Source organism: Puntigrus tetrazona, chromosome 9, assembly GCF_018831695.1.
Source record: "Puntigrus tetrazona isolate hp1 chromosome 9, ASM1883169v1, whole genome shotgun sequence".
In the NCBI taxonomy this organism is placed as follows: Eukaryota; Metazoa; Chordata; class Actinopteri; order Cypriniformes; family Cyprinidae; genus Puntigrus; species Puntigrus tetrazona.
Genome location: NC_056707.1, coordinates 858,883 through 961,611, shown reverse-complemented (window position 1 = coordinate 961,611; position 102,729 = coordinate 858,883). Strand labels below are relative to the sequence as shown.

General features: G+C 43.8%; 3 protein-coding genes and 1 pseudogene across 3 annotated transcripts; 1 reads left to right on the top strand and 3 right to left on the bottom strand.

Annotated features, from left to right (window-relative positions):
* Positions 1-13,853: 13,853 nt before the first annotated feature.
* On the top strand, positions 13,854-27,873 carry LOC122351439 (annotated as a pseudogene).
* A 400-nt stretch (positions 27,874-28,273) lies between these two features.
* On the bottom strand, positions 28,274-51,581 carry LOC122351648 (E3 SUMO-protein ligase RanBP2-like). The gene is given in 37 exon segments (XM_043248871.1): positions 28,274-28,945; positions 29,216-29,415; positions 29,418-29,549; positions 30,763-31,036; positions 31,108-31,235; positions 31,238-31,270; positions 31,633-31,719; positions 32,003-32,341; positions 32,831-32,908; positions 33,000-33,170; positions 35,805-35,882; positions 36,234-37,029; positions 37,031-38,493; positions 38,496-38,550; positions 38,552-38,589; positions 38,592-38,927; positions 38,930-39,659; positions 39,661-40,274; positions 40,277-40,439; positions 40,530-40,624; positions 40,746-40,884; positions 41,982-42,065; positions 42,145-42,339; positions 44,625-44,756; positions 44,844-44,981; positions 45,089-45,250; positions 45,515-45,638; positions 45,706-45,887; positions 46,446-46,627; positions 46,718-47,018; positions 47,097-47,292; positions 49,432-49,574; positions 49,960-50,184; positions 50,266-50,418; positions 50,504-50,615; positions 50,716-50,783; positions 51,384-51,581. Coding segments are annotated over 37 exon segments (8,727 nt in total). The 5' UTR covers positions 51,456-51,581; the 3' UTR covers positions 28,274-28,636.
* Positions 51,582-53,690: 2,109 nt separating this feature from the next.
* LOC122351660 (E3 SUMO-protein ligase RanBP2-like) lies at positions 53,691-61,982 on the bottom strand. Its single transcript, XM_043248885.1, has 3 exons — positions 61,549-61,982; positions 55,502-55,588; positions 53,691-54,008 (listed from the first exon to the last, which is right to left on the bottom strand). The coding sequence occupies exons 1-3, from the start codon at positions 61,919-61,921 to the stop codon at positions 53,887-53,889; spliced, it is 582 nt and encodes a 193-aa protein (XP_043104820.1). The 5' UTR covers positions 61,922-61,982; the 3' UTR covers positions 53,691-53,886.
* A 250-nt stretch (positions 61,983-62,232) lies between these two features.
* Positions 62,233-101,836, bottom strand: LOC122351650 (E3 SUMO-protein ligase RanBP2-like). Its single transcript, XM_043248872.1, is given in 23 exon segments — positions 62,233-62,448; positions 62,799-63,731; positions 63,734-64,573; positions 64,576-64,857; positions 64,860-65,150; positions 65,153-66,280; positions 66,283-67,003; positions 67,094-67,188; positions 67,310-67,448; positions 68,536-68,619; positions 68,699-68,893; positions 69,404-69,535; positions 69,623-69,760; positions 69,868-69,956; positions 69,959-70,028; positions 70,287-70,410; positions 70,471-70,652; positions 71,246-71,427; positions 71,518-71,818; positions 71,897-72,092; positions 74,999-75,141; positions 101,406-101,630; positions 101,712-101,836. Coding segments are annotated over 21 exon segments (6,309 nt in total). The 5' UTR covers positions 75,040-75,141; positions 101,406-101,630; positions 101,712-101,836; the 3' UTR covers positions 62,233-62,302.
* Between the last annotated feature and the right edge of the window lie 893 nt (positions 101,837-102,729).

The following is a 102,729-nucleotide window of genomic DNA, read 5'->3' as shown; positions in this document are numbered from 1 at the left end:
GCTCGCAGCTATCCGCCAAGCCGAACAGCCGTTGCGTCCTCCAGCTTCAGAGGCCTGGATTACAGGACGCCGCCTGTGTCCGTTAGTGAGCCGGCTAGCGCCTGCATTTCGTACTTCCTCTGCTTGCCCACTTTCGAGACTGTTGCGCTGGCCACGTCCTCCCGTGGCCATCGCGAAGTTGTATTAGTATGCATGCCCAACACACTACTAGACTTCATTACTTATTAGAAAGAATAAGTTCGTGTCAAATAAATGATTCTCACGTTACTATTACATGAAATGATGGTATGATTTTAAATTAGAAATAATAAATAAATTATACATTTTATTTATAATAAATTTCGGGATCTGTTTGAACTAGACTATTTATGTATGTATTGTTTATTTTGTGCAGAGGACCGTATTTTTTTACTTATATTTATGAGTTTAGCTAAGTTGTTCAAAAGCTTACTACAGTAACAAGATACTAGTGTAATAATTTCAGTATTGTATCATCGATTCATGGCCAGCCTCTCAGCTGGTGGAGCACTCAGTGACAGAGGATGCACTGAAACAAAGGAGTGATGTCATTTTCATGATTTTCAGTCGATGCTCATTATTTATTTGTCCAGGATAGGTTTTCAGGTTATTATATTTACCATTCATTGCTTCCGAATTTCGGCAGGTGTAGGTTAGCCTGGAGTTGCTTCCCGAGCTCTTCACAAGCAGCAACGAGGCAGCTCAAGCGACCTAGCACGACGCCATTCTCTTCCTCGCCAAAGCCTCGTCCAAACGATAAACAGACACATTCTTCACGCACACAGTGGCAGATCCTCATCTCATTTCGTAGCATGTTTTTCTCCATCAGGCGAAGGCTTCAGAGATAAGGATACAGACTAGAGCTTAGTCTTTGTCATCATAGCGTCAGACAGCCTGGCAGTTCAATGATACAGGCAGGCTGCCATGTCACAATGTGTTTTGCAGTTACCGTGGGAACATTCACGTCATCGTTTTCCCAGTTCAACAGAATAAGCAGAACTCGATGGAGAAGAGGTTCTTTTAAACCTCGTTGGACATCAGTGGCCCAGCCCTAACAGAGCATCGACCAAGATATGACATTCATGCCTGCAGCTGCACTCTGCAAATAAATGGCGTGTTCGAGGTGGCAGAAAGTTAGCTACCTGGACACCGAGACTGCCTGTCACCGGGAAGGGGTTTTCAACTGGCCTCTTCTGGGGCCTCCGATTCATTGCAACTTATACAAATGCAGTTTACAAACCGATTTTCGTATTCTCAAGAAGCGAACTATTATAGTCGGCACATTTTGGATTATCTGCATTGTTACCTGTTTTCGGAAGAATCCTTATCAGATCTTCTTTGACAGCGCAAGTCCAGCTTCAGAGAAACATAACAGAACACAAGACTTAGTTTTGTTCAACAACTGTCGTTTCTTCACGCTTCGGAGTTTGATTTCACTTCGCAAAATTGCAGAAGCTGCCAGACTTGTGTTTTGTTATTTGAAAGTTCATACAGTCAAAGCCGTAAGTTCACGCAAGCTTCACTTCTGACAACACTGGCCCTTCATTGAACAGTTGAAATACTATTTTCTTTTAAGCTTGACAGAAGACTAAAATTACTGGCTACTTGATTGCTGTGAATGTTGTTAGTTTTGTCAAATAGAGGCTTACATAAAAACACACATTACGCATATTGACAAATAGTCAGTGCTTGGTGAGCAGAAGAGAAATTGTTGTTAAAAATCAATTTAAATATTAAATGGGTCAATTGGTGATTTTTGCGTGTTAAAATGGGCTCTCCACAATAAACAGTTCCTGTTTTTCTCATTATGATGAATGAATACATGATTTCCAAACACATGTTGGTTATGTTCGTGTTAGTTCATATGGTGTTTGTTTGGCTTGTTATTTAAAATGTTTCTGGAGAAGAAATATCGAACAAGCTCATGAGGCTTGATGACCTGATTCGCTGAAGCTTCGCTGGGAGCATTCACATTGTTACCGAGCCGTTCCTGTCACACACACACACAAAATAAACATTTCCTGCTCACAACAGCCATATTAAAGTTTACTAACCATCATTTTATCTAACAACGAATGTTCAAACAGATAGTAATATACGAATGACACGATGTAGCAAGTTCACCAAACACTTATAGGAGTCTTCGACCACACAACAATAGCAACTGAAATTCAGATTCGCCGATTGGTTAACACAGTGTTCTCAGGTTATCAGGTGATGTTTCTCTGTAACACGAAATACCAGATTTCCGTGCATTTCCTCTCATTCAGAACACTAGAGACCGTCTCGTGGAAAGCAGACTGTCATTGTGAAAGTGTTTTCACCCTTAATACGAATAAGCATGAGAAGATCAACAGGATCCTCAACCAGATGAAACGTCAACAACATATGCAAGACACGAGCACTTCAGCTTCGTTCGGTCAGAAATGCTGTCGCTCACTCGCAGTTTAGAAACCGTCAACGTTCTTTCCGAATGTCTGTGCCTGTTGTTGTTACTTTGTTGTTTGATTGACGTTCACAGTAGGAAAGCTCGTGTCGTTGCCAGCCGTGAGTCAATTGTGTCGAGGTGAGGGAACGATAAACAAGATAAATTCGTAGATGCCGAGCAAATCGTTTCAATTTAGAGATATTAGACGTTACATGTCATTTCTCTCAGTAATGAGGTGAACTGCACTTAAAAGTGTGAGAGGCCAGGTCGTAGTAACACAGCCTTCAGAGATTTATATAAATATTTGAGTTAGATGATTTAATCTCATGGGTTTGATCGTGATAAAAGAGTGACAGGAAGTTATCAAAGCTTCTTATTCAGGATGTGCTCATATTTAAACACGAAAGATCTGTACCATGTGCACGAGAACCAGTTGTTGCAATTGTTTACATACCATATTACATGAACATACTAGTTCTCATTACATAGTACAAAAGATCTGTGTTTAAAATATATAGGCTAAGCATCCTGAATAAAAGAAAGTTAATGATAGTTTGTACCATACCTTTTTTATGATGATGATGATCAAAACTCTGCAGGATTGTCATCCAATAAGAATGTTTGCCTGCCATCTACAGAAACATGAACCACTGCATTTTGTCTCCACACTTTAAATTGGCAGCTACCACCTCATTGCTGGAGAAATATTATGCAGCGATCTAGTATCTCTAAATTAGGCAATTTTAATAACATCTACGGAATTTATCTGTTTATCGTTCCTCCCCTCCCGCCTCCTCGACGAACCAATCCTTGTCAGCCAGCAACGCACGAGCCTCCTGCGATTGACAGCTGAGACGTCAATCAAACAACCGTGGCAACCATGGCAACAATGACGCACTCCGGAAGAACGCGATTGGCTGGCCCTCGCCTGTGGAGCTGACGCGTTTCTACGGAAGTAGCGAAGATTTGAAGTAAGAGTTCCAGATGCCTGTATATGTTGTTTAGGCGTTTGTCTGAAGATTTGAGGGATATATTTGATCTCTCTTCATGCATAAGGCTGTCTGTGGAGACTCAGGATGGGAGGTCAGTCTGCTGTTTATAGATCATCTGTGTGAATGACTACAGTCATCTGTGTGTGTGTGTGTGTGTGTGTGGGGTGAATCACAATAGAAGAACCAGTCATTATTTAGACCTGGCTTTACCATGGTAAAACAGTGTGGTCAAAGGCCTGAGTGTCGAGGTCTGTCAGAACCAGAGAGTCCTCTGAGATGTCTCTGGAGATCCAGAGAGAGTCACACAGAGTCTGCTTGAGTTCTTCAGGTTCCTGGAGAAACATCCTGTTGACCCTGAAAACAACACAGATTAACTAATCAGATCTGAAGAACCAGTTTGCGGTATTTTAGTTGAGGTTTCCGCAAGTGTTTGGTGTTTGTACAACAAAGTGTCATTCATCTATCATTATATCTGAGCTTGGACATTTCTCGTGGGGTTTGTTAGATAAAAAGGTGTAATAGTAGATCTTTAATATAATGTTGCAGGCAGGAGAGGTAAGCTTTATTTGTGTGTGTGTGACAGACCCTGCCCGAGTGTGGCTGCTCCAGCGGGCCAGAGCTCCAGCAGATCCATGGTCAGTCAAACCCGCTGTAGAACGCTTATCATTCCTGTCTTCTTCCTCAAACATTTTAGCTACAAATAAAACTAAAGTAAACTATATGGACTTCTGCAAGACATGATAACACTGTGACATTTAGGTCATATGATCTATTCATCATAATGAGAAATCCTGGGAGGATTTGTTTATTATTGAGGCCCATTTTAACACACAAAATCAATTAACTGTTACATTTAATATTTAAAATTGAGATTTTTTAACTGTAAGATTTCTTCTGCTCACTAAGCCTTTATTTATTTAATCCAATATGCAGTAATATTGTGTTTTTGTATAAAATATTCTATCTATAAACTATATAACTAATACATATTCTGTAATCAAATTCATAGTAGTTGAAGCTCCTGGGTCAAAATACAAAAGAAGATAAAGGTAATTTCAGCTGTTCAGAAAGCCAGTGTTGTCCAAATTGAAACATGTGGACTTACTGACTGACTGTATGGACCAAATAGCTAAAACACAAGTCTAGTAGCTCTTCTGCTCTTGCATTGGAAGAATGTCAAACTCCAGGAAAAGTTGTGAAGAGCGTGAGTTGCTGAAGACAAACAAAGTCTTGGTGTCTGCTAGTTTTCTATGCTGGACACGCTGTCTAAAGAAGATCTGAGCAAAGTTTACAAGAAACAGATGGTAACAATGCAGAAGATGAAGCTGTAAACAAAGTTGCAATTTTATAATAGTCTCCTTCTTGAGTGCAAAATCAGTTTGTAAAAGCTTTAATATTTGCATAAGTTTATTTTTGTGTGAATCAGAGATTTAGAGAAGGAGGTTGGAGGAGCGAAACACTTTGTGACAGAGCACTTTCAGTTGTCCAGGTTAGTAGCTCTACTAAAACCACCTCCAGACACCCTTGTTTTAAAAATGATCTGCAAGCAGAATAGATGTCAGTATCTTTTAAATTCAGCTGGGTGTCTGTTAGGATAGGTTATATTGTCCAACAGGTTTAGGTTTTAAAAGAAACCTCTTCCTCCATCGTTCTGCTTATCTGTTGAACAGAGAGCGCTTGATTTGAATGTCTCAAAGAGTAGCTGCAAAGCACATTTATTGGACATATATGCACAGTGAACTGCAGAGTAATGTAGCACGCTGTGATGAGTAAGACTAAGCTCTAGTCTTGTCTGTCTCTGTAGTTTTCACCTGAGCAGTGAGAAGAACTTTATGCTACAGTAGAGTTAGGAGATCCTGCCGTGCGTGAAGGATGTCTGAGAGTGCCATTTGCCACAGAAACTGAGCGAGAACAAACGCCGTGCTGGCAGGAGAGCTGAGAGTCAGTGAGCTTTCATTGCTGCGCAGAGAACATGAGGAGCTCCAGAACAACGCTCAGGTAACCCTACACCTGCCAAGGGTTCAGGAGGCATGGATACAAACACACAACACAAAAACCTGTCCTTGCGCTTCGGCATCATGGGGAACATCTCAGCTGAAGATCATGAGGAAATGACATCACTCCTGACAAGTGCATCCTCTGCTCACTGGAGTCTCCACTAACAAGGGAAATGACCATGAATCGAATGATGCACAATACACAAATTGTTACACCCCTAATTGCTTCATTGTCCTTATTTGTAAGTCGCTGGATAAAAGCACTGCCAAATTATTTAAATATAAGTAAAAATGCAATATATTGCACAAAATAAACAATACATACATAAACGGTCTGTCTAAACCAGATCAAGTTTTATTTATAAATAAAATGTATAATTTATTTATTTACCAATTTAAAATCATACCATCTGTTTCTATATAATAGTAATGCTTCAATACTGAAGTCATTTCTAATTTATTTGCATATTTCAGACTTATTCTTCTCCTCTAATAAAATAATGAAGTCTAATTGGAAAAGCCTGACGCAGTATGTAATACTGTTCTAACTCTTCACATTAATTTACAGGAGACTGTACAGACTGGCAGCTCTCCAGAGGGTTAGGACTAAGAAACAGAGAGTACACAGAAATGTAAGCACAGCCAGCCTACCGCGGACCTGGGAGGCAGCTGCATCGGCCATGGAGCCAAGATTATCTGGCTGAGACACCCGCCGGGCCCGGCAGCAGCGGATAGCAGCGACAGAGGACCTTGAAGCTCTCAACGGGCGGACAGGAGGAGACCAAGAAGCCCGGAGGGAGCTGAAGCGCTTGAGGAGGCAGCACGAGGAGGATGGCGCTCTGAGGAGAAAGGAGCTGGGAGCACCGTAGACTCGAGCGAGCGCGAGCGGCCGCTGCTGCTGCAGGACGAATGGCTGGAGCAGCTGGCACTGAAAGAGGCCTGCAGACGTCCAGAGGAGAGGAGGACGCCAGCAGCCCCGCGCTCCTCAGCACTCGCCTGACCACTCCGGAACCGCCCAGCCTCAGAGTTAATGAGGACCTTCAGGCTCACAACATGATGTCTATAGGAAAGGAGCCCAGCCTGAGGAACCTGGTTGCAGCTGGAGTCTGAGATGAAGCAGACAAGAGAGACGGATTGGCTGTGGAGAAGGAGGAGCTGGTTCTAGAATGTCTTAGATGCAGATGAACAGAGATGCGCCCAGGAGAGAAGCGCGCCAGACCTCAGACAAGTCTCCCAGCGGCTGGGACCTGAGGGCCTGACCAGGAGAATCAGACCGAGCAGAGCGCCTGTGAAGGAGCTCCAGAGTACCTCCAGCGATCAGAGGAGCCGAGGAGACCTCAGAGGAAGAGGGACTGGAGGTGACCGTTGAGGACCTGAGGAAATGAAAAATGAAGAGAAACCCTAGAGAGCCTGCAACACAAGGAAATTTCTATCCACGAGTTGAAGGAGATGCTGAAGTCCGTGGTCTTTAGTGAATCTGATCCAACTGTGAACAGGACCCTGGAGTGAGGAGAATGAGGAGCACATGAAATCTCGAAGAGGACTCCGTGTTCTCAAGCTCAACAGCAGGGACACCGTCAGAGATCTTCAGCTCAGATCACCAGTCAGCCGAAGAGAGATGCCCTTCTAGCGTAGATGGTGAGCGCCTCCGCCGCTCAGCGTCGCATCGTGGAGATCTCCATAGCTCCTCTGAGACAGAGGTGGACGGAGCACTGATGTCTCCAACCTCGTGGAGCCTGACTCAAGCCCAGGAGAGAGGCACCCAGTAAGCAGCGGCCGGAGAGTTTCGCTGGAGGAGCCGGGAGGCCCGGTTCATGAGTGCCCAGCGTGGAGAGCTGACCTGCTGAGGCTGGGGTTCGAGGACTTGTTGCTGGACGCGGAGGGACTGCAGAAGGATCTGAGGGACATGCAGCTATGAATGAGAAGCTGAGGGAAGAGAATCCACCGCCTGCTCAGTTTGGAGGAGAAAGGGACAGAGTCTCAGGAGGAAAGCGATGAGGCCGACAGAGACGCCTCATATCTCAGCTCAGAGAAGAAGTCGCCACTTGGCAGGTAAGTATGTGCGCTGGGCTGGCTAGAATGTCTCCTGAATAGGAGTATGACCAAGATCAAAGGACTTGCTCTCCCTGGTCCCAAAATTATTCAAGATGTTCATGTCTGTCTGTTCTAGTCTTTGGCTTTGAGGAAAATGTTCCAGGATTTTAGGAGTGGTGCTCAACAAGGTGAAGGGGTTCAAACTGCAGCCTAAATAGCTCTGCACGTTCCCAGCCAGGGAATAAAGGGGCTTATCTAGTCAAACCATTGGTCATTTTTATTTTAACCAAGAATGCTGGTCTGTACTCATCTCTGTGATGCATGACCGTGATCAGGCATACTATCACATCAGAATGAGGATGCAAGGACATGGACAGATATAGAACTGAACTGATTTTCTGCCAACATCAAAATGTCCAGCATAATTGTTTTACCTTAAAGGACATTTGCATGTTCTCTGCATTTTTGCTTATGGGTGCTTTAATTTGGGTTTGTCGGCGTGATTTATGTGATGTCTGGTCATGATGTAGGACTAGTGCAAGACAAAGCATTTATTGTTAATTGTTAGATTATATATTACTGTTCATTAAAACAACAACAAATGTTTCCCACTGTAAAAAAATTGTTCACCCAAATGAAATTGCCCCATTTTACTGTCCCCACAGTCTGAGCGCATAAACGTATCCTGGTTTCAGTTTGAAATGCTGCTGATAACGACCATTATTCTGATATATCCACAAATACCGTGACGTAAAACTAACCTACATGCCTCTGGGAGTTATCGTTACGTCCTCTGAAGCAGATCCATGGGACGCTGACCTCTGGACTCGGAATGTATGAAGAAATCATTCAAAGCCGGACTCCCACTCTCTCTCCTCGATCTGCTTCAGGAGGACAGTGATAAATGGCTAAATTTATTCAACAGAATTTTCAATCAAAGATCTCTTATTTTTCTTTTCTCTCCTGACTGTTCACTTTCAGATGTGCAAGAGCTACCAGTGTCTGATGAAATGAACAAATGATAGCGTTATCTCATGAAATAGGTGAGTTTGTTCACATCACTGAGAAACACTCTGAGCAAAGGTCCACTCTAAAAGCTGGCTCCCACAAAACTGAGTACTGGTCCTGGGAGGGCCTGGAAAACGCTTGTGTTCTTGTGGTTTTAAGATATTAAATAATATTTATTAAGGATTTTCTGAGTTAAATTATTCCCCACTACCATGTTCATTCAATTTGTTAATTAAAAAGAAAGAAATGACTTTCATTATGGCCTATTTCATTAGTATTATTATTATTTTAAACGAAATAGGCTTATTTTCATTTCTGTGCATTAAATAAAAACATGCAAAATCTACTTTTGCATCCATTCACTCTCAAAAGAATTATTACACTCATTAGTGACCACCTTTCATAAACATTTGAAACTGCACATTAATATAGAAAACACAACAAGTTTTCACAATTAGAAGGCCTATCTACATACCAATTAGAGCTATATCTCTGCTAGACTACTGATGGTGAGCGGCAATTAATAATAAAACACAATATTTCAGTTTTATAGAATTGAAGAGATACAGCATTTGCTTTAATGGGCAACATGGGGTGAGAGGACACAAATAATGTTTATTATCTCAACACTCAAACCAGTACAAACAAATGGTATAGTTTTGGTGGTTATTTCTGTTTATGGGGTGCCAATCACAGAGGTCTTTATATTCTCTGATTATCCATCTGTTAAAAGGAAATGTTAAGAAAGAAAGTAAAAGAGAAGGACGAACGATGAACAAAAATCAAAGCTAAGCTGCAAAGGCCAAAAGGAACTAACAGCAAGAAAGAGGTTTGAGATGTTTTTCAGGAGCGGGTCCGGGTAATTCTGTCAGTGATGTTGATCTGAGTCTGGTGCTCTAGGTGTTCATTTGGAGAGAAGAAGTGAGCAGCTGAAGGCCGAGCAGATGCACTGTCACGCATCTGTGAAGGACATCATCCACGCGCGCTGAGGACGCGCGTTTGACTGCAGTCCTCAGAAAAAGTTTTAATGGATTCGCAGATGAGATCTACTAGTGTAAATAAATGCTTCTCTGTGTCCTGATGCTGGATTACGCATACAGACTGAGCTGTTGATCAGAGAGAGAGAAGCTGGAGCAGGCCAGCAAACACAACGAAGATTTTACCAGACGACTTCAAAATGCCGTCGGCAGGTACTTCAGCAGCCGTCGTCCAGTGTCATTAATGGCCGAATAGATTTAGAGTCTGTGAACGTGGTTTACTGTAAATGACTGAGCAATTAACAGCTGTGTGACCTCTTCCCAGCACGAGCTGCTGTCTCGGAGCGCGAGGACTCTCATGGCCCGGTGAGACGCCCAGTGAACACCACACAGCTGGAGGCACAGGTCCTGGAAACACAGAAGCTGAAGACGCGCTGAGAGAGACCTGAGGCAGGAGGCCCTGAGAGAGCAGGTGCATCGAAGGTACAGCTCTGTCTTTCTCTCAGATGTACAGAGATGTGCTGAGGACGTCTGTGAGCTCTGTGTTCTCCTGCAGGAGCATCAGTCTGCAGTCAGGAGGTGGAGGAGCTCCAGACTCAGCTCAGCAGACACAGACAGCAGCCCAGCAAACGGATCAGGAGTCGAGCACATGCAAGGCAATGAACACACACTACTGCTGTTACATACATAAGGCTATTCGACTGCGTCTGTCTTCAGCTCAACATCGATGGTTTAAAACAGTATCAGAGAAAGTCCTGCATTGAATGTTACATGCACTGCAAAGAAATATATACTTCCACAGTATTCTTTTCTTGTTTAAATTAATGTTTCTTAAAACAGAAAAAATATCTTTAAAATGGGGATAGAAAGATATTCTTTAACTGGGTATATCTTCTTTTAAGTCTCTAATTTTGAGTAGAGTTGAGGAAGAAATACTTTCTGGTTTAAGAGTCGTTGCACCTGAAACAAGACAAAATACTGAGGAACAACTTCCTTTTGCAGTGTGATCAAAAGCAAAGTAATCACTATTCTAGAGGTTGGGCGATGAATTATTTAAATGAATGAAGAGCACTTGAAGTAGTGTTTGCATTCGTTCCATTGATGTTTCACCGGTCATTTTCTCAGTGTTTGTCCTCATGTGCTGGTTGTAGGACGCCAGCAGAAAGACAGTTGCTGGACATGGAGATGGCCGAATACGAGAAACTGGTGAAGGAGCTCAATCACCAAAGCTGTGTGAGGAAAGACAAGCAGGCGGAGACAGAGGCGCGCGTCCAGACACCAGAGGAGCCGGGAGCAGCGCCTGAGCAGGAGATGGGTACTGAGGCCTGATGCTGTAACGGTGTGGAAATATTCGCCTCCAGCGCTGACCGCCTCAGCTGGCGCTGCTTCTCCCAGAGTCTCTGAAGCTGCTGCTGAGCAGACCAAGACAAAGCCTGGTGATGAAACAACTGCTGTCAAACCCAAAAAGATTCAAGACTTAAAACAAAAGTGAGTCTGTGCAGGAATATAATGCCCTGCTCACCGAGTGATCCATTTAAACAGCCGTTTTCCAAGGAACATTAGTTTCTGTGGGAAGTGAGCGACTTTGCATCGCGTGCTCTAGCCCCAGTGTCACACGCCTTCAGAAATCAATGCCAAATACTGCTCAAGAAACATTTCCTGTTATGTTCAAAACCGCTTGGTGATTCTTTAAATAGAAACCAGTTTGTACTACACACTGTACTCAAGGAAGTTCTCTGTGGCTTTCTGGCAGTATAGAAAAAGATAGTCCTGAAAAGAAAGCTGAGTCATAATCTATCTACCAGCGGCAAGGAGAGGAACACAGGCCAGTCATTGAAAAAGCTGCCAGGCGCAACGGCCATGATGAGCACCATTTACATAGAAAGCTTTACTAAAACGCAGCAGAGCCATGTGAACCGACCAAAATAAATAACCATCTCCATAAAAACGTATTTCCAGAACACATTCTGCCATCAAAAGGATTTTTAATTAATTTCAAAGAGGTTGAACTTACGCTCATCTGGCAAAACTAAGTCTTCTAGATTTGTAACATAAATCATTTATGCTTACTAAATATGCCTAATTATGCTTTTTTGATTGCACATTGTGATTTCAAAGAAAGCTCCTGACTTTAAAATGCAATGTATTTAGAGTAAGAATCACTGGAAACACATCTCCAGGTGAAGGCTGTCGCCTCTTCAGGTGTGTGTGTTTGTTGTGATGCAGCATATTAGATGTTAATATTTTATTTATATATAACCAAATGTGAGGTGATAACACTCTGTGATATAGCCATTTTAAATAAATTTGCAATCAAGTACAGTTTGAATAAAGAAAGCAGTAATTTTACCATTTGAAAGGATATTATCATTAGATATTTGTGTGCTGCTGTAATTTTTGATTTTATTAGTGTATTCACAGGTAGTCAAAGAAAATCATTCATCTATAGTTTTGTTGATTTACTTTGTTCGCTAAATCCCGCTGTGTATGTCCACCCTCAACTTAAACTTGCATAACGTCTCAAAAGCTTGGAGTCCGTGTATATATTTTTGGAACGAATGATATAAATGATAAAGACATTTACAATGTTTATGATCACTATGTTCTTGTGAACTTTCTATTCATCAAAGAAAGCTGGAAAATGTTTCGAGCAGCTAATCGGGCATATGATTTGAAGAATCATGACGTAGGTAAAAAAATAGTATTGGTTTATTTTTGCTGTACTTTTGATGAAATGACTGAAGGTTTGCTGAGCGGAGGAGACTGGTAGTGCCTGTTCTGGTTAGTCTCGTGTGTGTCGTCCCCAGGAAGCGGTGCAGCTGATCTCAGTCTGTCGAGGAGATCTGAGGCCTACCAGCAGCAGCTGGAGGAGCTGGGCTGCAGCAGCCAGCGAAGATCTTGTGTGTGTGTGTGCTGTGGCTCACTCTCTCTCTGTGTGTGTGGTGTGTGTGTGTCAGATCCAGAGAGCGAGCTGACGGCTATGGCACTGGCTGCAGGAGCAGCTGAAGCCGATGGGCGAGCAGCAGCAGTGGCGTCCAGGCCTGCATCACCAGTCTGAGCGCGCTGCAGGACGAGTGCACGGGCCGCTAAGGTGCTCACGCCTCTGGGCTACAGGACACCGCAGAGCCTCCATTCTCCTTCCCATCCTCTACTCACCAAACACAATTATAGCTCACCCTGATAAATCCTGCAAATACAAGTTTCTGCTTTTGGCTTGAATCATTAGAGCGGCTTCTGTGGTCATGCGTTATTATTACATTCAAACGCCCAGCCCTCTTGTGTTGGCTGGCTTCTGCAGGCTGATCTTGCCGCGCACGCCTGTCTGGAGTTTCTGAGAGTTATGCGCAGTCCACAACGTCCTCAAGCAGCAGGAAACACAAGAGCTCGCCCCAGAGCCGATGCTGGAGACGCTTTCAGACTGGAGAGGTGACGCTGCATGCCTTAGTTAACGGTATGAAGGACCTAACACTGAGCCCTGCTGTACACCTCACACTTAGCTCGGGACTGATACTTAATGCATCGAGTTTTAAATATAGTGAGAATGGAATGAAAAGTGTTTGTAGTGAACAATCTGAACTGTGTCAAAGGATACGGTTTGTTTTGTGAATACGAACACGCATAAGCTGCACTTTTCACTGTCTGCCAACAAATAGAAGTGACACACGGTAGACTTCTAGCAGCCTGATTCTGTATCCTCAGTAGTCTTCTCTTGACCTGCAGTAGTAGTCTGTAATGTCTGGCGGTAGTTCTGATAGCTGTGTTTGTGCCAGGGAGCACTGAGGCCGTGCTGGAGCAGCTACAGCCGCCGCAGGAGACGCAGCAGAGCCTGGATGTCCAGCGCCCGGAGCTGCAGCAGGCTGCAGACGGAGCATGACATGCTGCTGGAGCGCCACAACAAGATCCTGCAGGAGACGGTCAGCAGGAGGCCGAAAGGCGCGAGAGGTGCGCACAGAAACCTCAGATTCATGCAGGAAGACCTTTTTACCATCTAATGACAAGCTGAAAGTGATGTGTTTAGATTCACTACTACTCAAGATATATGCCTTATAATCTATGGTGCAGTTGTCCTCCTCTATTTTCAGTATTTCACGTTTTTTCCCGTGATGAAATCGTGTGGTGTGTCCCAGGTCATTGGCGCTGCAGTCAGAGAGCTCTCTCTGCGCCTCCCGAACGCCAGTGTGCCCACCTGAGCGCCAGACCGGCCCCGCGCGGGGCGAAGCTCCGGGAGCAGATGCGCCAGCTGCAGGAGGAGCACTATGGCACGCTGAGACCCTGCAGCAGCAGATCCGCGGCCTGAGGCCCAGCCTTCCAGCTGCAGAGAGAGCCGTCTGGAGCAGGAAGCGCTGGCGCGCAGAGCAGGAGGAGGCCGTGGACGTGCCTCGCTGGAGCTGCCAGGCGCATGGCCAGAGAGGAGGAGAGAGAGGCATGGAGACCACGGGACCGAGTCCCTGTCATCCAGCAGCACCCGCTGGCTGCCTCTCTGGAGCAGCTGCTGACCTCGCTGACCTCAAACGCAGTACGCTCACCGAGACACTGCGGCCGCCACGGCGTCGCCTGCACCAAACCCTGCGTGAATATATCTAACCCGCCCGTCCATCAGGCTTTCACAGCTGAAATGTTCATCCTGGGTTTGTGATGCTTGAGCGGTGTTAGGGTTATGAACCCCTGCTCGAACACATTAAACCTCACACTGCGCTGTGAAAGCTTGGGAGCGGTCAGAAATAAGCAGAAAGATGTAATCTGTATGAATCAACAGAGATGATCGGTGGAGCTCACCACATCTCCAATAATATGTCTTTTAATAATGAATGAGGCTGAATCCAAAGCATTCTGGTGCTGATCAGAGAGATGAAATAATCAACCTCAAAACATGTGTATTTGAGAACAAATAGCATATAGCAGGTGTGTGTGTGTGTGTGTGTGTGTGTGTGTAGAGCCTGCCGTCTGGCACATGGAGCCCAGTAAGAGGAGTTATCTCCAGGAAGCTCCAGTACTGCCGCCGCTGAGCGTGGAGCACCTGAGCAGTCTGCTGCACGAGACCAGAGGAGCTACCAGCGCTGTCTACTGATGGAGCAGATCACTGTGGAGAAACACTCACACACACACACACACCTCTCTCACACACACACACACACACACACACACAGACTCCCTCTCTCTCTCTCTCTCTCTCTCTCTCTCTCTCTCTCTCTCTCTCTCTCTCTCTCTGTCTCTCTCTGTCTCTCTCTCTCCTCTGTCTCTCTCTCTCTCTGTCTCTCTCTCTCTCTCTCTCTCTCTCTGAAGATCTGTCTGTGTGTGCAGCTGCTGGAAGAGCGAGCTGCGGCGTCTGGAGCGTAATCAGGAGCGGGGAGAGTCTGTAGCCAGTCTGGGTATCTGAAGAGCGTGCTGCTTCAGTTCATGCTCCTGCGCTCCGGCAGCGAGAGGCAGGCTCTGCTTCCTGTCATCCACACACTGCTGCAGCTGAGCCCGAGGAGAGAGGGCAAGCTGGCCGCCATCGCTCCACGGTCGTCACTCGCAGCCTTAAACAAAGCAAATATCCTTGCTGCCAGCGTGGTGGTTTGATGTGAGCTAAGCGTGAGGCCTGAAGAAATGTAATGTTATGATCAGTGCTGGATACAGCTCAGAGAAACACACACACACACAGAGCACTTTCAGAGCAAACACAGCCCGAACTTGAAGATGCTGAGCTGTGTCTGAATTTTCTCCTCACTATGGTCAGAAAGCATCTGCTGACCGTGATGAGGATGTTTGTACTTCAGTAAAGTCTAGTCACAACACCTTGATTAGAGGATGTCTGTTACATAAATCACTAAGTTTTTACAGCGCATAAAACATGAAAATCCAGAGTCAGTGTTATTGGTGGAGAAAAAATATTTAAAGTTATAGTCTGGTTTACAAAGATCAAACTGAAATAATCATGTTCAGAAGAGCTGAGTTAAGTTCTGCTGTGATCATACACACTTCTGTGTGTAAGTCGTGATACCAGCACTCTAAAGTGTGTGTGCGTGGCGATGTGTGTCGCGTGTGTGTCGCGCGTGTGTGTGCGCGTGTGTGTCGCGTGTGTGCGTGTGTGTGTGCAGGTGAGGAGTCGGCGTGCTGTCTCGGGGCTCGGGCTGGGCGTCGTATCTTCACAGCTGGTCAGGCATCAGATGAAAGCACACATCAGCTCTGTGTATGACGTCTCGGGACCTGACAGGACTTTTCTGATTTGGGTTATTGAAGATTGTTTTGTGCTGTAAATCATACATAGGAACTGTTGATCATATTTATCATATTTTTAATATAATAAAAATATCATACAATCATATCCTTAACAATTTTCCCAGCGAGATTGTCTCAAGGCTGTTAGTCTTTGTGGATGAGTGTAAATACTGATCTGGTCTGTCAGAGAACATATCTGATTAAACAGCTTTGAGAGCTGCTCCGTTTATCCTTTGAAGTTTTTTTAGACATGAAAACTTAATTTCACGTTGATCTTAATCCTTCATCTATAAACGTGCATTAAAGTTAATTTACAACGGGTGATGTTCTCTGCCGAAATATATAGTCTTCCAGTCTGTAATGTGGATCTCTTTAGATCCAGGGAAGCACTACAGCTCTTTCTCCCTCATTTAGGTTCCATGACAGTGTTATCTCTTCTTGAACACATCACATTAGGTCTCTTCAAGATCCTGTTTATTCAGCACTGATGGTCTCTATCTCATTCTGGCTCTACAGCAAAGCTGCGTTCAGCGTTCACACGTTTTTGCCGTATTCTGGCAACTACACAACATCTGCATCAACTTCACATATTGTCTGAATAGATCTAAAACCATCCTCCACTGCAGTGCTTCTCAAACCTGTCCTTGCTGTACCTCAGATCCTCCCGTCAACTCTATTAAGAAGAGAATCTCAGAAACCGCATGGATTGAGTCTTGTCTCTCAGATAGGTTCTTCAAAGTATCTTGGAGAGGTGTCAAGGTGTCCATTCACACACACACACACACAGTGTGAAGCTCATATGTGTGAACTGACTGCTGATGGCTGTTGAGTTGTCCTGTAGAAGGCTTCTGCTTCTACTGTTGATGTCAGAGATCTGCAGATATTTTTACATAACAAAATTAGGTGCTGGTCATAAATATTCAGGACAGGACATAAATGTGTTTCAAACACTGTCTCTCAGTGAATGCCTGTAATAGAAAGCAGACTGAGTGCTTGTCAGCATTACAGTAATATTACTGTTTCTAATTCAAAGTAAAAATATGTCCATATACTGTACTAAAAACAAACTCAAAAGAACTGCAAATATAAGTCTACAGTATAAATCAGTATCTTAAAATGTTACCTATAAATATTTATATTTGAGTTTCATTAAATGATCATCCCTACAATATAAAATCCATAGGTATCTCTTGTTCTTTGATGCCCCAATAACAAGAAAGACTGTGACTTGGCAGTGGTCAGAAGATGATCACTGACCCCCGTCCATAAAGAGGTTGAGTCACAGAAGGTCCTTACTGAAGAGCTGGCTGTATCAAAGCTTTACTGGAAGAACAAGAAATGGGGTGAAAAAGGTGTTAGAGCAACAACAGGGATGACACAAACGAGAATTCTGACAAATAAAGCTGATTTAAACACTTGAGAGAGCTTCAGAAGGAGGTACTGGAGCTGGAGTCTCAGCGCTCAGACATCTTCAGAAAAGAGCTGTCAAGGCGCTTTGAAACAGAAACATCTTAACTGGGCTAGGAGGAAAAATATCTGGACTCTTTCTCTCTTTTCAAATAAAAGCAAATTTTACATTTCATCTGTAAATCAAGGTCTTGCTTCCAGAGGAAGACTAAAAGAGGCCCAGACAGTCCAAAGTGATGGTTTGAGGTGCTGTGATCGTCACGGGCCAGACAACAGTCCTGACACCAACCCTGTGTGGAATCTCTGGGATATTTTAGAACAACTTTGAAGAATGGTTTATTTTACATGTAATGAATCTCCAAGTTTCACTTTTCTAAATACGTTATCAAAGCTCATATTGAAAGCGTTTTTTTCCGCTTTATCTCTATAGCATTTGTTTATGTCTAAGCCAAGTAATGCTGCAATTGTTGTTTATGATGTAAAATATTAGCTCTGCACACTCTTCAGTCCTCTCATCCTACAACATGGTTTGACAAAACCCCAAAGACACCAGGGATGTTTAAGTGCAGAGATGAAATGATTATTAAATGAGTGCTCTTTACTCACTGTCTTTATGTAATCCATTCATCATTTGAATACAACTTTAAATAATTTTAATAAGTGAGAAACACCTTAACCACTTTAACATATTTTCTATCAGACACAGCGTACAGTCATACATGTGTGATATTTGACCAGACACACTGTAATCTAGAGTATGCTCCATTATTCTAAAGTGTTACCAGCAATTCTTTTAAAAGTAATGCATGTCTGCTAACATTATGAACAGGCGGAATTTCTTTCTATTCATCATCACAGTTACCTTTTATATTTGCTGTTATTTTTATTTTTTTATCCATTTAGTCTGGATAAATGACTTTTAAAAATAAAAACATCAAGAGATTTCGCAGCACAGAATCACAATAACTAGAGAGCAGTAGGACATTTTACAGGAGGTCAAGAGCTTCCATGCCCCAAATTCCCAACTTAGCTCAGTTTGTTTTCATGCACAGAGGCAGCTGCGGCTTTGGAGACGTGCTGAACGTTATTTATAGAGACCGAGGCAGTAGAGCAGAGAATGCCAGTCAACTCTGCTGGCGTTAGGAGCCCAGTTAAGACTCCAATCATCAAATACGTGTAAAGCACACTTTTCACCAAAAAACGGTGTGAGGAACTACTAAAGGATGTCTAGGTTAACACACGTTAGGCTAATTAGCTGTTGCTCTGAAGGTTAGTGTGAAAATCCAGCTGGAAGAGTTTGTTGAGTGGAGTGAGGGTGAGGCAGGGTCTGCCGCTCTGACACATGATGATGACCGGACTCGCTCTATTCTTGACTCTGAGGCTCATACAGCCCAGGCTCGACTCGCTCCGAGGATCATCATGGAAGAAGATGGCATCAACGGCCTCCAGGACGCCGAGATTCCCAGACGCAGCGACGTCAAAGTCTACAAGGAGTTCTGTGATTTCTCGTGCGCTCGTGAGTGTGGTGTTTCAGACATCTAGGGCCCAGTACAGTATTTATTACTCTACTGAATGTTTCCAGTAACAGAAATCATTCAGAAACTGTAAGCGTAGCCTACTCATGTTTAACTGCGTGTAATATAAACGTAACACTGCATGATTTAGGTGTGATAAATAGCGTCTGCTCATGTAAATGTCAGTAAGTGTCACTATCGTTAAATCTCATGACAGGGACCTGGTCTTTTAGTGGGATTCAGAGAAACTGCTCATGATATGCGTTGTGTCCACGTGCTAATTTGCAGCTGGAAATACTAGTGAAAGCTACTGGATACATGTCCTTTAACATCAGTTGTTGTACTGGTTAACATTTTGTGAATGCTTCATCGCTCACTCATAGGTTGCTGAACAGTTAAAGCGCTAGTTAAAAGATCATGGTTTGCCTCAGAGCTCGACCTGTTGGTCTTCTCAGACAATATCTGTAGAAGCGGCAGACCGTTTCAAGCATCAGAAGACCAGATTTGATTTTTTTAAATTGCCAGGCTTCCTGTGTCATTTACTTCCAGTTATTATAGCTGTATAATTATTTTTATTGTAATCATAAGTACAAATAACCATTCTTCTGCTTGTATGCTATATCACGCATTTTTCTATGAAAATCATAGAAGATGTGTAGATCAGCAGTGAAAACTGTGAACACACAGAACACAAATTAGGCCTTCTTTTTATTCCAAATGTTATGAACAGAACAGCTGTTACAACAGATTAGTTTCAGTGTGTTTTTAATCACAATTACTTTCTCAATTACTTTGTTTCTCATGTATTGACTGGCAGCTCTATGTTGCAGAAATCAGGAGGAAATGCAGACTGTTGTGTGTGAACATGATCTTTTGTCATGCTCTCTCCGAGACGACCACCAGAGGAACCCTCTCATAGTACTAACATCTCCAACTACATTTCCCATCATGCCCCCATAGCTAGCACTGATTAACCTCTTTATAAACAGTGCTCAGATTCCATTTCATTGTGAAGTCTTATCTTTTCCTGGCTGGTAATTCTGAGCACTTCTGTTTTCGATTGAGTTCCTGTGTTGACTTTGGACCGTTTCACTGTCTGCCTCGACCCTCGCTTGGCTCGGTTTATGATTCTGCCAATGCCTCTGATACCCCTGTCTCTGTTGTAGATCACTGCCTGTCTGGCTATTCTTATTAAAGAGATGGATCTGAAATGGATCTTACTGTAGTTCTAGACTAAATGTCAACATGAACTCAAATCACTGACACAAAAAACACATTCAGTATCCATGAGGACACTGCTTCTACGATTTCCAACAAGGTTGTCAAATTTGGACTCATCTGACCACAGTGAAACAGTCGTGACAGCGCTTCTGGACCTTGTTCCTTTTATCATGATAGAGCTTTAGTTTTCATCTGTAGATCTTTTTACACACTCTCTTTCACAGATTGGAGAGCCTCTGCCCATCTTGCCTTTCTAAGATGTCTCTTTTATAGCTAATAAAAAATAATATAGAGCTGATATCAATTAACTTAATTAGTTGCTAGATGTTCTCCCAGCTGAATCTTCTCAAACTTTCCTGCTTTTCCAGTCCTTTGTGGTTCCTGTGCATTCGATCTGTATCAAATTTGAAATAAGTTCATTTAGTGGAGAAATTTCTCAGTTTAAACATCCGTTATGTTCTCTTTGTGAATTCAATTTTTATTTTATTCAAATGTAAAAAACATCCCAACATTTCCAGAATTCTGGTTGTAAACTCCTTGTTTAAGCATTAAGGCATATTTTATGCTTGTCAAGTTTGACATGCCTTTAGTTTTTTCATTTTACATTGACTTACCAGTTTATTACATATAACTAGGGCCCCGGGCTCCACAAGGCGTAATGTAGCACTGCTTTCAGTTTCCTATCTGTCATTCACTTTGACATTGTGTCATGTACTGAGTCTCTTGTGAGAGGAAAGAGCTGTGAGTTGCCTGATTTTGCTAGAATATTTAGTTTAATGGGTGAAGTGCTTCATCAGAACCACAACAAGCCTTATTTACCATTGGTTCCAGGTAACAATTATGCAATCATTTGGCACATTGTGAGAGATTTATAAGATGGGCGTTTGTTTTTCTTCACAGCAACATGACGAATCGTTAGTAATGCCATCTGTGGCGCTGTAAGGCGAGCTTCACGCCCGACAGAGAAGATCGTGAACAGTAATGGTGAGCTGTACCACGAGCAGTGCTTCGTCTGCGCGCAGTGCTTCAGCAGTTCCTCCAGGGACTCTTCTATGAGGTGAGGCGCTCAGATCTCAACCCAGTTCTGCTCCAACACACCTGACCGTCATCAACAATAGCCCAGAACACACTGGGAATGTTTGATGGAGCTGCATATTGAAACTGGCTCCTATATTGAATTGATTTGTTCATTGACTTTTTCACATTCATTCATTCTATTTTACACAGCTGACACATGAGTATCAATTAGTTGTCCACAAGCTCATTTGCAGATTTGGAACCTCTTTTGGCATGTGTGTAGAGTCATATTAATGATTGTACCACAGTCTACAAGCTGCTAGATTTGCTTAGTTTGAACTAACCCTAGATTTTTGATACAATAAACGCTTCATGACTAACTTATAGAGAGTGAGATCTGGCCACAGTGATTGATCCACGTTTGACATTATTGGCTGTTTGCAGCAAACATCACAGTTTGTGCTGTTGTTCAATGTAATTCACTTCAGCATTGTCAAGAATTAACAAGGCTTAGTGGATTTTATTTTAAAAAAATGAATGTTCTTAATAAATTACATCTCAAATAAGTTCGATATTAAAATGTTTTTATGATGGAGACATTCTGCACATGTTTTTGCAGTTTGAGGGGAGAAAATACTGCGAGCATGACTTCCAGATGCTGTTTGCTCCGTGCTGTCACCAGTGTGGTGAGTAGACAAACCTGATTGAGAAGACACTGAAGACCCCAGACAGGAGAAAACACTCCACGCTTGAGTCTGATTACTCTGTAACAGTGTTTAAGTACCATGAAGATCACCTAGTCGTCACTTCAGAAAGTGTCCCTTTGCGTTGAATGGTAGATTACAGCCCGTGATGTACCGAGCAATTACACACAATTCACAGCGCATCTGTTTTGTACCTATAGAGTTCCTCCACAGTACATACTTCTAAGTATAAGGGAACAATATGTAATAACCTGCAAAATTATAAAGCATTTATACTGTATTATATAACTAAAGGTTCAAAAATACAGTGCGCTGTCAAATCTGTGATTATTACGTTGTACATTTGCGGGCTGTTTTTGTAAAATGCTAACATGTGCCTGAAACTAATCGGATTAGATACAATGAATTTTTAAAAAATCAGCTTTCATTCTTACAATGAAGAGAGACAACATTAATGAAATGAACAAAATACACTTGATAGCAAAAGATAAAAAGGTAGTTCACGGCCGCCCAGTCTTTATAGTTGACAGTAAAGAATCTGACTTGCTGTCCTGGACAGAGACTCAAGCTCCAGGTTAGATCCCCTGTGATGTACAACACAGATTACTAAATTTGAAGTTAGTTTGTCAAGTCAGGAGCTAAACACAGCGTGGAGCTGAATCCGGCCATTGCTTGTGCATCTGTGTCATGTGTGTCACATGTGCTGTGTTTCAAGGCGAGTTCATCATTGGCCGTGTGATAAAGGCCATGAACAGCAGCTGGCACCCGGACTGTTTCTGCTGTGATCTGTGCCAGACTGTGCTCGCAGACGTGGGCCGTGAAGAACGCAGGCCGGTCAGTCGCTGCTCTATTCAGGGCCAACAGGGACTTTGTGTGATCCTTCCATGCTGAACTAAACAGCATATACTGGTTAGGTATGTTCTGAAGCCTGGCAGCTGGTTTGAGCTGGTCTTTAGTTGGTCCTGTGCTGGTTATACAGGACTTGGCCAGTTTCTACCTAGCTTAAACCGGTTCATGACCAACTAAAGTCCAGCTTAAATCAGCTCGAACCAAAACATACCTGAACAGTATAGGCTGGATTTCAACAGGGTTGTACAACTCTGTTAAAGCACATAGGTCCTCATTTATAAAATGTTGTGCAAAAACTATCCTAAAATTGATCTTGCATTCATCTCTTAAATATAAATACTTTTGATTCATAGAATGAATGTACGTACAAAAATGCACATATGGGTCTGCTCAGACCCTGAAGTAAAGCTAAGCACTTCTCCACGTCAAAGACAGTTTTTATAAAAATGATTGCGGGCATTTATGTAGGTTCTCCAATTTCAAATCAGAGCATACACAAGCAGTAAAAGAGGACCAAGTAGTTCAATGTGACTTCGAATCGAGTGACTAGCTTTATGTTGACAGACACCTGTGCCGTCCGTGTCATAATCGTGAAAAGGCTCACAGTCTGGGGAAGTACGTGTGCCAGAAATGTCAAGCCATTGTGGATGACATCCCGCTGATTTTCAAGAATGACCCGTACCATCCTGACCACTTCAACTGCAATAACTGTGGGTGAGTAACATACTCAAAATATACCAGTGATGGGATGGTTCACAGCATTTATCGGTCATATTATTCAAATCTATAGACATGACTGCTTTGGTTACACTTTATTTTAATAGTCCTTTAGACATTCTACTAACTAGAAGTAACTTTAGAACTACATGTTATAAAGTTTCTCATCACTAGCAACTACATGTCTACTAACTCTCAGAGTAGACTGTTAGGGTCGGTTTAGGGTTAGTAGAATAAGTTGACAGATACTTATAAAGTTTCTGACCCATCAAAATAAAGTGTTAGAAGATATTAAGCAGACAGTCTACAAATGACTGCTAGTTGATATGTGAAGTTACTCTTAGTAGAATGTCTCTAGTGGACCTTCAGAATAAAGTGTTGGCCTGTTTTAACATTGTTCCTCTGCTCAGGGCTTGTAAAGTCGTTGTAAGTCGTTGAACCCACAGCGGTTTCTGTTTTCAGGAAGGAGCTGACGGCCGAGGCCAGGAACTGCGGGGGAGCTCTACTGTCTGCCATGTCATGATAAGCTGGGTGTGCCCATCTGCGGCGCCTGCAGGAGACCCATCGAGGCCGCGTGGTCAACGCCATGGGCAAACAGTGGCACGTGGAGGTATTTGACCAAAACACCCATCTCTCTGAACCAGTCCGGCGTGGGATCTTGACATTTATCATCACCTGTCGTCTTCTTGTCTGCAGCATTTCGTATTGTGCTAAATGTGAGAAACCTTTTCTTGGTCATTCGCATTATGAGCGCAAGGGCCTGGCATACTGTGAGACTCACTACAACCAGGTAAAGTCTGTAAATGTGCTCAGTTATTCACCCTGATGAAAAATACTAAATATCCTGATATGAATTTGAGAATATAAACTGATGCCTGTTCTGTTGTATTAGTGCAAGTCAGTTAAAGCGCAATTACTGTAAATCGAATTCAGCATTTTGATAGGAAAGGATAACGATTTCCTAAGGTCCAAAAATTTCAGACCTTAGGATCTTAATGCTGTACTAATTTACCAGTAGAGTCAGATTTTTACAATGTGCATGTAAAATGTGAAAAGGAGTATTCGTGTCAAATTCAAGACTTGATCAAGATCAACATCACTTTAAATTCTGTTTGGATGCCAATTTCTTCCAGTGGAAATTTTGTGAAAATAGGGAATAAATCCCAAACATGAATTGATTTTATGTATATGTAGACAAATATAATTAATGTTCAATTTACATAGTGTTAATTATATTCTAATTATATTCACTGACAATTGATCTTAAAATCATAGTTTATCCAAAAATGAAACGTTGATCTGCTTACCCCCAGGGCATCCAAGATGTAGGTGACTTTGTTTCTTCAGTAACACCAGCTGAGATTTCTAACTCAAACCGTTGCAGTCTGTCAGTCATATAATGAAAGGCAATGAGCACCAAACATTTCAAAGCTCAGGCGAAAACAAATTATATTTCAGTCATTCGGGGGTCAGTACTCTGGCACATAGATAAATTCATACTTTTGGCAGTATATTGTATATAAGTAACATCCCATTCCTAATCTATAGGGTTCAATACGATGTCGGTCCACCGTTTGCAGCTATGACAGCTTCAACTCTTCCACAAGGTTTAGGGGTGTGTTTATTGGAATGTTTGACTATTCTTCCAGAAGTGCATTTGTGAGGTCACACAGTGATGTTGGACGAGAAAGCCTGGCACTCATTCTCATTTAAGGTGTTCAGGTTGAGGTCAGGACAGGGCAGTCAAGGTCATCCACACCAGGTCTTTATGGACCTTGTTTTGTGTACTGGTGCACAGCCATGTTGGAATAGGAAGTGGCCAGCTCCAAACTGTTCCCACAAAGTTGGGAGCATGGAATTGTCCAAAATGTCTTGGTATTCTGAAGTATTCAAAGTTCCTTTCCCTGGAACTAAGGGGCCAAGCCAAGCTCCTGAAATACAACCCTACACCCTAATCCCCCCTCCACCAAACTTTACACTTGACACAATGCAGTCAGACCTTTCTCCTGGAAATCTCCAAACATAGACTCGTCAAACAGATTGCCAGATGAAGAAGCATGATTCGTCACTCCAGAGAACGTGTCCAGTGACAGCGTGCCTGATGATGTATGGCTTGGATGCAGCTCCTCGGCCATGGAAACCATGAAGCTCTCTGCACACTGTTCTTGAGTTAATCTGAAGGACACATGAAGTTTGGAAGTCTGAAGAGACTGACTGCAGAAAGTTGACAACCTCTTCGCACAATGCGCCTCAGCTTCCGCTGACCCCACTCCAAATCAGTTTACGTGGCCTACCACCTTGTGGCTGAGTTTCTGTTGTTCCATAACGCTTCCATGTTCTTATAATACAGCTGAGTCGACTGTGGAATATTTAGGAGAGAGGAAATTTCACGACTGGATTTGTTGAAAAGGTGGCATTCACTGATCTCCTGAGAGCGACCCATTCTTTCACAAATGTTTGTAAATACAGTCTCTATGCCTAGGTGCTTGATTTTATACACCTGTGGTCATGAAAGTGATTAGAACACCTGATTCTGATTATTTGGATGGGGGAGCGAATATAGTGTAAAAGTTTATATAATGAGTCATCTATGTATAAATATCTATGTGCTAGAGTCACGTGCCGGATGTTGTGAATGAGATGAGGTGAGTCAGAGATTGTGGTGTATATGAGGTAAAAATTATATAAATACAGACCAATCGTGTAAGTTCCATGAATTGACCCAAGGAAGACATCCAATGCTTACAATCATTTTGTGTTCTGCTGTAGAAAAAAGTCACCTACATCTTGTGTGCCCTGGGGATCTTTTCATTTTTCTGCAAACTATCCCTTTAACATGAGCATCACACTTCTCTCACAGCTCTTGGAGAAGTCTGTTACCACTGCAACCACGTCATCGAGGGAGATGGTGAGATCATTACCTGAGGATTTATAGCCAAGAGTCTACAGTGTGTGCTTGACTTTTCTCTTTTGTTTTGAAGTGGTGTCTGCACTGAACAAGGCCTGGTGTGTGAAATGCTTCGGCTGCTCCACGTGCAACTCCAAGCTGACCCTCAAGTGTGTACAAGTGTGCTACACAGCAACATGTTGGCTTCCTGTGCTTCTGAACGTTAAGATCACGTTCGAGTTTTGCAAACCATATTTAATCAATTGTCGAGATTTCTCTAAAAACGAACACTGTTCTCTAAGTGTGATATCGTGTTATCGTGAACAGATCTTGCAAGTATATATTAATTTTGACCTGTAATGATGTAGTGTTACCCAGGGACACGTGCTTTAACAAGAGTCGTTTTCAGTGAGTGTGTTTGTTGTGCTGTCGTTCAGGGACAGATTCGTGGAGATGGACCTGAAGCCGGTGTGTAAGCACTGCTACGAACGCGTGCCGGACGAGCTCAAGAGACGCCTGTCCAAACAAGACTCCAAAGACATGAGGAAGAAGAAGATGCCCATCTGTCTGTGACATGTCTCTGTTTCAGCGGTCAGTGTTTCCTATCTTGAGAGATAGCTCTGTCCCTCGTGTCTCTCTAAACACTAACACCGTTCCAGTGAAAGTTCATGATGCAGATCTCTGACACAGAGATGTTCTAATACAGATTGTAAGTTAAGGGTCTTGTGGTTAGAACGATAGTAAGGGCCAACGCTGGAGGGATGCCTCCATAACACACGTGTGCCTCTCTTTCAAATGGGAAAATGTTTTCAGCTCTCTCTCTTTAACCGACTCCTAATTAATTAACATCATCATAATTTAGAACAGAGCTGCAAGAACAGCCTTTATATGTAAAAACCTGCAATACTATAAAACACAATTAAAAGTGTGTACATCTGCTCAGACCCTGACGTGGCACTGAACACTTTTCCACGTCAAAGACGTTTTTTTTTGCCGTGATGTACACTCTATGATCAAATCTTTATTAATCAGGCTGCTAGTGTCTGTGGGCTCATTGAAAGCCCTCATTGGCGATGATGTGAGATTTGTGACACAGCGTGCCACATCCCTGGACACACTTCAGGACAGACGTCACAGCACAACTCAGCCTTCTTCAGTCTTCTCGTGTCGGTGTGAACTTCTCTTTCTCAGTGTTATCTGTTCGACGTCTTGTGTTCAGACATGCTCTTCTACAGACTTCCTTCAAGTGTTTATTGGAGTTTCTGTCAGTTTAGTTCAGTCCAGTCTTCTCTTCCGACCCCAGAGGATTGTGTAGGATCATCTGGAATCTGATATCTCCGTTCTGATGCTGGCTTTCAATCGCAGCTGATCGCCTCAAGTCGCTGATATGTGATTGGCTGATTAGATGTTTGCTTTAACAAGCAGTTGAACAGGTCAACCTAATAAAGTGGTCGGTGAGCGTGTATGAACAATTTGCACTTAAAACAATAAATAAAATCTGTGTTTGGTAAAAGCAACTATAGTTACCTGTTCTAACCTAACTAACTTGTGGAAACACACCCAAGTATAGTCCCACTTTGTGTGAGGGGAGAAACAACTACTCTTTGAAGGGCTTTGAAAACTTTGAGCGTAGCATTTCTCTCACACACTCCTTCCAAGAGATTGTTTTCTAACATCTCAGTTTGTCTGTGTTCATCTGATGAGAAGTCATATCTGTGGGTGTTTTTTTACATATCATTTGGACCCTCACTCTCCTTGTGTTTGTTTGACCAGAGGATGTTTAGATCTGCTGAGACGTTCCTGCAGCCGAAAACCAGACATCCGGCATCTGACTCTGGAGAGTCTCATCAGTTCCGATGCGTGTTGTAGTTTGATAAATAATGAATAAAGGAATAGTGTGTAGTAAATGTGGTTTTAATTTCTCACTTGTATTTTGTCAGTCAATTAGAAAATCACAGAAAAGGTCAAATGCATTTAGTTACCACTTTAAACACACTTAAAACCATCTTTTATACAAAAAAACCGCTAACTAAATTCCTAAAAAATATTTCCAGCACAAAAATCTAGATTCAATTAGACACTTAGCTGTTGACAAATAGAAAATACACTAGGAGAGTAATTTGATTTGTAACTCAGCATAACTCCTGATCCCACGCTGGTTAGTCAGACGTAACTTAAATGGCTAGTTTTGACAACCATTTCTCTTTTTCCTGAAACACAAGCTTTGCTTTCACTTGGTTCAGAAGCATTATCATAGAAACAGTTTCTCAATGACGTACACACTTTAAAAAAACAGTGAAACTCAAGTTGCCAGAAGTTTATTTTATGCTCAAATTCAAAGAAGATGGCTGTTTGTGTGGGACCTCAAGTCAGTGAAGTGACCTTCAACCAAATACACACACATTTAACAAAGAAAGTCTTCAAAAGATTCACATTCCGTCCAATAACGCCCCTGTAAACGTGAGGAGACTCTGGGGTAAACAAGTACTATAATAAAATAAAGTTTCTGTTTTTTGCATGAATTTTATTGTCAACTAGTGCTGTCCACTTTATTAACACATAAACAGGACAAAAATAAAACCACTGCATATACAAGTTCTGATTTACACAAGAGTTCAGGGAACACCGTCTCAAACACGATGAACAGCAGTTTGTGTAGAAAAGCTCACAGAATCTGTCCACAATCTGAGATGGTGATGGTTTTTGTGGGCTTCCCGTCTTTAGCACCCATCTCTCCGATCATCCTCACCACATCCATGCCGTCTTTGACAAATCCGAAGGCCACGTGCTTGAAGTCCAAGTGCTCTGCTTTTTTGAGAGTGATGAAGAACTGCGAGTTGTTGGTGTCTCTGCCGCGGTTGGCCATGGACAGCAGCCCCGGCCCAGTGTGCCTGACCTCAAAGCTCTCGTCCTCAAACTTCCCTCCGTAGATGGACTTCCCTCCCGTCCCGTCCTGGTTGGTGATATCACCGCCCTGGGAGAGTGCAGGAACAAAACAATATTTCTAATCGAATTACAATAGTAAAATGTACATGTCAAAGGAAATCATAGAAACATTTCTGTTTAAAACTTGTTCTTATTGCCCCAGCCCTATTACTGCAGACGTGCATCATTTGTTGATTGGCACAATGATCATTTTGACACTGAGGATGTATTTCAATGACCTGACAGCACCGATGAAAGGAACATTCCGGCCGTTTTCATGTAGAACATAATCAGTAAGTTAAGAGCAGCAAGTTGTCACCTGACACATGAATTCCGGGATGATCCTGTGGAAGATGGAGCGGCGGTAACCGAAGCCCTTCTCTCCCGTACACAGAAGGCGGAAGTTCTCTGCTGTTCTGGGCACGATGTGAGCAAAGAGCTCCATGAGGATTCTCCCAGCAGGCTGGTCGTCAACAGCCACGTCAAAGAACACCACAGGGTTGGAGTCTCGAGACAGCGCCCGGCGGCAGACGTCTGAGCAGAGTCGGTCTGAGACATGCGGCTCTGGCAGTCGGTGAAGACCTGTCTGAAGGACTCGGCCAGCTCTGGAGTCTTAAACTTAGCCGCCAGCTGCTCCACTTTCCCATCTCCCTCTGTGTGCACAAACATACAGACGTGAGGCAAAACCTGACTCAGGAAGCATTCAAGTGTCAAAAAAAAGGTATAAAAATAAAAATCAGGTAAAAATAAAAGTCAACCTCACACACAAAGTTATAGCCATGTGAAGATCACATTTTACCACTAGGTGGAGCTGGCTCAGAACTTCTCAGGCTACTGATGACCCATAATGATATACTAATGCATTCATAAAATACAGTATTTAAAATAAAATTTGAAATGGTCAACGCCAAAAATGGCTGACATGGGACAATTGGTCTATTTAGATCTGTTGCATCACGCAGAGTTCAAATGATACTCAGTTAATTTTTGGCCAAAGACTTCAGAAGTTCTAGGGAAAAATACAGTCCTTGGGACAGTTGAGACAGTCCTCTATCAGTGTGCAAAATTGAGCAACAAAATGAGAAGCTAAGCATGGCACTGAGCATCAGACCTAACGCAATTATAAGTAATTCAAGACATTTTAAGATCATTGTAATTGAAATGGCAGAAAAATACTCAGAATACTCAAATAGACTCAGACAAAACCATTTTTATAGTGCTTCTACAAATTTTAGGCTTTCAACATGAATTCAACAAAATGGTGGACAGGAAGCTCACAATTGATATCGGTGTTCTCAGCATGATCCAAGGATTCTAGCAGCATTACTATAGGCTAATGTAAGCAGTCTAATGTTAGAATTGTTAAATTTTTCCAAACTTCATTAGAACTGTTGACAACAAGGTGGTGATGCTCCCAACTAACTGATTTCTGAAAATGTGCTCATTCCGACTTATTTTCCAGCACTTGTGTGCATGCAAGAGAGAAAGAGCGAGACATTGCGTCAGTGGTTATCCACACCAGTGTGTTATCCAAGGTGTTCATGGGCTGATAGTGTGTATACCTACTTAACCATATTTTGGGGACTAATTTATAACCAAAAGGGAGGTTAACCTGACAAAAATCTCCAAAAACCTCCCTTTGGGACGTCCTCATTTGTAAAACAGGTTAAAAAATAAACAAATGTTTTTTGAGGAAATGCTAAAAGTCTCAAATGCTAAAAGTCTCCTGTAAGGGGTAGGTTTAAGTGTAGGGTTGGTGTAGGACAATAACACAAAGTCTGTACAATATAAAAATCATTACGCCTGGGAGAGTCCCAACTTAGATAGCAAGGTAAACGTGTGTGTGCGTGAGAGACAGGCCTGTACCGGAGTAGTCGGTGGCGGTCCACACCAGTGCGTTAGCCGAGGTGTTCATGGGCTTGAGCTCGATGCTCTGGCTGATCGTGTGGTTGGCGCAGACTTTAAGCACCTGCTCTCTTCTCATCAGCAGACGGTAGCTCTTCTTCAGCGGGTGGAAGAGGATCTTCAGGTCTCCCACGCCACGCTCCTTCCACTGGTTGAGCTGCCGGTCCCAGCGGTAGAGCTTGGCTCGTTCTCTGAACAAGATCTCCTCGTCTTCCTCGCCAGACCTCACCTCCACCTGCAGGAGCGGTCAGCACACATCAGGAGACCGGAGACACAAGGAGCACAGCCAGCGGCACAGACACTCACCTCGGGCAGAGACACGATCGGCTCAAAGTGGATCTCCTCGTTACGGGGCGTCTCGTCGTCACTGCCCTCCTCTTCTGCTTCGTGGCTGGATTTCTCTCTTTCAGTTTGTGACGCTGCGCTTCCAAAACTTTGGCTCCCGCGCCTGACCACAAGAAATTATCATCTGCAGAAATAAAAAGACACGATGAATACACAAGACGCCTAGCAGCGGTATGATAACACACTAGCACTGTCCTAATTTAGATAACTGCTGCTAGTGGACTCAGATGAAAACTGCTTGTTTATGGGACCAGATGTTTACAGCAATTTTGAAAAGCAAAGACCTCAGATACTGAAGCTGGCAGAACTTTTCATGAACACATATTCACTACATAAAACATTTCCATTAATATTTTTTTATATATATATATATATATTTTTTTAAGTCACATCGCTGAGCCCTACAAGTCACCTCAGTAGAAGGACCAGTGAATTCTTCAATATGAAAAAAATGAATCAGACTGATGAAGCGGGAAACAGACTCACCTTTTTTGCCAAATGCAAATTCACCTGACGTATGTGCCAGTTCTGCAAATGAAAAGCCACCTGCAGATGTGAATCCAAAAGACGGACCTGCGGGAGGAAAGCAAAAACTCCGGTCAAAGGCTAAACGGCATTTCTGCGATGATCAACTGAGCGAGGATCAGGCTCAGAGAATAACTCCATGGATGTCAGTGGAGTAAAAATAACAGTACAAAGTGTTGCTTGTGCTGTTTACTGCTACTAAATCTGTCATCAGACCTTCTCATTCTGAACTGTGATGAATCCAGACAAGGATCTCATAGCACAAAGGATGTGGAGTGCATTCATTCAGCAAACCGTTCACACAATCTGCTCTGAGAGAAGCTTCATTCACCTGTAGCTGTGCTGGACTCGCTCTCACTGCTTCTCTTGGTGGAGAGGTCGATGGGACGCGTGTCTGTCTGACGCTCATCTGTGCCGCTACCGCTCGTCTCCACAGCTGCTGCATCATGGGAAGGCTTTACCGGTGTGTCCTGAGCAGGTGCTGTGCTACAGACCGGCTGGGCCTGCTTCAGCTTCTGGAGCTCAGTGCTGAAGTCATCCGGTCTCTCGGTCTCTGCTTCGGAGTCGCTGCTGACGCCGCAGAGGAAGGTAGGAGGCAGGAGGAGGCGTCTGGCTCTCTGCTCCTCGTCTGCAGTCGGACGCTTCTCCCACACCAGAGTCACCTCCGAGTCTACAGACACGAGAGACACGCTGCTCATGACAGGGCACAAATCTGATCAAACACCCAGAACCTGACCGGAGAGAAGTATCCCTGACCACAGCAACATGAAAAACCTGAAAATTTGTGTGCAATATAAATAAATAAATATATATATATATATATATATATTTTAAATTGCACATTGTTTAATGAGGTGGGTGAGCTTGATGTGATTTGCAATGTTTGGCTGTAACAGAGTCTGGGTCTTAAAGCTGCTATGTGTAGAATACCTAGGTATCGCTACACTCCTAACATCTATCTGACACCTTCTCTTTAATCTGTAATGGAGCACTTTAACAGCAAAAATAACATTTTATTTGTACACTAGAGGAAGTAAACGTTCATATATTTTGCTTGCAAGTAACATTCAGCTGATTTTTTTTTAATCCGCGAAACAATCAAATAAACGGCATATTTTTATCATTTTGATCAATTCCCCCTTCATCACCCCATACCTACCGTGATCAGACGCTCCATCAGCTCCATCCACATACAGCTTCCCCTTCAGATTCCTCACTGCGCTTTCAAAATCCTCATCTGAAAACACAGCAGTGTCAATCTGAGGTTAATCACTGCTCACAGTAACACGGGTGATTTGTTTTCCTGTTACACAGCATGTGGATCTTACCATCGCCGTCATCGTCGCTGACGTATCCTGGACGGTTTTTGTAACAGAAGAATGTAGGAGGAAGCATCAGCCTGGAAGCCAACTCTGCTTGTTCTCTCGTCGGCTTCAGCTCAAATACTATCGCAACATCATCATCATCATCATCAGACATGTCCTGAGCACTCCTCTGCTCTAAAGGAGAGGAAACTGAGCAATAAACATACAAAACCTAGATTAACGAAAGCAATGACAACTGCTGAACGGATAGTATGTCCCAACATGAAAACTGCTGTCATCTACTACAGCTCTAAATCTGCACGAATGACAGAACACATTCAAAGCCACTGGAGTCTAAACTACATCAGACCCTTTGACTTTATACTGTACTGGGAAACACAAACCCTGAGATAATCTCATTTGTGTTTCACAGAATGAAGTTGTGCAGGTTTGGAAGGATGAGACAAGTTTTCATGTTTGGTGAACTAGCTCATGAAGCTCTCACCACGTTTAAGAAGCGCTTTCAAAATAGTCATTACAAACCAACAAGTGTCAAAGCATGTAGGAGACTAAAGTACTCATCATACACACCTCACAGACAACATTAAGCAAGTAAATTTACAAAGACACACGCATGCAAACACTCATGCTCTTTATCAAACACTGAGGTAAAGCACCTTCAGTTCTCATACTGCACTCACACTCATCAGATATTATTCCCCTTATTTCAAGCAAAAAAATAAAAATGCAGTCCCAAAATAAGTTTAAGATAAAAATCCAGCAGAAATAAACAATTACTTTTAATTGACCACATTGCTAGCGCCATGATCTACAGTTTGAGCTCACACAAGGCCCTTACAGAACAAAACAAGCGTGCGATTCTTTAAACTGTCCTCCTATCACAGCTCCTTCAGCAGAAACCTAGCATTTCTTTCATTCAGATTCATCTGAAAACATGTAGATGAAGAAACAAACTTCTGTTAGTGACTGAAAATACATCTTATGACTCTAACCTACTTACACGGCAAGAGTTAGTACATTTCTAGCGCACTTACTACGATTATCGTCGAACTGATTACAGAGACAGTCTCTACATTTAATAACAAATTGTTCAATCTTGTCATTATACATCCCTATCATTGTATTCTCCTATTTGATTCTGTTCAGTGCTTTGATACAATCTGTATTGTTAAAAGCGCTATATAAATAAAAAAGTGACTGATTTCTTTAGCTTATATATATATATTTTTATATATGAGGGACACATCTAAACAACAACATGAGAACGAAGTAAGAAGCAAGAACAGCTAAACACTTTTACTGAAACCAAACCTCTCTCATAGCATGCAGATCCACAAACAGATTTGTTAGCTGGTTAGCAGACTCACAACAACCAACTATCGATTTTGGATGAAAACCAGGAGGCTTGTGACTGTCCCATTGACTGCCAACAATTTGTACTCTCAAGGTCCATAAAAGTATGAAAAACACTGTCTGAATACTCCATCTGCCATCAGTGGTTCAACCGTAACGTTATGAAGAGACGATAATACTTTATACATGGAAATAAAACAAATCATCACCATAGTCACATTTTTGGAGAGCATCTGCTAGACACAAATAGCATACAAATTTCTCTGTCAGCAGCAATGGAAAGATGCGTACACCTGTGTGCGTCCAGCGGATGCTCTCTAAAATGACACTACAGTGCCGAATCCTTGAATGAAGTTCTTTAAACTATACCTTAAAAAAATTGAAAAAAAATAATGCATCAGTTCAGGTACCAGTGATTTTATGAATACAGATTTGGCACAAAAACATACCAAACCCTAAAAAGATTTGGGGAGAACCAAGCAGTTAAAGTCCAGCAACTTGCGTTCAATGTGTTCTGGAAAACTTAATGATTTCTTCATTAAACCATAGTTTACCTAAATATAATTTCTATGTACACTGAGATACTAGGCTGCATAACTAAAAATGTATATGATTTAATTTTTTCCCTGAAAGCCTTTTACATATACAAGGTGGGCCTCAAACAAATTTTTTACTACACCTGCCAATGTAAATTGTACTGGCTTTTTTTTTTAACCAGCTATGAAACTCTTTTTGACAGGCAGTAGTTACTACTTCAACGACTAAAGAGATATATATACACACATATATGAAAAGTTACCTTACCTTAACTACATGACATTTTATTCATGACAATTTTTACTCCTATTTGGTGAGAGTTAGTTTAGGCCCTGTACAAAGATTTAAAAACGAAGACTATGTAAATTCTATTCATTAAAATTAGTAAGAGAAGTAATGCAACCCTCTTATAGCTAAAGAAACACTGGTTATGACTAGAGTAACCACATAAAAACTGAACTCTATACAGGTGTCAGATTAGTTGGTCTGTTGGCAAAAAAAAAAAAACTATTAGCTAGGGAAAACATTAGCAGAAGAGTCAGCAGCCAACAACAATACAGGAACTGATACTACATGTATAGCAGAGCCAAAAATAGTCGTAACTATATAGCCAAGATAAAAATACTTGGAAGGGCAGGTGTCAAATTTAAATATGGGAAATCACTTCACAAAACACTCACTGCAGAGTACCTGAAGTCCACTGGTGCACCCGAATTGTAAATTCTACTGAAATTTAACAAAAACCAAACCAAACAAACCAAAAAAAAAACACGAGTAAAGGTTAGCAGATTTCAGACCATGCAAATGTTTGGATTGAGTAATGTTGGGTTATCACAACATTCAGCCAAGGTCAGGTCTCCTGGCTCATGCCAGTCAGTGAGAGCTCTATATGCCACAGTAAATGGTGACCTGAAATACCTTGGGCTTCAAACTGGTTGGCTGATGTGCAGGTCCAAAAAGCCATAGGATTATTTTTGAAAAGCCTAAAATCCAAACCTAAAAAAATAATGCGTTTAAGTTGAGCCATTCTGAAGAATTTGAATCTCAGAAAGTCAATATATACATGATAAAATTATGGGCTTAAATGAGACATAGGCAACATTGTGCAAGGATGTTTTAGAGCAATAACTTACACAATAAGAAAGTTCTCATTCAAAAAAAGGAAATAAACTATAACAGAACCTAAACCATAGATGTGTTTAGATCCAGGCTTGGTTGAAGACGCGTGATGAAGCTAACCATAATCTTTAAGTGCAGACAGGTGTTTGGAGCAAGGATGGACAGCAGTGAGCTAAAATTTTAGGAGTTTTATTCATAACTATGCATGACAGAAAATATATATCTTACTTGTTGGTATGCTGAAAGGTGTCCCAACTGATGACTGACTGGTCACTGCTGGTGCAGAGGTCTTCAGTCTCGAGGCACCTGTGTCCTCATCTTTTGAACTGGAAATCATAACTGGGGATTTCTCTTTTGATGGAGAAGGGCTTCCAAAGATCTTCTGCACAGAGTCTGACCCAAAGACAAACTTTGGAGGAGAGACCACAATCTTGGTGCTTTGAGGGGTATGATCCGGTTTTGGACTGCTTTCCTCAGAGAGTCCAGTACGTTCTTTTGTGATTTCCTCAAGTACAGCAACTGCAGCTGTGCCACAAAGCATCTCCTGGGTGGAGGCAGGTATTCTGGCAGAAAATGGGGTTAAGAGTTTGTCTTCTTCCTGTGCAGTCTTTGCCTCTTCAAAGATTTCTTTGAAAGCACTTGCAGTTTCCTGCAGTTTAAATCGAACAGCCAGCTGTTCCACCTTGCCCTGTCCTTCAGCAAAATCAAAGGCACTCCAGATCCACGCTTTCTCAGCTCCTTTCATGGGCTTGAGCTTCATATTGGAAGCAATCCAATGGTTTGCACACAGTTTGAGGACCTGGTCCCGTCTCATCACAAGTCTGACACGCTTTGTTTCATGGTTTTGCAGTATTTTAAGATCCCCTATACCTCGTTCCTTCCACTGACTAAGATCTTTATCGTAGCGGTATAGTTTAGCCCGGTGACTGAAGAGGACTTGTTCATTCTCCTCTCCTGTTGAGACTTCCACAAGATCTGGCAGTGGCACAACAGGCTCAAAGTACTGACCATCTCGCTCTTCCTCCCTGCGTCACATCCTGCTCATCATCCGCACCGACAGAAGCCTGGCTCTGGTTTAGCTTAGATGGAGACTTAGAGGGACTGAGAATAGGCTGAAAGCTGAAACTAAACCCTGTGGATGATTCACCAAAGCGGAATAAATTTTTTGCTACTGGATCAGGCTGGGAAGGAGTATTATCCACAGCAGAGCTAGCGTAGTCCTCATGCACTTCCTCTCTTAAATCATAATTATCCCACTCTAAAGTGGGTGCGGTGCTATCAGGGTTGAGCTTCACTACAGCTGCAGAGGTACTATGGCTTGTATCTGCATTTTCCTCATCCTTGTTTTGGTAAGTCAAGAATGATTTGAGGTCCTTAAGACCAGATTTCATTTCTTCAGCTTTCTGTATGAGCTGGGCCGTTCTGCCAGTGTTCACAAGCTTGTGAGGGGTCTGCAAAGGAATATCCAAAAGCAGTCGCTGACACTCCTCAAATTTTAGTTTGAATTCTTCTGCAAGCTCTGGTGTCTTGAATTTTGCTGCAAGTTGTTCTAATTTTGCATCTCCATCTGAGAAGTCACTGGCCAGTTACATCCAGGCTCGATCCGAGCCAGAGAGGGGCTTTAAGTTCATTGTGGTTGTTATCCAATGATTAGCACACACTTTCAACACTTGCTCTCTCCTCATAAGAATTCGCAGTCTCCCGTTCTGGTTATTCTTGAGAAGCTTAAGGTTGCCGACTCCTCTTTCCTTCCATTGGTTTGTTTCTGTATCAAATCTGAAGAGCTTGACACGCTGTGAATACAAGATTTTTTCATCTTCTTCGCCTGTAACAAGGTCAACCTTCTCTGGCATCTGAACAACAGGTTCAAACTGAATATCGTCATTCTCCTCAGTTTTGTACATGTCATCATCTTGATCACCAGAGATGTCAGTCTTGGGCCCAGAATTAAACCCGGTAAAGAGCTGCTGGCCAGCCCCATCAAAGCCTTTGAAAGTGGGATCTTTTTGGCCAAACTGAAAACTTCCTTGTGACTTTGCCAAGTCAGCAAAACTACAGGAGTCAGGCTTACCAGTAAAGAGGGGATTATTATCATGACTATCAGTATCTACAGACTGATCTGAGGAACTTGGGGCTGCCTCTTTTTCTTTCTCTTTGTGAAGCTCAGCAATATTTTTGAGAAGGTCAGAAGCAGACCCATTTTGGGACTGTTCATCTGATGGTTTTGCCTCAGAATCTGCAATGCCAAACTTAAATCCGCCAACAGGTGCAGACATGGAAAATGAAAAACTAGAACTGCCTGATGACTTTTCAGCATCAGTTGTGGAGGACTCAAACTTAAAGCCTTCTGAAGAAACTTTTTCCTTACTTGTGCCGAACTTAAAAGCAGTGCCTGCATTGAAATTGGCATTAAATCCTGTCGCAGCAGGTTGGCTACTAGAACTACCAAAACTGAAGCTAAAAGAGGAACTCGATGCAGAAGAGGTCTTGTTTTTCGATTTGGGTTTGCTGTCTGACATGAAACACAATGGCTAGATGAGCTTTGCGTTTCTTACCAGGCAAGTGTCACAATCCCACTGTCCATCTTTTTAGCAAACATGGCAGCTAGCCCACCTTGTGGTGTTGCATTAGATTTTACAGTGCTGCAGGGGGCTTTGCACGCAACACATTCAGTTTCTGAGGCATCATTCCTCACGAGGCAGGACTCACAGTCCCACTGACCCTCTTTCTTGGCAAACTGAGCACCAAATCCAGTGCCAAATGGGACTGCTGGAGCTGTTGATACTTTCTCTTGTTGTGGTGCATCAGCCTGAACTGTTTTCTTTTCAGCCTGAGGTCCAAAGCCAGCAGATGTCCCAACAGCATCCTTAAATCCAAACTTAAAAGAAACTGGTATTTGAGATCCAAACGTGAAGCCCTCGAGCTGACATCAGTGCTGGTGGAGTTCTTAGCTGAATCTCCAGAGAGTCCAAATGAAAACAATTTGGCAGGAGGAGCCATAGGACCAGAGCCTTTGGGTTCCTCTACAGGTTTGACCGGTGCTGTAGAAGGAGCTGCACTGCTGCAGGCCACACACACTGCAGACGTGGGAGTGTTTCTTACACAGCACACCTCACAGTCCCATTCACCCTCCTTCTTGGAAAACAGGGCTTTGAGATCCACTTCTTTGGATGAAACCTGAGGCTGTGGAGTTTCACTTTTCTTTTCAGTTTGCGGTTCTTGTAGGGATTCCAAAAGGAACTTTTGAGCTTCCTCAAATTTAACTTTAAACAGTGCCGCCTCGTCTGACGTTTTAAAACGAATGGCCAACTGCTCCGTTTTTGGCATTTCATCTGCATAGTCCATAGCGTATCACACCCAGGATTTGTCCGATCCAGCATTTGGTTTGAGGGCCATGTCGGCAGTGATATAGTGATTTGCGCAGATTTTCAGAACCTGTTCCCTCCTCATCAACAGACGAACTTTCCCAGAGGTTTTGTGTTTAAGGATTTTTATACTACCAATGCCCCTCTCTTTCCACTCTTTAGTCTCTGAGTCAAATCGGAAGAGTTTTGCTCTCTTACAGAACATCTCCTCTTCCTCCTCCTCACCAGTTTTCACATCGACTTTATCAGGTAGAGGGACAATAGGCTCAAAATGAGGCCCATCCTCGTCCCTCCTCCACGTGGGTGCTATCATTGTCACTTTCCCCACTTTTCTCTTCCCGAGCCTCTGAATTCCCTGATATCGGCTTGGTTCCACTTGTAAAGCCAAATCTTTGGTCAGCGTTGCCAAAAATACTCATCTTGTTCTGAGCACCATCAGTGAATGAAAATCCTGCTGCAGTTTTACTGCCAAAGGTAAAGACTCCGCTCTGGCTAGACTGCTGATCTTGGGTCTGATGTTTTGGTTCTGACAGAACCTCTGCTTTGGGAGGAATATCTGATGTCAGAAGACCCAAGAGGCTTTCGCTATGTTTCACCTGAGCAGAGGAGAAGGTGAAATCACCATCATTGGACTTGAAATTGGAGTTGAACTTGAATGCAGTTGTTGCTGTTGCCGTTGTTGTTGGAACAGCAGCTACTCCTCCAAAGTTGGGAACCTTAGCAGGTTCACCTGTAAACTGAGAGCCAAAATTGATCTTGGGGTCAGCAGGCTTGCTATCAGTGCTCTTGGACGGCTGTGTGGATGAAACAGCACATGGCTTAGTGAAATATCCAGGCTCTGGCAATGTTGGATTGACTGTGGGCTGAGGAACATTGTGACCGTAATAATCCTCACTGTACGGGAGAGCAATGATGTAGCTGGTGACTCAAACCGGATGGGAGGACCAAAGACCTGCTCTTGAGGATACATGCATGCAGGTGTTGACTGGAGAGGTGGAGTGTGTGTTGATTGTTGGTAGCCATACATATGCTGCTGTGGAGGAAGACGATTCATCCCATATACTGGGCCCTGCAGAGGCAAACATACAACACTATAGATTCTCTGCCCCTTTAGTGTAAGGTAGAATATTTTGTGTTTACATGAAAATTTCTACAGTACCTTTGTCGGTGTGACATTTGCAGCAGTGCGCAGAAGATACTGCGAATTATATGCTGGAGACTGATTGTAGTACACAGATGGACCTGTAGTAGCAACTGAGACAAATAAAACGAATGGTTTAGGAATGTCTTAACTACTGTATACACAAGTGCAGATCTACTTTTGCGATTGTGTGTATATTCAAATGTTAAAAGTGAATAAGACTCATTAACTGACCAGTGAGAGGAACACCGTGGAATGTCTGTGCTGGAGGAAATGTTTCCTGAAGTCCTTCTGCTGTATAGTTGTCTCGATACATCCTATATGAGGAAGCTGTTGCATCTGAAGAATTATGGCGCAGGTCATGAACCTCATTCTATGTGAGAAAAAAATAAATAAAAATTATACACTCACAGAGACACGCACAAACACACAAAGGCATTAGGCATTTTTGGGAGAGTAGAACAAATACCCACTGCAAATAAATACGTTGAGCTGTGACATAGATGCCAGAGCAGTGCAGGCAAACCATTTAACTCAATATTCACTAATTTATGAGTTTAATGCGGCTACACTGTATGAGAATTCACCCTCACCATCCAATTCTGTGAAAAACTCCAAACCTCACTTCTAGTGACATGCAGGTTTCAGGGTTTGGACCTAATTTCAAGAATAAAAACCCTTTTCACACTGACAGAGAATGTTTGGTGGAAATGATTAAATGATTACAAATAAAACAAATAAAGACAAGTCCAGCACTTTAATTTTTCCACATTCTAAACTCTGAAATCTGTCACATACAAATGAATTCAGCCATAACTTGTTAAATTACTTTACGTTTGCTAAGCAAAGTAGGACACTAATTATATTAATCCAAGATCAAAATGGCAAGATGCAACAGATGTTTGCTTTTGTTACATTTAAATGGACATTGTTTAAACTTTTGCAACTAGAAAAATGCAATGTTAAGTTAATAATAAATAATAGTTTTGTTGGACTCTGACTCAACTTGGTTGATTTAGGTGGACACAAACCCAACACTAATTATTATACATATCACACATCTGTTGAGCACAAGAATGCACCAGCCAATTGGAGACGTTTAAATTCATCAACCGTTTAATGCAGTGTACTTTTGCTTACACAGACATGAGGTGAAGAAAGAGCCCAAGAGAGTTTATTAGCTTCAGTATTCACTCATAATGAGAGTTCTGGCATGAGAACGATCACTCATTGAGTCAGTGCTTCAGAGATTTTGAAGGAAGTGTTTTTAATATATCTGTCCTAGAAATGTCATCATGAGTCTAACATCCAATAAGCACTAGTCCGTAGGTGGAGAACGAATAAAGAATTAGCTTCCTTATTAAAAGCACTAACAAAACAAAAAAGGTAAAAAAAAAAAAAAAAGGTGAATAAAAAGCAAAAGCAAAAAAACTGACTGATTGTTCTGCACACTGTAGATTTTAAACTGACCTTCAATGCCTCGACCTGCTGGCATAACATCTGCAGCAGAGACTTCTGGTCCTCCACCCAGTGAGGAGGTGTTTTGGGGGAGAACTGAAGGAGGGAGACAGAGACAATCAGAAACAGTAAACAGCATGCAGGGTTTGAGCAGAAACAGCAGAACCTAACGTACCACAGATCTTTTAGACGGTGAGGTGACACTCTTGGATGGCGAAGGAGTGGAGAATTTAACATGGCCTTCAGCGGGCTGACCGGGGCTGGATGTCACAGGATAGTCCACCTGATCTTCCTCCACCTCACCAACATCTTCAAGCTGCTGGTTGACCTCATTCAACAAATCCATCACCTCCTCCATAGATACAGGTAACTTCACAAAAACACATACAGACATACTAGTGGTGCTCCGTAAATAAAGATTTGTCTCAATATTATTATGACTGATAACAAAAATCTCCATTACAGATGTGGCCATTAAGAATGCTCATTTTTTATTTTGCCGGCATGAAACTAGTCGCCACGACCACAGAGATCCATGCAGGCAGATGTTTAATATACAATTCAGCAGTAAAGAGGAGTCATAACATTTTGAGAAAAAGTGGTAGCCATATTGTTGAGAAAAAAATCCTATCAAGCTAAAATTAAATTCATTGTGTTTTGAGAATAAAGCCAAGGCAGCATATTGCCAGAACAATATGAATATGAAAATCCCATGGAAGCCTACTACTATTTTATTCATCCTGATTGTTGCTCTGCACTTGACATGACAGCTGTACATATTCAGTGCTGAAAATCAATTTATCCTTTGCTGAAACTGAAAGAGCGCAGGTCACGTTTCCTCAGTAATGGCCAATGTCATGAAAGCACAAGCACATGAGAACAGGAGAAAGCAGTGCAGTCAGTGTTTTCCACATGTTTTTATGCACAACATGTGAACGGCCTCAGAAAAGCAACCACGAAAATCACCACCAAATCACCACGAAACTGAGCGCGCAATATTGTATAGTTGTCAGTGATCTACAGCTCTTTGTTAACTGCAGCTCCATTTGAAAACAGGTGATCCAAGAACTGGCTTTAGTAACAAAATGTGCGTTATATATTGAATGATATACAGTGCATCCGGGAGGTATGACAGGATTGTCTCGAGGCACAAGGCTGGGGAAGGTTACAGAAAATTTTCTGCTGCTATGAAAGTTCCAATGAGCACAGTGGCCTCCATCATCCGTAAGTGGAAGATGTTTGGAACCACTAGGACTTTTCCTAGAGCTGGCCGGCCATCTAAGCTGAGTGATCGGGGGAGAAGGGCCTTAGTCAGGGAGGTGATTAATAACCCGATGTTCACTCTGTCTGAGCTCCAGCGTTCTTCTGTGAAGAGAGGAGAACATTACAGAAGGACAACCATCTGTGGAGCAATCCACCAATCAGGCCGGTATGGTAGATGGTTCATCTTCCAGCAGGACAATGTCCCAAAGCACACCGCCAAAATATCAATGGAGTGGCTTCACAACAACTCTGTGAATGTCCTTGAGTGGCCCAGCCAGAGCCCATACCTAAATCCTATTGAACATCTCTGGAGAGATCTGAAAATGGCTGTACACCTTCGCTTCCCATCCAACCTGATAGAGCTTGAGAGGTACTGCAAAGAGGAATGGGCAAAAAATTCCAAGCTTGTGGCATCGTATTCAAAAAGACTTGAGGCTGTAATTGCTGACAAAGGTGCATCAACAAAGTATTGAGCAAAGGCTATGAATACTTATGTACATGTGATTTTTCAGGTTTTAATAAAATTTGCAACAATTTCAAAAAAATATTTTTTTCACATTGTCATTATGGGGTATTGTGTGTAGAATTTTGAGGAAATAAATTAATTTAATCCATTTTAGAATAAAGCTGCAACAAAAAAAAGTGAAAAAAAAGTGAAGCGCTATGAATACTTTCCAGATGCACTGTATATCCACCAGGCCAAAATGTTTTTTTGTGCAAAACCACTTTAAGCTTTTTTAACCCATTTACTGAATTTAACTTATATAGTAAACTCTATGCAGTGACTTTTTTACATACGATTAATCAGTTTCTGTAACTAGACCTACCTGAAAAAAAAAAATATAAAGAATAGTTTGTTCCATTTAACTCTTTTTAGCGCTCTATGCTTGCATCGTTTATTTATGCTGATTTATTCACCTATAAAAATGTCCCAAATCATTTTCTCTTTTCCAAATAGAGCTATTCAAGTCACCTGGTAATTTTTTCCCCCATATATAGTTGCAGACCCAAGGGCGTATAGTGTCATTTTGGTGCGTAATGGACATGCAACATCAATTTGGTCACTGGAGTTCCTCAGGGATCAGTTCTTGGACCCCTCCTTTTTTCCCCCACATACACTACATCATTGTGGTCCATCATAAAAGCTCATGGCTCCCCACAAGAACTTTGGTCAAGCTTATTTGTTTTATGTATTAGAGAAATCTAGTGCATTGAAAAGCCACCCAAACTACTGCTCAGCAAGTTACAGCAAAATCTAACAAGTATCATTCGAACCCTACAGACTGACAGATTTGATAAACAGCACAAAAAAAAAAAAAAAAAAAAAAAAAGTGTTATTAAAGTGAGCAGCACAGAGACTATACCACCGTGTCAGTGGTGCATTTCACATACCTTCTCCATATCGTCTGCATTGGCCTGATAAAGCTTGGTCAAGTATTTCCTGAACTTCTGGAGGAAGTTGGCGCACCTGCCCTGAGTCTCCTCGAGTCCGTTTCCTGCTTCCTCTGACAGTCTCTGATAGATCTGTGGATCAACACACGTGTCACATCAACAGCTGTCAGACGGAGCTGTGAATGAGCACAAGCTGAGTCAGTGTAGCTGCACCGTTACCTTTGCCAGATGCCAGTTAGACGAGACGCTGTTGAGCTGCTCCAGCTTCGCGATGGCCTCCTCGGTGTTGCCTTCGATGTCAAGGAGTGTGGCGAAGCTTATGATGGCATCTTCTTCATACACTCGCACCTGAGAAGGCTAACATCCAAAATAGCATTAAAGACGACATGATAACAGAAAACAAAGAGATCACAGCAGGAAGTTACGAACATCAAACAGCCAAAAGACTGATGTCACGGAGATACCTGTATGTCTCTGCTCTGAAAGTGCATGAACATAGGCTGGAGGGGCTCAGGAATGCTGCGTTTGTGTTTGACCTTCTCCAGCAGAGGGATCACCACCTTCCAGTAGTGCACACTACGTCCAGTGTACTCCTTCTGATCGTAGTAGGAGTTCACCCGCTCAGCCTGACATGCACACACAACTTTTACATCTCAGGTAATTGTTTTAATCTCCAGAAAAAGTGTTTTAAGCAGGTTTGGATATTTGTATTGGAAAGCAAGTCAAAACCACTGATGAAGCAGTGCATGCAAACGAATAAAGACTTTCTTAAAAAAAAGAGAAACTGTTGCAGAAACTTAGTCCGGCTGAATCTTTTAGGAGAGTGCTGAAAAGTATGAACCACATGATAGGAAGTGTATGACATCAGGTGACTGCTCATCAGGAAGTACCGTGTCACTGAGATGTTTAGCCCAGTGTATGAGCAGAGCCGGCTGAAGGCCGTGTTTCTCTCTGGCGCGCAGCGTGCCCAAACCGTGCTGAACGACCAGACGCAGTTTAGCAGACGTCCCGGGCCTGAGAGAGACACACTGCGGTCAGGAACACATCTCTCACACACTCACACACAAATGGAGTCACTCACTGCGCTCTCTTGTGAATCAGGCTGTAGACGGCATCCCACCACTCTCTCTGTCTGTCAGACGACAGCAGCTTGATGATGTGCAGCGGCAGACAGCGCGGCTCGTACAGCTGAGAGCAAGACTCCATCTTTGCCCTCTCCTGCAGCTGTGTCTGACAGCAGAACACCACGCCACACAAGAACACCTGCGACACACACAATCAACAGTCATCTACACCACAGCTCAGAGTCATGTGTCCACTGGCGTCCTCGTGCAGTCGGGGTGTAGCACAGGTTACTCTAAATAAGTTTAGATTTTGGCCTCCAATGCTAAGAAAATACAATAATCCAGTTAAAATAATCGGTGCGCCCGATTCCTGTTTTAGCTTCTCCATAAATTGATCCTTTCTAAAATGAGATGAATTGTTGAATAGATTCTCTTTCTGTTTTATGTCTTTACAAAAAGTATTCTCGTAGCTTTGTAAAATTATGGTTGAACCCATCATGTGACAGACTGTTTTACCGTTTCTAGACCATGATCATGTAAGGATCCTTGCAGTCTACAGAGGATCACAGAGCTTCTTCATTTATGTTCTGAAGATGAACAAATATATAATGGGTTTGGAACAAAATGAGGGTGACAGTTATGACAACAACATTTTTCGCTGTATTAATTACAGTCAGATCATGTTCTAATGAACCCCGGCACCGACTGACATTCCTGTTTCACACGGACCCACATTTTCCTCTGTGGAAGAAAGTACCTCCAGGTCCAGCAGGCAGATGGATTCCGGCGTGTTGGTGTCCAGTTTGGAGGTCTCGAGTGTGAGGCGAGGGAAGAGCTGCTTGAGCCAGTCCTGCAGACTCGCGCTTTGACCCATGAGCACCCACTGCAGGCCGAGCCACGCCAGCTGCTGCAGATCACCGGCATGCTGCAGCACCGCTCCTGTCACACACACACACACACACATACACACACATCACCATCTACAGCAGGCCCAGCACACACTCACTGGAGCTCCTGTCACACACTCACCACTGTCCCACTTGGCCAGATCGGCAGCTTTGGGCGCCTGTACATGGAGGACGTGAATGTCATCGCTGCAGATAAAGGAGGGCTGCTGCTGCTTCTGAGAGCCGAACAGCTGCTCAAATAGAAAACCTGGGCCACTCCGGTTCCCGAACGCCTCCACCACATCCTTCAGCAGCTGCTCCACGTCCCGGCTCAGGTTCAGCAGCATGTGGCCCGCCTGACTCTGACGATCACAGGCCAGCAGCTCCAGAGGCTCATGAGACGCCTGCTCGCTCTTCAAGCTCTTGACTTTGGGTCTCGGAGCCTGAGGGAAAAGCGGATGAGCACCTGTAAGCTGGAGGACGACACGGCACGATCGAGGGAGGAAGAGGAAGTCATGTACCTGATAGGCTACGAGATAACAGAGAGCAGACAGATGCAGCACGGTCCTCCACTGCTGTGACCCTTCCTGCGCCCTCTTCAGCAGCAGTGTCCCGGCAGACAAGTACAGGTGCGCCCTCATCTCCGTAAACACCTCCGCCAGCTCATCGGCCGTATTTGTGGCCGTGTTCTTTAGATCCTGCATTGCACAGTCGAAACTGCAGCAACAAAAGACAATCACATTAACAAGACAGCCAATCGGTGCAGGACATTTACAAAGAAATATTTCAACATAGCAATGATTATTGCTGTGACTGGTTCATAATGTTTTATTTTGTACTGTTCTCTGAGTAATTTTAGACCAAAAACCTCATCATTCTGAAGTAATAGGCTATTGTGTGTGCTGTTTTTGACACCTCATCAAAATGCTGTGTGAGTGAGTGAATCTGAGCGAGTGAGTAAATGAGTATGACTTAGTGAGTCAGTGCTGTGTGAGAGTGCTGTGTGAGTGAGTGAGTGAGTCTGAGTGAGTGAGTGAGTGAGTCTGAGTGAGTGAGTGAGTGAGTCTGAGTGAGTGAGTGAGTCTGAGTGAGTGAGTGAGTCTGAGTGAGTGAGTGAGTGAGTCTGAGTGAGTGAGTGAGTGAGTCTGAGTGAGTGAGTGAGTCTGAGGAGTGAGTGAGTGAGTCTGAGTGAGTGAGTGAGTGAGTCTGAGTGAGTGAGTGAGTGAGTCTGAGTGAGTGAGTGAGTGAGTCTGAGTGAGTGAGTGAGTGAGTCTGAGTGAGTGAGTGAGTCTGAGTGAGTGAGTGAGTGAGTGAGTGAGTCTGAGTGAGTGAGTGAGTGAGTGAGTCTGAGTGAGTGAGTCTGAGTGAGTCTGAGTGAGTGAGTCTGAGTGAGTGAGTGAGTGAGTCTGAGTGAGTGAGTGAGTGAGTGAGTCTGAGTGAGTGAGTGAGTCTGAGTGAGTGAGTCTGAGTGAGTGAGTGAGTCTGAGTGAGTGAGTGAGTCTGAGTGAGTGAGTGAGTCTGAGTGAGTGAGTGAGTGAGTCTGAGTGAGTGAGTGAGTGAGTCTGAGTGAGTGAGTGAGTCTGAGTGAGTGAGTGAGTCTGAGTGAGTGAGTGAGTCTGAGTGAGTGCAGACATGTCAAACTCAGGCCCGCGGGCCAATTTTGGCCCGCACTACAATTATATTTGGCCCGCGAGATGATTTCAAATATGTATTACATCTGGCCCGCCGGCCCGTTATACAGCGCACGTACCGCTAAAGGTGCCTACACATTGAACGCGTATTGTGTATGTGCGACGTCAGCGACAGAGCGCAAGTCCGCGCTGAGGCGCAGAGCGTCGCGTTTGACTCCCGATTTAAAACATTTTTAATTTGAGCGTCAAAACGCTGTGACGACATCTACGCGCGGCCAATAGGAGAGCAGCTGGTGCCGGGGCCGGGAGTTCCCGATGTGGAGCTGCTGCTGAGCGATAGAAGAGGCACTTCCGTCCGCGACGCTTTTCGTTCGTGTCTTAAAAACACGAACGGAAGGGAAATGGAGCAGGCACGATGTGTGGCAATCGTCCGCAATTGCGGCAGCATTTTTCTACGAGTGCCGGAACTGTCTGTTTTGATTGTCGAAAATGCCGCGGCATTGGCGTCTCGGGGGCTCAAGTGTCGGCATTTTATGTGGCCGTTTTTAATTTTTATTATTTAAAATGGATAAATATTATTTTATTTACTGATGGCATGGTCTGTTCAAAGTTGAAAGAGATATTTTTTTAGGTGTTGGCTTGATGGTCTGTGATGAAAAGATTTAGGTTACAATTAAAATGAATAAAGTTAAAGATATAGAAGCCTGATATTTTTTTCAGTTTTTGTTTTTATTATTTTCTTAAACCTGTTCTGGTTTCAGTATTTAAGCAAAAATTCAATTGTAATATATGAGGATGGTTAATACAGTAGTTTCCTGTATCTTAAAGATAATAAAACATAAATAAATGCATTTAAAAAAATGGTCTGGCCCTCGACAATGTTCTTTTTTTTAATTTTGGCCCTCTGTGAATTTGAGTTTGACACCCCTGACTTAGTGAGTCAGTGCTGTGTGAAAGTGCATGTGAATGTGTGCAAGTGAATGAGGGAGTGAGTGAAAGTGTGTCCGTGAGTGCAGGTCTATGAGTGCGTGAGAGTGAATGAGTGTGAGGGAGTGAGTGAGTCAGAGGATGTGTGTTTGAGTGAGTGTGTTCGTGAGTCAGTGAGTGCGAGAGTGCGTAAGTGAGAGCATAAGTGAGTGAGCGCATGTGTATGAGTGAGTGACTGTGCGAGTATGACAGTGTCAGTGTGTGCGCGTTTATGTGTGTGAGAGAGAGTGTGTGGTACCTCTTGAGTGCAGCGGTGCTCTCCTCACAGTCCTTCATCATTAGTGTCAGTCTCACACAGCTGCACTGAGCCAGCAGCAACTCTTTGTGAAACTTGCGTGATGCCTGTTCGTTCGAGGACACGCTCGGCTGGCGGAGATACTCCTGAAATACAGCAGAGTGAAGCAGAACACAGATCACAAGCGAGTAGTGCTGCTTTCATCAATGAACGATGAACGTGATTAAAACCTATAAAAACTAAAACGACAGCTTCAAGCAAAGACTAGACTACAACTAAAACAGGCCACCAAACAAAACAAAGCAGCTGAAACCTTTAGCAGAAAAAACTATACACATACAGTACATGCTGATGAAGGTTTACGTGAACTTCATCCGTTTACACCACTGCATTCACAAGTTGTGCTTAAATGAACTTAGAGTTACTGTAAAACCTTCGATCACATTTTTTAAGACAAACAGAAATCTTTTGCTATAGGTTTTGGGTGAACTATTCTTTAAAAGATGAATGTGAGGACGGCCGGCGCTGTACCTGCAGGGTGCTGACCAACAGCTGGTACCACTCCAGACAGTGTCTCAGGACGCCGGCCTTCTCCACGGCAAGGCAGTGTTTGACAGCGTCCTGGTGCCGGCCCTCGGCGCTGTAGAGCTGCACCAGCTTGTGGTTAATGTAGGTGTCTGCGGGCCGCAGCTTGAGCTCCGACTGCAGCAGCTCGTACAGCTGGTTAGAGCCGCTCTGAGCGCTCAGAAGCTTCTCCTGCGCAGAGAGGACGAGGACGCAGGCGTGAGACACAGCAGCAGAGCGGAGAACGTCTGAAGCTCCTCAGCTCACACTCACCCTCAGATCGAAGACGCCCGGGTGTCCCGGCAGGAGCCTGGACGCTTTCTCCACCCAGAACTCGGCTCGGCTGTCGTGCTCGGCTTTACTGCACAGCAGCTCGGCCACCTTCAGGACCAGATCGTGCTGAGCCGGGTTCAGATCCACCGAGCGCTGCCGGTCAAACAAACACATAACCTGTGTTTAACACCAAACCGCAGGAGAACGAGTGAGGAGAGCAAACGAGGAGAGTCCAAACCTTGTAACATCCCACGGCTTTGTCCGTTTCTCCATCACGCTCAAACAGCTGCCCGAGGAACTTGTGCGCTTTAGGATCCTTCGGCTGGACGCTCAGATACTCTGAAACATGTCTGCCGTTGAAGTGTGTGAAAGAGAGAGAGAAACGCATCAGCTCATCTGAGAGCAAACCGGACATCGGTCAAAGCAGAAAGAGCACAGAAACCAGCCTACCTTTTAGCCAGCTCATACTCCTTCGCCTCAAAGTATAGCTTAGCAAACAGAAATCCTTTGACTGGCCTCTGAAGAAACACAGATCACAGAAACACCACTGAAAGTCCTAATGAACACCAACTACTATTGTCAAGTTTTAATGAATTTAATTCATTAGACGTGCTTTGATAACATTTTATTTAACCATTTAAACAAATCTAGAAAAACATGAAAATAAAAAAGGAACTTGTTTCAAAGGGCCCTGTATTTAAGACACGATTATCAAAGTATGTGGTTTGTATGTCATTCTCATTAGAATTGAGGTATTTTCACAAGAATAAAAGTTGTTTACACGAAGAGCTGGTGTAACTTAGCTTAGTATGAAAGCTACAAATACCTTACACCAATAAGCGTTATAAGTTCGCCTGAAGACACTTCATCATATCACTGATCCAGACAGAAATAATAACTACATCCCTCAGACCCGTGCCTCAGTCTCCAGCTGAAGTTACAGACTTAATGTTTCTCAGAGAGTAACTCTCCACAATGTTTGACTAGATTTATGGTCTAGTGCCGGTCATAAAGCTTCAGGAGCAGGTGTGTGTCTGTCAGTAACAGAAAGAGTCCGGTGACCGGTTAACGTTACTGTGACTGATTCACGGCCATTAGGCCCGCGGTGCTCTTCTTACCGCTTTCTGCGAGGGAGAGGCGCTCTGAACTGAAGAGATGTAGCGCTCCACGTCCGCTTTAGTCCGCCTCATGGCTGCTGTCACAAACTCTTCGTCTCTGTTTCAGAAGTTGATCATTGAAGCGCGGTTCAGCGGTTCCGATCACTCTCTGTTCACGCGCGAATAACGCACGACCGAGCAATGGCGCAATTTCCCCCGTTTCTTCTTCTGCCGCCGGTCCTGGTGCTTGTCACGTGGGTGTCTCCGCCCCCTGCCGGTCTGGAGCGACTAGGTCTTCAATTGTCGTTCACAAATATTAAAATCACACGCTCTATATCTTACCCCAGCTTTTATAGAAACATCACGACACTTATTAAATGCAGTGACGGTCTCTGTTCAATTATACTAATAAGATAAACTAACGGTGCTTCATTGTTTTGAATGGTTTCTCTTGTATTCTACTGAACAGATGTGAATTTACTTTTCCTTCAGCCTGAGGTTTATTCATGACACATTTTGGAGTGAAAGGGCTTTTATATTTGCTATAAATATAGCTGCTCATATCTCAAAAGTATTGCAAAACTAATGCAATGCATTACTTGCCATAAAAAGTAAATAAGTAAAAAGTAATAAGTAAGTTTTAAAAGTAAATTTCCCCAACTTCTCGTTTCCAGAAGAGCGCCTGACATTTTTCAGCTGGTGAAAAACTCTTTTTGGTGGACACACATTATTAAATGTTTATTATTAGGCATATTGCCTATTAGGATTATGTTAATTGTGAATCCGTGCCCTGCTTACAAATGATTGGAAGTCTTCAACAGACATGTTAAGATCAAATTGTTTGTGAAGAGTTATCGGTCGCTAATGACTAGTTTAATCATGACCGAGGCCCAATGAAACATGTTTAATTCATTTGTTTCATTCATGCTGTCATGTGTTTATGTCTCATCTTTTCTCGTCTTTCTCAGCATTTTAACTAAATGTCTTTTCCAACTAGAGAACTATATCACTTGTGTAGTTTGGACGGATATGTTGTCCCTAGTCCCGATATATATTCGGAGCAAATGGGACCATTTTAATTGACTTGACTTGACTGTGTTGTCTCGTTTCCTCCGCTCTCCTGATACAGAAGATACAGAGTGGGTCAGAGTCGAGGTCCTCGAGGACACCACCACCATCATGTGGAGATGACCACAGATCCGCGCGACCTCAGATGTTTTGTAGTCAATAGTTATGCGATTAAAGTTGAGTCGTCATCATCTAATCGCTGATGACGTATCTCATGAAAATGTCATCAATAACGATGAATAAACAGTGGAGAGAATAATCCCAACCTCAGATTTTGACACACTCTCCTCTGGGAGATCCTCATGTAAAAGATGTTAATTATTTAACACACAGTGTCATTCAGAAATGCCTTTTATTTGGGGTTCGAAACAGAAAAATAACCATAATATGATAACAAAGCACAAAGAAATATTACCTCAAATCCTTAAATCCAAAACAAACCTCTAACTTAAAGATATGCTTTCAGTCTATTTTGATGGTCCCTTTAGCACATTCTGTTGACTATAAGTAACCGTAACTATAGTGTTAGTAGAGTATTAGACTGGAATGGTTAGATCAGAGATGTTTTTGGAGATCCTCGCTATAAAGGGTTAAACAGATATTAAACGGAGGGTTAGTTCACATGTAGGTGCAAAATTACTTCAGTAGACAGGATCTTCAAAAGAGATCATCAAAATAAAGTGTTACCAAAGATATTAACCATTACCTTACCAATAAACAAAACGACATGTAACTTTCCTCCCTCCCTAACTAAATGTAAACACATGGGTATCCTCCACCCTACGTTACCCAAAAGATGATCTCAATAAGTACAAGAAAAAAGAACAAGGAGCACCAAACCTCAAACGTCTCTCCACCTCCACGCTCTCTCTGTCATTTTACCGCAGAAGTCCAGGCATGGACACAGAAACAATAATAATAAATAACAACAACAACAACAATAATAATAAATGCGTCCTGAGATGTAACAATATATAGAGATTGTGACATTCATTTAACACAAACCATTGTATGTTGTCTCGTAGCATAATTGTGTTTATTTGTCAGCATTTGTTTCTCAGTTTCTGATAAGAATGAGGCAGAGTCTCTACCTATATCTATCTATCTATCTATGTATGTATCTATCTATCTATCTATCTATCTATGTATTATCTAGAACTTCTAAATAGTGCTGATTTTTTTGGTTTTCACTATTATTTTTCGAATGATTAGTACCTTCATTGTTTTTGTCATTACTATTATTCTTTTTATTAGGTCTATACAGTTATTTATTTATACAGTTATTTATTCAGTGTTAATAATTTCATGCACTTTAAATGAAAGTAAAATGAGAATGGTGCCCAGAAATAAAGTATTTGATTCTCATGTTCTCATATATCTCTATTTCAAACAATAAATATTTTTAAATGGTTTTAGATTAAAAAATAATTTGACACGAGGAGCACACAGACTCAGCTCATGGTCGGTCGTCGTCACTGCCCTCCTCTTCTGCTTCGTGGCTGGGTTTCTCTCTTTCAGTTTGTGACGCTGCGCTTTCAAAGACTTTGGCTCCTGCGCCTGGCCATGAGAAATTATCATCTGCAGAAATAAAAAGACACGATGAAAACACAAGACTCCCAGCAGCGGTATGATAACACACGAGCAAAGGGAAGCTAATTCATTAAGGGTGTTGAAAATCATGGATCATATTAGAATTATTAAATTATTTTGGGTCCAATGGCTTGTGTGTGTGTGTGTGTGTGTGTGTGTGTGTGTGTCGTTGAGGTAAACAATTATTTTAAAGTACATGTCCATTCTATCACTTACAATAAACAGAATGGTTTTATCTCATAGCGTTAAAAAATCTCCAAGAGAATACATCTGTCTAACCCTCAGCAGTCCGCCTTTACGTTGCAGTACACACTACAAAGTGTTCAAAACCAACACCGTCTCATGACCAATTCATGCGTATATTTAGGTTGTGGCAATATTTGTTGCTAATTTGTACAAATTCGTATGACCATACTCATACAATTTTCTATGATTTGTCTAATAGCCCAGTGATGTGTTTAAAATCAATCCTAAATGTAACTGGAAGACAGAGTAAGGACCTGAGGACTGGTTTGATACGCTCAGATTTTCTGGTTTTTGTCAGAATCAGCAGTGTTCAGGATAAGCTGCAGCTGTCTTGGAACGAGTTTCTCCAAGTCTTGACAGGAACCAAAACATCTAATTCTTGCAATGAGTTCATTTTGTTCTTTGGACCGTGACTCTGATCTCTGGCTCTTCGTCCTGTTCTGCCTGCTTACCTGAACTAAACACGGTTATTGACTGTGGCCTGTACCTGACTATGATGTAGTCTCCGATGTGCAGCTGCTTGCCTGGTGTTTGATCTTCACCAAATGCATTACGTGTTGTAACTTTACAAGACTTTTCTGCTGAAACTACTGTCTTATTTACTGATATCCTGTCATTGTCCTGCTTGGCAGCTCATCTACAGTTTATCTTTTTTTTGAGCATCTAAAATATCTTAGTCATATAACACACAGGCCAGGAGAGTCATGGCTTCAAGTAGTACTTTCTCACGTTCAGGATCACTGATCTCTCGGACCAACTGCACCATCTGTCAGGCTGTTGAGTTCAATAGCTACAGTCAACAGGTTACAAGCTACATATTAGTAATTCAGCTGTTTATGCTGGTAAACCTTCTACCTGTTTCATTGTGAAGTGTTCACTCCAAAGAACACGGTGCCAAGGACAACAATAAATAAAAAATAGCTCGCCTTCAACTTGCACTTAAATTCAAGGTATCCAATTCAATCTTGCAAACATCCAAATCAGAATTTTCAATGATTCACTATTTACATCAAATCCTCAGCACTTCTGACAACGGCTAGGGATTCAGACAGCAGCTCCCCCTAGCAGCGGTCAACACGCTTCACAACAAGCTTGATTGATGGGCGAACTGACCCATAACACAGAATTAGAAAAAAAATCTCTTCATCCCTCCATCAATACTCTTACAATCTAGTGGTAAGCTTGCTCAAACCCTGTGTGATGAATCAGACTGATGAAGCAGGAAACAGACTCACCTTTTTTACCAAATGATTTTTTTCCGAACTTCTGTGTCAGTTCTGTAATTGATAAGCCACCTGCAGATTTGAATCCAAAAGAAAGACCTGTGGGAGGAAAGCAAAAACTCAAGTCACATGCTAAACAGCATTCAGCAGATGATCAGCTTGTTTGAAAGTGTCTCTGACCCTGATCCTCGCTCACTAACTCACAGCTCATGTGCTCTCATCCTGTCCTGTCTAAATCATGTGTTCATAGAGCAACCACTGAAAGTTCTCATGGTTCAGGGGGTTATAATGCTGCATTGTACTTTCTGTGTTTAGGGTAGATTCTCCTCATCCAATACTAAAAACAGCTTCCTTTATATAGTGGTTCTCCATGGTTACTGTTCAGCACTGACCTGTATGAAACATAACAGACAACAATCAAAGACGAATGTCTTTATACAGTAAGAACAAGAGGTCATTGTACTACATAGAATCAGATGTGCTTTAAAGCAAAATCATTTATTGGTTTATGAGTCTTCATGTAATGTCAGTGACTGTCATCTGTCATTTTCACATTGTTCCTCTTAATAGCAAAAATCATGTACTTATGGTTAAAAATGTAAGCCGTCAGTGAAAACCTTTATTTGTGGAGGTCTTAAAATGGTCTTTAAAAATCCCGCAGAAACCCTTCTCAAACCTGGTCTAAAGTTTAAAGTCAGTGGTGAAATATTTATTTAGTCTTTGTTATTTAAAGAGCACATTAGTAGAAAATGTGCCTCGGGCGAGTTCACAGCATGCATTGAGTTATTACTCAAAGGGATGCGCACTGTTTGGTGAATAAATAAAAAATATAAGCACATTAAAATAAAAAACATAAAAAAACCAATAGAACACTATAATTAATGTCTTGTTCCTTATTATGTTTATTTCAACTTTTACCTTTACAAAAGGTTGTGAAATAGCCTGTGACCATTACAGAGTCTCTCTTTTTGTATCTACCCATACATGATGATAACGTGCATCGGTGATCTCACAGGCTGGCGATATGACAGAAAATTACCATATCGCCCATCCCTACTGCATGGTACTTTCTAGCATTTATCGCTCTCCTAGCGATAGCTACTTTATGGAGCCCTTCTGTATTAAATGGGATTATTTGTTTTGATTATTGCCGGTGTATTTCAGATTAGCCCTTGTTTTGCTGTTTTAGACTCCGTTTGCTCCTCATTTGAATTCATTGCTCACGTTAATGTATTATGGATTTACTGGATTTGACTCTTGTCAAGCCCTCTGGGTATTGTTCGAAACAATGAGTGGAAACTGTTGGAAACTTTTTTTAGCTTCTTTTTAAGAAGAGACCAGGAGATTCTTGGTAAAGCAGGAGTTCGTTTTTTTATTTCGTTGCTGTAGTCATCTGCAAGAAGTCTTCAAGAAATCTTTAAGAAAATCGTCAAGCAATCTCCAAGAAAATCTTCAAGAAATCTCCAAGAAACAAATCTAACCGAAACATGTTAGGTTGAAGTATATATGTTTCAAAGGGGGAGGAGTACACAGAGGTGGAGACCAGTAAAACAAGAGTATGCAAATGCGATCAGGAACTTAGCCCAGAACAGGAACTTTCCCGATCCTTGATCTATTTAGCATCCAGGTGTCATTCAAATGCATAGGTGAAACAAAAGGCACAGTTGTACCTTAGGATTAGCATTCACACTTGATTTAGGACACCTACCAGATGTTCAAGAAATGAAAGACAAAAGATAACTGTCTCGGAGCTTGGGCTTCCTGCTCTTAGAATGTAAATCACAATACACATTCAGCATATACTGTTATATTGGCGTCTGTGTTTAACCTTTTATAAATTTGTAATACAACAATCCCCCATTTGAGAGTTTTAATGACTCTCACATAACACAAATTTAATCCTTCTAAAATCCATTCTATAGCCTATGTTTAATAACATATGCTCCATCTTGCAGTCATGCAACTTGAAAAAGTTACAGGCACATATCTTATGTGTCTTTGCCTAGAATTGCTTAGGTTGTAATAGTTCTTTTCAGAACCATAACTCTTGACAAAATACGACATGGGTGGTAATATGTCGTACAAAACTACATGATGACACAATCATGTAGCATAAGAGTGGAAGTCCTGAAGTCCATGCCGTCTGAATAACTGTGACGTCTGTTTCCTGTAGTCCATTTCCCTGTAGAATCATTGGATGACTCTTTGTCCTCATGAAGCTTGTTCATGGATGTCTGAGGTGTAAATCAGGGTGCTGCATATGAGATGACCTTGCATATACACGGACCTGAAACACAAGAAAACAGAGAAACAGCAGACCAGCAGTATTCATGCATAGACATTTTTTAGACTTCTGGTGATCGTATAGTGGTTTAAATTTTGATGATCGTATAGTGGTTTAATTTTGATGATCGTATAGTGGTTTTGTTGACCTAGTCTTAAGTCATTTGACACCTATGGACCAGTGAGGTAAGGATGGACTAGTGGATGGGGAAAGGCCTATGAGGAAAATCTTCACGCAGGGGTTGGCCCCCGAGGCCTGTTGCGTTCGGTTCTTCCCTGGGCTCCTCACTGGTCTATGTGTCCTAGTCTGTCCCTGTAGGTGATTTGTAAACCATTATTGTAAAAACATCTTCATCCTCCAATGAAACATCAGTCATGGCAAACATCATAAAATAGAGGATAGGTGTAATTTGGAGTGTGCTGTAGCATAACTTTGAAGGCTGTGAGTGTACTTAACTAGCAATGGAAGGAGACACCTTAAATTAAGTACTTGCAGCCCTAACAGCTAACACCTGAGCAAACTGCTCCAACAGTTGGGTAAAGTGGGGGGGGGGGCTGCTTCAGAGTAGCTAGCAGACTAAGTAGGAGCTGGGTAAAGCTGTTAATTTCTCCTAAAGTCTTTTTGCTTTTCCTGCACTCTTTCATCCAGTGTCCAGATTTTCCACAGTAATGGCAATTGCCCTCCCTCTTAGGACATTTACCTTTCTGCCTGTTCTCAGTGTTGACCTTAAAGGATGCTGCTGCAATCCTTACTCTGGCTTTAACATCAGAGTCTCTTTCCCATGTAGCTAGTGTGTTAAGGTTAGTTCTGAGAGTTTTGTTAGACCAAATTAGATCTAGAAAAGGCAAGGCTTTTCTGTCCTCTGATAAAAGGCCATCAACCCACGTGCGAACGAGTGGTCCTTTATGATCCAATACCTTCTCTGGAGTGTCAGCTATTCCACTATATGCTGCAGCTGACTGACAAAACCTTTCAGTGTACTCACTTACAGTTTCATCTTTCTTCTGCATACAACTAGTGACCTTTGACCAATCCATTTTTGGTCCAACAATGTTCTTTAACTCTTTCAGAACTCCCTCTCTCAGTTCATCTTTACTGGCATGTTGTAGCTCCAAAGTAACAGCTGACTCAAAACTATTGAATTCAGATTCAGTTAGAATTTGTGACATCAGCTGTGTGATTTCTGCTAACGACATGTCGTAGAGACGCATTTTGCAAATTAAGGCTCTTCTAAATTCAGGAAAATTTGTGTGGGCTGAGGGTAAACTCTGGGATATTCTCTCTATATCTTTAGGTCCAAGCATTTTTGCAATTGATTGGACCTGGACAACAGAAGAGTTGGGAGGAAAACTTTCAATTCCCTCAATTCCCTGAGATCTTCTCCTAGCACCACATACCTTCACTGAATCTACAGACCCCTCAGTTACTGATGTGATGGCTACCTCAGTTTCAAGGAAAGCTTGCGAGTTAGGATAAGTGCTATCAGGCTGACTAACTTCCACCTCAGATTTTTCTGAAGCTTTGTTGCGATTTAATTTCTTTGCCAAAGCCGATATTCTAGCACATAGCTCTTTGTTCTGTTCCTCTAGTTCTGAGATGCGCTGAGATTGTTGTGAAGCTAGTGTTAAACCAAATTCCCTGTGGCAACAGATAATGCCTTTCAAATTGTTCTTACGTAAACATGCTCCTAAAACCTTTTTACACTCCTCTACAGACCAAGTCTTGTCTGGATGGATCTTACATTTCTGAGTTAGCTCTTGTCTAACTTTCTCAGTAATTATAAGGTTCATTTGCATGCCTAAAAGTGATTTGAATTCACTATCTGACCACAAAGGAGTTGTGAGACTACCTTTTTCAGTTGTTGGAATCAGTCTAGCATTCTTTTTGAACATTGTAGATTTTGTTTTTGTTACTTACACAAAGAAAACATTTAACGTCTCTCAACAGAGGGTACACTTGTTAACACAGATCAACTATGGTTAACCTTCTCTAACAAAGTAGAGGATAAAACAAACAATTAGCAAGTAATGCCAATCTTCCCTGCCTAAAACAGAGGATAAAGTCTTCCCTGCCTAAAACAGAGGATAAAGTCTTCCCTGCCTAAAACAGAGGATAAAGTCTTCCCTGCCTAAAACAGAGGATACACAAATATTAGCAAGTAATGCCAATCTTCCCTGCCTAAAACAGAGGATAACGTCTTCCCTGCCTAAAACAGAGGATAAAGTCTTCCCTAAAATGAATTTTTAGAGGATAACCTAGTTAACCAAACCCTACAGCTGTCTGTTAACTCTTCTCTCTGGCGCAGAGGTTTAAATGTACTGGTCTGTAATGGTTCTTTGGATAGAGTTACACTCACCAACCCTTGGTTGTACTGAAAGATTCAGTCTGGATCGAAGTCAGATCTTTGTTGAGCTTGAAGTTTCAGTCTGGATTCAGATGAGTAGCTCTATCCGGGTTCACGGCACCAAAACTGTTGGAAACTTTTTTTAGCTTCTTTTTAAGAAGAGACCAGGAGATTCTTGGTAAAGCAGGAGTTCGTTTTTTTTATTTCGTTGCTGTAGTCATCTGCAAGAAGTCTTCAAGAAATCTTTAAGAAAATCGTCAAGCAATCTCCAAGAAAATCTTCAAGAAATCTTTAAGAAACAAATCTAACTGAAACATGTTAGGTTGAAGTATATATGTTTCAGAAGGGGAGGAGTACACAGAGGTGGAGACCAGTAAAACAAAAGTATGCAAATGCGGTCAGGAACTTAGCCCAGAACAGGAACTTTCCCGATCCTTGATCTATTTAGCATCTAAGTGTCATTCAAATGCATAGGTGTTGTAGAGACTAAAACAAAAGGCACAGTTGTACCTCAGGATAAGCATTCACACTTGACCTACCAGATGTTCAAGAACTGAAAGACAAAAGATAACTGTCTCAGGGCTTGGGCTTCCTGCTCTTAGAATGTTAATCACAATACACATTCAGCATATACTGTTATATTGGAATCTGTGTTTAACCTTTTATAAATTTGTAATACAACAAAACAATGGGAGCACCAAGATTTTGAACTAACACAGAAGGCATTATCCAATAACCATCTAATAGATAGATAGTTTAGATACATAAAATTAAGGGTTATTTGCCTTCAGTCAAATCCTTGTTTGAGTTCCTTGATGTTAATGTAGAAGAAAGACAGAGGTGGAAGGTGTGATAAAATAAGTCAGAATGTCATCACCATTACAGTGAAAGTTGAACCCATAACATTTAAAATTTGTTAAACAGGTAATAGAGAAAGGCTCAAGTAAAAACCTTGAGGGACACCAGACCTGATAGATTTGGTGAATGATTTCTGGTCTAAGTAGGATAACCAATCAAAGACCATTTCTCACAGAGATTGTGTGCTATTAAATAAGCTTGTAACTTTAAGGCAACATTTTTTCCTAATATCTTAGAGAGAAAAGAGAGGTTCGAAATAGTTCTGTAGCTACTTATGGATGAAGATGACAGTCTGATTATTTTATTTTAAACAGAGATGCCGTTAGTAAGGCATGAACAGAGAGGTTCAGTAGCGGAAACAGAGGTATGGTGCTGATGGATATGAGGAACCGTGATTACTGTTTTCAAAAGCATCACACATTTGATCAGAACCAACTGCTACTAAATCTGTCATCAATCCTTCTTGTTGGTGAACCGTCGATGACTGTTGATGAACGTAGCACAAAGAACATACAGTGCATTCATTCAGCAAACCATTCACACAATCAGTGCCCTGAGAGAAGCTTCATTCACCTGTAGCTGTGCTGGAGTCGCTCTCACTGCTTGTCTTGGTGGAGAGGTCGATTGGACGCGTGTCTGTCTGACTCTCATCTGTGCCACTACCGCTCGTCTCCACAGCTGCTGCATCATGGGAAGGCTTTACCGGTGTGTCCTGAGCAGGTGCTGTGCTACAGACCGGACTCAGCTGGGCCTGCTTCAGCTTCTGGAGCTCAGTGCTGAAGTCATCCGGTCTCTCGGTCTCTGCTTCGGAGTCGCTGCTGACGCCGCAGAGGAAGGTAGGAGGCAGGAGGAGGCGTCTGGCTCTCTGCTCCTCGTCTGCAGTCGGACGCTTCTCCCACACCAGAGTCACCTCCGAGTCTACAGACACGAGAGACACGCTGCTCATGACAGGGCACAAATCTGATCAAACACCCAGAACCTGACCGGAGAGAAGTATCCCTGACCACAGCAACATGAAAAACCTGAAAATTTGTGTGCAATATAAATAAATAAATATATATTTTTAAATTGCACATTGTTTAATGAGGTGGGTGAGCTTGATGTGATTTGCAATGTTTGGCTGTAACAGAGTCTGGGTCTTAAAGCTGCTATGTGTAGAATACCTAGGTATCGCTACACTCCTAACATTTATCTATCTGACACCTTCTCTTTAATCTGTAATGGAGCACTTTAACAGCAAAAATAACATGAGTAAAGGTTAGCAGATTTCAGACCATGCAAATGTTTGGATTGAGTAATGTTGGGTTATCACAACATTCAGCCAAGGTCAGGTCTCCTGGCTCATGCCAGTCAGTGAGAGCTCTATATGCCACAGTAAATGGTGACCTGAAATACCTTGGGCTTCAAACTGGTTGGCTGATGTGCAGGTCCAAAAAGCCATAGGATTATTTTTGAAAAGCCTAAAATCCAAACCTAAAAAAATAATGCGTTTAAGTTTTGAGCCATTCTGAAGAATTTGAATCTCAGAAAGTCAATATATACATGATAAAATTATGGGCTTAAATGAGACATAGGCAACATTGTGCAAGGATGTTTTAGAGCAATAACACACAATAAGAAAGTTCTCATTCAAAAAAGGAAATAAACTATAACAGAACCTAAACCATAGATGTGTTTAGATCCAGGCTTGGTTGAAGACGCGTGATGAAGCTAACCATAATCTTTAAGTGCAGACAGGTGTTTGGAGCAAGGATGGACAGCAGTGAGCTAAAATTTTAGGAGTTTTATTCATAACTATGCATGACAGAAAATATATATCTTACTTGTTGGTATGCTGAAAGGTGTCCCAACTGATGACTGACTGGTCACTGCTGGTGCAGAGGTCTTCAGTCTCGAGGCACCTGTGTCCTCATCTTTTGAACTGGAAATCATAACTGGGGATTTCTCTTTTGATGGAGAAGGGCTTCCAAAGATCTTCTGCACAGAGTCTGACCCAAAGACAAACTTTGGAGGAGAGACCACAATCTTGGTGCTTTGAGGGGTATGATCCGGTTTTGGACTGCTTTCCTCAGAGAGTCCAGTACGTTCTTTTGTGATTTCCTCAAGTACAGCAACTGCAGCTGTGCCACAAAGCATCTCCTGGGTGGAGGCAGGTATTCTGGCAGAAAATGGGGTTAAGAGTTTGTCTTCTTCCTGTGCAGTCTTTGCCTCTTCAAAGATTTCTTTGAAAGCACTTGCAGTTTCCTGCAGTTTAAATCGAACAGCCAGCTGTTCCACCTTGCCCTGTCCTTCAGCAAAATCAAAGGCACTCCAGATCCACGCTTTCTCAGCTCCTTTCATGGGCTTGAGCTTCATATTGGAAGCAATCCAATGGTTTGCACACAGTTTGAGGACCTGGTCCCGTCTCATCACAAGTCTGACACGCTTTGTTTCATGGTTTTGCAGTATTTTAAGATCCCCTATACCTCGTTCCTTCCACTGACTAAGATCTTTATCGTAGCGGTATAGTTTAGCCCGGTGACTGAAGAGGACTTGTTCATTCTCCTCTCCTGTTGAGACTTCCACAAGATCTGGCAGTGGCACAACAGGCTCAAAGTACTGACCATCTCGCTCTTCCTCCTGCGTCACATCCTGCTCATCATCCGTACCGACAGAAGCCTGGCTCTGGTTTAGCTTAGATGGAGACTTAGAGGGACTGAGAATAGGCTGAAAGCTGAAACTAAACCCTGTGGATGATTCACCAAAGCGGAATAAATTTTTGCTACTGGATCAGGCTGGGAAGGAGTATTATCCACAGCAGAGCTAGCGTAGTCCTCATGCACTTCCTCTCTTAAATCATAATTATCCCACTCTAAAGTGGGTGCGGTGCTATCAGGGTTGAGCTTCACTACAGCTGCAGAGGTACTATGGCTTGTATCTGCATTTTCCTCATCCTTGTTTTGGTAAGTCAAGAATGATTTGAGGTCCTTAAGACCAGATTTCATTTCTTCAGCTTTCTGTATGAGCTGGGCCGTTCTGCCAGTGTTCACAAGCTTGTGAGGGGTCTGCAAAGGAATATCCAAAAGCAGTCGCTGACACTCCTCAAATTTTAGTTTGAATTCTTCTGCAAGCTCTGGTGTCTTGAATTTTGCTGCAAGTTGTTCTAATTTTGCATCTCCATCTGAGAAGTCACTGGCCAGCCACATCCAGGCTCGATCCGAGCCAGAGAGGGGCTTTAAGTTCATTGTGGTTGTTATCCAATGATTAGCACACACTTTCAACACTTGCTCTCTCCTCATAAGAATTCGCAGTCTCCCGTTCTGGTTATTCTTGAGAAGCTTAAGGTTGCCGACTCCTCTTTCCTTCCATTGGTTTGTTTCTGTATCAAATCTGAAGAGCTTGACACGCTGTGAATACAAGATTTTTTCATCTTCTTCGCCTGTAACAAGGTCAACCTTCTCTGGCATCTGAACAACAGGTTCAAACTGAATATCGTCATTCTCCTCAGTTTTGTACATGTCATCATCTTGATCACCAGAGATGTCAGTCTTGGGCCCAGAATTAAACCCGGTAAAGAGCTGCTGGCCAGCCCCATCAAAGCCTTTGAAAGTGGGATCTTTTGGCCAAACTGAAAACTTCCTTGTGACTTTGCCAAGTCAGCAAAACTACAGGAGTCAGGCTTACCAGTAAAGAGGGGATTATTATCATGACTATCAGTATCTACAGACTGATCTGAGGAACTTGGGGCTGCCTCTTTTTCTTTCTCTTTGTGAAGCTCAGCAATATTTTTGAGAAGGTCAGAAGCAGACCCATTTTGGGACTGTTCATCTGATGGTTTTGCCTCAGAATCTGCAATGCCAAACTTAAATCCGCCAACAGGTGCAGACATGGAAAATGAAAACTAGAACTGCCTGATGACTTTTCAGCATCAGTTGTGGAGGACTCAAACTTAAAGCCTTCTGAAGAAACTTTTTCCTTACTTGTGCCGAACTTAAAAGCAGTGCCTGCATTGAAATTGGCATTAAATCCTGTCGCAGCAGGTTGGCTACTAGAACTACCAAAACTGAAGCTAAAAGAGGAACTCGATGCAGAAGAGGTCTTGTTTTTCGTATTTGGGTTTGCTGTCTGACATGAAACACAATGGCTAGATGAGCTTTCGTTTCTTACCAGGCAAGTGTCACAATCCCACTGTCCATCTTTTTAGCAAACATGGCAGCTAGCCCACCTTGTGGTGTTGCATTAGATTTTACAGTGCTGCAGGGGGCTTTGCACGCAACACATTCAGTTTCTGAGGCATCATTCCTCACGAGGCAGGACTCACAGTCCCACTGACCCTCTTTCTTGGCAAACTGAGCACCAAATCCAGTGCCAAATGGGACTGCTGGAGCTGTTGATACTTTCTCTTGTTGTGGTGCATCAGCCTGAACTGTTTTCTTTTCAGCCTGAGGTCCAAAGCCAGCAGATGTCCCAACAGCATCCTTAAATCCAAACTTAAAAGAAACTGGTATTTGAGATCCAAACGTGAAGCCCTTCGAGCTGACATCAGTGCTGGTGGAGTTCTTAGCTGAATCTCCAGAGAGTCCAAATGAAAACAATTTGGCAGGAGGAGCCATAGGACCAGAGCCTTTGGGTTCCTCTACAGGTTTGACCGGTGCTGTAGAAGGAGCTGCACTGCTGCAGGCCACACACACTGCAGACGTGGGAGTGTTTCTTACACAGCACACCTCACAGTCCCATTCACCCTCCTTCTTGGAAAACAGGGCTTTGAGATCCACTTCTTTGGATGAAACCTGAGGCTGTGGAGTTTCACTTTTCTTTTCAGTTTGCGGTTCTTGTAGGGATTCCAAAAGGAACTTTTGAGCTTCCTCAAATTGAACTTTAAACAGTGCCGCCTCGTCTGACGTTTTAAAACGAATGGCCAACTGCTCCGTTTTTGGCATTTCATCTGCATAGTCCATAGCGTACCACACCCAGGATTTGTCCGATCCAGCATTTGGTTTGAGGGCCATGTCGGCAGTGATATAGTGATTTGCGCAGATTTTCAGAACCTGTTCCCTCCTCATCAACAGACGAACTTTCCCAGAGGTTTTGTGTTTAAGGATTTTTATACTACCAATGCCCCTCTCTTTCCACTCTTTAGTCTCTGAGTCAAATCGGAAGAGTTTTGCTCTCTTACAGAACATCTCCTCTTCCTCCTCCTCACCAGTTTTCACATCGACTTTATCAGGTAGAGGGACAATAGGCTCAAAATGAGGCCCATCCTCGTCCTCCTCCACGTGGGTGCTATCATTGTCACTTTCCCCACTTTTCTCTTCCCGAGCCTCTGAATTCCTGATATCGGCTTGGTTCCACTTGTAAAGCCAAATCTTTGGTCAGCGTTGCCAAAAATACTCATCTTGTTCTGAGCACCATCAGTGAATGAAAATCCTGCTGCAGTTTTACTGCCAAAGGTAAAGACTCCGCTCTGGCTAGACTGCTGATCTTGGGTCTGATGTTTTGGTTCTGACAGAACCTCTGCTTTGGGAGGAATATCTGATGTCAGAAGACCCAAGAGGCTTTCGCTATGTTTCACCTGAGCAGAGGAGAAGGTGAAATCACCATCATTGGACTTGAAATTGGAGTTGAACTTGAATGCAGTTGTTGCTGTTGCCGTTGTTGTTGGAACAGCAGCTACTCCTCCAAAGTTGGGAACCTTAGCAGGTTCACCTGTAAACTGAGAGCCAAAATTGATCTTGGGGTCAGCAGGCTTGCTATCAGTGCTCTTGGACGGCTGTGTGGATGAAACAGCACATGGCTTAGTGAAATATCCAGGCTCTGGCAATGTTGGATTGACTGTGGGCTGAGGAACATTGTGACCGTAATAATCCTCACTGTACGGGGAGAGCAATGATGTAGCTGGTGACTCAAACCGGATGGGAGGACCAAAGACCTGCTCTTGAGGATACATGCATGCAGGTGTTGACTGGAGAGGTGGAGTGTGTGTTGATTGTTGGTAGCCATACATATGCTGCTGTGGAGGAGGAAGACGATTCATCCCATATACTGGGCCCTGCAGAGGCAAACATACAACACTATAGATTCTCTGCCCCTTTAGTGTAAGGTAGAATATTTTGTGTTTACATGAAAATTTCTACAGTACCTTTGTCGGTGTGACATTTGCAGCAGTGCGCAGAAGATACTGCGAATTATATGCTGGAGACTGATTGTAGTACACAGATGGACCTGTAGTAGCAACTGAGACAAATAAAACGAATGGTTTAGGAATGTCTTAACTACTGTATACACAAGTGCAGATCTACTTTTGCGATTGTGTGTATATTCAAATGTTAAAAGTGAATAAGACTCATTAACTGACCAGTGAGAGGAACACCGTGGAATGTCTGTGCTGGAGGAAATGTTTCCTGAAGTCCTTCTGCAGTATAGTTGTCTCGATACATCCTATATGAGGAAGCTGTTGCATCTGAAGAATTATGGCGCAGGTCATGAACCTCATTCTATGTGAGAAAAAAATAAATAAAAATTATACACTCACAGAGACACGCACAAACACACAAAGGCATTAGGCATTTTTGGGAGAGTAGAACAAATACCCACTGCAAATAAATACGTTGAGCTGTGACATAGATGCCAGAGCAGTGCAGGCAAACCATTTAACTCAATATTCACTAATTTATGAGTTTAATGCGGCTACACTGTATGAGAATTCACCCTCACCATCCAATTCTGTGAAAAACTCCAAACCTCACTTCTAGTGACATGCAGGTTTCAGGGTTTGGACCTAATTTCAAGAATAAAAACCCTTTTCACACTGACAGAGAATGTTTGGTGGAAATGATTAAATGATTACAAATAAAACAAATAAAGACAAGTCCAGCACTTTAATTTTCCACATTCTAAACTCTGAAATCTGTCACATACAAATGAATTCAGCCATAACTTGTTAAATTACTTTACGTTTGCTAAGCAAAGTAGGACACTAATTATATTAATCCAAGATCAAAATGGCAAGATGCAACAGATGTTTGCTTTTGTTACATTTAAATGGACATTGTTTAAACTTTTGCAACTAGAAAAATGCAATGTTAAGTTAATAATAAATAATAGTTTTGTTGGACTCTGACTCAACTTGGTTGATTTAGGTGGACACAAACCCAACACTAATTATTATACATATCACACATCTGTTGAGCACAAGAATGCACCAGCCAATTGGAGACGTTTAAATTCATCAACCGTTTAATGCAGTGTACTTTTGCTTACACAGACATGAGGTGAAGAAGAGCCCAAGAGAGTTTATTAGCTTCAGTATTCACTCATAATGAGAGTTCTGGCATGAGAACGATCACTCATTGAGTCAGTGCTTCAGCGATTTTGAAGGAAGTGTTTTTAATATATCTGTCCTAGAAATGTCATCATGAGTCTAACATCCAATAAGCACTAGTCCGTAGGTGGAGAACGAATAAAGAATTAGCTTCCTTATTAAAAGCACTAACAAAACAAAAAAGGTAAAAAAAAGGTGAATAAAAAGCAAAAGCAAAAAAACTGACTGATTGTTCTGCACACTGTAGATTTTAAACTGACCTTCAATGCCTCGACCTGCTGGCATAACATCTGCAGCAGAGACTTCTGGTCCTCCACCCAGTGAGGAGGTGTTTTGGGGGAGAACTGAAGGAGGGAGACAGAGACAATCAGAAACAGTAAACAGCATGCAGGGTTTGAGCAGAAACAGCAGAACCTAACGTACCACAGATCTTTTAGACGGTGAGGTGACACTCTTGGATGGCGAAGGAGTGGAGAATTTAACATGGCCTTCAGCGGGCTGACCGGGGCTGGATGTCACAGGATAGTCCACCTGATCTTCCTCCACCTCACCAACATCTTCAAGCTGCTGGTTGACCTCATTCAACAAATCCATCACCTCCTCCATAGATACAGGTAACTTCACAAAAACACATACAGACATGCCAGCAGTTTTCACAATATTATTATACTACAACATATAAAAAACAACAGCCTTCATCTCAAAAAGACGGTTTTCTCACTCTAGTTGAGCATCACGAGCATTTCTAGTGAAGGTCTTTTGAGTTTAAAGCTCCTTCTGGAATCATCTTTCCTAATCTTTAAGATCAGTTTATTATCTTTGTTGTTTTACGGTATTTTTGTATGATTTTTAATATGTTATGTTATTGTAATATTTGGTTTCTGGACCCCCTTCAAAATTAGATGTTACATCTAAATGGGCTATCCATTCAATACATTCAAATTTAAACAATGCTGGAAATGCAGGTTTTTGTAAAATGCAAATCACTGCTTTGCATGAATTGCTTTGTACACAGAGGTTAGAGGTAAAAAGGTTTGTTTGTGTGGGGAGATTGCTTGTTTGTTCTTATGACACCTAAATATATTGGTATAAAAAAGCAGCACAGAGACCAAACAAGGAAATAAATACCTTCTCCATATCGTCTGCATTGGCCTGATAAAGCTTGGTCAAGTATTTCCTGAACTTCTGGAGGAAGTTGGCGCACCTGCCCTGAGTCTCCTCGAGTCCGTTTCCTGCTTCCTCTGACAGTCTCTGATAGATCTGTGGATCAACACACGTGTCACATCAACAGCTGTCAGACGGAGATGTGAATGAGCACAAGCTGAGTCAGTGTAGCTGCACCGTTACCTTTGCCAGATGCCAGTTAGACGAGACGCTGTTGAGCTGCTCCAGCTTCGCGATGGCCTCCTCGGTGTTGCCTTCGATGTCAAGGAGTGTGGCGAAGCTTATGATGGCATCTTCTTCATACACTCGCACCTGAGAAGGCTAACATCCAAAATAGCATTAAAGACGACATGATAACAGAAAACAAAGAGATCACAGCAGGAAGTTACGAACATCAAACAGCCAAAAGACTGATGTCACGGAGATACCTGTATGTCTCTGCTCTGAAAGTGCATGAACATAGGCTGGAGGGGCTCAGGAATGCTGCGTTTGTGTTTGACCTTCTCCAGCAGAGGATCACCACCTTCCAGTAGTGCACACTACGTCCAGTGTACTCCTTCTGATCGTAGTAGGAGTTCACCCGCTCAGCCTGACATGCACACACAACTTTTACATCTCAGGTAATTGTTTTAATCTCCAGTAAAAGTGTTTTAAACAGGTTTGGATATTTGTATTGGAAAGCAAGTCAAAACCACTGATGAAGCAGTGCATGCAAACGAATAAAGACTTTCTTAAAAATAGAGAAACTGTTGCAGAAACGTGCGGCTGATTCTTTCAAGAGAGTGCTGAAGTGTGAATCACATGACAGGAAGTGTACGACATCAGGTGACTGCTCATCAGGAAGTACCGTGTCACTGAGATGTTTAGCCCAGTGTATGAGCAGAGCCGGCTGAAGGCCATGTTTCTCTCTGGCGTGCAGCGTGCCCAAACCGTGCTGAACGACCAGACGCAGTTTAGCAGATGTCCCGGGCCTGAGAGAGACACAGTCAGGAACACATCTCTCACACACACACACAAATGGAGTCACTCACTGCGCTCTCTTGTGAATCAGGCTGTAGACGGCATCCCACCACTCTCTCTGTCTGTCAGACGACAGCAGCTTGATGATGTGCAGCGGCAGACAGCGCGGCTCGTACAGCTGAGAGCAAGACTCCATCTTTGCCCTCTCCTGCACCTGTGTCTGACAGCAGAACACCACGCCACACAAGAACACCTGCGACACACACAATCAACAGTCATCTACACCACAGCTCAGAGTCATGTGTCCACTGGCGTCCTCGTGCAGTCGGGGTGTAGCACAGGTTACTCTAAATAAGTTTAGATTTTGGCCTCCAATGCTAAGAAAATACAATAATCCAGTTAAAATAATCGGTGCGCCCGATTCCTGTTTTAGCTTCTCCATAAATTGATCCTTTCTAAAATGGCACTATAGGGTGATGTGGAGGAGATGAATTGTTGAATAGATTCTCTTTCTGTTTTATGTCTTTATAAAAGGTATTCTCAAAGCTTTGTAAAATTATGGTTGAACCCATGATGTGACGGACTGTTTTACCGTTTCTAGACCATGATCATGTAAGGATCCTTGCTGTCTACAGATGATCAGAGAGCTTCTTCATTTATGTTCTGAAGATGAACAAATATGTAATGGGTTTGGAACAAAATGAGGGTGACAGTTATGACAACAACATTTTTTTGGCTAAACTATCGCTGTATTAATTACAGTCAGATCATGTTCTAATGAACCCCGGCACCGACTGACATTCCTGTTTCACACGGACCCACATTTTCCTCTGTGGAAGAAAGTACCTCCAGGTCCAGCAGGCAGATGGATTCCGGCGTGTTGGTGTCCAGTTTGGAGGTCTCGAGTGTGAGGCGAGGGAAGAGCTGCTTGAGCCAGTCCTGCAGACTCGCACTTTGACCCATGAGCACCCACTGCAGGCCGAGCCACGCCAGCTGCTGCAGATCACCGGCATGCTGCAGCACCGCTCCTGTCACACACACACACACACACATACACACACATCACCATCTACAGCAGGCCCAGCACACACTCACTGGAGCTCCTGTCACACACTCACCACTGTCCCACTTGGCCAGATCGGCAGCTTTGGGCGCCTGTACATGGAGGACGTGAATGTCATCGCTGCAGATAAAGGAGGGCTGCTGCTGCTTCTGAGAGCCGAACAGCTGCTCAAATAGAAAACCTGGGCCACTCCGGTTCCCGAACGCCTCCACCACATCCTTCAGCAGCTGCTCCACGTCCCGGCTCAGGTTCAGCAGCATGTGGCCCGCCTGACTCTGACGATCACAGGCCAGCAGCTCCAGAGGCTCATGAGACGCCTGCTCGCTCTTCAAGCTCTTGACTTTGGGTCTCGGAGCCTGAGGGAAAAGCGGATGAGCACCTGTAAGCTGGAGGACGACACGGCACGATCGAGGGAGGAAGAGGAAGTCATGTACCTGATAGGCTACGAGATAACAGAGAGCAGACAGATGCAGCACGGTCCTCCACTGCTGTGACCCTTCCTGCGCCCTCTTCAGCAGCAGTGTCCCGGCAGACAAGTACAGGTGCGCCCTCATCTCCGTAAACACCTCCGCCAGCTCATCGGCCGTATTTGTGGCCGTGTTCTTTAGATCCTGCATTGCACAGTCGAAACTGCAGCAACAAATACACCCGCATTAGCACGTAATGAATAAAAACTTAATGCATATTAATGTGTTTAAATTAGGGATGTGTATCGGGTGCAGAAATTTATTGCACTTTTTTATTTGAATCAATCAGCATATAAACAAATAGCATGAAAAGGGCTGATATGGATGGTTTATTAATTAGCTGCATAAAGACAATGAGTTGTCCACATCAGTCAAGCTTGCATCAGCTCTTCCTGACATGTACCACTCCAGTCCCATCACCTTTAGAACAATCTATTTAAGCACACAATGCTACGTCTGTCAGAACAGACCCAATTGCAGAAGAAAAAAAGAGTTTATTAAACAAACAAGGGTTTGAGTAATAGTCCAAAAAGGTGAATTCGCTGGCAGTCGACTCAGACACAATCCCAACTGCTGAGAGGTGGAGGATGGCTCATCAAGCGGACACAATTGAATGAGACGAAGGGTGAACCAGACCCAACCGGTGGGGTGGGAAAAAGGTGGCCGGTCCAAGCAGTGACTGGGGAGCCTCACACTGTGGCCACTTCCAACATCCACCCGCTAGAGGACCGAGACAGGTACTGGCACCCGGAGGTTGTCTTGTGAGAGGAGAGTCCTGCGCCAGGTAAAAGGTGGGCTGGAGAGATGGGGCCAAAAAGGGGGGAAAACGAGAAACTAACAAACAAAAAGCCAAAAAAAACAAAAGCAGTACAGACTAAGACTAAGACTAAGACTAAGACTAAGACTAAGACTAAGACTAAGACTAAGACTAAGACTAAGACTAAGACTAAGACTAAGACTAAGACTAAGACTAAGACTAAGACTAAGACTACAGCTCAGACAAGCAAACTGGTGTTCCGCATCAGAACGAACAACATCAAACAACAGACTGACAAAGGACAGAAAACACAAGGAGATTAAGTAGGGAGGGTAATTAACAGAAATGGGGTGCAGGAGTGTGAAACAATTAGGGTTAACAAGAGGGGAGGAGTTAACAGCAAAGCACATGGCGAGCTGTCAAAACAAAGGCCATGTGCTTCAGGACAACAAAACACAAGACAAACACAACAGGCTACTGCCAATCCCTGACAACGTCTCTATTTCATGGCTTCAACTCAATGTTTCCCGCAATGAAAAATCTAATTTTAGCACAAATCTTTTTTTTACTTACCAGCCTTTCTATTTTGATAATGCTGCGGTCTCTGTTTGCAGAAGCTCGTGTCTGGCTCGCTTAGCAGACTGACCCACTGAAAGAATACTTGCTACTCTACATACCCTCAAAATGCAGGCACCTTTGGAGATGAATCACTAAGAGCTTTATGAATTAATCGAACACCAGTGACATCAACAACATCTGGCGGCAAGAAGGTCTCTACAAAACAGAAGCACTGCTCTCGATCCACCAACTCCAGAACATCCAACACTCACACAAGGTTCCAGATACTGCAAAACCAGCTTTCTTTGATTATCACAGGAACTATTCCTTCTCTAACACCAGTTCCTACTGCTCCAAGCGCAGTAGCTACAAGAAAATAATTAGTGAAAAAGTGCTTAATTATAGACCTCTCAGCCCCTCACAAGAACAAGCATGTCGCTAGCATTAATAGCCATAGTTTTATGCTACAGTTGACCATCCTATAAAATTGATCAAAATAGCTGAGAAAGGCTGGTTGGGTAAAACGGATATTGTTGACACATTTAAATTTTTGCCACTTCACTCTTCTCAGTGGTATGGCACAATGTTTTTTTCTCTGTTAGACTTGACTTTCCATCCACCCATCTTCTACCACTTATCTGGGTCCAGGTTGTGGGGGCAGCAGTCTAAGTAGGGATGTCCAGACTTCCCTCTCCCCAGACATGTCCTCCTGCTCTTCGAGGGAAACACAGAGTTCAGGATCATAGGAACATAGATCGTCTGGTAAATCGAGAGCTTCACCTTGCAGCTCAGCTCTTTCTTCACCACAACGGTCCGGCACATCGACCGCATTACTGCAGAAGCTGTACCAATCTGTCTGTCGATCTCTCGTTCCATCCTTCCCTCAATCGTGAACAAACCCCCAGGATACTTACACTCCTCCACCTTAGACAGGAACTCCCCTGGTTCCTCCTATGTGAAGGATGGAACGGGATTTATTTTTTCTATAATAACATAATTGAAACCTCTTCAATCGGATCCAAGGGATTTTATAATAACCAGTGGTTTTCTAGTGCTTGACTAAAAGAATGATCAAATCTTCCTCCTAAAACTGTCATGAACTGCGCCTCTGTGGCTCTCTCCGATGGCCACCGGAGGGAACCGTCACCCGAATACTAGCTCTCTGAACTGCATTTCCCAGAATGCTCTCATCCAGCCCTAAATACTGGTCCAGTGCTTCTAGAATTATATCCAGTGGTCATAGCCTGCATTCTTTGGAGTAAATTATGGTATTGTGACAACAAAGCAACAGTCATTAATAAGGGGTGCTCCTCAGTTCCCTTTATTGATAGATTTTTAAGCCTTCTTTATGTGGATATGTATTAATAGCAATTTTACGTTCCAGACCACCACTAGTTCACACTAGTTGGTAGTGCATCGATTGTAGCCATGCTTATGTCAACCTGCTGCCACTGGGGTCTAGCTTGCCCCAGTTAGATACAAAAAAATTGGTTTAACTTTACCTGGCATCAGTTATGTTGGGGGGATTGGCATATGGTTTGTTTTGGGGGGGACCGAAATCTGCATTCTGATACGGTTCAGTACATACTGGTTACTTAGGTACCTAGTGTGTGTGTGTGTGTGTGTGTGTGTGTGAGAGTGAGAGAGTATGTGTGTGTTAGTGTTGTGTGTGTGTAAGAGACAGTGTGTGCGTGTGTGTGAGAGAGAGAATGTGTCTTAGTGTTGTGTGTATTACTGTTGTGTGTGTGTGGTACCTCTTGAGTGCAGCGGTGCTCTCCTCACAGTCCTTCATCATTAGTGTCAGTCTCACACAGCTGCACTGAGCCAGCAGCAGCTCTTTGTAAAACTTGCGTGATGCCTGTTCGTTCGACAATACTCTTGGCTGGCGGAGATACTCCTGAAATACAGCAGAGTGAAGCAGAACACAGATCACAAGAGAGCCAGAGTATCAGGAGCATTACTTCCCACGAGCCACTGAAAACATGAAAACATACAGAACAGCACACAATCTTCTCAATCCAAGAGAATTTACTGAAAAACAAGTCATGATGTCAGAAACTCAAAAAACAAGGCTCAGATTTACAAAACATGTCTCAGGGTAAGAGATTCGGTCCATTTATTCACAGTGAGGAACTGATGATGTTTACTCTTTACGTAAACATCTGAGCCTGAGCTACCATATTTGATGAGCTCTACATGTACATGTAGAATCAAGAATTATATGTGAATTTAATATGTTGATCATATCACATGATCAGATTAAACTACTGCATTCTTATGGATTACTGTTATGATGTCTTGGCTAACAATTTGAAGCATCAAAGTTGTGCTTAAATGAAATTTGAATGGAAGGACCTCTAAAAAATTGTTTAAATACTCTCATTTTAAAGACAAAAATAAGTCTACTGGGTTGGATAGTTCACTCAAAACTAACCTTTAACCCTTTAAGACTTAATGGCATTGGTGAATTGCAACAGCTAGTGCAGTGCAAGAGTATGGTGAGCGAGTGACCTCTAGTAGTAGTAGTAGTAGTAGAAGGATGATTAGAGATGATGAATTTGGAGACATCTGCCTCAGAGAGGATGTGAATGAGTGTATGTTTGCTGCTAAAGTGTGATTGACAGATTGTGGTGTGGAAAAATGTGAAATGATTGTGTTTGTTTTATTAATGAATGGCAAAGTCATCAACTGTTAGTATATTGTTTATGTATGTATATTGTTTCCAGTACAGCCACACGAGGTGCTGCGCTAGAAACATGTAAGAGTTATTTTGCAAGAAATTATTAAGAAGTTATATTGTTTTTTTTTTTTTGTTTGTTTGTTTAAGAAGAAACTGTAACCATCCAAGTTTATTCCTCTTGAGTGAGAGAGGCCAATGAGGTATGTGTTTATCATGTTAATTGCTTTGCCGTATAAGTTATCGTGTGTTAATGTATAATTAGCCAATTAAGTGTATTTTCTTATGTGTTAAATGTGCACTTTATTCATTCGTTTGTATGTATTTCTCGTCTATTATAATGTGCAAGCACCACTTTTACGGGGGTTAATATAAGTTTTATGTATTGCTTTTCGTAGTTCTGACAGCATTGTCAGCATCTACGCTAATATTAGTCTGTTTCCCATTTTATTATTCTGTTTCTCAGTTTGTATCCAGATCAGATGGTGCATCAGAACCCAGAGATGACATTCATTGGAGACAATAAGACATGAACCCTGTGGACACACAAACACACACACACACACACAAACAAAGTCCTTTGCGCAGTCTGCCATAGACTTGAACTGGAAATTAAGTGCTGGGTGTCCAGTCAGAGGAGAACTGGCCATTTTTTTCCATTCTTTAATGGATGGGGTTTTGGTTCCTTGCTGCTGTTGCCTCTGGCTTGCTTAGTTGGGGACACTTTTTAATGATTATCATCGATTTGATTACAGAGACAGCATTTAATAAAAATCTTGTCATTATACATAACTATCACTCTGTTCTCCTTTTTGATACTGTTCAGTGCTTTAATAGAATCTGTATTGTTAAAAGCGCTATATAAAGTGATTAATTGACTGATGAAGCAGTCAATTAATTTACTGTCCTCTGACAACTCAACATATGGCCATTATTGCCAAAAATCTGGCAACAAAAGTGCTAAAAGCCTGTGTTAATTTCAGTTAACAGTTTTTTCACTGACAAAAACAAGAAAATAATTAATGACAAAAATAATTTTAAATGACAAAAACTAACAAAAATCTATTGCCATTTCCGCTATATGGAGCAGCTAGCCCAGTACAGGGGCCGACCTTAACCAAACATGCTATGCCGATACTTGGCCTGGCGTCAGACTGCTCCACAAAGTCTGACTGCCGAGGATGGCGGAGAAAGCTCCACAAGGGTTCACTGACCGAGGAACTTTACTGGAGGATGAAAAACAGCGCTCGCATCCCTGGGTGAGGGGGTATGGCGCAGTAAGCGTGACACCGGCCAGTTCCTCGTAATGGAAATTATTCTAATTGATTACATTTAATGTTTATTGTTCACTTTTAACACTGAATTGAATTAACTTCACTATTAAACTAACTTTACTTAAAGATAGATTACATATATATATATTCGTAACATCACGGTACTAGGCACGAACACAGAAACATACATTAGTGACCTGGAATATTAGTGTTATGGGAAACCTACACTGTGTGCGTGACAGAGGTTAAACCCATGTTAAAACAACCTCATGGGAGTACAGGATGCCCTATCTGTGCTAGGTACGGAGATAAACTGGAGAACAATCAGACACTGTAAGCACAGATGGGTGGCGTGACTTTGGACTATTTCAATTGGTTCGAGATGAATTTGAGCGACCTTGGAATGTATACTTTTGCCTATAAAACCTCTAATCTGTGAGCTCACTGTTATCTCTTTGCTCACAGACTTCACTGTGTGTAAACCAGATCATTTTGTTCTCTGCGCGGAGAAATAAAAGCAAGACAAAGACAAATTTGCTGGACTCTTTATTTTTCAGTCTTCACATAATTCTGAGTTGAAAATTCCATGACAATCTTGGCGACGAGGATGGGATCCGACAGCTGATCGTCCGGGACTTGAAAGGCGTTGGTAGGCTGATCACCCTAAGCCCACAAAGGGTCTTAGCCCTGTACCCCTAAACGGTTTCAGGGAAGAGGGAACTGACGTCTGAGGGCCCAGTGGACCGTCACTGCTGGATTCCTTAAAAGAACCAGGAAAACGCGTGCTGAAAACGGTGAGACTGATTTTGAGACACGAGTTTGTCTTTGTCTTAAAAAATTATTAACGGGGTATATATATATATAAATAAATTAATTTTCTTTCATCTTGGTCTGACAAAAACATAGTGGTTTGATATTCCTAGATTCACGACGCATGGCCGAGCCGCCCTATAGGTTTCACGGGTTAGTGAAAAAGGGTATTGTCTGAGTAAGTAAGCAAGCAAAAAAAAAAAAAAAAAAAAGGGCGTAAGGGACTCCGTACGAGTAAGTACAGGAGTAAGAAGACTCTGCGCGGGTTAGTGCAGAGCCACACGGCAGTGACGACTGAGTGTGAGGAAAGAGGACGCGTCCCAGGTACAGGTAAAGTCTCGGATTGCAAGTATGGGGTCTAGTAATGTCAAACCTGAAATCGATCTAGACGATTTAAACAGCCCAATTTATGTTGACATGAGAAAGAAATATGGACAGAGAATTATGGAAGTGATACCGATTTGGATCGAAGATCATGATTTTCCAAAAAGGGGCACGTTTAGTGTGACGACTCTAAACAGGGTGAAGGAAAGTTTGGAAAAGCGTGAAAGTAAACTTAGGGATGAGAAAAAGTTGAAAAACAAACAAAAAGATCTGTTTCAGAAACATAGACAATATCTGAACTATTGGCTAGAAGAGGCAGAACGCCGAGAAAAACGGCGAGCCCTGAAAGAACTGCCTCATAAAAATGTAGAGTCAGAAACAAAGAAAGTTAAAGGAACAGAGTATACTGCTCAGAAATCTTCTTCTCTCTATCCCTCTCTAGAAAACCAGTGCGCCGCGGTGGACTTTGATCTTGACTCCTGGCCTTACCCCCACCAACAAATGCCCCAGCCGCTGGCACCACCACCGCAATCGCCACCACCACAACCGCCGTCTTACTACCCTGCTGCGACGACACCCGTGGGCTTATGGAAAGGAGGACAGTTGCCCGCCTCTCTTACCGCTCCAACGGCACCTGCACCATCTCAGCCTTCTACATCCAGCGACGGAGTTCGAAAGATGAGATACTCCGTGATCGGCACGAGAACCAGATCCAGATCGCTTGAAAGACTGGCACTAGAACCGGACTGCGTGGATGAGAACGACGGTGAGGGAAACGCGACATCTTTCCCTATGATTCAGGTGGCTGGCCCACAAGGAACCACGATGGTTTTTCGACCATGGACTGAGACAGACTTGAGGCAGGTTATGACAAATCTGCCAAACCCCAGAGACTCGGGAGAAAAGTTTGTAGTGGAACTGGATGCGTTCTGTCAAGAATTCAGCCCAACGATGCTCGAACTCAAACGTCTGCTGATGATCAAGATGGGGCCGGCGGACTGGCACAAGATCCGACCAGATTTCCCCCAGGTGGACACGCGGAGAGTTCAAGCAGAGTGGGGACACGCTGAGAACGAGCCATACAGGTCAGCAGTAAAAGCTCTGGGCGGACGATTCAAGGCCCTTTTTCCTGCTAGGATTAACACCGACAAGATCAACTACTGCACACAAAGAAGGGACGAGTCAGTTGACGACTATTTTGTGCGACTGTATGAGACTTTCAACACTTATAGTGGAATGCCAGAGCCGGACATTAGAGGGGAAATTCCAAAGATGTGGGAAGCTCATTTACGCAGCCGCTTCCTGAGTGGACTGAAACCCGAAATAACGACTATCGTCAAGCAAACCTGCATCGAGTGGGAAGACGAGAAACTGAGAGGATTCAAAACATGCGTTACATGCTGAAAAGATGTTGGCGGAGAAAAGTGCGAAAAAGGCTGAAAAGGAGCTCCAGCTGCCAAACCTGACAATGTACAGAGGAGCGAATTATCGAGGCAGAGGGCGGGGAGAGGAAGAGGGCAAAGACTGTCTCAAGTTGATCCGGATGTTTGTTTTTATTGCAAAAGCCCGGACATTGGAAAAATGAGTGCCCGCTTTTGAATAGACACACGGCGGCTGCTGCGGCAAAGTCTAAACCGAAAGCAGATTGACGGCAGAGTGCGAGAGAGGAGGGGAGTTGAGAGCAAAGTCTCACGGCGACCACACTTCAGTAACAGATAAGTTTGACACACACACACCCACATCTGACACTGCGAATTGCAATGAAGAAATGCTTGCTGCGAATTGCAATGAAGAAATGCTTGCTGTCATACACGATTGCATTGCTAAATTAGAAAATGAGAAATCTTTCAGACAAAGAGAATTAGGCACATATACTCATTTGAATGACTTAGCATATCAACAAATGCCAGAGGTTAGCTTATGGATAGACGGAGTTGAAAGGGTGTTTTTAGCTGATACGGGGCCACGAGTTCAGTATTAAGGATAAATGAGTTTGCCTCTGTCCCCAAATTGAGTGGAAATTTTGCATGGACGATTTCTGCATCTGGTCATACTGTTAAAGAGAATTATACAGTCCCTCTGAGGTGTAAAGATGAGAATGGTGCAAGTTTCAGACACAGCTTCCTCCTCTCACAGCACTGTCAAAAAATCTGCTGGGGAGAGATTTGTTGTGCAAACTGGGTATTTCTCTAATATCTGGTCCAGAAGGTGTGAAAGCAGTTCAGTGCCAAATTCAAACTCTGACTGCAATCCAACATACACCACTATATGTTTATCAATGGAAATTGCAAGATGATGAATTATGCGAAAGTCTTGTCAATGGCGCTAAAGACAGAGTTTCGCCTGATTCTGATTTTATGCCATTCTCAGACTTACATTGCTCAGCACATGTGTCTCTGGCTAGAGAGACGAGTGGTTTGAACAGAAATGGTTTCCACGTATTGAGATATTGCAATTGAATTGGCTAATTTGGACAGAAAATAAATGTGCTGCTGCTGTTGCATTAACCGATGAACAGCAGGTGTTTTTTGATGTTGTGGATTCTTTTCCCCATGTGTCGTTGTCGAAAGGGAGCGACAATCGTTGGGAAGACATTGGTCCCTTTGTAAAGACGTGTATCTTTCATGAAAATTGGTTGCGGACTGCTGAGAAAAATGTTGAATATAATCCAACTCTGTCTGCATATCGAACGAATTTGACTGAGCCTGCTGCGATGGCTGAGCGCACAGTTCATGTGAGTGAAAGTGCATTACCCAATCACTGCTTCCTTACAGAAACTGAAATGGAAAGCATTCCAGCTCTCAAGGAAGTTCCAAAGACTGTTTGGGCTTCTTCTAAATATGACGTGGGGTTGATCAAGAATTGTGACCCTATTCAAATTATTCCAAAATCTGATTACAGACCATGCAAACCTCAATATCCTTTGAAAAGGGAAGCTATTGAGGGAATCAAGCCAGTTTTTGAGGCATTGAAAAGGCTGGAGTGATTGTGGAATGTGAGAACTCTCCTGTGTGCGTACACCCATCTTTCCTGTCAAAAAGATAAGAGACGCAGACCAGCCGGTTGAGTGGAGGTTTGTGCAAGACTTGCAGGCTGTAAATGATGCAGTTCAGACACAGGCTCCTATTGTTCCCAACCCGTACACACTCCTATCACAAATACCAGGTGATGCTGAATGGTTTTCGGTTGTTGATCTTTCCAATGCTTTCTTTTCTGTGCCGGTTCATAAAGACAGCCAATTTTGGTTTGCTTTCAATTTTAATGGCAAACCTTACACTTTTACTCGACTTTGTCAAGGATTCAAAAATTCGCCTGTATTGTTCGTGAGGCACTGAAGAGAAGTTTGGAAACATTACAATTGGCACCAGGGTCAGCTTTAATTCAATATGTCGATGATCTCTTAATAACAGCCAGAGATGAAGAAACTTGTACACAGGACACTGTAAAGCTGTTGAAACATTTGGCTGCTGAAGGCCACAAGGTCAGTTTGTCAAAGTTGCAGTTTGCAAAAGGAGGTGACGTTTCTAGGTCACATTATCAACAAGCAGGGAAAATCTCTAACACAAAAGAGAATAGAGGCAATTCAAAAGATTCCAAAGCCTCTGACAAAAAAACAGCTCATGTCATTTTTGGGAATGTGTTCATATTGTAGAACATTTATTCCCAACTATGCCATTGAAGAGTCACCTTTGAGCGCTTTGGCTCACGGAAGAAGGTTGCAGCCACATGACAAACTGACCTGGACTCCTGAAGCAGAGAAAGCATTTGAAAGGTTGAAAATGTTGTTACAGACATCCCCAAGTCTGGGACTTCCAGACCCTGAGAGAAATTTTGTACAAACAGTTGATGAGAAAAATGGTTTCATGTCTTCTGTTCTGTTACAGGATCACGGGGGAAAGCTGAGACCGGTGGCATATTTTTCAAGTAAACTCGACCCTGTGGCAGCAGGTCTACCAAATTGTCTGAGAGCTGTTGCAGCAGCAGAAAAAGCTATTTTAGCTTCAAGGAAATTGTGGGATATTCTGATGTAACATTACTAGTGCCACACGCTGTCTCTATGATCCTGTTGGAACAGAAAACATCTCATTTGTCAACAGCCAGATGGCTCAGATATAATACCATTCTATTGGAAATGCCAAACATCACAGTAAAACGGTGTACAGTATTGAATCCTGCCACACTGCTCCCAACCGAGCAGGATGGCGAGGAACATAATTGTATCGCTGCATTGGAACAGGTGTGCACACGCGACCAGATTTAAAAGAAACCCCCCTTGACAATGCAGATTTGGTTTTGTTTGTTGATGGTTCAGCGTCTCGAGACCCAGAAACCGGTAAAAACAGAGTAGGTTACGCAGTAACCACGCGCATGCGACATTAGTAAGCGGAGCGCTCCAGCGCATTACTCTGCGCAAGCGCCGAATTAGTAGCATTAACAGAAGCCTGTAAAATCGCAGAAGGAAAAACAGTCACCATCTACACAGATTCTCGTTATGCTTTTTCGACCTGTCATGATTTTTCGGCTCTATGGCGATGTAGGAAATTTCTAAAATCCGATGGAAAACCCATCCAAAATCATGATAAAATAGCAGCCTTGTTAGAAGCGATTTTGCTTCCAAGGTCGATTGCTATTTGCAAGTGCGTCGCGCATTCCAAGTTTAACGATTTTGTATCATTAGGAAACAAACGCGCTGATATCGCTGCGAAGAACGCAACAAAGGGAACAGAACCTTCTCTTACATGTGTAACTGTTAACGATGACGAACTAACCTTCCCTTCTAGTTCTCTTGCAGCTATGCAGGGTTTCGCAACACCAGAAGAGAAAAAACAATGGGTGAAGGCCGAGTGCAAGCTGAAAGACAACGTTTGGCTGAGCACCGAAGACAAACCTTGTTTGCCAAAACACTTTTTCCCACACTATGCCAAATTAGTGCACGGGTTAGATCACATAAGCAAAATGGGAATGTTTGACATGATCAATCAATATTGGTTTACAAAAGGATTTACTTCCTTTGCAGACAAATATTGTCAATCTTGTATGATCTGTGCCACAAATAATGTAGGAAGAGGACAACAGGTCCTTTGGCAGCACATCCACCACCAAGTCAACCTTTGATCACATAATGTTCGATTTCATTGAACTGACACCATGTGAAGGTAAGAAATTCTGCCTTGTTTTGGTTGATATGTTCTCAAAATGGGTGGAAGTCTTCCCACATCTAAGCAAAATGCTGGGGCTGTTGCAAAGGCACTAGTGTCTGAGATCGTCCCAAGATGGGGAATACCAAAAAGATTAGTAGTGATAATGGCACACCTTTTGCTAATGAGGCAATCGATCAGGTTGGGAAATTCTTGGGAATTGACATACGTAAACATACCTCCTATCATCCAGCGTCCGGGGTAGTGTTGAAAGAGAAAATGGAATTTTGAAAAATAAACTGGCAAAGTGTTGTGAGCAAACAGGTCTGTCTTGGGTCAAAGCACTTCCCATTGTGTTGATGTATATGAGAATGAGAAAAAGAGCAAAGTCTAATCTCAGCCCATTTGAAATCTTGTTTGGCAGGCCTCCATCGCTTGGAGTGGGACCGAAACCCGACCATTGCCCTCTACTGCTCTGTGTGAAGATGACATGTTGAACTATTGTAAAAATCTGTCTTCGACTCTCTCTCAGATCTCTCAACAGGTCAAGGACGCTCTACCTAAACCAGCAGAAGGATTTCTGCATGACATCAGACCTGGTGATTTTGTGGTGGTCAAGGATTTCAGAAGGAAACATTGGAAATCAAGGAGGTGGAACGGCCCGTTCCAGGTCCTGCTGATAACGCACACTGCGGTTAAGGTGGCTGAGAGGGCTACGTGGATACACGCCAGCCACTGCAAAAAGGTCCCAGCACCACCAGATGGAGACGCAGCCCAATAAACAGTGATTGACCCGCTGCCCCGTGCCAAGGGGGACGTCTGACTGACAAAGGTAAACAAACACACAGTGGTGTATGGGAGCTGAACACGCAGCAACATCACTGTGTGGGAGTGAGCTGATGTCAGTACAGGCCAACGGATGCCGAAAAGAAAAAGGATTTTTCCCATCACCATAGAAGAGCAAGGGCTCTATGGATCAGACGCTTTGTGGTGGAACACTAGATACCCGTTCACCCCGATTATATAGTCAAGCGATGATTTCCTCAGATTGAGTTTTATGTAATCTCCAGTTAATCACATGTTAAAGATGTTTATTATGTTTTTCAAACCCTTATTGTGTGATGGTGTGTTCAGAATCCATGTGAATTTACACACTTGATGTTATCGTTAAGGGATTTTATTTTATTATATTCTAATTTGACAGGTGATCAAGAATGATCAAAGGGAGGAGTGTAATGGAAATTATTCTAATTGATTACATTTAATGTTTATTGTTCACTTTTAACACTGAATTGAATTAACTTCACTATTAAACTAACTTTACTTAAAGATAGATTACATATATATATATTCGTAACATCACGGTACTAGGCACGAACACAGAAACATACATTAGTGACCTGGAATATTAGTGTTATGGGAAACCTACACTGTGTGCGTGACAGAGGTTAAACCCATGTTAAAACAACCTCATGGGAGTACAGGATGCCCTATCTGTGCTAGGTACGGGAGATAAACTGGAGAACAATCAGACACTGTAAGCACAGATGGGTGGCGTGACTTTGGACTATTTCAATTGGTTCGAGATGAATTTGAGCGACCTTGGAATGTATACTTTTGCCTATAAAACCTCTAATCTGTGAGCTCACTGTTATCTCTTTGCTCACAGACTTCACTGTGTGTAAACCAGATCATTTTGTTCTCTGCGCGGAGAAATAAAAGCAAGACAAAGACAAATTTGCTGGACTCTTTATTTTTCAGTCTTCACATAATTCTGAGTTGAAAATTCCATGACACAGGAAAGAGAGCACTACTTGAATTGTGCACTTTCGGGGGTCTTCTCTGCGAAAAGAACACCAGTTTGTGAATAGACATACAATGCACAAGCTTGCCTCATAGAGGGAACTCTAGCCTGGGTAATAGTGTTGGGTTGTGTTTGCACAACTTCTCTTGTGACTGAGCCAGAATGAGCCACTTCCCATAAGGGGCCAAGGGCGCCCTCTGCGACCTTTGAAAAGACATGCGGAGACTGACTGAGCCCGAAGGGAAGTACTTTGTACAACATGCTCATCCTTCGAATGCAAACCATAGGAATGTTCTGTGGCGAGAAAGGATAGAGATATGGAAATACGTATCCTTCAGGTCAAACCGCTGCAAACCAATCCTGGTGCTTTACACATCTGACGATGCGTTTCTATATGAGCATTCTGAGTGGAAGCTTGTGCAGGGAGGGATCGGCTTGATTGCATCCTTTGCCAGGAGGACAGCAATATCCTTGTGCAAGACAGGAGCGTTCCAGGCTGTCACTGAAGTCTCAAGAACCACATAGCCAAGAATCACATAGCCAAGCAAAAGTGTCCAGATAAGCCAAGTGAGGAAGCACACTGTCAAACCACAGACCCAAAGGCCCGGAGGATGAGGAAATTGCTATTTTTTTGAGACACTATGAGATCCTAGGAAAACCCTGAGACATTGGGAACAGAAAAAATTAAACAGAAGATTCTCTGCCTCTCTCACATCTTGAAAAAGATGCAAAACAACAGAAATTGTCATTTTAGGTGATACACACTAGGTAATTGCTGAAATGCAGGAATACTGCTGATCGTATCCTCAATGCCACCAGGGGCGAAAGGACACTGGATCACTGCTACACACTCTTCAGAGAGAGCTACAAGGCAAAATCATGCCTACCGTTTGGTAAATCGGACCATGCCGCCATCTTCCTCATGCCTGTTTACAAACAGAGGCTGAAACAGGAAGCCCCGGTACAGAGGGAGGTGTCACGCTGGTCTGACCAATCTTTGGATGACGCAGACTGGGCCATGTTCAGGCGCAGCTCTGATGACGTCAACATGTGTCACACTCTGGACTTTTGTTATTGTTTTTGTCTCGAGCCACGTGTTGTCTGTGCCCTGCCTTCCCTTGATGTGTAATTGTGTAATTGTCTCCAGCTGCGTCTTGTCAATTTAGTTAATTTCTAGTTAATTTAGTTAATTTTTAAGCCCTGTGTTTTCGTGTGCACCTGGTCGGATTATCAAAGTTACAACGTTACAGTGTTCAGTGTTTAAATGTTACAGAGTTACAATGTTAGCAATGTTACTCTGTTTTGTTCCCGAGCTCCTCTACGTGTGATTTTTGGTTTGTCCTGCCTTTTGTATATATTTGCCAGTTTTTTTTTGGAATTAAATCTCTAAGTTTTTGTATCTCGAGTCCCGAGCGTTCTCTCTCCCGAGTCCTTCCCGAGAAAACCGCGAAATCGTGACAGGATAATCCGACCATAAAAAGTAAAGCGCCCTTTTTGTTTTTTTTTTTTTTTTGGGTTTGTTTTTCATGGATTCCCCCTACAACGACCCAAATTTCCTCATCCTCCTGCTGGAGCAGGAGGATCGCTCTCTCGAGGGCTATACTAAGGACTTCCTCGCCCTCGCGAACTACTCGCGCTTCCCGGACGGCTTTTTGTGCTCGATTCACTTCCGCGGACTGAACACCACCACACGAGCAAAGCTGTCCGGGGACGGCCCTCGAGAGAGCGTCGCCGCGTACATCGAGTGGGTGCTGGTGTCCTGCGACTCGCCGATAACGGTTGCGCTGGAGGACAACGACACCAGCCCCACTCCAGATCCAGAACCCAGCCCATCATCTCCCCGCGTCGCAGAGGCCAGGCCTGTGCCCACGGAGGGCGCAATCGCTGAGTCTGGGACGACCACGGAACCATCGCTGAGGAGAGCGACAGAGCCGTGGAGCGCCACCGGACCCAAGCCGATTGCGACAGACCAGGTGCGTGAGCGGGCATCAGAGCTTGCCGCGGTGGAGACAGCCGACAGCGAGAGCGCGGAGTGGAGCTCCGCCCACTGCAGATCGGCTGAGGATGAGCTGATCATCCAACTGGGGCTGCTGGATCTACAAGAGGAACTGGATGATGTGAACTTAGACTGGGCACCTCCCGTGTATCCTGAGTCGCTGGTCCCGCCCAACCGTCCTGTTAGCCCGCTGGTCCCGCCCAGCCGTCCTGTTAGCCCGCTGGTCCCGCCCAGCCGTCCTGTTAGCCCGCTGGTCCCGCCCAGCCGTCCTGTTAGCACCCTAGAGACCGTTCCCTGTGCGCTCCCCCGAGTTCCAGTGCCCGCGCCCCGAGCGCTCCCCCGAGTTCCAGTGCCCGCGCCCGCGCGCCCCGAGTTCCAGTGCCCGCGCCCAGCGCTCCCCGAGTTCCAGTGCCCGCGCCCGAAGCGCCCCGAGTTCCAGTGCCCGCGCCCGAGCGCCTCCCGAGTTCCAGTGCCCGCGCCCAGCGCTCCCCGAGTTCCAGTGCCCGCGCCACGAGCGCTCTCCCGAGTTCCAGTGCCCGCCACGAGCGCTCTCCCGAGTTCCAGTGCCGCGCGCCACGCAGCGCTCTCCCGAGTTCCAGTGCCCGCGCCACGAGCGCTCTCCCGAGTTCCAGTGCCCGCGCCACGAGCGCCCAGTTTGCCCACCCTCCCACCCTGGTCATACATCGATGGATCCCAGCAGCCCCTGCGCTCATCCTCAGCTCTCCATCACGAGCTCGCCACGGGTCTGCCGGTCCCCATCGCCGTCGAGGGTGGACGATCCCTCGCCTCACCGTCCCGCCTCCGAGTCCCGGACTCCTCCTCGGCTCGTAGACCCGTCGGCTCCCCCTGGGCTTCTAGCTCTCTCCTCTCCACCGTGGTCCGTCAGTCCACCAGCTTCACCAGGCTCCATCGTCCCTCCGGCTCCGCCTTGGTCTGTCGTCGACCATCCGTCGCCTCGGGATTCCTCTCCTCCGGCTTCGCCTCGTCCCTCCATCCCACCGGCTCTGTCAGGCTCCTCCTTCCCTCCGGCTTCACCTCAGTCCTCAGTCGCTCTGGCTCCGCCGCGTCCTTCCTGTCCCCCGTCTCCGTGTCAGTCGCAGAGGCCTGCGGCGTCGCCTGGGACCTCCAGCGCCTCGACGTCGCCTTGGCTCTTCGGCTCTCCGCTTTGGCCTCGGTCTCCTGCACCACCTGCTCCGCCGTCGGTCGGACCCATGGAGTCGATGGCCGCTCCTCCTCCATGGCTCCTCCCTCCGTCGGCGCCACCATGGACCATCATGGCTGGGCTCTGGATCTCCTCCTGCTCCGGACTCCTCCTGTGTCCTCCCTGGCTCCTCCCTCCTTCTGTGCCCCCCTGGACTCATGTCTGCTTGCCTCCTCCTGGGGGTCGTCCTCCACCAGAACCTCCTCCAAAGATCCGGTATTCCCAGTTCCGAGTTGTTGTTTTTTTTGTTGTTACTTTAGGTGCGAGGACGCACCTTCCGGGAGGGGGGCATTATGTCACACTCTGGACTTTTGTTATTGTTTTTGTCTCGAGCCACGTGTTGTCTGTGCCCTGCCTTCCCTTGATGTGTAATTGTGTAATTGTCTCCAGCTGCGTCTTGTCAATTTAGTTAATTTCCCTGTGTTTTTAAGCCCTGTGTTTTCGTGTGCACCTGGTCGGATTATCAAAGTTACAACGTTACAGTGTTCAGTGTTTAAATGTTACAGAGTTACAATGTTAGCAATGTTACTCTGTTTTGTTCCCGAGCTCCTCTACGTGTGATTTTTGGTTTGTCCTGCCTTTTGTATATATTTGCCAGTTTTTTTTGGGAATTAAATCTCTAAGTTTTTGTATCTCGAGTCCCGAGCGTTCTCTCTCCCGAGTCCTTCCCGAGAAAACCGCGAAATCGTGACAACATGTTTACGGAAGCGGTGGTGGGATTCATTGGGAAACTAGCGGATGATACGGTAGAGAAAACCGTCATCAGGACATTTCCCAAAGAGAAGTCGTGGGTAGACAAAACTATCCGTGACTCTCTGAGATCCTGCTCCGCAGCCTATAACACGGGGATAGTCACCGGGCATATGAATGAATACAAAGCTGCGTCATACAGCGCATGAGAGCGGTGAAGGAGGCAAAGAGGCACTTTGAGAAGAAACTAGAGTCGCAGTTTCAGCATAGAGAGTCTAGGAGCCTGTGGCAGGGACTGAGAAACATCACGGACTATAAAACTCCAACCTCCATAGTAGAGAGCGCGGATGCTTCTCTGGCAGACGAGCTAAACACCTTTTATGCTCGTTTCGAGGCTGCAGCTAATCATGCTAGTGGCGCTAACGGTATGATGAACAGTATGCATGCTGAGAGAGCCGGAGAGGAAATCACGTTCACCATTTCGGAGCACGACGTAAGGAGGGCATTCAGGAGAGTGAACACCATTAAGAAACCTCAGCCCTCTTGCCTGAATAACTACCGCCCTGTAGCTCTGACGTCGGTAGTGATGAAGTGCTTCGAGAGACTGGTCAGAGACTTCATCAAGGAGAAAGCAAAACTGAGCACAATCGAGCACCCATTCAGCGCCCCAACACCCTGCACCTGGATTAATTATAAATAAATCCACCATCTGGGGCTTTTGTTTTGAACTCTCCTTGTCGTGTGATTCTTCACCTCGTCATACAATTTTACAGTCTTTGCACTGGCTACCTGTTAAGTTCTGTATTAGTTACAAAATATTATTACTCACTTATAAGGCCCTTAACAGTTTAGCTCTTTCATATCTAACTAGTATTCTACCATACTGCAATCCAACCCTATCCTTAGGGTCCCGAAACTCTGGACTTTTGGTAGTACCTATGACAGCAAAATCCACTAAAGGAGGTAGAGGTTTTGATATTTTGCCCCAAACTCTGGAATAGACTTCTTGATAACTTTCAGGTTTCAGACACACTCTCTCTGTTCTTTAGCCAAGCATTCACATAATGCATCTCATAATATTTGTACTGCAGTTATATCCGATTAAACACACGCTATTATTATTGTTTAGCTTGGGTTGAACAAGTCATTTTTGCTTGGTTAGAACATCAGCTGCACTAATTATGCCTGTGGTAACTAGGAATTTTACAAGATTCAGGCTGGTTTCAAACTTTAAATGATCTGAGATGACGAGAAGAGATGATTTCAACCCCTCAGACAACAATAGTGATTTACCAATTTTTTCTATTAGTTAAATACATTAAGTTTCTACAATACAATACAAGTTTGTTTTATGGTGCTCAAATCTCCTGCACCTTCTACCTTATTTTGTTTAACCTCAGGTTAGGTAAACTAAGTCGAGTATGTCCTATCTCTCATAAGCATTTAATCATACTCATAAGGCAGGTCACAGAAGACTTCTCCGTGGTCTGTTCTGCTCAGGTCTTTCGGTAGGCGAGCGTATTGGTTATAATAAGATTTAGTATTATTATATAAGTTAAATACATTACAAATAAAATACTAATGTAAAATAGAGATAAAAACAAAGTTGTGTAATCTGTGTGCTCAGTCGTTTCAGAGGCATTGTGGCGAGGCTGTCTGGCATCGGGAGAAGCATGTAGCTAAGATGCAACTTTAACTTCTGGCTCAGTTCTAAGTAGACTACCCTCCTATATAGTTGTCACGTTTGGGAAAGTCCCATACAGCTGGAAACCTCCCTCTCAAGAAGCTCACTATAAAAAGACAGCCATCTTATTATTCTGCTATAACATTCCTATTCTTCAAAGTTCTTGCTAATACATATTTTTTATATATATATATATATATATATATATATATATATATATATATATATATATATATATATATATATATATATATATATATATATATATATATCTGGCTAGACTTTAACTAAATGTCATATATTCCATGCTTAATATTTTTCTAAAAAAAAAAATACTTTCAAATATAATGCTATGGTGGTATTTCTTTCTACTATTCAATAAAGTGAATGCAATACTATGTGTGCTGTATATCTTATAAATCCTTATCTAATAAAAAATACAATATTCTGTGTGGTCTCTTCTTCTTGATAAATCAGTATCAAACACATCACAATGTGTTCACAATACAAGGTATCACTAAAATAAACAAGGCAAACTTACAAAATTCATCTTTCCCTCAACTATATATTGTGACGAGCGTCCCGAGGATTGATCAGCGTTGCCCTGGGAACAAACCTGGAACACCTACACCAGCCACTCAACGACGGATTCGCCACACCTGGAGCTCATCAGCCGCGGGCCAGATAAGCCCGGCCAGGCGATGGCTTCGGGGAGCCACGAGACTCTGGAACGCACGCTAACCTGTTGTCTCTTTCTTTGTCTCCCAGAAGCGACTACGTGACGGGCCTGCCTGAGCTACTTCCCCTACTCCCTCACTGCAGACTCCCTCACGATATTAAGCCCTGGAAGCACCGAGACGACTCACCGCTGCACTCACCGGACTCACCGCTACACCACCCCCGGACTCACCGCTGCACGCATCGCACGCCTCGGACCGCTCACCTTCTGTGTATTGCCTAATAAATACACCCTCCGGGGGTTTCACTGCACCTGTTTCTCTTGTGCTTCCTCTGCCTCGCCACAAGTGGTGGAGAATGCGGGCAGTTTTAAAGCGCAAGAGAACAGAGGAAACAAAGAAAAAGGAAAACGCTGTCGCCGCTTTATTAAAGGTTCCCCACAACATCAACTTCTCTCTTTGTTTTCCCCCCAGGCAAGCGCTCGCTTCCCGGCGAAGATGGAGGAGTTCCTCCAACGCCTCTCAGAGGTTTCTATTCGCCAGCAACAGATCGTCGAGCATTTGGCTACCCGCCAGAACGAGACCGAGCAGGAGCTCGCTGCCCTCCGCGCCGCCACTCGACCACGCCCCGCCGTGCCTGATCCCCGGATGCAAGCCACACAGCTGCTACCCAAGATGTCCGCTAGTGACGACCCCGAAATCTATCTCGAGATGTTCGAGAGCGTCGCAACCACTGAGGGATGGGACCGGCGGGATTGGGCACGCGCGTTGGCCCCGCTGCTGTCAGGAGAGCCCCAGCGCGCCTACTTCAGCATGCCGGCCGACCTGGCGAAGGTATATGATGACCTAAAGAGGGAAATCTTGGGCAGGGTCGGTCTGTCACCGGTCTGCGCAGCCCAAGCCTTCCAAGAGTGGGTCTTCCAGTCTCGCCAGCCGGTAAGGATCCAAGCCGCCGAGCTTACTCGGCTAGCGCAACACTGGCTCCTGGACGGGACACCAACCCCCGCCATCATTGTGGAAAGAGTAGTGATAGACCAGCTCCTGCGGGCTCTCCCCCGGAATTATCGCCAGGCGGTCGGTATGAGAAACCCCAAGAACGTCATGGAGTTGGTTGAGGCGGTCGAGCTGGCGGAAGCTGCCCAGCGTCGAGAGGCTGGGGAGCGGGCGCCATCTTTTCCCCGGAGGGCACCCGGCGACCGATGGAGAGGGCGGCGGCCCCGACCATAAGAGATGAGCCAATGCCAACCGAAGAGGCCTCCAACCCCCCTAGAGCGTGGCTGGCAGGCTGCAGCCTCCACCGGGAGCTTCCCCGCGCCGCACCAGAAATCCCCGTCGGCCTGAATGGACGGAAGTTCAGAGCCCTCCTTGACTCTGGCAGTACCATCAGCCTGGTTCAGTCCCGCCTCCTACCCCCGCGCACGGAACCACGGAAACGGCTGCCACTGACCTGTGTACACGGGGACACCCGGAAAGTTTCCACCCGTCTAATCACCGTGACGACGGCAGGAGGAAGCTGGCCCCTGGAGGTGGGTCTCGTACAGGACCTGCCGGTACCAATCATCCTCGGGCGGGACTGGCCGGGCTTCGAGGAGGCGCTACACACCGCGACACAGCCTGTCAGCCCCCAAAGCCCTCGCCGGAAGAGGCGAGAGGGGAGAGGAAACCGCCGCCCTGCCGTTCTCCTAGCATCGGACAGCAGAAGAGATGGTGAGTCCCCTCCTCCTACAACTAATGTTTTCTTTGATGTGTTCCAACAGGTAGTCGGAGGGGGCTCGTTCGGCCGGGCTCAGCGGGAGGATGACCGGCTCAAGAATTGCTGGAACCAGGTACATTTCATGGATGGAGAGGAGACGCGGCCCGCCCCCATCCTCTTCCCATTTTATTGTGGAGAACGGCCTACTCTATTGTGTGTCGCCCAGCGGAGGGGGAGGAGAAACGGCTCCTGGTGGTGCCCGAGGAAAGTGGACACCATTTTGGAGCTCGCCCACGCCCACCCGCTGGCCGGACACCTCGGGGCCGCCAACACTATCAAGAGGATCCGAGACCGTTTCCACTGGCCGGGCTCGACGGAGACGTGAAACTTTTCAGTGCCAGAAGACCTCGCCCCGGCCACCTCCCCCTAGTCCACTTATCCCGCTGCCCATTATCGAGGTGCCCTTCGAGCGCATCGGGATGGATCTGGTGGGCCCACTGCCGAGGTCTGCCCGAGGCCACGAACACATCCTGGTGATCGTGGACTACGCCACCCGGTACCCCGAAGCCATCCCACTCCGCAAAGCCACCGCCAAGGCGATCGCCCAAGAGCTCTTCACCCTGTCCACCAGAGTGGGGATACCCGGGGAGATACTGACCGACCAAGGCACCCCGTTCATGTCCCGAGTGATGGCCGACCTCTGCCGGCTGCTACGGATCCAACAGCTGCGCACCTCAGTGTACCACCCCCAGACGGACGGACTTGTGGAGCGGTTTAACCAGACACTGAAACAAATGTTGAGAAGGGTTGTCTCCGAGGACAAACGGGACTGGGACCAGATGCTCCCCTACGTCCTCTTCGGGGTGCGAGAGGTGCCCCAGGCTTCCACCGGCTTCACCCCATTCGAGTTGCTGTTCGGCCGACAGCCGCGAGGCCTGCTGGACGTGGCAAAAGAGGCCTGGGAGCAGCAGCAGCAGCCGGATGGACATCTTACTCAGACCCCACCAACAGTACGCCGCTGCCTATCTTGATGACCTTGTGATCCACTCTGAGACCTGGGAGGACCATCTGGAGCGCCTACGGAGGGTGCTTCGGGATCTTCGACGGGCTGGACTCACCGCCAACCCCAAGAAATGTCACCTGGCGCTCTTCGAAGCGAAGTACCTGGGTTACCGAGTTGGGAGAGGACTGATCCGGCCACAGGAGAACAAAGTCACCGCGGTCCAGGAGACCCTGAGGCCCACCAACAAAACCCAGGTACGCGCCTTCTTGGGGTTGGCAGGGTATTACCGTTGTTTCATCCCCGACTTCTCCTCCATAGCCGCCCCTCTGACAGACCTGACCAGGAAGGGGCAGCCTGAACGGGTTCTGTGGAACCCCGACGCGGAGGAGGCGTTCCGGAGGATTAAGGCCGCACTCACCTCGGACCCAGTCCTGAGAGCCCCGGACTTCGGCTGCCCCTTCCTGCTACAGACGGATGCACGCATCGCACGCCTCGGACTCCCCGAACTCACTGCTCACCTTCTGTGTATTGCCTAATAAATACACCCTCCGGGGGTTTCACTGCACCTGTTTCTCTTGTGCTTCCTCTGCCTCGCCACAATATATATATATATATATATATATATATATATATATATATATATATATATATATATATATATATATACTGCTCACAAAAATTAAAGGAACATTTTTTTTTATTGGGCCTGGCATGAATTGAATTAAAAATGTCTGATAATTTTCTGCTCAGTTAAGCAGCTGAGGGCCTCGTTAATCAAGTTCAGCTGTATTGGTGGTCATGGAATTAACAACAGTTGCACTTCAGTGGCAACAATCAGAAAACCCTCAAAACAGGACTGGTTTTACATGTGGAGGTCATTTCAAGTTTCTCCCTCTTGATCTTTTTTGGCTGGTTTTCCACTCGTGCTGATTTTGGCTTGCATAATTATCTCTACTGGCAGTATGAGGCGATTCCTTAACCCTACAGAAGTTGCACAGGTGGTCCAACTTCTCCAGGATGGCACATCCACACGTGCTGCAGCAAGAAGGTTTAATGTGTCTCCCAGCACAATCTCCAGAACATGGAGGAGATTTCAGGAGACTGGTGGTTATTCTCGGAGAGCTGCACAGGGCCGTAGAAGGTCCTCAACCCCTCAGCAGGACCGATACCTGCTCGTGCCCTACAGAATGACCTCCAGAGGGCCACTGGTGTGAATGTCTCTACCCAAACAATCAGGAACAGACTTCATGAAGGTGGCCTGGGGCCCAATGTCCTGTAGTCGGCCCTGTGCTCACTGCCCAACACCGTGGAGCTTGACTGGCATATGCTCAAGAACACCAGAATTGGCACGTCCGCCACTGGTGCCCTGTACTTTTCACAGACAAGAACAGGTTCACCCTGAGCACCTGTGATAGACGTGAAAGAGTCTGGAGAAGACAAGAAGAACGTTATGCTGCCTGCAACGTCGTTCAACATGACAGGTTTGGTGGTGGGTCAGTGATGGTCTGGGGAGGCATATCCATGGAGGGATGCACAGACCTCTACTGCCTAGGAAATGGTGCTCTGACTGCCATAAGGTATCGAGATGAAATCCTTGAACCCATTGTCAGACCCTAAGCTGGTGCAGTAGGTCCTGGTTTCCTCTTACCGGCCTCACGTGGCAAGAGTACGCAGGCAGTACCTGGAGGATGAAGGAATTGAAACAATTGAATGGCCTTCACGATCCCCTGACTTAAACCCAATAGAACATCTCTGGGACATTATGTTTTGGTCCATTAGGCGCCGCACGATTGCTCCTCAGACTGTACAACAGCTCAGGGATGCCCTCACACAAATCTGGGAGGAAATGCCACAAGACACCATCCGTCGTCTCATTAGGAGCATGCCGCGATGTTGTCAAGCATGAATACAAGCTCGTGGGGGCCACAGAAGATACTGAAAAGCATTTTGAGTTGCAGAAATTAAGTTTTGGAAAAAATGGACTGGCCTGCCACATCTTCATTTCACTCTGATTTTATGGTGTCTACACAATTAAGCCCTCTGTAGGCTGAAAACTTTTATTTCCATTCAAAGACTTGGCATCCTTTTGTTCCTAAGACACTGCCCTGTCGTTATTTGTATAGATATCTTCATATTGAGATCTGATGTATCTAATGTGTTTCTTTAAAGTGTTCCTTTAATTTTTGTGAGCAGTGTATATATATATATATATAAATAAGGAAGAGACAAACAGGATAATGAGGGAACATGAACATGGGGAAGGAGCTAAATATACACCATGGAAACCAACCATGACCATAAACAAGGCAAAGAGCAATGAGACGGGATAAGGAATCATGGGAACCTCCAGTCTGAGGCCATCATAGTTCTTAGTTAGACGAGGGTGGCTTGCCCCCTTCAGTTTGGTGAGAAATTCCTGCCTCAGGTGGAGAAGTATCTTGGGGTTTTGTTCACGAGTGAAGGAAGGATGGAATGAGAGATCGACAGATCGGATCAGCTTTTGCAGCAATTCGGTTGATGTACCTGTCTGTCGTGAGAAGAAGGATGAAATCCCTGATACAAGTGGCCAAAATGAGTTTCCCCTGCAGGGTGGCTGGGCGCTCCCTTACAGAAAGAGTGAGAAGACCCACTCCTCCTCCACATCGAGAGAGGCCAGCTGAGGTGACTCGGGCATCTGTTCTGAATGCCTCCCGGACGGCTCCAGATGGAGGTGTTTTGGGCATGTCCAGGGTAAAATACCTAGAACACGCTGGAGGGACTATGTCTCTCAGCTGGCTTGGGAGTGCATCAGTGTTCCCCCGGAACAGCTGGAGAGATGCTGCATTTGAGGATGTCAGAGCATTCAGAGGGTGTTTGACACTGATATCCAGTCCTGGTGGGCATCTGACTCGCCTGCTCCACCCGGGAGGCTCTCTGCTCCGTCCACTCCGCCCTGGAGGGTCTCCGCTCCGCCCACTCTGCCTCAATACCCTGCCAAGAGTCCAGAAACGTACAGGCGGTGGTACGGACAAGGACTATTACTCATTCTCCGACTTGGAATTCCTGTGGTTGGGATGCATGGTCGATCTCTCTCTCATCTCTGTTACATGCTCGATGACACTGCGATGGGCTGCGGCTTCTGTTCCCAAGCCTCCTGGTGACATCTAGGAGCCCGTGGGGCTGCCGACCAAAAAGGGGTTTGAAGGGGTTGAAGCCAGTTGAGGCCTTGGGAACTTGCCTGATCCCGAACAGGACGTATGGCAGCATCATGTCCCAATCTCTTTTGTCTTTCGCAACCACCCGTCTAAACATTTGTTTGAGAGTCCGGTTGAACCGCTCGACGAACCATTCGGTTTGTGGGTGATACACTGTTGTCCTCAACTACATTACCTTTAGCAGCAGGCAGAGGTCAGCCATTAGCCGGGACATGAAGGGGGTACCCTGATCTGTCAGGATCTCAGCTGGGAATGCCGACTCTGCTAAACAGCAGGAACAGTTCCCTGGCAGGGCCATTCCCAGATGCCCTGCCATAGGGTGGGTATGTGCCAGTTCCAGGATCGTCTTCGTCTTACCACTAGTATGAGTTTTTCCTCCCCCCTCCGCTGGGCAACATAGTAGAACAGACCATTTTTGACAACAAAGTGCCAGAGAGAATGGAGCCCAGGATGCACATTTTGGCCCTTGATGGTATGAACCTGGGGCCTACAGTGCTTCAGGCGGTCATCCTCCTTCTGCTCTTTAGCAAACGAGCCCCCTCCCGTGACCTGCTGGATGACATCGTAAAAACGGTTAGGGCGGTTCCCTCTGGGGCTGGTGGGCTGTGTGGCAGCGGCTAGCAGACGATCAAACCCTGGCCAGTCTCTTCCGACCTGCACAGGCACCGGTGGGTCCTTCACGATTCCCACCTCTACGGGCAGACAGGCACTTGTCGATTGTCCCCGTGCACACAGGTAATTGTGAAAGACAGCTTCCAAATGGGGCGAATACATTCCACCGAACCAGAGTCACTGTGTTGCCTGAGTTGAGGAGAGCGCGGAACAGTTTATCATTTACCTTGACTTTCGCTTTTGGGGCTCCTGCTGCTGGGTCATGGTGTATGATGCAGCCCGCCAACCAGGGGTTTCCAGGAAGCATGGCGTCCTTGGTGGACATGGGCTTCGATGTCATCATTCTCCGTCATCTTAGGCAGCAGTCTAGTGGCTTGAACATGGGGATCAGGCAGCGGAGCGTGCTGAGTGGCAGCTGTCCGTAGGACTGCAAGCTCCTGATCCGTCTCGCCCAGTCAAGTGGTTAGATGTTCCACAATTTGTCACTGTAAGAGGTCTTTAATTTCTGTTGGGGGAGGAGCGCGTTGTGAGAGTGTGGTTTTATTAATAAACAAATTGAATAAACCAGTGAAACGTGTCTAACAATGTCCTGGCGTGGTGGTGCTCCTTCTCTGGTGCAGTGGGTCCATGCTGTGAAGGTGAGGTTGATGGTTCACCAGCTTTTTCTGAGGGTAACAAGAGGTAAGAGTTAGTGACAGCGTTCATGGAGGCATTGCTCACCACAGCCATGCCTCGTGGGGCTTTTGTAGCCGGTCCTTAATGAGTTGCAGCTGGGACCGATCAGCCTGTGATGGGTGCGGCCAGGTGCTCCTTGTGAGTTACCAGGGTGATGCTGATTATTTCTCGGGACGCTCATCAAAGTATCTAGGAATATAACTCTGTATAGACAGTGAAAGACAGTCAGAGAACATTTAGGACGTTTGGGAATTAATGGATGTACAATTGGATTTTAAATTTCTTGTTTTGTAAAACAATTCAGGTAAAAGTGGGGATGGCATATTTTTCGAATATATTCAATAGAAAATAGAACAATGCAAGGAAGTCTAAGTAGCACTATTCTGTTTAATTTGATGATACTGTAAGTATAGAGAATGGAGTAGGTAGATCACTATATGCAGACGATGGAGCACTACGGAAAAGGTGGAATATTTCATTTGTGGAAAGCTGATTGGAAAATGCTGTAAATAAGGTAGAGGGATACACTAAGATATGTGGATTTGTAATTAGTCATTTGTTTCTTGACTAAAAATAATCATCCAAAATTAAAAATGAAAATGTATGGTCATCAGCTTGCGCAAATGAAGGTCGTCAGATTCCTGGGTATGTGGATGGATTCAAAATAATATTTTGGAATACATATACAGAACTTTAAAATTGAAATTGAAAAATGTAAAAGAGGGATTAATGTGTTAAGGTGTTCATTAGGTGCTTATTGGGGAGCAAGTTCTCAATCATTAAAAAGAATATATAGTGCAGTAATATTGATCTGCAAACAAAACTCAAAAAAGTTGGTGTAGTCAAAGTCAGAGGCTCTGAAGGAGATTTTCTTTGTTTTTGAAGTTTGGCTTGTGTCTTGTGCTATGCTTTTTCAGTCTCTTTAGGTATGAAAAAAATCCTGTACTTGACACCCATTCTGACTCCTTCTTCTGACTTCTCTCCATAGATTCATTAACAGCTCCGAAACCCTCCCCCTCCTGCACTTCAGATCAATGAAGATGATGTGTGTCAGCAAGCAGAAGAAAACCTGCTGGTCTCCATTTTCAGATCTTCAGCAGTTTACTAGAGCTGTGTAAAATCTCTTTAACACATATAATCAGAACAGACTAATCATGTTTGGCTGGTCCCTGGAGCATAAGATCACACCAACAGCTGAATTCAAATCTGCTTTTAACAGTTAGTGAGAATTGGTAAATTCACATCAGGGATTCACATCTCACATCTCCCCACTGCTCTTCTTCCAACGACTGCACCTCTAAAGACACCTCTGTCAAGCTCCTGTAGTTTGCGGATGACAGTGCAATCAGAGAAACCTCCCTGCACTCCCCCCATTGTGTAAATAAGAGTTTAATAAAAGAACAAGCAATAGGAACGGTAATCCTAAATGTTTTCTGTTGTGATCTGACACTATAAAGAACATACAAAAAATACAATTAACTTGAGCTTCATAGGATGTGATGGCAGGGGAAACACTGTGCTGACACAGATCTAATGTGCCATCATTGAGTCCATCCTCTGCACTTCGATAACTGTCTCATTCAGCTCAGATACCAAATCTGACCTCAGAAGACTTCAGAGAATAGTCAGGACTGCTGAGAGAATCATTGGTACAACCCTCCCAACTCTCCAAAAGCTGTACTTATCCTGAGTGAGCAAAAGAGCTAAGAAACTCCAATTGAAATCATCTGAAAGTCAGATACACCTAGGATGCCTTGAGGGTGAGTAAAAAACAAGCTAATTTTCATTTTTGGCTAACCCTTTAACTGTTGATTGACAGGCTATTGCCACTTTTCAAGACCTGATGTCCATTGCAGTGGACATCTTTTTTTTTTTAAATCCTGTGTTCTGCAACTTTGAAAAATCTTCAAAATAAATCTGAATATTATCATTTGATAGTCTTAATTTTATAATAGGTGCAAGCTGATGAGGCTTTAATAAACATAAATTATTTACTTTCCTTTGCATTTTAACATAACATACCTTTACACATAAATACCATCTAATGTCCATTTTGTATAGTGTGTATTTTTCTTATATTCTTATTCCCTGTTTATTTATTCTATTTTTATTATTATCTGTATCTTATATTGTCACTGTCACTCTTTTTGTACTGCAGAGCGTCTGTCACCAAAGCAAATTCCTGTGTGTAAACTCTGATTTTAATCATGTGACTTTGCTCTGAATAAAGATATGTATTGTCTCAATACAATTCAATAAAATTTAAATTGTTAATTTTTTTATGTTGGATACGAAACTCACTCAAGTTTAGTTAAAACCCCCCAAAAATTATACTTGTGTTATTCTACTTTGTAAGATCTTTCAAATAACATATGAAACATGACTATCTGAGTTGTATGACATTTCTAAATTAAACATATTTAGTAAATTATTTTTTTATTTATGCATTTTTTTTCAGCATTACTTCAGAGTTATAATAATATATATTTTTTTGTTGATCAATGTAGTGGGTTGAAAAATATGTCAATGTTTTATAGGGATTGATTAAGAGTCAATCAAAATAATTACATTCATAAAATTATACCTAATTTATCATTGTGCTGCTCATTTGTTCTCATAAACAGACACGCAAACAGGAGTGTATCTGGTCTTGCCGGTTGTATAGGTTTAAAGATGTATGAGAATGTGTGAGGACGGCCTGCGCTGTACCTGCAGGGTGCTGACCAACAGCTGGTACCACTCCAGACAGTGTCTCAGGACGCCGGCCTTCTCCACGGCGAGGCAGTGTTTGACAGCGTCCTGGTGCCGGCCCTCGGCGCTGTAGAGCTGCACCAGCTTGTGGTTGATGTAGGTGTCTGCGGGCCGCAGCTTGAGCTCCGACTGCAGCAGCTCGTACAGCTGGTTAGAGCCGCTCTGAGCGCTCAGAAGCTTCTCCTGCGCAGAGAGGACGAGGACGCAGGCGTGAGACACAGCAGCAGAGCGGAGAACGTCTGAAGCTCCTCAGCTCACACTCACCCTCAGATCGAAGACGCCCGGGTGTCCCGGCAGGAGCCTGGACGCTTTCTCCACCCAGAACTCGGCTCGGCTGTCGTGCTCGGCTTTACTGCACAGCAGCTCAGCCACCTTCAGGACCAGATCGTGCTGAGCGGGTTCAGATCCACGCAGCGCTGCCGGTCAAACAAACACATAACCTGTGTTTAACACCAAACCGCAGGAGAACGAGTGAGGAGAGCAAACGAGGAGAGTCCAAACCTTGTAACATCCCACGGCTTTGTCCGTTTCTCCATCACGCTCAAACAGCTGCCCGAGGAACTTGTGCGCTTTAGGATCCTTCGGCTGGACGCTCAGATACTCTGAAACATGTCTGCCGTTGAAGTGTGTGAAAGAGAGAGAGAAAGCGCATCAGCTCATCTGAGAGCAAACCGGACATCGGTCAAAGCAGAAAGAGCACAGAAACCAGCCTACCTTTTAGCCAGCTCATACTCCTTCGCCTCAAAGTATAGCTTAGCAAACAGAAATCCTTTGACTGGCCTCTGAAGAAACACAGATCACAGAAACACCACTGAAAGTCCTAATGAACACCAACTACTATTGTCAAGTTTTAATGAATTTAATTCATTAGACGTGCTTTGATAACATTTTATTTAACCATTTAAACAAATCTAGAAAAACATGAAAATAAAAAGGAACTTGTTTCAAAGGGCCCTGTATTTAAGACACGATTATCAAAGTATGTGGTTTGTATGTCATTCTTATAGAATTGAGGTATTTTCACAAGAATAAAAGTTGTTTACACGAAGAGCTTGTGTAACTTAGCTTAGTATGAAAGCTACAAATACCTTACACCAATAAGCGTTATAAGTTCGCCTGAAGACACTTCATCATATCACTGATCCAGACAGAAATAATAACTACATCCCTCAGACCCGTGCCTCAGTCTCCAGCTGAAGTTACAGACTTAATGTTTCTCAGAGAGTAACTCTCCACAATGTTTGACTAGATTTATGGTCTAGTGCCGGTCATAAAGCTTCAG

Coding starts and splice junctions, on each gene's coding strand:
- LOC122351660 (XM_043248885.1), bottom strand. CDS start 61,921: ATGAGCAGCGTGTCTCTCGTGTCTGTAGACTCGGAGGTGACTCTGGTG. Junction 55,589..61,548: donor CGACTCCAGCACAGCTACAG/GTGAATGAAGCT, acceptor TTCCTCCCACAG/GTCTTTCTTTTGGATTCAAA. Junction 54,009..55,501: donor AAAATCATTTGGTAAAAAAG/GTGAGTCTGTTT, acceptor TTATTTCTGCAG/ATGATAATTTCTCATGGCCA.